At 37.9% G+C, this 114332-nt stretch overlaps 2 protein-coding genes across 2 annotated transcripts; one reads left to right on the forward strand and one right to left on the reverse strand.

Moving 5' to 3' along the window:
- Positions 1-5491: 5491 nt before the first annotated feature.
- ANKIB1 (ankyrin repeat and IBR domain containing 1) lies at positions 5492-61951 on the reverse strand (the record flags this gene model as incomplete). The annotated part of the gene is made up of 19 exons (XM_079538706.1): positions 5492-6244; positions 6578-6711; positions 8588-8699; positions 11831-11882; positions 12363-12541; positions 14271-14416; positions 14805-14871; positions 14966-15052; positions 15597-15731; positions 21396-21526; positions 22490-22578; positions 26173-26339; positions 27765-27909; positions 29422-29510; positions 31608-31816; positions 34808-34925; positions 42638-42820; positions 48693-48993; positions 61764-61951. The coding sequence occupies 19 exons, from the start codon at positions 61949-61951 to the stop codon at positions 5492-5494; spliced, it is 3285 nt and encodes a 1094-aa protein (XP_079394832.1).
- Positions 61952-91980: 30029 nt separating this feature from the next.
- Positions 91981-108240, forward strand: KRIT1 (KRIT1 ankyrin repeat containing; the record flags this gene model as incomplete). Its single annotated transcript, XM_079538067.1, has 17 exons — positions 91981-92014; positions 92717-92876; positions 93297-93456; positions 94781-94873; positions 95730-95859; positions 97722-97965; positions 98263-98378; positions 98803-98946; positions 100140-100296; positions 100536-100643; positions 101699-101855; positions 102778-102929; positions 103556-103722; positions 105084-105171; positions 106845-107051; positions 107353-107469; positions 108172-108240. The coding sequence occupies exons 2-17, from the start codon at positions 92775-92777 to the stop codon at positions 108238-108240; spliced, it is 2211 nt and encodes a 736-aa protein (XP_079394193.1). The 5' UTR covers positions 91981-92014; positions 92717-92774.
- Between the last annotated feature and the right edge of the window lie 6092 nt (positions 108241-114332).

Here is a 114332-nt window from a genome sequence, read left to right on the forward strand (position 1 = left end):
GGACTTATTTTTGGAACAGCGGGCTACCTTTTCACCACTGAGTCTTCTTGGAAATGGGAATCCTGTAGTACAGGTTTCCCGCTTAACTGGTTATCTTTACATGTCGCTGTTTCTGCTTCATCCAAACAGCTGGGATCTTTGAACAGAACTTGAATTGGTTAGGTTGAATTGTGGCTCCAGTAGCAATTCTCTGGTCTTGGTTTTTAGCCTTTACACTGCTGATGGAATAATGTGATCCTTGGGTGCAGCCTCAGTTGGGACTTTTATTATTCTTTGCACTGTGAGAAGTAGGTGCTACTGGTAGGGAAGTTCATTGTCTTTATGCATGTTTGGTGTTAAGGAATACTTCCATGCCTTCATTATAAGCCAGTACAACAGCTGCAAGTCAATACCGATTCCTGAAGGCACATTTCTATTGTGCATGTAAATTATCTTAATTATAAAGACTTCCTCTTTAATTTGTTAGTGGAAAAATATAAAGGAGATGGGGCAGTGGGATAAGATCTCATACTAAATGTAAAGCAGAGCCAGTTACTTGTTTATTACACTTAGATTTCAAAAATAAGATACCTGTCTGTGCTGTTCCATCAGTTGCACTGAACAGGTTACTTGTGGTTATCACTGCATGTGTTTTTTGATGAACTTTTTCTCTGGGGTAGGCACCCACTCCACTGCCCCCATTTCTTTGCATCCTCATCTGCACTTTTTTGTCATTTGCTACACTGCCCAGGGCTGTATTCTTGAAGCCTGCCCAAGTAGTTTCCCCAGGAAAGGCTTTCAGAGCACAAACACTAAGAAAAACCAATTCCAGGGCCAATCAAAGGCTGCAAATGCTGAGTCCTTCAATGCTCTGTGACCCAATCTGCACATGTGAATGTCCAAAACTGCTTCACATAGTTTTGTGCTATCTCCAGCTTAAGCCTCCGTGCATCTGTATGACACAGAATGGAAACTCAGCATTACAATCCAAGATAGCCCTGTGACCAAAGAAATGTTTGGGGGACATGGAAAATCTGGGTTTCAAACCCTTACTCAAAAACTTTCCAATTGAGAACTCGTGGTCCCATGTGAGTTTTTGACTTCTTGATGATTACCAGGCTGTAAGAGTCAAGTGCGTGCAAACACTGCTGTCACACCAAAGCATGCTGCTTGCTGTGTTAGCTCTGTCAGGAAGTGTGCTGGAGGAACGCTGCCTGCTAGGTTTTAGGCAGAGCCACTTGCTGAATTATTGCTGGGTCCCATAAATTCACATGGGTGTTCTGGCCAAACTTACTGAGGATTTGGGATGTAGCAGTGCTTGAGAGGTTAAAGCTGTGCTGAAGTCCTCCCAAGGCTCTAGTTTTATGCACAGCATGGAACTATGCACAGCAACCTGTTTCTGAGGAGCTGTGCAGTTGCAGCCTCTCTGCTGCCCTGGAAGGTGGTGGGCTCACGGTATCATTTTGTGACTGTTTATCTCATCTCCCTGCAGATAAACATTCCATGTATCTGTACATCCATGCAAATGATTTAAAAAGAAAAGAAAACGTGCAAAATTCTTCTGAATTTTGTACGTCACTGCAGAAAGGAGTTTTGTAAAGATGAAGACCTACTTAATTTTAAAATGACACCATCCTGTCAACAATGGCCTTGGTGAGCCGCAACCCTATGTATCTATGAAAACTTGGAAGAAAAAAGGCTTTGCAGTTTACTGGAAATATTTTTTTTACTTCACTGTTCTATTTTCAGTAAATCTTTTATGAATGGCTTGAAGCGTTTCATGTTGTTATATATTTGGAGAACAATACAAATTCTATTATTGCATAGTTTTGAATTGGAATGCACGCAAATCACTGCAGAAAGTTAAGTTTTCATTCCTTTACCCTTGTACAAAGACTGGCAGAAACATCTCATGCAGTGCTAACAGGGGATCTACCTCCTCCTTTTTGTGCACATCTTGTGCTTTACTCTTCAGTTAAAAGGAACAAAGGTTAGAAATGACACTCGACTTTGCATTACCACTGGCTTCCCTATGGTTTTCAAGTGTCCAGATCTGTCTGATATGCAGAAGAGTAGTAAGGACAATAATCACTACATTCTGCAATATCAAGTAGATTGCGTAGATAATTTTCGGTGAAGAAACGAGCTGTCATTGTATCTGTGTTTGGATTCCATCCTTATCAGCCCCTGCAAGTACTACAGTGGGATGACGTGTGCTGGGAGAGAAGAGGAGGAAAATGCAATTGTGAAGTCAGCCTTGATGAAGAGAGCTCTGAAGCTGGGCTGTAGGGGTGCCTGGTTTTGAAGCATGTTGTGATTTTTAACACCTCTGAAACTATGTCTTAAGTTTGAATACTAGTATGTTATAGCTGCTATTAGGAAAAAAAAACACTCACTGTCTTAGTAAAACTCATTTTCTTTTGCTAATTGCAGCATATTGAGCAACACCACAGCAGCAGGTGATGGGAAGTGCCTTGCAATGACTAATCCAACTTCGTGCACTGGATTTTAGAAGCTCTCCTGTATTGTGGCATGATTGTTTCAAGAAGCAAATCATTGTAACAATGAACAGAATGGTTTAGTGTTTGTTTGGACAGTTTGGAATTTCCTGCTAACAACAGAAATGGATATGACACAATTCAGGAGCACTATTCAGACCACCAAGTTTTCCTTGATCAAACAGACCAGTTTTAACATTTTGTGTTCTGTGCAGCATTCAGGCTTCAGCATCATAAGCTGTCAGTTCCACTAATTCATGGTATGTTCCTCAAGGATCAGTACCACCCCTCCACATTGTTCACCACCACTATTTTTACTGACAGGGCATTACAGCTTACAAAAACATAGGTGCACAAAATGGCTGTGGCAAGTAAAGTGAAATTGTCTACTTTAGGTTTTCAAAGCTTAATGAATGTAATTGGTACCTTATACTTTCAAATCAAAACATTCACCTTACTGTTATGGTCCCCTGCTATTCAGGCTTGGGACCAAACGTATCCTAAAAACTTCTATCATCAGTCTTCAGAATCTGCTACAGTAAGTCTAAGATGAGATAAGACAGAACGGAATTAGTTTAAGTAATAAATGTTTAATCAAAGAATTTTACATATTATTAACAGCATTCATTTGGCCAAACATCTACATGGTTGTAGTATCCTACTTGTATATAAAGTGGGAATGTATCAAGTATAGACTATGAAAGTGCAAATAACAATTCAAGGTTAGAGTAATTTTTTACATTATAAAATTAACAGGTTTACAAAATAGTCTTGCCAAACTTTATTTTTGAATTGTAAAGTCAATGACTATGGTGTTAAAATAAGTACCAAGAAAATACAAATTTAATAGGCTAATTTCATGCTCGTAAGAGTAACACAGAAACAATGAATATACTGCACAACCAAACCAAATTACAAAAAACCAGAACCCACAAACTTCACTATCTTCACAGAGAGCACTCTTAACGTATCTTACTGTAGCTTTGCAAGACATCTCAACGCAATACACACGATCTTTGTGAGAATCTTCCTATCCAGAAATTCAAGGAAGCTATGTGAGCTAAACAACTTTCAGGCCAATTCATGTTGACAGTTCACAAAGAACTGCTTTAGTTGAAGGATTTTATACCGTACAACAATTTTAAATAGGTATTTTGCAAAGATGTCCAAAAGTTCATGATTATGTCAGGAAAGGGGCAGCTAGAGGGAAAGCTGGTAAACGAGTTGAGACTACTCTATTCCATTCTCTCTAAAGATGCTTGCAAAATGATCTAGGTTCTTAAGGGGTAAGGGTAAAGGTAAAATATTCTTACTTCAGTTTTTACTAATACGAACCTTGTGACTGCAAGGTTCAAAAGCAGGATTTGCATGAATTCAAAACACTCACTTGAACTCACAGTAATCAATACATAAACTTTGCTATCATGACACTTGCCTATACACACTCAGTAGTAATAAACTTTTATATCATATCAAGAAATTTCTGGTAACAGTTAAGCAAAACTTAAAATGGAGTGTATGTAATTTGCTTGTGTTATGAAAAGGTTTGATTATATGTAATTAAAACAGCCATTTCAACAACTTACTCTAGTTGTAATTACATACTGTACCATTGTATCTCACTAACTGTAGATTGATGCTTTTAAGCAAATCTAAAACCAGTATTTTTTTTATTTTCACGGTACAACGACTAGGAAGGGTTTTTTTTGTGTGTGTGTTTTTTTTTAACACTAAACAGTAATCACACAGCAAATGAATATTGTGCAATTGAACAAATACCTAGCAGTGTTTTGTTTATGCGAAAACACTGATTCAACACTTAGTTATTTACTGTAAAGGCAAGGCCATGGGTGGTTGTATGGAGGTCTTTGCAATTAATAGCATAGTTACTCCAGAACAGACACTGAAATTGAATTACTTGTTTAACTGTGGCAACTATCCAGTTGGGTTTGGCAAAGGCACCGTAACATGTTGAGCAGAATCTGTTATCTGAACTTTAACTGTGGGACTGGCTAATGTATGAAAATCCTGTATTCCTATATTTTTATAAAATGTTATCGTTAAAAGTAATTGCACTATCAGTGCATAGAATGCTTTGTAGAATTATGAAAACAAAGAACTATGATTGCACTTCCATTAAAGTGTCTCTTAAAATACAGCATAGCTGTTGCTAATTGACTGTATTTTAATATTTAAAATAACTGTTTAACAGCAGCATTAGGTTTTATTAACTTAAGATACAGGCTACATTTGATTAAATGCAGTCACCATGGCAACACATGCCAGTTAAATTTAGAGAAGCAATGCTACCAGTGGTTTCTTTCACTGCTAAGAATTGTGGGATTAGTTTGATAGAGTAACACCGCCCTGTTTGATCAGGCTACTGCCAGCTAACTATTCACAGTTTGGCACGTTTGGACTGTAAATAGACATGAAAAAATCTTTGATTTTAATGTGAAGGAATATCCCCTAAAACTTGTTCCTGGAGCAGTACTAAACAGAAGCATTAAATACCTCAGATCACACTGCTAACAAAAATGACAAATGAGTAAGGAAAGGTTATGGAAAACAAAACAAAAACCCCAAATAAACTGCTAAGTGTTGTTTTGGTGAAAGAATGAGTTCCAAAAAAAAAAAAAAAAGGAATAAACTATTTCTTAGAAAAAACAACCAAAATAATCAGTGTAAGCCTTTAATCCAAACTTTAAAGTTAAGGATCATCAACCTAAGGCTAAACAGATGCTGCCTTGTATTAGGAATGTGGAATACAACCTACTTATTCAATTTTCTTGAGAGCAAAGAGGCAAGTACTACCAAATTAAATGGAAAGGATATTCCTTGAAAGTTTCACATTATTACAAAGAACTACAATTCAAGAGAGCCTCTAAATATCCGTTGTTACGTCAGTGGTTACAACTGAGCTGTAGTTATGTGGATCAAAGCCTCCATAATGCTTACTCCACATACTGTACCATCTGTCACTGCCATTTGCTTACTTCGGATTTAGTTTTTGTTCATACCAGATGCACACGTTCAATCCATTCACTTGAGGTTTGAGGAGTCTGATTTGAAGCATCTCCTGAAGCATCCAGGGTGCTTGTTACTTCCCTGGTATTATCACCACCTTGCGAAACTGTTTCACCTGGAATAATGTTTTCTTCAGAAGTGCCTTCCTCTGTTTGCGTTCCTCTGCCTTCGTTTTTGAGTGCATCCTCAAACAGCGCATGCTCTTCCTGAAGCTCCAACCCTGTGTCTCTAACATTTGCCCGCCCTGCTGACCCATCTTCAGTACTGGGTTGCTGCGAATCCTCATCTGTTTCTGTACTTGTTGAAGGGATCAGAGCAATACTCTGTGGATTCATGTCATGAAACCAGGCCATAATATTTCCAAGAAGATTTTCATTGGTATTGGGATCTTGACTACTGGAATCAGCATCACTAGATGTTGAGTATAATCCACCTCTTGTATCGCTGCAGGCGTGTGAATGAAGTCGATCCACCGAAAACGGATCGCTGCCTGCCCCTAGTCTCATCAGGCTGTCACCGAGTTCTAACAGCTCAGAGCTGCTCAAGGCGGCTCTTGGGTTATCTATACTTATGGGAGCAGAGTCCAATCTTGTAGGTAGAGACGTACCTATTGCTCCTAAAGATGCCTCGTTATTCAGAAAGTCTCTAGTTTCTTCGTCTATGGCTAAGCCAGATTCTTGTAATGACAACTGAATAGCTAGCAGGATGTTTGGGTCGTCTTCATCCAAAGAACTCAGGGCCTGTGGAAATATATAAGGTTGCTTTTAGAATAGAACTTTCATCTTACAACACATTTTGGACTGAAAGCAATTTGGTCTCAAATCTATGACTAACTGACACGTGATTTATCAGAATCATTTTTACTGACACAGTTGCCAACAAATTAAAAGCTAATTATTGTTACAATAACAATCATTCAACAATTCTTACCGGTGAGAATGTACAAGTTGTCCTAGATTCTCCCTTTCTCATCGAAGAATTAAGAAAATTTGCAGAGACAAAACAACACAGAAAAGCAGAGCAGAAGGTGGCAAGCAAAACAGAGGGAATGGAGAAGAGATTAGGGGAGATACCTGCAGAGAATCCTGGTTTTCAGAGCGACTGACAGGGGTATAGTCATGAAGTGAAGAGCTGTGCAGAATACCCATAGAAGCTGAACTCACCATGGAAGTGCCATGTCTTCTGCTACTGCCACCTTCCTGAGTGTCTGTACGGGCAATTCAGACAAATACATTTGAAGAACAAGCAAGAATGCCTTCTTATATAAATAAGAATATAAATAAATACTATTTACTGACACAATCTCTTGCCTTCCTTTTGGGTTCTAGCTGTGTAAGTCCAGTCTTTTATTCACTCTTAACTGAATTATCCAAAACCACTCATTTTACACCAACTCTTCTATGGAGACAAAACAATGCTGTCTGTTTCATTTGTGCCTTTCTACTCTCAATAGCATTCTTTCACCCTCTGAAAGAATGTGCTATGTTGTCAGCATCATAAGCTCACTGGCAGGGGGAGCAAAATGCTTCCAAAGCATGTACATGAATTATGGAAAGTCCTGAAAAATACTGCACATTGCCTCTCTGTCCAACCTGTATTCTGTATTCTTTCTCAATCTGCCATCCATCATGATCTGTCTCTACAATTCCTTTTGGAAATTTTTGCCAGCATGCACTCAATCTCAAGTATATGGGTTTGGTTTTATCCTTTTGCCTCTTTGTTTGACACTCTGCATGTCTTCACTAATACCCTATTTTCAGAGCCTTTATGCTATTAGTTAGACACTGGCCTGAAAGACACTATGGAAATTTAGCGTGATTTAGAGCTTACAATTTATTTTAAGCAAAGGACACAGCATGGAGTTCATCTGCAGGGGGCTTAAAACTGGTGTTGTCCCATTTCTGTTCTTGCAAAGACAACAACTCACCTGTAATGCTAACACTACATCAATTTATACTGCAACGCTGCAGCACAGTTAAGAGCAGAGCTGTTAGTGTATATGTCAGCAATCTAACAAACTAACATCTCTGTCCTCTTAAAGCAACCAACAAAAAATGGGAATAAAATACTGTTTGAAAAAAATTATTCTGTAATGAAAATAACTGCTCTCAATTTGAAAAATGGAACTTTCCACTTCAAAACACAAAGGGAAACACAGCAGACAAACTAATTATCTCTGTTAACAGTGCACACTGTCACTAAATATCCAAGTGTTCAGTCAAATTCTAGTTCTCAAACTAGTAAGATGGTTTTGCATTTTACTTGCAATAGCAAAAGACCAAAGTTCACCATACTTTTTCTAGTTTCTAAAATAAAGAATGTATTTGTTATTTTTTCTCTTTGTTAATAAAACACAAGCTATAGGGCTTAAATTCATAAGGACATAGAGATGAGAATTTTGCAGCCTGGCTTAGAAGTGAAGCACACACCTGGAAGCTCTGAAGAATGAGAATCAGAAGACTATTTGGATTGGAGCTATTTTTGTACCTTTGCAAAGGCTCCTGGCAGGACACAGACAGCACAGAGAGCCAAGTGACAGTGACCTTACTTCACTGCTAGCATAGCTCAGCCTGGGAGAGCAGCGTGCTGGCAGTCATAGCTCATGCCAACTTGTCTCCAGTACTCGGCCAATGCAGGAGTTTCTGAGCAGGGTTCTGTAATACAGTCTTATGGCTATCATCCAGCAGTCCCGTAGCAGAGGGAATCTTGTCTAGACTCTAGGCACAACTGCTTTTTTTAATTTGCATTAAAAAAGCTGGTATGTAGATAAGACTAGCATATGAAATATGCATTTTTAAAAATTTCTTCAGGAAAGCAAACCTGCTCTAAACAACTATGGACTTGTTACTGGGAATATCAATGCATAACTCTTTAAAAAGTGTAACAGCCACAATTAAAGTCAGCAGCTCTTCTAAAATCACATACAAAAGTGCAAGAATAAGGTTTAACGCTGCATTCTGTAAAATATAATAATATATTTGAAACTCGTTTGAAGTGCATCCAAAGAAGAACGAACACTGTGGTTGCTACTAGCAACTTCTGAAGCAGCAAGAGAGAATAAACAGCCCCAGGCAGGAGCGTACCTAATGTACTCTCACTGGGGTCATCAGGATCTGGAGTATTACTCAGCAGGCTGTGCATGTCTCCACGTCGACGCTGCCTGTGCCTCCTCCGATACTGAAATTCAGCATATTCCTGCATAAACCAAAGGTTACAAAACACAGGGCAGCATGCAGTAATATTTTCTGACGCAACAAGCAACACATTTTTTTTATTTTTTATAAAAAAAAATGTGTGATTTTATAGTTTTATTATAAAATCACCTGTTTTTAGAAAAGTAAATTGCAGGTTGTATCATGCATCATACTTCAACAAAAAGAAACAAATCCAAAAAGCAATCTCCAGGTAATCCTAAATCTATAAAATAACGGATTAGCAAATAAAAATACTCGAGGCATTACCAACATTTTAATACTTGCAATCTTCCTTTTTAAAGAATTCCAGGTACACTTTTTGTGTTTAAAAACTTTGATGCCAAACTTTACACACGTACACACACATTTTTTGTAGACATATACCTAAAGATTTTAGAACATTAAGGCAATTAATGCGAGTTAGACAAATAGGTCATGTCTGGATCCTGTTGCCAGCAATGGCCAATCCAAAGATTCTAATCTTTGGAAAAATATAGAGAGCCAGCTGATACATACTGGTACTTGTTATTTTTTTCCCAGGCTCTGGGCTCAGGAACAGCCACAGTTGATACTCTCGTATTGAGCAACTGTCATGGTTTTATTGATAGGTTTTTATCCCACGAATTAGAAATTTCCTACTGTTGCCTAATCTGAGCTGATAATAAGCCACACCCCACAGATCTGAACTCCTGCAGACTATAATTTCTCATGCTGTATGTGTTTACCAATGACAGTTTGCGTAATATCTATGGGATAAATTCATTTCTGACTATATTACACTAAGATCCCAAGAGTTACTTATCTTTATCATAATTTCTATGTAAATTCCCCTGCTAATATTGAGAGACCATTTTCTGCTTGAATGCAAATTTTCAGACTTTTTTTGGCTAGTACCTGACTGTGTAGTTACAGTGTTTCATTAATCACAGTCATTTATTTACACAAGGGAATAAAATCAGGCACACTGGTAGTAGTTTTCATCAGAAAGGAATACTCCTTTCTTCCCTAAGATCCACCTTGGCAAATCTGCAATCCAGAGGTTTCCTTTGACCAGATGATTTCTTAAAGACAGCATTACCATTAATGTTGCTTTCTTTCATTTAGTCTGCATCCTAGAACATCTCAATATCTAAGGTATCTAAATCAACAAGTGTCAGTTCTCTTACACAACGACCTTATTAATTTTGATGGTGTTGTAATGTTATGTTGTCTTTCCATTAAGTGATCTAGACCAAGCTCTTATTTATGATGACATACACAAGCTAAAAAGAACTGTCATGAAATGATCAGCATCGGAAGATTTTTATCTATTTAAGAAATTGTTCCATGAAAATTGTAAGAACATACAAATAACTGTAACTGACCACATGAAAGGTCCATTTAGCCCAATAATCTGTTTTGAGCAGTGGTTAATAGTAGGTACTTATTATGGGACAGAATAAAAAACAGGGCAAGCACAAAGTGATCAGTTGTCCTTCCAGTTCCTAAGGAGTCCTGCATTTCCTGTAATGGAAGGCAGACCCCCAGAGAACAGGAAATGAAATTTTGATGTCAAGCAATATAAATGAATTATATATAAACATACATAACTGTATCACTATGAATCAGATAAGGAATAACGTGAAGTGATCACAGAACACTAAAGTTTATTAGTCATATTAGATCTTATCTTTCATCTGCTTTCAAAAGATTTTACCAATAGCCTCTTAACTATAATTTTGCTTGTTTTCTTTTTTCAATGTATGAAATATGCAACTTAATTACTACAGCTAAAATTTTACTTCTGTTTACTTGCAACAATTTTTAACATGTGTACTAAGGAACTTTTATTTTGTTGGATAGGAACATCATTGTTTCACACAAGGACATTCAACAATCAGCATTCTTTGCTAAACCCACTAAGATTTTATTTTCTGTGATAACATTATGCACAGATCTTCTTGTGAAAGTACAGCTCTACATCAAAAACCGTGTATTGAAAAAAATCACTAAAACAAACAATGACCAATATTAATTCTACAAAATTCATTTAGCATAGGTGGTTGCAAGTATCCTTCCTCTCTACAAAGCAAAGAAGCCAACTTGCATTATGCAGTGCCACATTTAGGCAAATCATAAAAACTTACAAGCTATCATCTAAGCATGACTGCAATGGCACCTGCTGCTAAACAGCTCATCAACATACTGCTTATCAGCTTCTTCTCATAACCAGTTCCACTAACAATAAAATACCATCACAATGAGTTTGGTATTTTAGAACATGGAATTATTTCAAAGGAAAGGACTAAAGGAACTAGACAAGAGAAGCAAGTTGATGTTTTGTAGAGAAGCAAGCTATTTTCTCACCAGCATGATGCTCACCAACAACAATAGCAAAGGAAATATATAGAAAAAAGTACATGGAGTTTTCCAGGATGCTTTAAAATGACTAGCTAGAAAGAAAACAGCAGCAAGGAAATGCTGAGATGAAGCTTCCTTCCTAACTTAATGCTTTAATCTAATGTTCTCAAAATACAAAATAAAGTTAAGATAATAAAGGCAAGCTTTATAGGAAGCTTCTTGTTTTACTGTAGTCTTGAAAATTATATACTCTTTTCCCATATGTGGGTAGAGAAATATTCATTTAAAAATTGTTGTTTTCATTCTTGGTTAAATCTCGTTTAAGTAAGCAATTTCCATCCTGCTTTAATATATAAAAATGAAAAGAAACACTTCAAATGTTTAACAATATTTGGGTATATGCCTGTAAGTTTTTGTTGAGCTGTTAAAGAAAGACAGGAATTTCTTAGGCTTTGCCAAATTCTGCTGAAATAATGTTGCATTGAAAAGTAACCTACGTACGTATTATTTATTTAGTCTTTTAAGGCTCCCCAGCACATAAAACCAGTTTATTCTAAACCTGGTTACGTACTTGGAAAACTATGTAATGTTAAGTAACTATAGTCATGTTAGTGTCACTGCACAGTCAGGTATTCATATATATATTTCCTTCTATTGTGAAATAAATAAAATGGTAAGCTTAAACCAGCTTGAGATGCTTTGTATAAGGAAGCTCTTCATGCAGACCACAATCATACCTGTGTTTCTAGAATATGCAGAACTAATTTAAATATGTAAGAAGAAATAGTTTACCTCAGGGGATGCAAATCCCAAATACTCCCAATCCCATGTTCCACCAGCAAAGCTATAAGGTTAAGAGAAATGAAGTTTAGAGTCGGAACAAAGTATGAACAACATAAATAGCTTCAAAACCTATCAACATATAAACAGTGCAACTCTACTGCTCTTAAATCTTCTCCTTTAATGCTCATCTTGCAACTCATTTAGAAAACCATGAAATTGCAATATAAATACTAAAGAAGTGAAAGAAAACCCCACCAATTATCGCAATCACAGTACTCAAGGATATTTACTGCACTTAGCTTTTGAAGCAATTTTAAAAGCCAGCAGAGGTTTCTCATTTGCAGTTTCATCCGCAGAGTCTGATTAACAGCATATGTGCTTTTGAGTTTGTGAAAAGCTGCAATTCCACAGTGATCAAATGACAAAGAAAATGTAACTATCTGGTGATCTACGGCCACCAATTTTATCGGCTCCACTTCACCTCACTTTGATCATTACCAAATGAACTTTTTTGAGTTGCACAGTATTTTGTTCGGCTTACCTGCGCCTGGGAGCTTCTGGTGAGTCTGCAGGGGCAACACCACGGGCCACAGAGGCTAAGAATTCCTGCCGCTTTTGCTGCACAAGACAAGCTGCACGGATGATTTTATGGCGAGGAGTCCGAAGGTAAGGCCTGTTTACTTTCTGTGCAAGGTCTTCAGTGACCATTTCCAGGTCTGTCTGCAATGGTTAATAAACACAGAATAAAATGAAATGGAAATTTCATTTGTGTTCAGTTTTGGGCCCCTCACTACAGGAAAGATGTTGAGGCCCTGGAGCGTGTCCAGAGAAGGGCAACAAAACTGGTGAGGGGTCTGGAGCACAAGCCTTATGAGGAGTGGCTGAGGGAGCTGGGATTGTTCAGTCTAGAGTAGAGGAGGCTCAGGGGAGACCTCACTGCACTGTACAACCTCCTGAAGGGAGGCTGTGGCGAAGAGGGATTTGGCCTCTTCTCCCAAGCAACGAGCAGGACATGGGGTAGTGGCCGCAAGTTGTATCAGAGGAGGTTTAGGTTGGACATAAGGAAGAACTTTTTCTCTCAGAGAGTGGTCAGGCACTGGAATGGCTGCCCAGGGAGGTGGTGGAGTTGCCATCCCTGGCAGTGTTCAAGAGGCGTCTGGACAACGTGCTGCGTGATATGGTTTAGTGCTTGTGGTGGCAGTGGTGATGAGGAGATGGTTGGACTGGATGATCTTATAGGTCGTTTCCAACCTTGTGATTTTGTGATTCTATGAAATCAGGCGGAGCTCTACGCCATAAACACTGAACGGAGTGATTTCCTTTCTTCTGAAAATAACATCCAGACAGGAGTCTCATCAGCTCTCATATAATTATTAAAGCTATAGAAATTACAGCTTATTTAGCAAGATGACCTGTGTTGTTTTTTTCTGGCAGTCTGTTCTTTCTTCTTTTATTTAAACTTACCAGAGACAAGAGTCATTTTTTAATTTGGCGTTCACTATCTTGTTTGAAACAACAGTTTTGATTCATCACTAAAGACTCTGAGGTGGAGAATGACTAAGCAAGACCAAAGTCGTCAGTGCATGCCTGGAAGCCTGCTCTGTAAGAACTGAAATTTTATCACCTGCCTCAGCCTGTCCACAGTCATTTGTGTCCTGGCTCCAACACTAACTCATACGTGCAGCCACTCAAACTCCTGCTCTCTGAATTTCAGTTGCCTAGTTATTCCAAGTGTAACAAGCCATTTGCGGTCTCCAAATATCTTGCCTATGCTTTTATTGACCTAAATGTTCCCTTCCTCCAGCTTGCCGTAGGGCTTCTCTGCACACATATACACACTGACCATCTTTGGGGATCCTGAAGGAAAGGAAAGCAGGAGCAGCCCCTGCAGCTGATGTCACTACTACCCATGTACTCTCCCAGCTGTGCCTGCACCCACTCATCAGACACATCATCACGCAAGACAGGAAATAGGAGCTACATAAGGAGAAAAAACAACTTAATAGAAGTTCCACCCCACCACCACCAATTAATCCCTTCTCCTTGTCCAAGCCTCCTCTGGAAATGGAAAAGTATGGAAAAAGCACGGATGCAGGTGTTTCTATTTGCTGCTTTTTGGAGAGGGCTGCTTCCAGATTTGGGCTACAAAGATTGCTCAAAATTATAACTTAGCTAAAAGGAGGTTGGTTAGCAGCAATAATTTTCTTTTTATTTTTTTTCCCTTTCCACCTGTCCTTACTCTTTGGTTCTGCAGTAAAGTGTTGTTTTTCATTCATTCTAAAATTGAACTAAATGCTATTGTGCCATAGTGTTAAAAATCCATGTCTTACTCAGACTTGGTTACAAATATGGAGTATCAGTTTTGCACTACAAAAGTAGACACACGACACTGATAACTAATACTACAAAAAATGTAATATTAGAAAAGCAAGCTATATGCATGTATTACCTGCATAAGTTCAAATATTTCTTTCTTTGTGCTTTTAGGCTCCAAAAAGAATCCATATGGATAAGAACACTTGAGAATGCGTCGAGTTTTCAGAAGCTCCTGTACTGCATCTTCAATGAATGTGGTATCAGGACAGCCTCCCTCAGCTGTAAGATAATAAAACACTGTGAAAATATTCTCCTGCTGATGTCAGCATTTCTTTTAGTGTAAGAGTTTTCCACCAAAAATGTGCACATCAGCTAAACTGCAGCAGCACAGCAGCAGGTTCTCAATGAGTATACAGCCTTCTTATTATAAGAAGTGAACACAGAATATTAGCTTCTCTCTTATTAGTGCCATTTCCTCTGTGTGAAATATGTAAGATTTTACTGTACATTTAGCTTTCATCCACTGCTTATGAATTCTAGTTCCGGAGGGATCACATCACACAACAGACTGATGTGAGCTCTATTCAAAATAAAAGGTTTAGCCATAACACATTTGATTTCAAATCAAATTCACAGTTCATAGCAAATACTAACAAGTTCTACTTACTTCCACTGAGAGCTTTACTCAGCTGCTCCATCTTTTCTTTGGCTGTTTTTAGAAGGCGCTGTTCTAACTAGAACAAGACAACAAATAAAATACAATATGCTTTTTTTTTTTTTAATGAATGAAATGTAAACAAGAATGAATAAATATGGTTTGTCCCATACCTGGTAGCTAAGTTCATGGTTCTTAAACCTTGTGTAATAGTGCATAAACCTATCCAGTTCTTGAAATCTCCTATGCTTCTTTTCAGCCTGGAAAAGAAGAATACAAACCAGGACAAATTTAATGGTTTAATTTAACAATTATTGTTGGATACAATCTCATAACTGTTTATATTCCCACCAAATGTGAAGCATTATACACAATGCTGACAAGTGCCATGCACAAAAAGACAAATGTAAGTTTTGAATGTCCAAGCCTGAAAATACTCTAACTAGAGTTAATGTACTGTGTGCATACTATTTTTAAGCAGACTTTCCAAACGCCAAAATTAAAACATGTCTTCTGAAATGCACAGAAAGTACTACCACACCCATTTCAGAAAAGGAAACCATGACATAGGAAAGTAAATCAACTAGTCTAAGTCAACCAGTGGCTGTCAGCAAAGACAGATGAAGAACTAAATCTTATGCTTCTATCCACAAATAAGCATGTTTTCTTTCTGTCCTTTGCTTATATTTAAGGTTATATTTTCTCTTTTAAAACCTCGGTCGGTTGGGAAGAATTTTGATTGAACTTACCCTAAACACCAAATTGCAGCCTTAGTACTACTATGCAAGCAGACATTTTTGTTACCTCTACTGTCATCTCTTTGGACTGTTCCTCTACATGCTGAATAACCTCATAGCGAGTACATCTGTAGTATCCTCCTGTAGAAGAGCTGTGCTTCTTCCATTCTTCTAAGCATATCCAGCAAAAATCATACTTGCACTTCAGAGAAAATAGAAACAACAAGACAAAAAAAAAGAAGCTGATACATTGTAGGTATGCAGTTAAGAAAAACTAGCACCATTCTGAGACCATCATACTTGTGGTCTAAACAGAACTGTTGTGGAGCCTTTTTCCTATTTCATGTATTATAGAAGATCTTGGTTATCAAATCATGGGAGTCAGAATTTTTGTTCACCGAATCAAAAGGTCATGTATAAGCTACAAGTTAAGCTGTAAGTGTATGAAATAAATCAAATAATAGAGCTCATTAGCTACTCATTAGTTTGCTTTTTTAAACAGTAACACTGAAACTGCTAATGAGAAAGGGTGAATTTTAACAAAACTTAAAAAGTGGAATTATCAGAAAGCTTAATTAATTTCTCAGTCAATAAAATGAAACCAATAGTTTACACATGAGCGTGACTTATCTGTAAAGCACTCAAAACAAAATATTTCAGTTCTGTAAATGCAATTCTACTGATCTTATCTGCATTTTCTTTTGTTGCTTTTTCCAGTTTGGAAAAGTGTTTTTCAGTATCCTGAATATTCTCTTGATAGAGAAGAACAGTTTCTCACTCAATCCTAGTCTGTTTGCACAGTGACCATTACCAATAATTCAAGAGATGTGCTTCTGAAATCTGTTCCCAGCTGCAACCCTGCTGGTATCATTGTAGTGGAATGAATGTGAAAGAAATACTATGACTTAATATTTGCTGTAATGTAGAAAGAGCATGCAAAACCTTTGAAGAGCATGCAAAATCAACTAATTGCACCTAAGAAATAACAAAAAACATAAGCCTAAAGAAAACAGAAAGCTTAAGTGAAAGCTGTGTCTTCACTGATTGTACAATCATTGAACCGTTTGAGTTGGAAGGGAGCTTTAAAGGTCATCTGGTCCAACTCTCCTGCAATGAACAGGGACACCTACAGCTAGATCAGGTGCTCAGTGCCCTGTCCAACCTGACCTTGAATGTCTCCATGAAGACGTAGGGGCATCCACCACCTCTCCGGGCGTCCTGCTTCAGTGCTTCACCACCCTTATTATAAAAAGCTTCTTCCTTATATCCAATCTAAATCTCCCCTCTTTTAGTTCGAAATTATTTCCTCTTGTCCTATCACAAGGACAGTGCTGAGCGGGCTGAACAGCTCAGCAATACGCGTTTACTCTCTTGTTTCCTAATAGCAATTAAAAAAATGTAATTACCAATATTTTGGTCATGTGGTGTTCCTAATGCAAAACAGTAATAGTAATAGCAACTACTAAAGCAAGCAAGTAAAAACAGAACTTTCAATAATGATTTCAAGTTAGGCCTCTTCTGCGTTTACTGAGCAGAAAGCTTTTAAAACAGGTAACAGATTACAAGGAGACCTGTCATATCCAGACTTCTTTTCAACAGAGAAGATTGAACTATTATTCTCAACTCAGCACTGAATTCTCAGCTGGGTTATTTCAAAATAAGCGGAAGCTGTCTAGAAATGGATGGGCAGAAGACTATGACTTGGTCATCCTATTCATTTAATCTGTTTTACTGATGAACAAAGAAAAATCCTGAAAAACTGAAGCAAAAATTAATGTGAAGTAGTAAGAAGCCATTAATATTATTACTGGAATTCAATAAATTAAACCACATTTTTCTTCTCTTTTGTAAGTTTAACCTTTCCAGAAATATCTAGTCCATACCAGATGTGTTCATAAGTAGTGACTCCATTCAATTACATATATTACAATTTCTGCATTACACTTTTGCTAATTTTGTCTCACACGTGACATTGACTTTCTTCTAAAAAGCAATGCAGACAAAGGTATTTCTGCTATTGCGCTGCACCTTTCTGTTCTTAAATTTTTTTTGAAGGTGCTTGCTTTTACAAAATAGTAAGATGAGTGCTGAGAATTAAGTAGAAGAGTAGCTGTGCACAAAAATCTTAAGAGTCTATCACTGCATTGTCTATTATTCAGAAATGCTCAAAACATAATAAAAAGTTGCATTATATAAAAAAAGATTATGAAATAAGTTGCAAGCAACACAACTACTAAAGCTTGATTTTCTATTAATGTATGTATATATGTTCCCACTGCAATAATACCACCTCTCCCAAATTATCTCCCTTCATTATCACTTCACCATATGCATCCTCTAATCTTGCACATCTTGAAAAGCTTCCTCAATAAACCAAGACTCACCCACTGTTCCAGGACCCTTCTCTAATAACTCACTCTCATTAAATATTCAAAAACATGTCCATCTGTTTGAAGTTTAGTTACATCTCCAAAAACCTGAAGACTCTGCTTTACTTGCCTTTATGGTGAGCTATCCGTGATGCTGCACAGGCTAGGCTTTACAAACGACATGTTTGCTGCCTGAACCAAGCAGGAGAGGCAATAGCTGAGCTGGTAACTGCTGAGTAGGTATTTTAGCCTCTCCTTTGGTGGCACTACAAATAAAGTCTCTGCACAATACAACTACCCAATGTCATGAAATCTGCAGTAAACTAGTATCCATGAACTCCTTCCTGTATCTAGTTCAAAGTACCCGGTAGGTAAGAATTAGGGGAGTGAGAGACAGGGGGACTGCATGAGCCTTGTTGCCTTAGAAACCAAGCTCGTAAAACAGAACAGTGCCGGCTTAAATACAGAAATGTGATTCTATGACTAAAGTGCATCCTCTACACCCAGGTACATGCTAGCTGACAAGAAGCACTTGCAATTCTCTACTCACTACACAGTAGGCTTCAGCAGAACTTACTGCAGCAAAGGCTGAAGCTTTGGAACACATCCTTACTTTAGGAAGGGACAAGCGAGGTGTCCGCTGTACCTTGCATCTGAGCCCTGTGACGATCCTGAGGATACCATTCCTTTCCCTCCCCACAAGGCTGAGGAGAGGCAGCTTCTGTTTGCAGAGGTTTCTCCATCACAAAAGGAAGCTGACTGTTTTAGGGACAGTTTAAGCTGTTTATAAGGAACAACATCAAAGAGGAATAGAACTGTGGTTGTCAGCCAGCACTGCAGAATGGTACTAAATTAAATTATCTATACTCAACAGAAGTTAGTGGCTGAAGTCTCCTCAAGCCCTAAACCATACTTTGATTCTATTGAGATTAGCTCAGTGACACAACAGCTGTCAAATAACTGAAGAGGTTTTGTTACATCCTGAACATTTTGTTACATTGGCTGAACATGAGCTGGCAGCATGCCCAAGTGGCTGACAAAGACAATAGCATCCTGGTTTTTATCAGTGGTGTGGTTAGCAGGACCAGGGAAGGGGTTGGCCCTTCCTGCTCAGCTCTAGTGAGACTCAGCCCGAGTACCGTGTTCAGTTTTGGGCCTGTGGCCCTAAGTACAAGGAGAACATTGATTTGCTGGAACACATTGAGAGAAAAGTGATTAAACTAGTGAAGGGACTAGCTGAGAGCTGTTCAAACTAGAGAAGAGGATGCTGAGGGGCGACTTCACTGCTCTCCACTACTACCAGAAAGGATGTTGCAGTGAGAAGAGTGTTGGCCTGTTTTCTCAGGTGACGAGTGATTGGACACATGACAACAGACTCGAGTTGAGCAAGGGGAGGTATAGATTGGACATTAGGAAGAATTTCTTCATTGAAAGGGGGGTTAGGTATTGGAAGAGACTGTACAGGGAAGTGGTGACATCCATACTCATGGAGATATTTAAGAAAGGTGTAGATGTGGCATGTAGGCAGATAGTGAATGTCAGCTTTATGCAATGGTTGGACTTGATTATAAGGATCTTTTCCAACCTAAATGATCCATGATTCTACATCCCATATATGAATTGTTTCCACACTGTCACCAATACAATTATTCTGCAAATAACTACTTCAAATGCTCTTAACTCTGTTTACAGTCTGGAAATTTTCAAATTGTGCTGAACAGCAAATCTTATTACATTTCTTATCACTATGGAATTTATGAACTCCTTTAAAAATCATTTAAAAAGGAAAAAAAGAACAGCAAAACTGGCATAAACTGAAATGGAAGAGAATCTGCTCTTGGTTGCCAAACTAATTCCAAACAAACAAACAAACAAACAAACACCACCAAAAAAATCAACGACCCAATCTTCACAAACAGAATACGTAATGATAATATAAAGAAAATAAGATCTGGATATCAATGTAGATTGAGACATATCCAGAAGAATGTACTAGTCTCCACTGCTAAACCTCTCAGGTTTTTATTGGAAGCCAATTATGTTATATATGTGCAACTTTCTTATTTTTAATGATCCTCCTCAAAGAGACATAAGTACGCTAAATATGCCATTTTTAACTAGTTTGAAAGTGTTCTCAAATGCTACTGAACTGCTGGCAAGAAATATTCTATTTTAGTAGCATAGTGCAAACTCATGACTAATTTTTTGGCTGCTGTCACTAATTAGTTTGTTTTGGAATTACTGTTTCCTGTCTTTTCATTCCTACTGTTTAATTAATGTTTACAGTTTCCCATTCAAATTTCTCTGTTTTGTTGCTATATAGAGAAATAACGCAGAAGAAAAATGCAATAAGGCAAAGCGTTCGTTAAACCTTACAAATCCTTAAAAAGTACCATCTTCTGGTAACTGAAAATATTATAGAATCATAGTATCACCAAGGTGGAAAATCATCCTGTCCAACTGTCCACCTATCACCAATGTTTCCTACGAAACCATGTCCCTCAGTACAATATCTGAACATTTCTTGAACACCTCCAGAGATGGTGACTCCACCACCTCTCTGGGCAGCCCGTTCCAGCACCTGACCATTCTCGGGGAAGAAGTATTCCCTAACATCCAACCTGAATCTCCCCTGGTGCAATTTGAGGCCATTCCCTCTAGTCCTGTTGCCAGTTACACGGGAGAAGAGGCTGACTCCCACCACACCACAACCCCCCTTTGGGTAGCTGTAGAGAGTGATAAGGTCACTCCTGAACCTCTTCTTCTCCAGAGTGAGCAATCCCAGTTCCCTCAGCAGTTCTCCATAAGACTTGTGCTCCAGACCCATCACCGGCTTCGTTGTCCTTCTTGGCCACCTGGGCTCGGGTCATGTTCAGCCAAGCATCAACCAATATCCCCCAGGTCTGTTTCCTCTACAGTCTTCCAGCCATTCTGCCCCAAGCCTGTAGCATTGCCCGGGGTTGTTGTGGCACCTAGACTTGTTGAACCCAGCTATCCAGCCTGTCCAGGTCCCTCCACAGGGCCTTCCTACCCCTGAGCAGATCAACACTTCCTCCCAACTTAGTGTCATCTACAAACTTACTGAAGGGTGCACTGAATACTCTCATTCAGATCATCAGTAAAGATATTGAACAGGACAGGCCCCAGTATTGACCCTCTGTTCATTCTCTTCTACATTATTAATGATGGTTAAACAACCAAGGATTCTGTTCCCTTAAATTTCATACTGTATTGCCAAGAACTGTCAGCTGTTTAGGAAATCTTGATAATTACACTGTACACTTACCAGCCAAATAAACTTCACTAAATACGAAACATCTTCTATATATATGTAACCCATTATTTGCAGATTACCTAATTTTTGAAACAGATTCCATTAGATCTTAGACCTGACATTTCAAAACGTTTGGACTTTTGTGCTCCTGAAATGTACATATGACACAACCTAAATTACGTTACCTGAATTCACAACAAATTGTATGAAAGGTCTTTCTTACCTTCGCACATTGCATGTGGTTGCAGCCCTCATTCTTCTGAATTGGAGATTTGCAGTTGGCGCATGGTTTGGAGTTAGTTAGTAACCACAGGCAGTTGGCAGCATCTTCATATGCCTCACTAACTCCCACAACTTCATGAATGTGACAGGAGGATGTGGACCATGTGAAAACAGAGAAGTTGAAATTTTACTTGTTTAATCTTTTGTGAAAATCAGATTAGGAAAGATACGTGTTTACCTATTTCTTGACAGAATATTGTAATTCTTCATTATATGTACTTAATATACTATATGTATATGTACACATATACAAATATGTATAAAGTACACAAATTACTTCTGTATATTGCAGTCTATGGCATACATTATACATAGATTATTAAAATATATATTTAAAAATTGATGTTTGACTCAGCATGGTGCATTTTGAGTCTACAACATTTTCTAGAATAATCTATGACATAATGGAAAGGCTCTGAATTGTTGTAACTAAGTTAAGTTAGTGTTTATTTGAGTAAACGTTTTTTTTTGTTTGTTTGTTTCTGCCTGTCCTATGTAAACCCAGATATTGTTAGTTGACCTCTAGGAGTTATTTACCAGGAAGCCATTCTCCATAATTCTCTTGCAATTTACAGTCAACATTACTATTATTATTACCTGTTGCTTTTAAACATTTCTAAAGTACACAAACAACTGTATGAATACAATTAAACAGAAGTGCAGACTAGGACAAGGATTTTAAGATTTAAATATTTAAGATTAAGATTTTTTGCCTAGAAAACATAAGTTATCTTCATGAAAAAAAAATGAAGGAAGGCTGTAAAAGGAAGGGAGAAGAGTTTCATCTCTGTGAACCATATGCAGATTTATGAGGGAACTGGTAGGAATGGTTTCAGGATAACAGTCTACCATTACTACATATGTCTACCATAACTACACATGCAATTAAACATGAAGTTGCTCATCACTCAGTGGTTTGTTTTTCTTCCTCTTCTTTATTTTTCAACCAATGTAAAGTTTTAATTAATGCAACTAAAAATTCCCTTTAAAAATAAAAGATGACAATGAAATAATAAAGCAAAAAGTATGACTTACGTTCTTCTGGCTTCATTTCAGATATTTTCTGTAGCCAATCCTTCCAGGTTTGGCAGTCACAAGGTTCATGTGCTTCACCAAGACATTCCCTGAACATTAAGATATATACACAATAACTACTTATTTAGAGTTAAAATTGTATTGTTGCTTTGAAATTGCTTCACACTACAAGACATGGAAACATATCACATCAAATCAAAAAGATAAAAAGTGATACTACTATTTTAAAATATTCTTAGATCTCTTACTACAGTTTCTGTGATAAAACTAAATTTAAACTTCTTGTAAAACAAAAACTAGGTAGTTTGCTATACCTGAAATGCATTTTATGTATAATTAAATGTACCAATTCAATCTAGAACAAGATCCAATCCATTTCGTTTTTTAAGAGTTTATGAATTTTTACGCTTTTCATTAGTCTCCAAATGAAATGGAAGGTACTTTCTATGACACAGTAGAGAAATGAGCTTCTCTTGAGGTTACTACTAGCTTTAAAGATATCAGTCACTACATAACAATGGCCTCGGCTCTGTACAACACTGCTTAGCAACAATTATAAACATAACTGTGTTATCAAGCTTGTTATTCTCCTAGAATCAAAACACAGCATCATACCACACACTCTGAAGAAAACATTTCCATCCTAGCTGAAACTAAGACAGTCTGCTATAATACAAGCTTAAACTCACTACAGAAGGAGACAATAAGATACTAAGCTCCCTGGTGTAATTCAGTCTTTTTGGCAATATTTCTGAGTTTCTGAGAATATGAAAGGCAGATTTGTGTCTCTGAGAGGCAGTTCCCATTGTGCTGAGCCCTTTTTCTTTCCCACTAGAACCTGCAGAAACAGATCTCAGAAGGCTTCACTCTTGCTGTTTTCAGTATGAACCAGAATGGGATTTTTAAAGATGCATACACACGAATATACATACATTGTACTCACAGAAGGAAGTTAGAACAACTTCTTTCAAAAAGTCTTTCCTCAGCTTATCCCAGACCAAGAGTTCTTATCTGAGGATGCCATTTTACTAGAGTAAGAATGATGAGCCTATTGATCCTACAACTTTTTATGAAACAAAGTTGTATTTCGGATGGACTCCATGATAGCACAGACTGAAAGGAAGTAACACCAAATGGTTGTGACAACTAACAGTTCAGCCTCCCCAGACTGCCTTCCTCAACAGTAAGCAGGATGATTTATTTGAAGGTATGGCACATATTTAATGAACTTGCAGCAAGTTTCAACAAGAGAAAATTCATGGAAGGACTGAAAGCATTGTCCAAGAAGCATTTCTTGATTTTTTTTTTTCTCCTGATAATGTTTATACCATATAATGAAATTCATGTGAATCAAAACAGCAAAATAGTTGCAGCTTAGAATCAGCTTTCCCAGTGTACCTGAAAAGATATCTCTCCTACAAAATATACTTTGCCCCTTGTTTCCATCCAGGATAAAATGAAAGAGGACTGATGATGCAAAACTAAGTCTGCAGTGCTTACTACTTTCCATACGTGTCCCCTTGCTACAATTCCATATGCTTCTTGTACAGCATTAAGAGGTTGCAATATATAGGATCTGCTAATACACAGATGTAGTATTTGTGTACTATCTTCATCTGAACTACATTTAAAAATCTCAGAATGATTTTTTGAAAAGGAATGGAATTTTCTGTTTGTCAGAGCTGATTAGATACCGTCGAAGGTGCTATTAAGTAGTGGATAATGAAAAATCAGTACATTCTAAGGAACTCTGTGTTTTATAGAAACATTCCTACATCTACAATGCCTTACTTTAATGAGCAGAAAAGACAGAGACCCTAAAAATGGAAATTCCATGCTGACAAAACCTCATAACTTGTTCTTAGTACATGACAGCGAATGGTTATCTACAGCTTAGTTGGGATTTTCTAATATAGAGATTCTGAAGAATCTCTTACTGAAGCCATATTAGTTGATATAATAATGTCTAAACTGTAGATTACTTGTGAAAAACTTGCAGAACTGACAGAAGTATGAAACGTGGGATGTGTTTCAGAGTAGACAATAGGAGAAATTTGTCTACCAGGAAGATGATCAAACACTGGAATGGACAGTGAGGTGGTTGATGACTTGTTGTCTGTCAGTGTTCAACAAGCATTTGTACGACTGCCTCAATAACATGCTTTAACTTTTGGTTAGCCCTGAAGTGGTTTGGCAGTGTTACTAGATGATGTTTAAAAGTCCCTTCCAACTGAACTGTTCTAATTCTGTCATATAGGATTTTGTACTGTGAGACTAATATGGCTGCCTTCTGCAAAAGGTTCTCATTCCTAATATTGCAGAATGCTTCAGTTGTTGGTGAAACTTGCTTGCCACTGATGAAAATCTTCCTTCGTGTGGAGGAAAAAAAGGCCTTGTAAATGCCTTCTTGGACATTTTACTAACAGAATGAGGTCTTTTTTCAAGACTTCAGAAAATTTTACCAGGAACTGTTAAAAGGAAAAAAAAAAAAAAGGGTATTTCTCATAAAAATTATGCACTTGGAGAGCATTTTCACATTCAAGGGGCATTCTAGAGAGAGGGTGAATTTTGCCTGTGTAAAGGAAGCAGAATTTGACAATATCTGAAGGACTGCAACAGTATGACACAAAGTGGTTTCAAGCTCTGACCTTCAGGCTAATGTAACATTCTGTCAGGACAACAGTTGTCAGAAACAAGGATGAGAGGGTAATACCTTCTTTTGAATATCCCTGAGGTTTGTTTTACGTTCACTGATAAAAACATTTTCTGCTTTGTTTTCACAAAATTTGTTTCTTTCCCAGTTCTCCACCAATTGTGAACAATTTTCTCCAAAGAGGTTATGTTTTACAACTTTCCTGGTTGGTTCCTCATGTCTACTTTCTTCTTGTCCCTCCACCCTTTCCATTCATATGGGGAAAGGGCGAAAATCTGAAGTCACTAAAATCACTGCAGTAGTCTGACAGGCTCAAGGAACAAGGATAGTGTTTGCCCCAGACTTCAGAGAAGTATCCTATCACTTTTTTTTGCTTTTGTTGATACTGTTTTTGTCATTTCCCTGGAACTGCTGAATATTGACAGCTTAAAGGATGATCTTTTAAATATATCTTTTAAATATATCATGGTTTTCACTTCTTGAGCTTGTATTCATCTTAAGACTTAACAGGAAACAATATAAAGCAAAACTACTGAAAAAGTGAAAAAATTGGAGTGATCCAGCAAACAGAAATAGTTATGTATGTAGCAAAAAATCCTTCAAAGTTCTATTTCAGCTCAAGCTTTTCTGATGTAATTCCACCAAAATTCTGAATGAGCAAAAGCCTGCTGTTTTCTGTCTATAATTCAGAGTATGCCTATGTATCTATCCAGAACAGACACAAAAATCCCTCCGCTGATGCTCCAGCCTCCTCAGATGAGAAAATCACAGCAGTTTATGTTACGGTTCTACATCTAACAGAAATAATAATTAATAAGACAATATAAGAAAGCTTTGCTGTGCCTCAGAATACTGAAATATTTGTGCATATAAAGCTAATAGATAAATCCAAGAATAGTAAAGTCAAATACCACCCCATCTAAAATTTTGCTGCACGTTTGGTGCTAAGTAGAACTTTAAATTTTTTATTAATCCCTGGAATAGCAGTGATTATGCTTTTGTGTCGACATAGATACTTTCTAGCACTAACCAGCAGAAAAGATGTCCCTTTCCACAATCTACAGCAGGAGCTTTTAGCATAGGGAAGCTAAGCGTATCTGATCCTGTTGAATTCGATCCTTGTCTTGTTAGCCTTACTGCTCTTTCACAGCCTGGGATAGGACACCATTTAATAGCAGGATTATTTTCAACAAAGGCCTAAAGAAAAAGAAAGAAAGAAAGAAAGAAAGAAAGAAAGAAAATATTTTAACACAGAAGATCATATTTAATCATTGATATAAAACAATCTGTCATTATAATCTTTCTTTGAGGGAACAAAGCCAAAAAACATAATGACAACTGTAGCGATTTCGATAGGCTTTTAAAAATAGTTATTAAAAGGGAATAATTTAATCTCCATTAAAAAAAACAAAACAAAACAAAACAAAAAACAGCATTAAAAGCATTCAAACAGTACTCCAGACTTAGGCTAAGATCCAAATGATTTATATCCCACACAAAAAATTAATGTGTGCAATTCAACTCCTTTGTGATATGGCTTACTCTGTATTTCCACTATATATGCACTAGCAATGCTCATTAACAGAACTGACTCTTACTGAAAACAATTAAAATCTTACTGATTAACACAAAATCCACAATATAATCATCTGCAATAAACTTGAAATCAGAACTAGACTATCTCAGGACATTACCTATAAACTTTTGTAATTAACGTAGCAGGACTTCTTTCATAAAACTTTTATTAAAAAATTGAGGTGGAAAACTTCAAAGAACTTTCACTACTTCTCTTCAAAACGGTGCCGTTAACCACTCACTTTGAAGATGAAGATGTGAAAGGCTAATCAGACCTAGATACTTCATTTTTACCACATCGTGTAAGACTTCATTAAAGAGACTTGTTATACACAAAAATATTGCATTGTAAAAGGAAAAAAAAACCCTTCTTGCTTTCTCTTACTCTGCCACCACTGATAACATAATGTAACACGTTATCTAGTGCATTACTACACGTAGTACAAAAGAAAAAACGTGAATTATAAGATTGTTAATGGAAATAAAATAAAAAGTCAAACGGGAGAATCAAAACAAGGTTTCCCTTTATACGTACATACACACATAAACATACATACACATATAAATATATATCAATTGTATGAAGCATTGAATGGAAAAAAAATTAAGTAATTCACTTGCATTAATATTTTTAGATGGAAATAGGCACTACTTACAAATGGAATTAGACTCTCAGTAATAAAAAAAACATTTAAAAACTATTAACAATTTTAGACCTCCAACACAAACAAATCTAGCAGATTAAAAGATTCAAATAATCTTTTACAAACATTAGATTGATCAAATAATGTTACCAATACTGCATTAGTTAATACACTTTGAAAACACCATATCTGTGTTTCGGGAATAGTACAACATCCTTTCTTATTTTTGTCAGTGCTAACCAAACACCCATATTGTGGCAAACAAGACAGCCAGTAATTCATTGTGCATAAAGTCCTACAGGGAAGGTTACAGATAGACAGCAGCATTTCACATGGAAGCTGTATAGTACTTCTAATAAAAAGAAATACATCTCAAGAGTACAAGAACAGTTTGACAATTTACCTTAATGTCAAATTGAAGATATCTTTTGTCCATCTCCTTGGAAACCACACTTTCTATGATGTCTACAGGCACAAGCTGGAAACAATCATATGCTGGGCAAAAAATGTTGTGAGCTTCACCTTCTTGAATTTTCAGATTCAAAAATCTGCCAGAATTATGTCAGTCAGTATTTGTGAATAAAAAAAGTAAAAATCAGAATGCTTTATACCATGCTCATATATATTCAAACTAATCAATTTCTAAACAAGGAATAGGAAGTATCCCTGTCACCTCAAAGGACAACAGATGAATAGCATAATTAAGAAAAGAGAGAACACTATTGTGGTTCAGAAGTAAGTGCCATCATCTACGCATAGCCCTGTGTGTTTGTAGTTTCTATCCTTGCCATTTCTCAGAGGCTCCTATGAAATGTTTAATTAAACTCAGCATTACTTCTAAGTTAAATAAGAAATGGAATGTATAGCTTAATTAATCTAGGAATTATATGCAATTAATGTTTCATCTGTGCTAGTCAAAGCAGTTCTGCTCTCAGAAACAAATTTCTAAATGGAGACCTTTGCAGTCCCCAACTCCTAGAAATGCAGGACACAAGAAGCTCAGAAACCTGCTGAAAACTGAACTATAACTCACAGCACTGTTTAGTTTAATTAATACTCGAGAATACTCATCTCAGGTATTATACAATACTCAGGTATTTGTAAGTGAGTCATCTGGAGTCCTTACATAGTTAAGACAGAAAGACTTGTGTGTCTTAAAATTTATCTTAAAATGGGATAACTCAGTTCTGCTTACTCCCCATGTAACAGAAATGTCTGGCTCAGAAAGATGAACCACTCTCCACAATGCCATCACAAACACCTGGCTGACATTGCACTATAATTTTGAGTGTAGGCCAGTATTCAAGTTAGAAGCACTGTATCTCGCCAGGGATCTCTTCATAACTTCTAAATTACTGCATAACTACATACGAAACAACTGGAGCAAGACTATTAATTCTCTGAATATTGAAAAAACTTGCCTTCTAAAACATTGTGAAGAGAAACTGTTCCTCTGTACCACAGGAGAATGGGTTCATATAAATTGGGCTAATCTGCAGTAGGGCATGTGCTGACACATCTGTGTGACAAGACCCTGTAGTGGTACAGCCTAGCACAACCTCTTGAGTGAGGAAATGAATAAAAAGGCACTGCATGCAGCTATCATTATTCCTAAGTTGTTTCTTTTTACTAGCACGACAGTTTGGATTTAAATTGCGTAGTAATGAGAGCATTACACTAACTGAGCAATTAAGATAAAGTTAGTCCAACTATTAACTCTCAATGAAAGAAAGTATTTTAATAACTTTTCTGACTGGAAATGGATTTACGATGCCTCAAATCAGTGTGCTGAACTAAGAAATGGAATTAAGCACATGCTTAACATAGTAGATATGTAGCCCATTGCCACCACCACACACACAGTGAGCAAATCAAGAGCAGTCCGAGTCATTCACGTGAAGGCCTAAAACAGCTAATGGTCATTTTGAATGACAAATAAAATATTCAATAGCATCAAAACAGCAGCTCCTTGAAGCCCAGGCAGTTTAATGTCTCCATCTTTACCTGCTCAAAAGAGGAAAGATGAGTTCCCCAAAATACGTAGAAGTGTATATACTTACGCCTCCCAGCATGCTCTGCAGAAGTCATGCCCACAAGGCATATCCACTGGGTCTTCAAACACAGATATATTACACATACAAATGTCACACTGCAGATGAAAAAATACTTCAGATTAAGAAACACCCTAAAGCTTTTCACATTATTCACAGGACACACTGGGCTGGAAAACCTCACCAAAACTTTAAAGCGCTTAATAGGGAGAAAAATCTAACTGCAGCCAGAAAGAAGAAAAAGTAATTTAAGTTATAGAAATAGCTTAGAAATAGAAATGAGAAAGATTTCATATCTCTTTTTCTGTGCTTCCCCATCCAAACACCGCATTTTGGGGTGCCTTATGTCATGTCTTCCATCTCAGCATGTGCTTCATTGTGCAGATTGCTAAGATCTCAGTTCTTGAGGAAAATGGGCCTTGAAGTTTTCATGAGATTCATAGGCAGCCATTAATGGAGTCTGGAATTCCTAAGTGGCTTCTTGTAGCCTCTGTCTGATCTCAGACAGTTGGTTCCAAATCACAAAGGAACAATTTAGTTGTGCAAGAGCACGAGCAAATACTTTTAAGTATTAAAAACAGATTAATATGGAAAGTATTACACTAAGGCTTACAATCAAAATAAATAGATGCAACGAGAAACATTCCAACGGTACACACCTCTGCTTAATTTTATACCACCAAGTACTTTAGAAAAAATAATATACAGAATATTGAGGCCCTTACTCTGAAAATATTTTAAAAATAGAGGTGACATTACTTATTGCTTATGGTTAGACATGAGATTTCATGTTCTTGAAAGACTATAAGCAGATTTTCTTTCCACTGGAACAAAGATTCATTTAAAATTTACTTCAATTTCAATACATTAGATACTACAATACAGGAAAGCATTTCAAGAAAATTAACTTGTAGTTACTCTTAAAATATAGTTGTCTTAAAGACAAAACCAAACCAAGATATGTTTAAAACATATCTTTAAAATAGGGAAATTAATGAAGATGAGTTCAGAATATCAAGTGTAGAACATGTACTGGAACAGTTTTAATAGGATGTAAATGCAAAAGCTGAAAGGAGCATTATAATATATGTTTTCATTTTACCTACTTTTATTTTTCATTTGCCTGCCAGTATGTGCGACTTTAGAGAAATAAGTATCATTTCATAAACAACATTTTCAAAATACTATTTTGAAAGCTTCTTGCAAGATTTTTAACAATTGGAATTACTGAATGTATAAATCTGGATTTGGATTTAGATATATAAAACCTAGAACTGTAGTCACTATCCAGCATGCACTGCTGGACCATAAACAACAATAAAAACAACACAACGTATGACTGAACACATGCAGTCTTTAGTTGCACATTTTAATTAGGGAAATGTTCCTGCACAACATTTCACTGCTAATATAAGTAAGTGTAGGATAACATTACTCCATACAGTTCCTTTGTCAACATTTTACAATTAAAGAAATAAAATGTCTACATGCAGGAACACAATTTTTTATTTTATTATGAGATCCAGGGATGGTCCCTTTGCAAGGCTTCATACAATATTCTAGAAAAAAATGCTTAGATCATGGAACAAAGGTTTTATAATGTTGCAGCTGTGGATTATTAAAAAGAGAACTCTGTCTTTCAAAAGAACCACACTGATTTTAGTGAAAGGCACTTTCATATTTCAAATTTGCAATAGCCTTCTAAACTGCTTGATGCAGCCCACACATAGTAAAAGTAATTATAAGCTTACAGTACACTTGTGGGGGCTGACATTTCAAAATGCAGACAAAGAGAATTTTGTTTTCCAAAGAAAAAAATTTCAGAAGGCAGGGTTTGCAGCATTGGGTATATTCAGGAAAATGGATACAATGAAAGCGAATATCTTGAGAAGTATGAGATGTGAAGCTTGAAAGAGCTACATGTAGTGACGTGACTGTATCTGGATAAAATCCTACTTTGTCAGGCTAGGTGAAAAAAGTGTCCTTACATTAGCCACGTGCTCAATTGTGCTATTATACAGAATGTTTAAAGTGTAAATTTCTTTGTTCACACTTTTGGAAAGAAAAAGGCTTTGCATCTTTGCAAAGTTATTTTCCAAAAGAGAGAACAATGTGGCTTGCCTGTCCATGTAGGTGTTTATGTTTAGATCCAGGCTCTTCTATCCTGATAGTTTCAGATCTATTTATACACCTACCACAGCTGTCTCGATGTCTCCTGGTGACGGGCTGATTTCATCAGGGGAAGTTACAGAGGAGCGAGTAGTGCGGGGAGTTCGTGGAGAAGGCAGCGTATCCCACGCGTTGTACCCACTTGGAGGGGGAGTGGGCATCTGAACCCCCGAGCGCTGGCAGCAGTTCTCTGGATTAGACATCCATGCCTCGAGCAACTTCTCCCTGTCCCAGTCTTCAATAAATATACAGACACAGGAAATTATGCAGCTGACGATGCTTGAAATCTATTCTGTAACTGCATCCATAAAAGAATATGTATGTGCTACACTAAAAAAATTAGAAACAAGTATATACAATTAAGTAAATGTAAATGCAAATTTTCCCACTTAGTTACAAAAAAGGAACTAGTGAAAGAAACATTACCTTAAAACTAATACAGATCTTTCATAATTATTGTTTGAAATATTTTTAGTTTCTTGTTCCTAAGATTTATACCAAGTTATCTTATAAACAGTATTTTTTTTCCTATGAAAAATAATTAAAAGTTCTCATTTTAATGTAAATATATAAAATGTCTAAATTGATTTGAATTTTAAGCCACATGCAATACTCACAGATCTGATGAAATAGAATTTCAAGAGGAAACAGAGATTTTCCATTTTTTCCTATCACTTAAATAAATCTTTTAAAGTTGGTTTTGTTTGTTCATTTTTTTTTTAATCTTAGGTACTCATATAGGAAACTAATTTTTATTAACCAAAGGATCTACGTTGCTTTTATTGAATTCTGTAATATACACAGGAGAAAATAAATAGTATTTCTATGCTGTTAAAATTGAAATAAAATACATGTACTCTTAGCACTGACCTTAGTAAAAATATCACCACTGTGAAATAATGATTGCTCCCTCCTTCCTAATAAGAAAATACCCTTGATCTGGATAGGATATACTGATCAGATGCTAACTTATGTAAGCTAAACCACACCCTGAGTTAATTTCATTTAATTTGTTTGAAGCCATGGTGCCTCAACATATACAAACTTGAGCCATTACAAATGTTAGCAATTTGCATGTTATTTTGGCTATAAAGACTTTGAGACGGAAGCGTGCTGATGCTAACATATAGATGAAATTTGCCACAAGTTTTCTTGAGCTCCTTTATAGTGTATCGTTAAAATTAGCCAGGGTTAAGACATGCTACTAAATGGTTCCCACTGTGTTCCCTTTACTAAATCATGAGTGTAAGTAAAATATTATGTTTGTATATAAATATATACTTAATAAAATATTAAGTAAAATAGTTACATTTGCTGAATTGCCTCTCTTTTATCCTGAAATCAATTACTTTAGTATGAAATAGAAGAGAAACAGGAACAATGTTGAAAAAACACATATGGAAAAATTGAGAAGTTCTTAAACCTTCCAAAATACACACTTAATTCCTAAATTGATACAGTTGTATGACAAAGGACAGCAAGTTAGATGGATTAAATATTACATCTTTAATCTACTAAAAGTAGTACATAAGAATAATCTTCCCAAAAATTTAAAAAATGCTTTTCACACCTTAGGTGTGAATTAAGACATCATGTTATTCCTCTATGAAGTTCAAGATAAAATGCAAAAACATTGCAGTTTGGTATTTGGTGTTTCCCAGTTGTCTCATGCCTTGTAAATAGCACAATTATTCCTTTTACTAGGCTGAACCACTTCTCCATTTTCAAAAAAAAGAAATTTTGTTTGAATAATTTCCAGCATATGACCACAGCTACAGGCAAAATAGCTGACATTCTCATGACTTGCAGAAGTCTGTGTGTTTTTCACCACACCGGTCAATTGCATTAAATTACAGCTACCTCATGGAGGCAACACCAGTGGAATGACCTTTGCAGTGTAAAGCGATTTCTTCTCAACTTTCAATTTCTGCTCACCAAATGCTGGCAGACATTTCTGAACACTTCACATCAACCTCACTGCTTCTGGACTCACTATGAACTGTGCTGCCAATTTGAACAGTTGTGTCATCATTCTCTTATGAGTGTGCAGGACACAAAACATGCCTGCTCGCTTAGTTCAGCATTTAGTAATATTTAGCATTAATGACATTTTCTGAGAACCCAAAGTAACATCCAAATATTGTATATATAAATACCCAGAAGAATTAACACTAAAAAACGCATTTGCAAAGATTGCCTTAAAAAATGATCACACTGGCAATGAAAATCACTGGCACAAGTTCACGCTGGCTTTAATGCTACGGTAAAAGGAATGTAAACTATCGAAAATAATTTAACAGAGATAAGTGTGAGGTACCATGCCTACTCATAAAAGTCAGCCATATTTTGTGGGCTTGCAAGAGTATTTTCTTATTTCATTTTTTCCACTCTTCTATTTTTACAGAGAACACTCAAAAATAACAGGGCTCAAAAACTTAATCCAGCAATACAGCGATAAGCATGGAAACCATTAACTGCCTGAGTAGTCTCTTTGGCATACAGTCACAATGTGGATGCTTCAGTAAGCGTAAGTTTTGAATGGCTGAATCAAAGCCTGAAGCTTCCACTGAGCTTCAGAGAAATGCTTTTGTCTGGAGTCAGCTCCCTGAATTCTGACAACCCCCGCTTCAGTCACACAAGACCACAGACTGATTCCATTGACATTAAAGCAGTTACAATATACAAGAGGAAACTATGCCCTGCACTTAAAGAGTAGCTATTCAAATCCTAAAAAGGACATACACTCCAATGCATTAAAACTCGAGGCCATTTCCAAATACTGTAACAGTCACACTTCTTTTACTGTGATAAAAAACAAAGAAAAATACTTTGTCATCCAGTTTTATACACAAGTACGTAATGATAGACAACCAATGGTCTAATAAAAATAGGAAAAATGAATTTTTTTTAACTTTTTTTTAATATATAAAGCCTTGGAAGTTCTACTTCTATGTCTCTCACTAAAGTAGAAGAGCTGTATTTCTTCACACTGCTGAAGTTAAAACATTTTCCCCTATATTCCCAGTTTGAATCACTTCCCTATCAATTTTCCTGTCTGCCTCAATGCTGCAGATGTACTTCTTTCTGAAACACTGTGGATGACATCCTGTTATTCGATTAACTACTACTTCGCTTTTTCTTGGGAATAAAAAGTGAACACACTCACAACTGTAATTTTTATTTTGCTGAAACCAGTTTTTTCTCAATCTTAAAGGTTCTGTATTACCATGTGCCCGGAGAAGAGCTTCTGCAGTAAAGAGTGGTGCTTGAAGCATGTCAGCAGTTTCCACTATCAGCATATCCTTAAGCCTCCGCAGATCCTGAAGTCTAAGCCCCTCGTATGGCTTTGAGAAGAAGGAGAAAGATAATTTACATCTAGCAGTGTTTCCTCTAATTCTACATTAAAATGAAAACATTCAAAACACTATTACTGATAATTATCTCAACTGTGCCGCAAGTTATGACAAAATTTATTTATTGTGCAAACCAAAGACCACACAAAACTATACAGAAACGCTTCATTTTGCAGTACTGTAGGATGACTTTTGTATAATCCAAAATCCAAAAGACAGTATTTCCAGAGTACTCCATCATAACTGGAGGTCACATTCAAATGATGAACTAGTCTAATATTAACTCTCTCATTCTCCTTTTCCCTTCCCATTCCCCTTTCAAAAAAGCTGGATTTCCATCGAATACTATTGAATTTGGAAGTAATTAAAATTCAAATATTGAGACATGCACAAGAATGCATGACTAGATTTGAAATAAGGACTTCAAGGAAGACGGGTTATCAGGATGGTATATGTTGCACACAGATTCTCTGACTTTATGCACAAACTGAGTGAGATGCATTAACTTTGCATTCATCAGGATGAGGATATATTGAGACACTGGCGAGGTGAATTTATGAACAAATCAGGTACAGGTCTTTGGAGACAATATCCACTTTCACAGGAGTAGAGAGATCAGTATAAGATTGACCAGAAATGCAGTTGGAGGCTGAGGACCAAGATGTCAAAATTCTCCTTGATAAACAGAGGTCACACTCCAATAGCACTACACTGTCAGAAGTAACTGCTTCCTGGTCTGAATTTGCATCCCCTTATTACAGCATTAACAAAAAGTCATAATCAAAGGACAAAAAGAAGTAACTTTAGTACACTGAACTAGTTCCAGCCAAGCATACACGTATTTTGCAGAAACATTTTTAAAAATAACAAAGCAGAACACGACAGTAAGTAATATACTTATTAGTTCTGGTCTGGGAAAATGCTCAGAAGGCAGAAAAACATTAGTGGGAGGACACATAAAGAGAATGGATACAGAAGGGCTTTGTAAAAAACTTATTCTTAGATGAACTAGTTTAATTTACATAAATAAAAGTAAACAGAAAAAAAGCAGGTAACACTGATTTGTGCTCAGGACTAATTAGGAATTGGGGTACCAAACAGCATCTGTCTTTACCAATTTAGGAACCAAGAACATATTGTTATTATTTACTGTGCATATACTGATTCTATACAGATCACATTCCAGGACCATTCAGTGCCAGGTAATATGCAAATGCATGTGCAAACACACAAAACAGAAGACTGATTCTGCCCTTGGAAGTTGGCAATCCAAGTAAAAGCATACCGTACAGAAGCAGTAAGCACAAGGGATGAGAAGAAATGTAAAGCCTCGACTTCTAAATGTTTTTCTTCTTCAGAGACATCTACTCTAAAAACATAACATGCTTCCTATATATCATGACAAACTTTGTAAAACGCATCTAAAAGCATAACTGACTTCCTCAGTGACTTCTTCTCTTTGCTAGTCAGTAGTATTAACAGGAACTTCTTAATACTGGTGACACAAGAATAACGCTGTCACAAACTTGCAGTGGGTCATTGTTCTTTTAGAGAAAGCAAGAACGTAACAGAAATGGACTGTGAGTGTCATGGTCTTTATCTTGACTGCCCAAGACCAGGAAGTCTCTGTATGTACTACCACTGCCAATTATGCGCAATACATTAAAGGGCAATCTCAACATTAAATGCTTGAACAGAAACAAATCTGGGCCACTTGATTCATAGCATGCTGGAATTTGACTGACCTACTTAATTTCTTACAAAAGAGATCATTTATAAAAACACGTCAGAGACAAGGATACAAACAGCTGGATGCCGCAATGATTATAACTGCATGAATATGTTGCAGAAAAATTGGAGCAACGAGTAAATCATCTTGACAGAATCTGAACTGCATTTTGAATTATAACTGTAAAATAAGTAGCTCTGTCAGCAAAACAATCCTCACTTCTTCAAGAACACATATCACAAAAAGAAATATCTTTTGTGTTAAATCTGAAACATAAATGCATATTTTAGGACCTAGTATTTCATCCTGAACTGCAGCTACATTAGTGGAAGTAGTGGGAGTACATTAGTTCAAAGTTATATTGAACTGATTGGTTCTAGGTCAAACCCTGGCAATTCTCTCTTGAGGTACAGACTATTACATTATTTCAGCTGGAGCACTCCATACAGCCAGCAGGAATTTTTGGATCCTAGAGTTTTTAAGTATCATAATTTTTTCTTTTTAAGTGAGAGAAACATTTCTAAAGAATGTATTTGAAACTTTAGACTTTTTTTTTTTAATAAAACAGTATATGAGCCCACAGAAGTCATCTAAAGAAAGGAAATTTTAGGCTGACACTTCAGTAGCTTAATTTGGAAATTTCAGAGCAAAGACTTCATACAATTAAAACTCATAAAAATGTTCAAGTCTACAACACAAAGTCTTGCAGATATGTGTAAAGACACAATCTTCAGTTATAAAGATGAATATTCTTTATGTAAAACAAAAAACGCTTTTTTAGCTACTTCAGAAATGTATGACTTATTTCTGCATTGCCGTGCACTGTAAATGATTTTGTTTCCAGCTTGTGACACTCAGAGACCTCTTTTAACATTAATTTGTGAAGGAGCTCTTTATTGATATTTGCTATGAAAAATGTATTGTTCAGCACTAGCCTTATTTAAATGTATAATGATTTTGGAACATTCTATTTGAGTTACTACTTAAACCTGCTACTGATCTTCTCACCATGGATCTCAACACTTCTACATTCTCCATAAGCCTTTTTTTAAAAAGAAACAAACTATCTTCCTTTCAACATTTTTATCATTAATATTTAGGCATCATAAATTACATCATTATTTTCTTCTCCTAAAATAATTTTTAATATGTGACCAAAAGATTATTTTAACAGATTTATTTTGAATATTATTTTTACAGCTTCAAAGTATTATTAAAATAGAAAAGGACAAAGCCACATTTTGATACAGTGACGACTGTATAATTAAATGGTGTCAAATATACTTCACGTAAATATCTGCCTTTCCATATGGGATTCTATGATTAATGCAGTTACGTATTTCAAGAATTAGTTATACTTCATTTAACTCATTCAAGTATATGTACTGTATGGGTATGTATGTGTATATGTCTCATTACCTACAGTTGCATTCTCTCACTTAATAAATGATTCTGTGTCTACAGAGATGAAATACATTTTAATTGTTCTAATATAAATTTTAGTATTTATCCTACTTGCACTACATATGTATTCATATGACATTAATTTTGGAAATGAAGAAAATCATTCCATTTACTGTACACTCGATATATCTACTAGCAGAGTATTGCTGCAGCATTCAGTGACATGGAAGTAAAATGAACAAAGAAATTATATACTTTGCTATTACACAATGTATTTTTCTGAGACTGACAGAGAGCCAAGTTCTGAATGATCTGCTCTGAACGTCTGCTCATTACCAGCTGTTTCTTATACAAGTTTTAAACATTGCATTACACAACTGAAGCAAAGTTATCTTCCAGACATATAACACAAAGATGCTTATATATTAGAATAAATACTAGAGTACAGAAAGAGCTTGCAGATGAAATTGCCATGTTCTTAGGAATTTAGAGATATCTCAGACAACTGGAAGCTGGCAAACGTTGTTTTCAAGTTTTCAAGAAGGGCAAGAAAGAAGACCCTGTTAATTACAGGCCTGTCAGTCTCACTTTGGTGCCTGGTAAAATTATGGAGAAGATTGTTCTGAGAGTTATTGAAAAACACCTGAAAGACAACATAGTCATTGGTCAACACACTGGTTCATGGGGGGAAAGTCCTGTTCAATTAACATAATCTCCTTTTATGACAAGTACCCTTCTGGACAAAATGTCCAGTATACAGCTGGAGAAAAATATGTCATGTGTATGTTTGCAGATGATGCTAAACTGGGAGCAGATAAGGTCTCTTGGTTTGTTCAGCCCAGAGAAGAGGAGGCCTCATGGTGGCCTACAGATTCTCACACAGTGGAGGGGCAGCACTGAGCTCTGGTCTCAGGTGTCAGCAAAAGAACCCGAGGGAACAGCATGGAGCTGTTTCAGGGGAGGGGTAGCTGGGGGTTAGGGAAAGGGTCTGCACCTCGACAGGCTCCGCAGGGCAGTGGTCCCGGCCCCAAACTGTCAGAGTTCAAGAAGCATTTGTACAACACACTCAGACGTAGGGTTTGGATTTTAGGTGGTCTTGTGCAGAGTCTGTAGTTGGACTTGGTGATCTTTGTGGGTCTTGTGTTATATAATTATTTAGTGTAACTGCAATGAGAGTTTAAAAATAAACATAAACTTACATTTTCTATTACTAACTTCCACAGGTTTTTGGAAAATGTTTATTAACAATATAGGAGAAAATAATCAAGACAGACATTTGAACTATACTTGTTCTGGTTTGTTCTGTAACAATCTTTCTTAATACATCATCACTGATGGATTTTTTTGCTACCACTACCAACAGTGATGAGAGTTGCACTTCATACTCGGTACTCAAAATACTTGGCATTTTCATTTTCCATAGGGAAATACAGATTATGTGTGTGTTGGTACATTGCTTTTTTTCTGTATTGTATTTTGAAGGAACACACACAGAATAAAATTTGTTTTTCTACATGATAAGAGCCTGCTTGTTACCCATCTTTAAAAGTCCTCTCCAATTTGTTCATTACAAATGTTTCAGGCGTGATAAAAATGAAGTGAAACAGAAATGCTGCTAAAAATCTATGCTTTTGGTATCGTCATAGCAGAAAGTGATTTTAAAAGACTGGGTAACTGTATGACAGAAATGAGTTTTATTCAGAAACACCAGTGTAAGGAATTAACTGAACAGCTGTAAGATGGACAGCTCTTTTCTGTCAGGCTCTGAAGCTTTAAAGGTGGGTCTGCTCTTCAATTTGTATTCCTCACGGGCTTAAGAGTCTATGTAATCATGAAGAAAGGTATGTGGGAGTTACTTTTTCAACTACTGCAAGTGTTTCAGTTGTAAGCATGAACACACAATTCCTTAGTATATTTCAATATGAAGAACACGATCTGGCTCTTAACATCAGAAACAAAGCTTTGTTACTACTCCGAATATACAGTTATTTCAGTGAAACTGCACAGGGCACTACAAAAATCTTTTGGTCTGTATGAAAAAGAATGATTATTTTCTGCTATAAACATGGCAGGTCTGGCAGGGAATGTGTTAAGTATCGACATTCCAGATACTATCATGCACATCACAAACACTGCAGTTAAGCTTGTTCGGCTGTTCGGCCTGGAAAGAAGTCTTCCTTCTGTTTTAAAATGTTTCATTTATTCCTCTAAACTTAATTAATTTAAACTTAATTTAATTTAAACTTAATTAATTTAAACTTAATTAAAAAATAAGAGATGAATCACTTTGAAAATTTTTTGACATTCCAAAGTTTTGTTCTTCAAATAACTTAAATTTTCATTTTTCAGAAGTATGCTAAAGGACATCAACTATTATCTTAACACTATATTAGATAAGTATTTTGCATATTCACTTCTCTCAATGAAATGGAGGGAAAGAAGCACAGAATCATCTTTAAGAGGCAATTCTGGGTGCAAGATAAGTGTTCTGAAGGATTCAGACTATTTCTCGGGCCCTATCAATATAAAAACTTGAGGCACCACTTGAGAGTAGTGGTAAGAACAGCTTTTACTGCCTATTCCAGGCATATGTCCACAGACTTGAAGGACCTGGATGCACTGCCATTTCAATTGCAGTTCAACAGCAGTCTTTCTAAGGCTGATCTTTTTCAATTATTTTCAGTCACTCTGATGGATAGGATTGAAAGATGAACTTCCCCTGACTGCATATTCTTATCATGTCTCTGGTGCTAACACTCGTGCTGTCAGATACACAAGAAGTCCGAGAACCTTTCCCACTGAGAAGTTGCCAGGAAAGGTAAAGAAGAGAGAAACTATGAAGGCTGATTTGCTCTGTGCGAAACTCTAAGACTATCAATCAACGTGCCAAATTCCATGGTGACAGTTTTTGGCTTGTGAATCTTAAGGAATCTTAAGGAAAGCTGCCCTGGTATGTCAGATGGACACAGGTCTGCAGGCCTGCCTTCAGATCTCATGCTTAGCAACTTTTCCAGAAAGAAGTCAAACAAGGAACTGAACTATATTAATTTCCCTCATTGAAACGAACTCAAGTTAACACAGTTATCTTTCTCTTGAGTCCTTTGTAAATAGCAAGTCTTCAAGTTGATTAAGCTGAGAACCCACCGTAAACAATCGTAAGACATTATTTTCTCTTGCTGAAATTGCTCAAGGAGTTTGTGATTTGCCCCATCTGTATCTGTAAGTTTACTTTCTTTTCGCAGTGTTGCCATTATATAAATATAGTAATAAGAATGATTCAGGTTAAATAAAACAGTTACAATTCACCACCCTACATGACATTTTCTTCATTTAAGCAAAATTATTGCTATGATCCATCCAACAGCACAATCATCCAAATAGTTCTACATGTACAACCAAAGGAGTAGTAAACTGCAATCAAGGCAAGAAACAGCAGCAGCCTTTTACAGTGGTTTAACAATAGAGAAAATGTAATTTTGATCTATGTTCTTCAACACTTTGGATGCCTCTATAGGGGAATATTCAGAGAAACTGAGTTAATTACTCCTGTTATTTCAATAAACAAATTATATTAAACCTTAAAATCTGTCATCTAGGAGTGAACAACTTAAACAAGCTTGTTCATATTTGAATTTATTCAAGAAAATTAACCGAATAGTACTAAGATGCTCTAACTTTAAAACAGAAGTGACCACACCTGACATTTTTCAGGGAAACAGCTGATATGATATGAACCCATTCCCATTGAAACCTGAATGAACTTTCGTGTCACCAGGCCAAAGGGGACTGAGCTAGTAAAATGTAAGGAAATCTACTTTTTGAAATCCATTGCCCTGAATCCTATTTTATCCACATATTCTTACTTAGATTTTAGTTAATTATAATCATAGTCAGTAAGACATCATAATTCAAGCAAATATGTGTCAATGAATTTCACATCTTTTCAAAAAACGGGCTTCAAAGCAACAATCCTTGTTACGATCTGTCTTTCATACAGGTTCTGATATGCAGCAGCTTTAAGCATCATGTTATAAAACAAGAAAGCAAAAGACCTGTTTTTAAATCCTGCACTACTCAACAGGCTTTTGATAACATTCAACTCAGTCTCAGTCTGGGCAGATCAACGATAATCACAGAATCATAGAATTGTTGTTAATTGTTGATAATGTTTTTACTATTCTGTCTCACTGATATTCTTCTCTTCAGAATTTCTCCAGTTCTTACTTTTAGACAGGAAATGATCTGATGAAATAAAAATCTGATGAAGTAAAAACTTTGTTTTGGAGACTGCTTCCCAGCTCATTAGCCTCTCTGCACTTCCTCTACACTCACAGCTTGCAACACCTTCAGGGCAGTCCATGACAATTACAGTAAGAGTAAAACCTCTTCAGATGTGACAACAGAATTGTTACTTTCTCTGCTTAACTTGGAAGATACAAAAAGCTGTGTTCAAATGAAATATCTTCCAAATATACGGTACAAAGTACAGTGCATGTTGAATGTTTAACAACGTTCTGTCATAATGCAACTGCTACAAATACAAATGTGTAAATTTAAAGTATTCTCTGACCTCTTTTTTGTCTAAAGCAGCATACTCAGCTTCAATGCTTTCAGCTTCAGGATCACGTGAAAATACCATTCGAGATTCCAGGTTAAGAGCTAGCTCTTTGTGGTGTTGTTTCTCTGCACAGTCACATGGGGTATCTTTATTTTCATTTTCTGCAAACAAGTCTCCACCGTGTTTTACCAGAAGCTGAAAAAAGAGTAAATAGTTATCAATTACCAACTATAACAACATCCTGAAGAAATGATACATCAAGAAGAGAACAGAAAATAAGAACAAGGAAAACTGAAAGAAGGGATAAATATAGCAGCAATCACCTTTGGGAAGCAAATACCATGTCATTAAATATATTATTAGCTTATCACTGAATAAATAATTAATCATCAAATTCACTTACCACTACTTAATAAATTAAATTATTGTAACTGTTATTAAATAAATTACTGCTTGATTTAATATATAACTATACTACTGTAATTTCTTGGAACAAAAAATCACAGAAATATGTTAGAAGCTAATATGTTTTTGCTAGGGTTTGATCACTGCAGTTCAGCTGTACTGATATGGTCAGTGCTCCACAAAAAATGAAGGGCTTGAGATCATCAAGCACCCGGCAAGATGAAGCTATAGCCACCTTTAAATATTCTTTATATATGGGTGTAACTCCACTATTCTTCACATCAGTGATGGTGACAGAAGGTGGGAGAATCCCCAGGAAGGGAGGGAAGACGGGGATTAATTCATAAACAGCATTCAGCACCACTGGTAGCTCTACCTTAATTTTGAGAACAGGACAGAAAGAAATGACATGATGCAACCAAAAGCTAAACCAACCAACTGCAAAACCAGCAATTATTGTTCTACTGACAAGTAAATAGCATACAAGCTGGGTTACACTAACCTTACTGAATGCTTGATATCAAATATGTCTCTGTATAGTGCCACTGTCTTTTGTCAGTAGCCAGCCAGAAATGGAGTCTCTAGCTAATAAACACTAATTGTGCTGCTCTCCTTATCTTGGCAAACTTGTCTCCTGCTATAAACTCATCTGATATAAACAAGCAAAGCAAATGCCATACAAAAGTCAAGAGTACATAGTTCTGCTGATTTGTTGTGATGCCTCTATAGCACAGACTGAACTCTAATGGTGGAGCACTCAGGACAATCACTCACTATAAAAATGATTCACTACATCTCTAAATAAAAACAAAACCCATAATCATTATCTTGTTTTCAGACTGTCATAGCTATAATAATTCTATTCTGTACTTCAAATTTCAAAACTTAATTTTTTTTCTTCTAAAAAAATAAGATTTCCACATAAAGACTTGCTCTTCACAACATCTTTTTGATTGTGATCACTTCTTAATTTTCATCTTCAACATAGTGTTTTTCTTTAAGCTGTCACTATACAATACAGAGCAAATTTTACAGATCTGGAATAATTCATAGAATCACAGAATGGTTTGAGTCAGAAGGGATTAATGCTACTGTCATGGGCAGGAGGAACACCTAGGTTAGGCTGCTTCAAGTCCCATCAAAGCTGGCCTCGATCACTTCCAGGGATGGGGCATCCACAACTTACCTGGGCATCCCATGCAAGCGCCTCACTGCCCTCACTGTGAAGAATTTCTTCCTTACATCTCATCAATCCTACCCTTTATCAATTTATCAATGTCCTTTATCAGTATCAACCCCTTGTCTTGTCACTACACTCTCTGATAAAGAGTCTTTCCCTGGTCTTGTAGATTCCTTGAACACTTTTCCCATTTTCTCCAAAATTAAAAGATACGTAAAAAGCAGAAATTTGTGTCATCAAGGACGACACCATATTTTCTCCTCAAGCACAATATCAGGTAGAAATTAAGATAATACTAGGACAATTATCAAGATATCCAGCCTACACATACCTTGTTTTCTATTTGAACTTCTTGACAAAATCTTGCTAAAATTTTAGTAACTTGAATTTCACATTGACTGTACATTTTAAACTTTAACAAAAATTTAACATAATCATAAAAGACACCTTCTGAAGAAGAAAATTAATAAATAAACTTGAAAGAAGACTCCATAGACTTATGCATCTCAAAATCGAACTTGTAAGATGATGGATGTGTAAAATGATGTTAAGAATGACACCTTATTTCTTTGGTGCCACTGTTAAAAAGGCTCACGTCTGTTAAGAAATTAAAAAGATACTAATAATCTAATCACATAAAGAATTTAAATAATAAAAATGCTATTTAATATACCAAATACGCTGTGATAGAGTAATATATCTGCATTAAATCAAATCTATTCAATATAAAAGTCAAGCCTTTTTTTTCTGTTTAGTGTTTGGAGGAAAGCATGTTAACACGTCTTCAGCAATGTGCTCCACACAGTTGTTCTGCACAGAGAAGAAATTAAACACATGTGAATGGAGAAGAATTAAAACTCTGAACAACCTCAGCTAGTAGGTGGTTCACCCACACAGGAATATGTTCTTTCTCTCATTTCCTTATTTGGGCACAGTGGGGATAGAAGTTACAAGAATTGAGTTTCCCTGAAAAGTTATGGAAAAAAGAGATAGTTAATGAAGAATGCTGCTCTGAAGTGGCAGTAAATACCCCAACATGGCATGCAGCAGTTAATACATGCAAAAGGCACCCTGAGAAGTCCAAACAACCTTCAATTTACTGAACAGAGTGAAAAAACTCGAGGATTAAGTCTTTTTTTTTCTTTCTTTTTTTTCCCCAGATTTTTACATCTCAGGAACAAAGAGATTATTGTTGAATTCTTTTACTAAGCTCTGTTTCCTGCTTTCCATGATGTAGTGTTGCTGTTCACGTTGAAGGACTACAGACAATACTGGAAGACTGAAGACTGACTCATGTCAGATCATTTCACATGAGTTTTATTTTATTTTCACCAACTTTGTCTCAAAGAGGTTGTTAAGTGCTAAGCCACAACTTTCCTCATTTTCTGACATGAAAATTGTTTATATTCTGAACCATAATGTTTAGAAATAAATAGATCTTGGGGAAGGCTACATGGAACAACTGTGAGTGAAACTGTATTTTGAATATCCCTGTAGTTTGAATTTATCAGGCAGCTGGATCACACAAGTGGTATTAAAAAACAGAATGAGAGAGAAGTACATGGTCCTTTGCAATCCATAACCTTCTGTTTGCCTAATCTAAAATAAATACAAGTTGACAATCAACTTAAGAGCAGTATTAACTTAGACTTGATACTCATTTATAAACTAATTGCATCAAAAGAGACACAAAATCAATCATATAACCTTGCAAATAAGGAAAGTTTCACTCTAGTGTACAGGAGTAGCAAGGCAATATCTGTGTGCAATCCAGTTACTATGAACATAATTAGCTGGATCTGAGAATAATTTATCTAGAAAAGACTGTGACCTGGCTCCCTGGTGAAACTCAGGACACGTTTAACTAATTTCTAGCGAAGTGCTGATAACAAACTGCTTGCATGAGGCTTGCAGTAACTACATGGGACAGAGAAGAGAACGCCATAGATTTTGGCTGTGATACTGGAGGTTAAATATCAGAGTCTATTAGCAGCATCCTCTAAACTCTTCCCATAGTAAAGAGTGAACTTTCAGACACCCATAGGCTTAATTTACAGCATAGAAAACATCACAGGGAAGCAGTTTCCATTCATTAGAAGCTCAGAAAACTACAAAGGATGATCTTCATAATCACAGAACAAAAAGAGTGTTGGCTATAGACATAAAAAAGGCACTAGCTGAGGTTTTAAAGAGAGGACTAATGAAAAGCCAGAAAATAAAGAACAGCATACAGTTCAAGCCAGTGCACAGCTAAAGCTGGGCAACTGAAATGACAAATTTTAAATGAGAATGTTCAGATTATATCTGGAAACTTGGCAGAATACAACTAACACAACAAAGCAATACCACTGGATGTACCATGTAAGAATCACAGAGAAGTTCTCAGTGTTGGAGGGGTGGTGTCATATTCTATTTTTCTTTTTTAAAAAAATCATGGACAAATAAACTGGCTGTGCCAACAAATATCAGAGAATCCCAGTGGAATGCAATTCTGGATTTAAATACAAAGAGCATGAATGATCACCTGACCAAACTGCAACAATAGAAGTAGCATGCTAACAAAGAACAGTAATACTGCAAGAGTAGAACAAACAAACACAATCTTCAGTCACTAAATCTCCCAAGCAGATCAAGAAAATGCTGTGCTAAAGAGACTTAAATTAAATTTTCAAACTCTGGAAGTGACTGAATCATAGACAAATTAGTTAGCCAGCATATGAGAGGAGAAGTAACTTCTTACTTTGCTCAAAGAAATGTGCAAGACCTGACTGAAAATGTAGTGGTCAAAGAAGCACTTAATTCACAAAATGTACTTCAGACTCCATGTCCTTGAAACGATCCACTGTCTAATTCAGAAAGAGGTACTAAATAAAAGAGTGAAAAAAAATCTAGAGACATCAGAAGAATGTGTCAGGATAGAAGAGCAGGACGTATTTATACGGGAACAGGAAACTGACTCTGTCCCCTGCTGCAGAAAATATGAAGAACAGTCTGGAAAAAAGTAAATCTAAAAACACAATATATAAAGCTAATCGTGGTCTTGAACAATGTGCCAAATACATAGCAACTCAGAGTAAATCATTTCAAAACATCACAGAGTGCATCTGTCGATGTGTCTGTAAAGTCAGCTACCAAAAAACGAAGTGCAAGAGCAATCCCAGATAACATAAAACAGAAAAGTGATAGGAATTCAGCTTCTCAGTGGGTGTGCTACATAGATCCCCACGCTTTATGAAGGACACCAGCAAAAGTCCGTTTCAAATTGAAGTTTCAGCACAAGAAGTTCTAGAACAAATCAATAAACCAAATACTAATGAATCTTCAGCACCAGATGGTATTTATTCATGAGTCCTGATGGAATTTAAATATAAAATTTCTGAACTATTTATTACAATATGCAACCTATTGCTTACATCTTTGATAGTACAAGATTAGAAGATGGTAAGAGTAACATCAGTACTAAATATAGCTCCACAGAAAATTGAGAAAGTCGAGAACAGTACAACAAACTGTTGTTTGAAAAAACAACAAAAATTACTGAGAGGTACCTGGAGAAATTGGAAATAATGAGGAAAATACAGCATTGATTGAAGGAAATTACATATGACTTATTTATGAGATGTCTCTGAAGCAGTCAAGAAAAGAAGTTTGCTGATAGTTTACGTACAGACTTCCAAAGAATTCAACAAATACACTTAAGAAAAATAGAAAACTATAGAAAGCTTCTTGACCAAAGTAATGACTTGTTAAAAGGCATGAAAACAAGGAGAATTCTTGATGTTAGGATATATACTCTTATGAAAATGCTAGCTGTTTATGAAAATATTAGGTGTATTACATTGTGCTCTTTAAATTAAATTACTAGCATAATTAAATACTAGCTCTCATTATTTGGTATAGTTTAAAAATAAACTTGGTGGGAGACTTTCAAAGTTTTTATGATTTCCCATTACTCGTTGCTACCCAGTACTTTCACAAACATTAAAGAAATTTTTAATATGCAAAAAGGTAATTATATTGATGTATGCTAGCACTGATGTAAGGCATCCAATAAAAGGCTGGGCACTGTGAATTAAAGACCTGTTCCTGAAACATGGACGGCATTAGAACTTTAATTTTCCCTTAGGTAGTTACTTCACTTCTCTTTATACATACAGGTAATTTCTAGGCCTACTTTTAAAGCCTCTTCACCAGTGTTACAAACTTGTAATTATTTCCAACTTTTATAAGCCTATATCAGTTTATTTTGTGCTGAAGAGTTTATGTCATAAAGCCAATATAAAAGTAATCCATTTTTCTTTGTCTTCTACACAGTGTATGTTCCGAGCTGCTTAGCTTTGTCATTTTTTTTCAATTAATGAAAATACAAGTTAATTAAAAAGCTAATTCAACCAGATTGTTTTCCTTGAAACAGCCTTGTGAAACGCTGCATGTAATTTACTGACAGCAGTATAAGACTTGTGATCATATATCAACTTTTACCTCGACACAGGTTTTCATCCCTGAGGCAGCAGCATAGTGCAAAGGTGTATTTTTTTTGTTATCAACAGCATCAATGGCTGCTCGTTCATACTGTCCTTCATCCAGCTTTGCTCCCTTCCATTTCAAGATCATTTGCAGGCAGTCTGCTCTTCTGCAATCATCTTCGGAGGGTCTTGTCAGGCGAGGATGAAGAGCTCCTTCTGAGATCATGATCTGAGGTCCCATACACAGTAAGTGCATAGACGTCTCATTGTGCACATTCCGTTTATTTGGGTTACCATCTCTAACAAAAAGGAAAGTTCTGCAAAGGAAGGGAAACAGAAGAGAGATAATTAGCACACAATTCCTCTCATTTTCTTGAAGTGGGAAAGCTCTATTATGACAGCTTTCTTTTCCTTTTGCCAAGATTTTATAAGTTATGTGACAGATATACATTCTTAATCGATAATTTCTATTAGATATGTTAACATGTAAAAAAAAAAATCATTAATCTACACTCCATACGGTGCTCACAAATTGTTTTAATGACTCTTTTAATGCCTTCCAAAGACAACAAATTGTTTTTATTTTCATTCTGGGAAACCAAGAGTAAATCAGTCTGTTCAAGAACCTTGTTCAGAACACCAGTCCATGCGCCCTTATGAAAAGCTGGAGGAGAATTTACATCCAGTCGAGCTCTTTTTGGAGTCAATAGCCAAGATCTGCATGAGTTACCGAAATATCAACAGTCCATTTGATTTCTTGGAGTGTGGCAAATTTTTGTAGGCCAAGTTTTTTCTAAAATTCTGCACTGTATTGCAAGAAGTGTTATTAAGGCACAAGACTGATTAAATAGATCATTTCTTTTTATCATGCAAATGCCCACCTATACAGGTGACAGGGGTTGGCAAGTCTTTTCTCAGAATGCTTTAGCTGCTGTTCACAGTGGACAATAAACTGTGGCAACAAAAAGGATCAGCTGAGAAATGAGAGGAAAAGAACAGATCGATTCCTGGAATTGCAAATCTGATTCCTGACAGCTCCTGAGGCAATATAGCTTTCTGCTGCTTCTTGCCAGCAACGAATCATAGAAATTACAATCCAGTTCTGAAATGGAAGAAATGAGACATAACATACAAGATCTACGAAGCCAAACTTGCCTTATTCTTTTGAGGTATATAATATTAATATAATAAATGTTAAAATAATAATATATTGAGATAATTTTTTTTCCTCAAGGGAGGGAGAATGCTAGGAAATTGAAAGGAAGAAAGATTGTTTCCTTATAAACAGCCATGGGAACACTGCTAAGGAATGCTTCAGAACCAAGTTTTCACAAAACCATTATGATCTTATGGAAAGTTTTGATAGAGAATGGTTCCCTTGCTGTTTTTCATGACCCCATTCCTACACAGTCTAGCATACTTATAATCCTCCCAGGGTATCTGTCCCTGCATCTACTGCCTGTGCATTTTCTTCTTGCTCTCAAGTTTGACCAGCAGATCCTGGTTCATCCATGTTGGACTCTGGCATTATTTTCCTGACTTCTCACACCTGGGGATGGAGAGTTCTTGAGCACTAAGGAAAGCTTCCTTAAAGATCTGCCAGCTCTGCTCCACTCCCCTGTCCTTGAGGACAGTTTCCCAGGGGATTTAGCAGTCTAACTCCCTAAAGAGCTGGAAGTTAGCTTTCTGATAAATTTAGCATCTGATTTTACTTTTTGTCTGTCCCATGATGTAACAAACAATTTCCAAGCTTCTCTATAAAAAAAAAGTTTGTGAAGGTAGCAGACTCCCCCAGATTCATGTGGAATGAGCTGAGATGAAATTGTGATAAAGACGGGCTCAGATCACTTCTGCAATTACTACAGCAGTCTATGGGAAAGTAACAGGATACCAAAAATGCCAGTTCTTATGCAGAAGCACTTGGTAAGAATTCCTGAGGACAAACACAAGGAAGAGCAGAGACAAAAGGCCTCACCTGGTACAGAGGCCTAGCAGCCTGCTAGGATTCAGCGCTGCAAGCAGGGTGTACTTTGCCTTTTACATCAAGTGAAAATTTATTTCAGAGTTTGAACTTAATCTGCATAATGCGATAGATGGCTGCATTAATCAGACCCACAGTCTTCAAATGTCAGGAGTGTCTTTCAGGTGTTCATTAACCACATCTTTTCCTCCCACCTCAAGTTGCTTTATACCCAACATAATGACTCCTGCTACTTCTTTAACTCAAAGTAAAATGTCACTTTAAAATTCAGTGAAGACCCGGGCTTCAGCTTTTTTAATTGCCAGAAGGCCTTCATCATCACCTCCCAAATCACATGAAGTTTCTCTAGCTATCTAAACATCACTGTCTAGACTTGGTAACACTTCTGTTTTCTGTTTTTATTTAGCACTTTATCATCGCTTAAATTCCATGCTGTGGTATTTTAAAACATGTGATTCACTCCTGAATCAGGTTACAATGCATCTGATTATGGAACAGCACAATGTTTTTGTGGTGACCTGTAAAAGCTGTAAATCACATACACTTTTTCTTACAAAACGTTCTTAAAACTTACTTAAACTTATTTAGAAAACTAACTCTATTTCTCCCGACAACTCTATGATGGTTCTATTTAATAATGCAAATATATGGAGATCTAATCCATATTAGAATACTTGTATGCTGTAACCTAATATTTTTACACTACTTAGATTTGTATAGGTAGCCATTGTAGAAGATTCAAGTACTGCACATACAAATGCAGTGGAATTGGTTGCATTACACTTGTTCTCTTTCACTTGAAAACAGCCCTAGGCTGAAACTCTGCATAAATGCAGAACTTCAGGGCTGTCATGCCAGTATACCTTTTCAAAACCAAAAATTCTCTCTAAAGAGTTAATTTAAAAGTCAGCTTTAGTAGTGAATAAGTATTGCTATAAATTTCTTTCACCATAAAATTAAGCTTCATGGAAAAGTATAATAAAACTCTGGTTTTAAGAAGTTATAGAATAAAATCACAGGGTTACTTAGGGAGGAAAAGATTCTTAAGATCATATATTCAAACCATCAACCTAAAATGTCCACTTGCAGGTTTCTATTTTAAACAAACAGTAAAAAGACAGGATGGATTTAAATTTTCTAAACTGTCATTGTGCAGTTAGAGATAAATCCAAAGCACCTCTCTAGTAGACCATTCTCCTAATATCAATATCTGCCCTTATGTGAAAACTACATGGTAAAAGAGTGTCTAACCATCTCTACGAAATCTTCAGTGAGAAACATCTTCTGCACACATCTCTCAATGTTCACTTAAAATATAAGCAAAATTTCTAATACAATTTTGTGGGTTTTGTAAACATCATTGGTGTGGAAAAAAAAAAAACATTTTACATAGGGACAATTGCTTGTTCATCTTGTTTGTTGCTAACTTTCTGTGTCTTATAAATGGGTGTGACAAACACCAGTGCTAGCAAAGGCAACCATCACCTCACTGGAAACATAAAAAGCATCCCTATCTTTTCTTTATAATTTGCAGAAGTCAAAGGAACAACCAAAGCTGAAAATCCACAACTTTAAGTTCAGAGAAGATGACTAATATCTAAAGAAGGGTAAATCAATAGATTTTGTACCACACGATCGTTATTTGACAGGGCTCCATTTTTACCAAGGTATTTGGTGTGTAACACTTCCAAAGCTCAGTGCCATAGGCCCATCTGATCTGGCTTGTAACTTCAGAGGTATAAAAAGCTACGTTTTGCTTGGAAATGTACTGGTAGAGTGAAAAAAAAAAAAACACTGCATACGGGAAATACCACGTAATCACAAGACAGTCACACTTTTCTTTAGTTTTACAGCTTCCAGATTTTGCATCAAGCTGTAGCTCTCTACAGAATCCAAACTTGAGGTGACAAACCCATGAAAAAAAAGTGTTGAAAAAGTGGCAAAAAAGAAATGTCTGTAACATTTACACCTACTACTATCCATATTTGGACAAAAGCAGCAAGAGACTCAACACAAATAGGCTGTGAATTTGAATAATAAACAACTGACACATCCCCTCACTCTGAGAAGCATCAACACAACTATTTCATCAGGTTTTAATAAAAAGTAGGGATGGAAACATGTATGGCCTGTTATGCAGATGCTACAGAATATACTTATTTATAGCTATACACATTTCTACACGTATAGATACATGTACATTCATAAAACATGAATACATATATACATATATATTACAAAAATAAAACCAAAATAAAAGCCATTGTAAAGTGAAAGTGCAAGGCACATAGTATACCATGTAAATATAATGCAAGTTGCACTACTTTAAGCAAGATGTACAGCAAAAACGTAATCTAATCTGCACAGGCTTCTCCTTCAGAATATTTCTTCTGGTCCTTGAGTTAGCTAGCCCAGTGAAGTCCAGCTCACTATTAAAAGAGTTAACATTGCATAAGTGAAAGCAAACAGCTTTTTGAGCAAGTATGGTTAAGCCATGAGTTACCAAAATACAGAAAAGAGCCAAACATTTTTACCCAGTCATTTAAGATGCTCATGCAATGAATTAAGCCAAGTTACTGCATCATTCAACTTCCAAACACAGCAGGTCAACACTGACATGTTACTTTGATGTCAACCTTGAATAACGATGGACATTTCATTAATATGAAGTACTTCCTCTCCACCCCTCCAAAATGTACAAATAACTATTCTATTTCTATTCTAGAAAGCACTTGAAGAATTCCTTTTTGTCATGACTGATGGCTGTACACAAGTATGGACTGGTTTAAATGATATTGTGAAAAGTTTAAGTATTTGCCTGATGTTAACAGCCACACAGAGTAACAACAATTACTGATACTTTTATCCATTAGATGGTAGTAGGAAATTCTTTATTAGTATTTACAGTCTTTTCCTCTCTTTCCTCAAGATTCTTATGTTTCTCCTACAGTCCAAGGATCCATATGTAGTTAAAAAAGAACTGGGTAGGATTCAGTGACTATCTCTACTCTAAGATAAAGAATCTCCTGATAGATTATTAAACCCAGCCTATTTATTTAAAAAAACAAAACAAACAAAAAACCCCCCAACAAACAAATCCACAAAACTCCAACAACAAAACACCATGGAACTATTATCCTGACTTTTTATAAGCCTTAAATTCAACTTACTCCTTGCCTAAGAACTGTTATTAACACTGCCAGAGTGTAGTGTTAATAACACTAATAATATTCTGTTAAAGTAAGGACTAAGGTTATACCAGCTGCAGTTTGGGCTACTGGCAAAACATGGGAATCAGTGGAGAGGCTGGCATGGATACTGCATTGCTGATGGAAGTCTGCAAAGAGTTAATTATTCATTCCAAAATTTGAAGTCTTCACAGACATTTTAAGATCTCTTATGTCAAGGACTTCACTCTAGCTCCAGATCTTGTATTTTTCCTAATCAGAAACGCCTTCCATTTTTCCCATTCATATGACTCCTATCAAGAGCATCTGGCAAAATGAATTAAATCCATTTCCTGAGTACTCAAACAATTTCTACAGATTTTCATAGATAACCATTCATTTGAGGATCAAGTCCAGAGCTTGGTGCATATGAATCATATCTCAGAGCAACCAAAGATTCAAATGAAATTCTTTGGCTCTGCCAACATTTGCTGTTCCACTTACGGGCTTAACGTAATGTCCAGTACAAAAATACTGCCTAGAACTCAAGCATTGTCTTCAATTTCTTTTAAACCAACTCAATAAAGCCTCATAATCTTTTCCACTGCATTGCTGCAATTTCAATTACTGCCTTCCCAAATACCTTGCTTTCAAAAAGATTACTGAGGTAACTAAAAGTAGGTCACCAGCTGGTCTGACTGCAGCTGGACTGACTCACGTTAACATAGCATCCTACCACTTAAAGACATTTAAGAAAGGTATTACATAGATATGCATCAACCAGAACCTGTTGTTTTCCTAACTAAAAAGAAGCAAATATATTGAAAAGTTGTAGTGGCTTTGTGCCAGCTATTAAGACAGAGTATGACTTTCTGCAGAAGTAACCTTTAGCTTGGTACAGCAAAGAAGACCAAGAGGGACAATGCGGGAGTGTCAAAGGGATACAAAGGAATTGTGGAGCACAGACCCAAACTATGCTAAAAGCAATGAACACAAAACTTGGTCAATCCTTCCAGTGCACCAAAAGCAATCATGCTTTATACAAGGTTCTAAAGCCTGTTAGAAGGGACAGCAGCACCAAAACACAGAATTAAATCATTCCTTGTACAAGAAGGTAACAACATCCTTACGTTACCTTTAACTGCTACGTATGCTTTAACTGCATTAGCTAAACAGCTAATGGCTGGATTTTATTTTTGATTGATCTCAGCGTGGCCTCTTGGACAGCTAGAAATGCTGCTTCCATGATTCCATGCCACTTCTAGCTTCTATTTCAGTATTTTAAGTAAGATTTTAAAAGAAAAAGAGTTGTGTGCCAAATTAGAAGCAGCTTCCAACAGAACTGGCTGCTTACCAGCCACTTTTGTGACTCGAAGTCTTCTGTAATGCAAAATCTGTATGATTTTCATTGCTTTCTCTGGCCCCTCATCCTAGTCATTTCTTTAGAGCTAGAAGCAATTCCCTAACTTCGGTGCGATCTTCTCAGCTTTTAGAGGCTCATAGAATTGCCTGGGTTGAACAGGACCACGGTGGTCATCTAGTTTCAAACCCCCTGCTATGTGCAAGGTTGCCAAGCTTTCTTTCCAAATACATCCTTTGAATCAGTTTTTTTCTAAAATGCTACCCACGTAGAATGCTCTTCTCAAGTAACTGAGATTATTTTAGATTGGTTTTAAAAAAATGTCAGATGAAATAATAACCATGAAACTACGAAGGAATGAGCTCATCTTTACCATTTAAACACAAAGCTTTGTATTTCTGTGCAGGGACTATTATCTTCCTAGCAGCGTGTAAATCACCTTGCAGTGTATGACATCTAGTGTTGATATTATTTATATAGCAGCAATGATGAAATTACACAGCCAGTACTAGCAGGCTTTTTATCCCTTTTATTCTTTCTACAAAATATGAATGTATTACAAAGATTGTCTCATCTTCCTCTCTCTCTCTCCTATTCTCCAGAAAAACCCATTCAATCTGCATGTTGCTTGATGTTTAATGACATCAATAGAAGAGGCTTTTCATTTTCCTTAAGTGTCTCAATGAAGTGATTTTATTTAAATTGGAAAATGTATGAATTTTAAACATTGACTCATTGACAGTCTATATATAATGTCACTGAATACGTTAGCTGGATATAGCATTTAGCAATGAGACACTGACAGATTTCTGCTTATCAGACACTCCAAGTCTCCCAGCCATCATTTCTGTAACTACTGAACCAGCAGACCTGTCTGCTGAGGAAGCCAGGTGTGCCCAACTCCAGGGTTGAGCTACCTGACACAGTGATCCAGCAGGTACCAGCCACCTTCACAATCACAAACACTACATGGTAACAAAACTAACTTAGTCATCCTGGTGCAAAGGACCAGAGCTATACTCTCCTTCTTTACAGCACAAATGTAATTTTACTTTGCCTATGGTCAAACAATCACAGGATTTTATTAAGGAAAACAGATAACATAGAATAAAGAGTCTTCATAAATGTACTGCATTCATACATCTCATCTCACCAATAAGGTTATTTTTACAGTATTTGATTTGCAAGAAAAGGAAAAGGAGAATAATATGGAAACAGATTATAATCTGAATAACAAAACATTAACAGTCTCTAACTGCAGGGAAGAGCACATAACCTAATGTTTTTGGTTTTATAAAAGTTGCAGAAAATCCCAGTAACAAGGAGAAACAGTATCTAAATACACTCAACAGTAGCATCTGTAACTAGAGGAGAAAAATACTTTGTTTCAGCAGGACTAATCCCAATTTCCAGACTCTTCTGTAACTGGAAACCTTTGCTTTTACCACTCTGGAAAAAATTATCTTCACAAGCTATTGCTGTCTCACTGCTTCTATTGACTTCCCCTGGTGTTCTGCTTAGGACCAGTAGTAACTGCTCCAAATGAGCCAGTTTGGGCTTGAGTACTCACAAAGAGCTATGACTTAGCAGTATAAAGACCCTCAACATGAGGAAAAACTTCTTCACCCTGAGGACACAGAGCACAGGTTGCCCAGAGAGGTTGTGGAGTCTCCCTTCTCTGGAGATCTTAAATCCTGCCTGGAGACAGTGTTGTGCAACGTGCTCTGGGTGGCCCTGCTCGAAGAGGGGGTAGGACAAGATTACCTCCAGAGATCCCTTCCGCTCAGTCTCTTTATGTGTCTGAATACGAGAGAAAATGTGACAAGGATTCAAAAAGCTCCCAAGTAAAACTACAACATTGAAAGTCACACCACAACATATGCTGCAGAACTATAGGTTATCTAAGAAGGTTTTCCCCTATGTGCTCTTTGTCTGCACTGTTTTTATATCCATTCACTGAACATAATTTAAACTTACCTTTTGAATAAGAATCAAGACTTTCATTCATAATGGATTATGAGAAATCTTAAGAGTGGAATTAAAATCAATTTGTATGCTGCACAAGGTTCTAAAATCAGAGTGCTACGTATGTTCTTTTTATGTTTCTGATGGTCATGTAACTTTTTATTTTACTTCCAGAAGTCTTGTCTATTATCCACTGACAACTACCTATTTATTAAATTGTGATGAACATAATCTGAATAGCAAATCTGAATAGTTTTGTAACACGGATGACCTTACTGAACTAGATCTATTAGCAACCAAGGCAAACTTTTCTGAAAGTCAATGCTCAATTTAAGTAGCTACAGCAGATATCCACAGGCCATAGCAGAAAACCAGTGAGTAAATGACGCTCAAATTGTTGCTGTGATATTTACAATATAGTCCAAGAAAGAAAACTTAAATTTTTAGTCCTTCCAAAATGGAAAATAATCTTCTAGTTTTCTAGAGAGATGTTAAGGTGTATTTTTTCTTTGCTCCTTTCCATTTTTAATAAAAGGCCCCGGGCTGATTGGGGCTGCCAAATCCAGCAGCTCATGGGAAGGAAGGTTGCTGTGTGGGGAGCCAGAAGTAGGCTTAGACATAGGTGAGGCCATGCACATAACACATTCATGCACATGAATGCAATACATGTGCAGCATATGTAGATCCACACAGACAGAAACACTCAGCACTCATGTGACCACAAACACCATCAGTGATCCTTATTCCATTCCACTCTGTTGATGAGCAGGATGAAGGTCCAACAGTGGGCAAAATATACAACTGAACAGTTTTGATCCCTTCAGTGAGCAGCCTGGGATACGTTGATCCCATAACTGGCATTTTTCATGGCCTGGTTCTTCCAATTACCTAACACACCCATGCACATGTGACACAGGTCCCCTGCTTCAGACACTCAAAAACTCCCAGCACCTCATGCACTTAAGCACATGCACATATGCAGACTGATCTCTTCGCCTCCTGGCTGAGCTGCACGCTTGAGGCTGCCTCTCTGCACAAAGCTTCCAGGGCACCGACCCTACTTGCTGGCTCCTCCAGCTTGATCCCCACTAGCGATGGTACACTGACATTGTGATATAACATGCATGTGTTCTGCTCTTTCCAGCTTGCTGCCACCACAGGCTCAGGGACTTCAGCTGTTGGTGCTTAGGCCTCTATAAAAAACATGCACACAGAGCAACACTTAAAAATAGCATTTAATGAGGCCAGAATGGAAAGCAGTGACCAGGCACAGGGCATGGGCAAACAGAACAACCAGCCACTTACTTTCATGTCCTGATTGGGCAGACAAAATGAGCCACTGGGAATCACTGAATCCTACACAGCCTTTGGAAATTTCATGCAGCACTATGAACGTTCTCGTTTGTGCTAATTAGTCACAACCAGCAGTTTTTGTGTTTTAAACATTAAATGCTCAGTAAAAGAAAGTGATCAGTCAGAGTAAACATTATTTTGGGCTGTAGACCAAATAAAAGTTTCATATTAACTGAATGCCTAACTATTTTCCCTTTTTTATTTCAACTTTTTTAATATATCAAAGCTTTCTATGATACTCATGAAAATTATCACAGATACAAACCTGGTATTTTAACACATTCTTGAAGAATCTAGAAAAACGAAAATAAATTAATTGCTCATTTACAGAGTTCTACACATAAGTGTGAGGCTACTGTCTGGTTATATGCTACACACAGTTTCTAGACTGTAAAAACTAGATGAAAAGCATAGCAACTGGATGACTCAGATTGCTGACCTGGTGTAAAACAACTGTATGGTTAAAAACATCTTAGGAATTTTTATGAGCGTAACTTTCTGTCAGTAAAGTTCATGCTGAATTATATAAAGGTAGGTCAGCAGTTTTGCTTCAAGAGCCTTTAACCTCTTCTCCAGATTCTTCTGTTTCTTCACTTTGAGATGATTATACCAGGATGTCCTCAGCTCTCTTTCATTAAAAACATGGTGTCTGTACTTTCACTGAACCTTTCAACTGCCACCACCAGCTACCAGACAATCAGAGATTCTGTCCATTTGTTTTAGTACTGGGCAACAGCACTGTCCGACAGGCTATTTCTGAGCATCCCACAGCATCTATTTTAACATATTCTACCATTCAACAAGTGTATTGCCAAATGCATCACACTACTCTGCTTTGAGAAAATTTTGCAAAATGAATATAGGCATGTAAGTTAATATTTAGTTAATATCCATCTACTGTAACATGAATATCAGCCTATGGAAAAAAACCAGAATGATGCAGTATACAAGATACTGCGTAGAGTTTGAACTACAAGTAAGTGTAGCCACAGATTCCCGAATATTCAAAATGTTCCCTAAATAAATATACAATACTGTAGTATTATGGATAGTCCATAATAGCAAATCTCTCTCAAAACATATACAGTTTAAAAATCATTTATATTTAGCTACTGTACCCCATCAGTAAATCAAAGTATTCATTTCAATATTCAATTTATTTAATCACTACCTGTATCCACAAGAAGAGACTTGACTGGGAATCACTTGTATCCTTCCTAGCATTAGCTTCATAAACAAGCACACTGCAAGTCTTACTACTTCTTTCACATAAAAAGGCTTTTTGTGTGTGTGTGTGTGTAGTATCTGTCACAGATGATTTCTGAACAAATTGGTTACAAGGACAGCAGAAAAGCAAGTGGGAAAAAGAACCTCAATAAAACCATAATTCCAACAGTACAGGTTTTAATAGCAGGCTCTAGTAAACACAGGTACCTTCACAATATTTATTAGCAAAAAAATGTACTGCAAATCTTGGACACAAACTAGGAAAATGAATGATTCATCATTTGTTTATAATGTGTGCAAAATAAAACTGGGTTTTCTTGTGAGACTTAGAAGCCATGTAGCTAGAAGTAAAATGTCATTTCTAAATTACTGATTATTTCTAATGCAAAGCAGCTATTCTAGATCTCATCATAATGGCAAAATATAAACTAACTAATGGATTGCTCAGCAGTCACTAATTATGACTCCATTTCTTCCTGTGTATGCAAACAACTTCATATATTCTTTTAATGAGGCTGCATTTTCTTAAACTGAGAGAACCAACCTGTACATTTCAGAGAGAAAAATCACATAAAACGTAAATACGATCTGGATGCTATTTTATATAATGTTTATTTAGAATTCTTTTACAACTGAGAACGAGAAATGAGAATGTTCTGAGGATGTTAGGAAATTAGAAAATGATTCAACGGTGAAATTAAAAGATCAATTAAGTGGGAAAGAAAAGTATTCAGCAAAAAATCAAGGCAGAGAAATCATGCAGCATAAAAAACTGAAGAAAAAATATAGCAGCAGGCCTGGCAAGTAAGTAGTTTCAGCATAGAGCAAACCACAGGCACATCAGTTGTAGATGCAAGCACAGAGATAAAATGCATATTAACAGCAGGACAGTTCAACATAGGTCTCTGTCCCATTTCCTAGTGTAAGTAGGAGGCTATTAATGAAATTCTCTCTAACTCATTATTGACCTGGTTTCATCTGAGACAGAGTTGTTTATTCTTTCATAGTGTTTGGTACGATGCTATGCCTTGGCTTTAGGAGGAAAACAATGTTGACAGTACACAGATGTTCTACTTGTTGCTAAGTGGTGCTGTGAGGAACCAATGACATTCAAATTTTTCAGCTTCTCCTATTGTCCTGCCAGTGAGAGGGGGTGAGGGGGAGCACAAGGTGCTGGGAAGCGACAGAACCAGGACAGCTGAGTTAAACGGGTCAGAGGGATATTCCATACCATATGACATCACACAAAAAAACCTTGAAAAACGATGGGGAGTTGGCTGGGTGGACAGCCCCTGCTTGGGGATTAGCTGGGTTAAACCACAATTACCTACTAAAGAAAAGGTTTAGCAATGTTTACTCAGAATTAAATTTATAATATACTAGGCTGGAACAGCTTGTACCTATGATCTCTGGACATGGATAAGATGTGAAACTCCACGTTGTTAATCTTTAATTGGTGTTAAAGCACTGACAAAAATAGGCAAGGATGGGAGTAGCTACAATACAGCTGTATATATTGACCAACAATAATACATTTACTCATATTCAAGTTTGCTGCTATTGTCCAAAATGGAAAATAAAATTGGGTAAAAAAAGAATAAATACATATTGTCCCATCTGAAAGTCTATGTAATCAGTATGGCATCCATTAGTTATGACACAGACTCTTTTCAAACAGGAAAACACAAAGGTTTCTTCCAACACACACCAATCTGTGATCAAGAACAGTAAAATAGTCATTATTTTCAAAGAGCTGTGGCATAGGAGTCGTCAGGAAACAATCTGAAATTGTCTACAATGATGTTATGGAGAGAGAACAAAGACGAAAAATAAAATTAAAATCTGCTATACCAGACTGGGATTATAGACTAATTTGCATGTTTTCCATTACTATTTGAAAATGTCACAAATTCTGCTGCAACATACGTACATAAACATGTTCATATGCACACACACAGTATTTATAACCTAGCTAAAACCTTTGAATTCCTTAGATCAGTTATTCAGACAAACAAAATACTGAATTGCACTCACCCCAGGATACGGTTCATTCCATGCCTAGCAGCATAATGGAGTGGAGTATTGTGCTGGTAAGTTTCTCCATACGAAGTATTTGGGTCAAGAGTTTCTTTTAGTTGAGGGTTACTCTCATATATTTGGCAGGCCAGATTTTCATCTCCATTTATAAGAGCTTTGCGGAATTTGGTGGTTGTATTTCCCATGTTGCTATTCTAGCTATCAATGGCACTTTTTCCTTTCCCCTTCATCCACTTGTCATGAGGTTCTGTAACATGCTTCACAGCCTAAAAAGACAAACAGTATGTTAGTTATTTTGTAAAGCACTCTTTCCCAGATGAATTAACCCAGAGCTGCAGCACTGTAAGCGTGCACGTGAAGAGTACTTAGGGCCTAAAACCTCTGCTCACAAATTCCTGAAGTCCTTATAGGTAGGATACACACAAATTCCCAATTATTCACAGATTATTTCCCTATCGAGTATTTTCATTACAGATACTCTTGAAACATAAAGAGGGCCAAGATACATCTATATTAACAGACATGGATGAAAAGTGAATTTCCACCGCTTGAGAAGCAAGTAAGAAATTAGAACTGATTTCAAAACATAGTACAACCAAAGACAAACCCTTCAATAGAGGTAAAATTCTTCAAAAGTACGCAAGAAACCAGACCTCAGTTTAACTGTTACTTAAAGAACACCAGGTAAAATACTCTTGAAGTACTTATGCACATGTAGGTGGGTTTTTTTGTGCCAGCCAGATCATACACACAAACATAGGAATCACGACAGCCCCCTCCTAGCAGTTCTGCTAAGAAGATTCTTTAAAACACCAAGCTCATTTTTAAAACAACAGCTGCAGAACAACAGTGACTGGGTCCACACGGTGCCAGGCAGCACTGCCAGTTGTTGTGTTCTACAGTCTCTTGTCTTTACCTGATGTGAGGGACCAGCAGACTGAGTTACATGAAGACTGGGCAATCACAGCATCTCAACTCATGAGATAGGACAGGAGAAGCTTATAGGGCCATCTGAATGAGAATGCTGTGTTTTGTGTCAGAGGGACAGAAAGGGGACTCAGCACCAGGCGGCAGCTGGTAGCACAGTGAACCTTCGGGAGGTCTGTTGTGCACGAGTCACCACACGCAGACCACTGCATGCCAGATCCTTCCCCCACAGCATACACTCTGAGATGCAAATATGTCAGGCACAGCATGATACAACACTGGAATTGATTGTGTTGGGTACATACAGTCAGACAGGACAGGAGCTTCTATGCACCCACTGCCTTATATTCTACTCAACAAGTATAATGACTACTCGGCAAATAAAAGGACTACCTCAACCTTCTGCATTTGCTTGTCTGCAGTTACTGGTGCCCAGGGCAGCTCTAAACAGAAAAAATCAGATGAATGTAAGGGGTCTAAAGCTGCAGAAAGCCTCAGGGAGTCATGATGTGTATGCAATCCACGTGAGAAGGATTTGGGAAACTCTAAGGGAAAGCTGCAATGCTATATCACAGAATCACAGAATGATAGGGGTTGGAAGGGACCTCCAGAGATCATCGAGTCCAACCCCCCAATACTTTTACTTTTACTCCAATACTTTTACTCCAACCCCCCTATACTTTTGTTCCCACAGAGTTGTCCTTGTATGAGCTGCTTTTCACTACTACTGTGAACTTGCACATCACATTAACAGCAAAAGTATCAAAGAGCAGGACAAGCACACTTGCACACCTTTATTTGCATCTCTGTATGGCTGCAGTTTGCTCAGATTCTGTTCTACATAAGTGCAACTTTCTGCAGTTCTGCACTGTCCCCTCTCTTCAGTTCTTCAGACGGGTCACTTGGGGAAGGCAAGGGAAAACACCCACACATCACCTGGGTATATGGCAGTCTGGGCCATCCTACGAGGAATACAATGGCTATGGTGGCCTCTATTTTAGTCCCCTTTTCCTTCAAAATTCCAGTGAAGCAATCTCCATTTTGGAGTAGTTGTGTCCTGCTGCTTGATGGCACCACGGGTCTGCTACAGCAGCTGACCCAGCATGCTGGGCATGGTGCCCTGTGTTCTCCCATCAGGTCAGGGGCAAGCCCCTGTGAAGCAGCTGGATGTTCACACTAGAAGGGATGAACAGGCATTCTGAAAGCAGAAGCACGCCTGTTGTACAGGCAAACCAAAGCCCAACATGAATACTGCAGCATTTGGTATCTTTCTGTCCCTATTTTATAATATAAGCATGCAGATACTATATTCATGTTCTACAAGAAAGCCCCTGTATGTTCATATTACCATGTCACAGCTTCTGGTGCTTTAAATTAGCCTGCTTCCAGGTACATAAGCAGCTATGCTACTGTAAATATTAAACAGCTTTAGGCTTTAATAAAATACTGTAAAAATCATGGAAAAACTTTCTATTCTCAATAAACCAGCAGTTCATATTACCCTCTACATAAAAACAAAATAAAGCCCAAAGCTTTCAAGAGCTGGGATCTTAAGAATAACTTGAGAGAATGACTTTCAGACACATTCGTTAATGAGGAAAGCTTATGATGTTATAGTATCTGCTAATCCCTATCGACTACCAACAGCTCCTGAGACTACAAACCAGACAAGAAAAAAATGCCTGAAGTACATCCTTTTCCTCAAATCTTCATGCAAATCAATAACGCAGATCCCACTGGTACCCTCAAAGAGCGAAACTGCACAAAAAACTTCTTGCATGATTCAGAATTAGGAGGTATCAGCATCAATTGCAGTGTACTCATTTCTGGAACTTAGCACATGGGTAGCTTCTGTCAGCTGCAGAGCATGCTGCCTCTTGCCCCACCTGGCACATTAAACAAACCTGCCTATGGGCAAGGGAGGCTGCTAAGAGTCATATGGGAGATTACGGGGCCCTGAGGGAATCTGAGAGGCTGGAGCACAGTGATAGTGCTGAGATCCTGAAGCAGAAATCTGTATGTACTTGGGCAGGGGGCTGGGAATGCATGGGAGAACTGACAGCCTGAGTGGGGTGGCTGCAGTACAGAAATGGCAAAAATTTAAATCTCGTTAGTTTACTGCACGTTGAGCAGACTGTTTATTTTTTTGATGTAGTACGAATATAGTACATGGTAGAACAATCTTCAAAAATGAATAATATAAAAGAAGTAAGCACACTGCTCAAAATATTATGCACATTACCATAACATCTGGCAAATTCAGGAATATGCAGCAAGTACTGCGAAACTGACATCTGCTTCCCTAAAAAAAATCCTAAAGCCTACGTACACACTCAAGGGCTGTATATGATACAGACATGATACAGAAAGATGAACAAAGAAATACAATTTGCATACTACTCTACATATAAGGACCACTCTCCAAATCTCAAGATTTTTAGAGTCAAAGGAAAGCAAGAATTTTAAGGATTAAAAAACAGAGCAATGATGTGGCTTTGAACAGAGAAGAGGAACTTTTCCCAAAATCAAGAATCAGCAAGAGGTATTGAAAATTTAGCAAATGGCTAATGCAACTATAATCATCATATGATATATATATATATATATGATAAATATATATAGTATATATATATGATATATATATATATATATATATAACTATAATCATCATATTATCAGAAGAAAATTAAATATGATGGAATAGGGACAGTGCATGAAAGCACTTCAGGTGAAGGCAAACAGCTTATATTTGATGTGATAGCAAGAAACCAATCTCTGGGAGAACACAAGGAGAGAAGTGACAGGGTCAAAACTAATCCAGAAAACAACTCCCTGTTTAAAATATAGGATACTATAAATTGTGCTAATGTCTTCCAGCCTCAATATCCAAAAGGACATTCATCTTTCTCACTCAGCCTCTTACGCCTCACAAGATTTGGTGGGCCACAGCGTGATTTTCTTTTCTGCATCAGACATTAAATGTGTCAGTACAAATACCCTGTGGGTACAGAGGGGCAAAGCTGCCTTTGTACACTGCCAGTAAGAGATGCCTCCCAGCACCTCGGGAAGTCAGAAGAAACCAACACCCAACAGCTGTTGCCTCTCTCAAGCTGCCGAGTTCTTGCTCTATATTCCAGGTCTGCCTGCCTGTGGTTGCCAGCTCAGCTCCCAGCAAACAGACCAACCACTTCAGAGTTCAAAGGAGGTCCTGCTTTGGCTGAAGGAGAAAAAGGATAAAACATGAGCTGATACAGCAAACTTCTGCATCTGAGAATGGCTGAAAGGGGCCTGGGCTGTCTTTGTTGGTTTTTGTTTTTTTTTTTTTTCTTTTCTGTTAGAGGCTTCCAATCCATTACGTGCTCTCAGAGGACAGTAAGCTAACAAGGCTAGCACTGGAACCAGTCAGAAATTCATCTCAGAAATGAAATATAGTTTGCTCTTTCAACCTCTCCTCTCTTGTGTTTGAAAGTAAAGGGTGTGTAATACATGTGTATCCTCCCAAAAGAGATGGGGCCTGGAAGGCCCAGCCAGTTCATGGCCTCAAGACTGGGAAGCTGCATACAGGAAAGGCTTTAAGGCTGGCTCATCAGCTCCCAGCTGCACTGTGCACTGTTCTCTGGGTTTGCATAAACTCAGCATATAAGATTCTTAGGCTATTTTTTAATTTTTTGTATTACAAAAGCATTGCAGTATAAAAAAATGACAATACGAAAATGGCGGTTTTCAAATATTTTACCTAAATACAATGACACTCTAGCAGAGTTTGATATGACAAAGACTTCTGTTTGGTAGGCAGATCTATTTGCTGTATTTTTAAGTTCTACGAAGAAAAAAGAGCTATATCATAGCCTTTATTGTACCACTTGTTGTTACTATTATTGTAACATTTATAACAACAAAAAGTATCCTTACAACCTTTTATATCAAAGAGTACAGGAAAAACTAAATGCAGTGTTTGCTTACTATATCCCTCCACTATTGTTTCAGAATTTCAAACATTCAATCTTCACATTTAAAATAAGAGTCTGTTTTACTACTCTGTCATTCCCAAATAAAAGTTCCAACTTAAAGCATAAAACCACAATTCTGTTAACATGTATCACTTTCAAGTCTAAAGAAAAATTCTTATAAAGTCAACCAAGAGAAGCGATTCTCTGCTTTGGCACTGAACAAAGAAACTGCTATGGACTAATTAGCAACACTGCTAAAAGCAGCACTTTGATACCACGGCTCCATAAATATTTAACAGAGATGGACACTCCCATAGGAGCCTGAAGAACAAGTATAACATCAAAAAAGAGTGAATACAGAACGAGGTGGGTAGATGAAGGCACAAATGCAATTTTGTTGCAGTTGCACCAGCTGCCCAATTATTATTGATTTTTTCATGGGCATCACCATATTAGTGAGTTTGAATAAGGACAATTTTAATGGCTTCATAGGATTTCAGAAGTAGCTCCTCCCTAGAAATAGGGCCAAGCTGCTTGCTTGAAATTTGTAACAAATACTGTATGAGAGGGATTAGACAGCTATTTTTGAATCCCCTTACTTCTAACACTCATTTTACAGCAGTATATTCAATAAACAAGACTTTCATGAGATGACACATCTCTAGATTTACATTCGACTTCCTTTAATATTAAAGCAAGTTTTCTTGCTGAAATGTAGCACGTGATTGTAGCACTGTAGCAGCACTTTTCTGTCTTGGGAAATCAGAGAAGGGAAAGGGAGACATACTATACTACACAGCACAGCTTAGCAAACTTATCAAAATTAGTAAAAAAAACTTATGTTCGACTGTGAGAAGAAAATGCTAAATATTTCTTGCACAAAAAAATCTTATCTATTATAACAAGCAAAAATCATCAGTAGAACTTGATACCATTTAAACACTTGGTTATTCAACTCTGTAACCCTGTAAAGTTTGAATACAAGTTGTAGGCTAAAAAAATTTTAAAAAGCATATTTTGTACTCAAAAGTATTTTTTTCATGTAAACTACAAGAACATGGTTGTGAAGAAGACACACATTACACAGTCACTAACAATGATGTCTTAATATCATCAAAACACATTATTACTAGAATTGGTCTATGTGCGGTTTTTTATACCCTTGCAAAGACAACTGAATGAACCGCCCAGACAAAAAGGATAACGCTGAAAATACAAAATATTATTCTGCATTCTTACAGCATATTCTGTTCTAAGCATAGTTAGCTCAAAAGGTAACTATTTTATTTGCTTTGGATACTGCAGTTAAACAGCCCATTTTTAAAAGGTGAGTTTATAAAATATTTACTGCAGTCTGTCCTGCATTACAAATCAAATCATTTGCAGAAGGGAATCATGAACAGCTTCATGTTTTAGGAAAAAGACGAGTAACCTGCTATATTTAGAGTGTTGCACCATAATGCTGGTGCAACTCAAAAGTTATGTTCAAGAATTCTCAGAATACCAGGTCCTTTCAAAGCACTGATTTATCCCTTCTTCTCTTGCTCCCTCCTCTCTCCACGAAATGCTAAAAAATTGTCCTAATTGCTACCAGGAGGACAATATTAAAAACAAAACATTCAAAAATGCTTACTTACTTAATGCCTAGCTAGCAGAGATGTCTATAATTAAGATATATTAGAAAATATTAGGTTAAGGCTAATTTTTAAAAGCTTGAAGATTTTAGATTTACCAAACTTAAATCACTGGGCAAAAATTTCCCTTGCTGGACACCTGCCCATGGAGAAATATCCCCACCAAGTTCTACATAACAACTATGCAAGAAAAGCTAGCGAATCATATTACGGAAAAGAGGTACTTGATTTTTTTTTTTTTTCTTAACTAACTTGGTTTTCTTGTTGTTGTTTTACACTGAAATATTCTAAGGTTTGTGCCAAAAGAGCTCCTCAACATGAAACAATGGAAGCATCCTATCCACTTTAGACCTTCTGAATGGAGCTGACACTGTCAAACTCAGTTTTATATTTAATATGCCAAAGTAAAGACCAAAAAATAAAATTAATATTCCAATGTAGAAAACAAATATACAAATATAATGCCTTAAATATATTTGTATATATACAAATATAATGCCTTAAACCTTTGTAGAAAGATAGCCAATACATACGTTCTCTTTGTTTTAAATACTAAGATTGAAAATAACATTGAGAATTTGATTGAATCAAATGTGGTATAGGGTCATGAAGGAATTATTTCCTCATTTATATGTTTGCAGGATAGAGAGCTTAGTAACTTACATTACAAACTTTTCCTGCTGGTATGTGTGTGCATACTTAAAAGGTTTGAAGTTATTACTGAAGTTGGCCATTTTAGACTTCAGCTTGCTAACTCAGGCACAAAGGCTTTGACGCAGGTGGAATACTTCCGTTCAGACACACTTCTTTTGCCCATGTCCAACTTAGGCTTGTGGAGAAAAAATAATTTTAAGCACGCCTCTGGCTTCCTTTGCCTTGATACACTGTCAGCTATGCAATCAGGACAGATGTAGCAGAGATAAGAAGCAGGTATAACTTTATGGAAACAAATCTACATTTTGTAGCTGAAGTAATTGCTACATTAATTTCCATGGTGTTGTCTGTGGTATTTACACTCCTCATCATCAAAATGAAATGTGGTAAATCCACTGGTAGTAGGTAAATAAACATACAGAAGCACAAGATACCATAGAGTCAAATGAGCACAGCATTCCTGCAGATAGTAAAAAAAAATAAAAATAAAAATAAAAACATAACAGCCCCGTTTAAAAGGTGTATCTGTTTCAATACATCCTTCTTTGTTTCCTAAGAGAGCAACAGTTCAGTACAATAGAACAGAATTATCATTCTGTAACTGTACCCTGGAGTACGAAATAGTCTCACTTGTAATTACAGATTATTTCAGATTCATTCCAGGACACCATGTTTTTGGAAAATTATTTAAAAACAAACAAAAAACACAAGAAGAACAACAACACAACAAAATCTGCAAAGTTCTCTGAAATCCACATATGGGGATAGCTTTTCACTCCTCTGCTTAAGTAGACTAATCAAATCCTAAATAATATAAAATACCTGTACCTAGTACAGTACTGACATTACTACCCAAAGATCTCATCTATCTAGATCTGCAGCTGAAGAAACACAGTAAGAAATGCTCAAAATTCTTGTAGATTAACTCAAGCTAAATGCAGGAATGTTTGATAGTTCTGGCATTATAATTTCAAACACAGTGTTTGTTGTTGTATAACAAATGCACGATAGACTGCTCAACCTACTAAAATACCTCAAAACACTTCTGACACACTGCATAAAATACTGGTAGCTCAATAAATGCTTATAGAAGTGTTTTCTCTACAGCAGGTCACACCACTTTTGCATCACGTACCCCAGAAGCAAAAGTGAACAAGTATCATCCAGTCTTCTATATAAAGATGTACAAGCAGTGATGACTCAGAACAGTTTGCATCAGTTAACACACTGACAAATACGAACTAGAGACTGGCAGTGTTCCCTCAGTCCCCCTCACACTGGCAGCACGAGAGCTCCATTCAAACGCTTCTGATGCCTTTCTCCTTACCCTCACACTCCAAGGTCACTGTGCCAGCTGGGTGGGAGCTTCTTTTCAAGAAGGGCTGGAACATGTTTTGTTTAACTGTACAACAAGCAATGATCCAGCTCAGTTCAGTTAAAGACAAATGTCTATCACCTCTAAAATCAGTTCCAACAGACAGAAGATACATGGTAAAACACCAAGGATTACAACAGAAAGGCTTACAGGGTAATGGATGGGGGAATAAACAGACTGGCCCTGTGTAGAGCCAAGAGTTCAAAAAAAAAAAAAAAGTGTGGGTTCCTATGAGATTGAGATGCTTAGAAAAATAGAGGGTAATCTCAAGCAGCGTGTTCATGTTTGGGTACCATAACATTAGAAGAACAGAAAACTATTACAGAGCATCCAAAGGAGAATTAAAAAGATGGTGAGGAGTCTAAAGGGCAAGAGGTATGAGAAGCAGCTGAGGTCCCCGGGTTTGCACAGCCCAGAGCACAGGAGCTGAGGGGAGTCCTCACAGCAGCTGCAGCTCCTCACAAGGAGTGGAGGGGCAGCGCTGAGCTCTGCTCTGTGTGACAGCGACAGGCAACGGCATGGAGATGCGTCAGGCGAGGGGCAGTTGGGCGTCAGGGGAAGGGTCTGCACCAGAGGGCGGTGGGCAGGGAACGGGCTGCACAGGGCTGTGGGCACGGCCCCAAATGCCGGAGTTCAAGGAGTGTTTGGACAGCCTTCAGACACAGGTTTGGATTTTCAGTGGTGCTGTGTGGAGTCAGGAGTTGGACCCAGAGGTCCTTGTGGGTCCCTTCCAACTTGGGATATTCTATTCTTTGAATGCTGTTAGGAATAGAAATGGGCCACAGCAACACAAGAACAGCTATAAAAAACCTACAAGGAACTTAATTAGCCAGCCTAAACAGGGGGCATTGTACCCTGACTCTGTCTTGACTAAGTTCAGGATGTGTTTTTCAAGTACACTTGCTTAGCTTAAAACAGCTTAAAAGCCTTGTTAACATTCAGGTGAACAGGTTTGAAACTGCACTGTAGCCTGAAAAGAACCCTCTGGAGAGCCTCTGTTATCTGGCCAGCTAAAAGCTCTCACGTTAGCACAATACCAGCGCCATTAAACTGATACAAAAGAAATCCAAACTTTTTGGCCTTCCAGGCACATCTACAGAAAGCAAAAATAAAGATGCTGCTAACACGGGGCTGCTCAAGATCAGAATCCTCCACAGGAAAATCTGAACAAATTCTTATACATTGACAAACCTTAATACAGTCCTGAAGCACACACTGCCCAGCTTAGCAACACTTTCTAATAGGGGAAGTGAACCATTTGGTAGGGTCACACTGTGGCTCTACTTTGTAAATATGAAAAAGGTCTAGATGGTGGATCTCACCAAATAAAACCACGAATACACAAAGAAAGTCAACTGCAATCAGGCTGTATATAGCTGGCAGTGCTCCACCTACTTTCTAAAAACATACAGTCACGTTCTGTAGAAATAATGAAAATTTGAAGTCAGTGCCATTCTAACATAAAAAATTACTGGTTTATGAATAAGTTATTTTAATTAAGCAAAAAGAGAAGTAAAAAAGTTGAGCAAGCAAATAAAATTGGGTTTTCAAGATAGATTCTCCCAAAACATTTGTTGCACTTTTAATTGTCAGAGTAAAGCAACAATCAGAGTCCTATCACTGACTTCTGACCAAGGGAACAAATGTTCAGCCTCTGGACTGCTGGCCGTCTGCAGGATGTAACAGTTCAGAATAAACTAATCAACCTTAGGCTTTGAAGACTGACAGAGGACATCTCTACTTGGTGTATTACAATTATTACATACATATCTATGGGGTGAAACTTTCTAAAATACATTCTACATTAAAACAGTATCTGTTTCTATGCTATTCAAGTGGGCAGTGAGGAAAGCATATTAACTGCCGGAGAAAGATGACAAACAACATTCACAGAAGTGCTGGACTAGAAACAAACATGCACATACTTTTATTGTTTCCTGGAAGCATTCTTACTTGCTAGTTTGTTCTCCGTGAAGCTAAAAGACAATGTGACCTCACTGATCTTTCAAAGATATCGCGATTTTTTTTAGATGAACGAACAAATCAATTTCCTTCCAACAAAGAGGCGATTTAACTGGTCAGCACTCCTTCAAAGCAACACATTCATTTGAGGTCTAAACACAGAATCCAGGAGATCACTGAGTGTTTGAAATGAAACAGGTTCCCACAGCAAAACACAGTATTTCTACACAGTATTTCCAAAGAGTTTTACAACATTTCAGAGAGACAACTTGAGGAACTGCTTAACTCCTTCAAGTCAAAGATTTGCACATCCTGTTTGCTGAGGTGCTCAGTTCCCAGGATCTTGAGAACACTGCTGCAATGAACTTGTCCCTCAGCTAACCAGACTGTCATTACTTGCACCTTGCCCGTGCCCAAAAATTAGTTGCAGTTTTGATAAAATATTTAATATACCTACTGGCAAAATGCTGACTTTGACAGGGAAATGGCAAAATACATACCAGATCTAACCTAATGTTAATTTACACAATTCTGTGATTAAAAAATGTAACTTGAAATGTTATGCCAAAAGTTAAAAACACATATACTGAAATATTGGGTTGTTTATTCCACTGGGTACAAACTCTTTAATCACACACATAAAGGGTATGCATAACAAAATTTAATTATAGCATGTCACTTACAGTTTGCTTTTGTGAAGATTATACTTAACTCTAGTGTAATTGCAGTGAAACACAGTATTGTTGGTATGATAGTGATTTTGGATTCAAGATAACATCAAGCCAAAGAAAGTAAAGAAAAAGAGTGGGAATAAAGTTTATCTAACATAACAAAAAATAGCAACTCACATCCCTCTCAAGAAAAAAAAAAAAAAAAAAAAAAATCTCAAAAAACACACACAAAAAACATCCCTTATTTTGAATCAGTTGTCCTCTTAATAAAATCAATGTACCTCGTGACTGGCATAGACAGTAACGCAACCCTAATGAGTGCTGTTCTTAGTAGAATTCTACATTGACTTTTACTGTGTAAGGCAAGCAGTGGAGGAAAGAAAAAGTACCAGAGCATCCTATTGTGCAAAACCTGACCCATTTTATATCAAATTGCATGAAATGGAGTACAGAGGCTTAATGTTACAAAGATTTTCAAGAACCACCCTAAAAAAAGTATTTGTTTTATCCAAGTAATTAAATTTGTGTAACTTCATTTGAAAAGATCTTCAGCTATTTACTTGGAGTAACTGTATGGACACTGGGATGATACAACAGCTACCTGTGTTTGGTGGAACGTTCTCCATGATTGCTCCCAAGAGCAATGGTAAAGCCAGGCATAGAAGACAGGAACAGCAGCTCTGTCATCTCTCCTATGCTCCCACAGCTCTTGCTGGCACCCAGAGCAGGCAGTGGGAAAAAGAAGCAGCCAACAAGCCTGGCTGGATTGCCAGGAGCAAGAAGAATGCAGGATTTCAGGGAAAACAGCCTAAAGAGTTGGTGGGCAAAAAGTCAAAACAGGAATAGGAAAGGATAGTAAAGAGTTGCATCATCCACACACCATTGCAATGAATGCTATATAAGGAAAACGAAGTAGGTGTTTATTTAAACTGATAGACATAAGGGCATACACAAGTAGGTGAATTGTAGTTGTCCTACAAACATTCCTTATTCTGGCTTTTATTTCTTGGAAATGATTGGGATCACATAAGTCTCTTAAAATGATATCTACTTTCTTGAAACTTTCTCAAGTAATCTATGTCTGTGTTACTAGTCCACACAATATGCCAGCCAGGATAAGGTTTCCTTCAAGAGCAAAGAGAGAGCAAGGAATGAACTCAAGTTGACAGAAAACCCTGCAGTACTCCTTACTCATGTCACAAAGGTTTTTGTTCACCTACATTATATAATTTAGTCAGAGCGTGATTCTCAGTCACTATTTTGAATGCAAGAGGTCAAAACAGAATATTTAATTGCGAATATGTAGTCTTGTATTGGTGACTATCTGCTGTATACACAGTAACTACATACACTTTACATCCTTCTGTAAGTCATCCAAACTCAGAGTACCAGGTAGCTCTATTCAGTTTTTCCTGAAGCATACCATTGTTTTTATGATTTTGAAATGACTTGGAGCCATCAACACTGCAGGACACAATCAAAGCAACCAAATCTAATTGCCTCTTTCCACAGGTTATGACATTTCTGATGCCCAGATTACTGAAGAACTGTCACTTATTCACAGAACCAAGTTCCTCACAGTGCATTATTTTTCATAATTTTGTTGCCAGAAAATACATCCCCAAACTAGTGACACTGAGCAAGCTTTCCTCCTCAAGTTAGCAACTAGTTGTTCAAATGAGTCAACGAGTCTCCCTGAAGCATAAACAAACCATTAATATTACTACTTCTCCTGACATCTAAACTTAAAAAAAGAGTATTACAATGTCTTTCAAAATTCAAAACATTAAAGGTCTAAGCCATAAGCAAAGGAAGCAGGCCTATGACAGAAATAAAGTTATTTTTCATTTCATGTTTCACTTCTATGCTCGTTACATAGCTGAGATTGCTGAGAAGTGTGGAGTGCTGAGCATTGAGATCTCTGCTCAATCCTGCTTGGCCCACACTTCTTGTGTGTGCAAAGAACTGTAGTTAACACAGACCCCACTCTTCTCTTATCATTCTTTCAAAAATCCTGTCAGACTTCCCTGTTTCAGTCTTTTTTAAACAGCAAAACCTTGACATAAAACCTGTTCTTTATTTTCTAAACCACAGCATTCCAGTTACCAGATTCTTACAACTTATTTCTACTGCCTGAAAACAACTCTGTTTGGGCAGAAATGTGTCATAACAATAAAACAGCATCTGTGCAACAATAAATCCAACTGCATTTGTACTGATTAAAGCTAACTGGTTTGCAGTAGGTTTTCATTTTAAATTATTGCAGTAGTTGTAGAAAGGCAGGAACAGCTTTGTTTTACTGGTTTAGCATACAGGCTACATCATACCACACTTCACTAAGCAGCCTATGTAATCAAATTATTCTTCCTTCAGATAAAATCATTTAACATTCCTTTTCCTCCTCAGTGCACTAATTCAATGGCAACTTCCATGAGTTTGGACTAAAGAACACTGAGGCACCTCTTTGGACATCCTCCTACTTTTTTGGTAAAAGCTAAGAGAAGGCAAGCCTGAACGCTGCTCAAACGTACCTGGGGCAGTGTGAAGATGCAATCCCAACCAAATGTGACAATGTGAAAAAGTGCTAAGTCAAGCAAGTGGTTGATCAAGGTGAAAGGCCACCCAACACAGCAAAAGATAAAGAAGTAGAGCAACAATTTCTAGATGAAAACCATTGCCCCAACTCATGAAGAAATCCAGCATTTTTCACAGAAGGGAGAGAACAAGCTCTCAGACACTGAGAAAGGAAGGATCTCTGATGACTGAAAGGGCCCCGATCGCTGTGCTTCCCAAGAACAAGACTTATCTATCAAAAAAGGAATAGGATAGAGCTGATCTTCCAGCAGAATCTCAGCTAATTTCTCCAGGGTGTTTCTCTAACACCATTATGAGTTTAAATGTGAAAGAAATGCAGGAATAGTTTTTCTCAGTTTCAGCTACCTTCTGCATTGAAACTGTTCCTGGACCTCAGAAGCTGATATAATTCATTATCTTCCTGACTGCAGTCAGCCCTACATGTTGCAGAAAGAGCTGTAAAAAGCCTGATTAGACCATGAACAATCTGCTAAGAGAAAAAATGTATTTAGTCCAACAATTAATGGATTGACCATGTCCTGAAATGCGGATTCTTCATCATACAGATTTACTTGTGAACGATCTTACTGTCTGCATCATTATGTCCACAACTGCAAAAATTCTAATAGATTCTTGGAGCCAATGCATTATTGATATAATTGATGTTCACTTTGGAAATCTGACTACCCTCTTTCTACAGCCAACTAAGAAACTCAAAATGTTGAAGAGCTTCTGGTAACTACATTATTAATCGGAAAAAAAACCTGAATAAATCACTCTTTACAAAAATACTGGACAAGCTTTAAAAAAAAAATAATTGAAAATATTATGCTAGCAGTTAAAAAAGACTGTAGGTCTGACAAAGAGTCCTCTGCAGTTTTGGAATTTATTTCACACAGTCTGGGAAAAAAAAAAGAAACAAACAAACAAACAATAAACCACGCTGTTCGTCAAAAATAAAAGCAATTTTCCTAATTGGAATAAATGTGCAAAATTCTGAATGGAACTAAAACAAGATAATTCCTATCTTAAAAGAATCCTATGTCCTATCTCAATTTTCTTTGAAGACATCAAGTAAAAGCAAGCTGAATTTTATTTATGTGTACTATTAACGACAACCAGATTACTCTTTCAATTCCAGCAATCTCATTTATCACTTCTAATGTTTATGTCAACATTTTATTGATAAACACATTTTGTCATGTGGCTTTCATGAAACAGCACTGTATCTGGATTGCAGCAAAATTTCTATTGAGTCACAGTATGAATGTACCTCACAGAATGAAACAAAACAGAAGCTAACTTCCACTCAAGAGCCAACAACTTCCAACAAGAGCCTTTTGTTACCAACACGTGTGCCTTTCTTTCCCATTTTGTTTCCAAGATGATATAATTGAAATAATGATCCTACTGAATCAAATACTTCTCACCAAGATTTTGTCCAAGAAAGCTACAGCAGAGTATACCACAGGAGAGTATAAAAACCGGGAAGTATGAACCAATCCTTTTCCACAATCCCCTCCTTGTCTTCAGCAATTTAGCGCTTGATGAATGCTTGAGCCAGACGTGCAGCTTGTGTATTAATAAGCTGCAGTACATTTTTCTTCCATTAATCTGTTCAAAAACTCCCTGATACTGCAGAATTTTTTTTAACAGCCACAGCAATTTCACAGCTTAACCAGCCAGTGTGAAGAAACACCTTTCTGTTTGTAATCTAACACTCGAGAAATATCATTTTCACTGTCTACAAGAACTGAGAAGCAGTCAGCAGAAAAAAACTCTCTCTACTTATCCCTGTGATTTGAGAGATTTCTATCATATTGCCTGCTACAGGTATTTATTCTGCTGTCAGATCAATCTTTTTAGAGGTTACCCTTACACATTGATTCCTAATTCTTATGAATTGGATTTGGTACAAGTTTTCTGTTCCTTTTTACTGTTTCTGATCTTTTTGCAATGCCACTAAAACACTTTTGAGCTGGGAGAGCAGAAGCTGTATACAAAATGCATGGATTTACGCAGGGGAGGCATGACCTCTATTCATTCAACATGCAATTATTTTTTGGGGCCGGTGGTAGACATTGAGCTGATTTTCCTCAGAGGTATTTATTATAACCTTGAGATCTTGTTTTTGAGTGGTCATAGTTCAGATAACCATTTTATATATAAATTTAGATTTTTTTTTCCCAACCCTGTGACTCTTCCACATTTATCTAAACTGATTTCCACATGCTACTTTCTCAGCACTTACCATCTTTCCCAGATCACTTATCTGTACATCGAAAAGCACACACAGGTCTTAGCAAGTGCTCTATCTGGGACTTTGTCAGTACCCTTAAGCCACTGTGAAAACTGCCTATTTTTTCCTGTTTTAACTTCCCCATCTGAAGGACACACCTACTCTCGCACACCTGTCTGAATTCATTAAGACTTTTAATCGAGCACTGTGTCAAATGCCTTACAGAAATCCAACTAGATTATAACAACCATAATTTTCCCTTTAACTTCTTCAAAGAATTTCAATAGGTTTACGGCACCTGACTTTTCCCTTATGACAACCACTGACCATTCCTCAGCTTGCTTTATTTCTCCAAGTGTTGTCTGATGCAGCTCACTCTTACAGAGTATCTCCTAACAATCAGACATCAGGCTTACACTAACAGACAGTAAGCCAGCACTGAAGTAGTGTTAAAGTAAATGTGACAAAATGTATTTTTTGCACAGTTTTAATTATCAAGAAGTGTACTAAAGAAAGCCATTTTCTCACTGAGAAAAATAACCTGAAAGAGTCTCCACAGCTTTACCACAAGATCCAAGGCAGGCTGACAGTTCTGAGATCAGACCTACAAAATTAGACCCTGGCTCTTATCACAACATACGTACATCTCACTTTGGCAAATGATATGTTATAAAGGTGTCTATGCTAATCTCATTTACTTTGCTTGATTCAGCCAGAATTCTGTACAGAATATCCTTGAGGCCTATTTCTTACATTAAGATGAAAGGGTGACAGTCTGTCTTTCAGTGATGTTAGACTTCCCACTGCCTCATGAAAGACTCCTCTCCCGTTGGAAGAAACTGAATTATGAAGGAAAGACTGTAGCCAGACATAGGACAAAGAATGCAAGCTGGTAAGAGAGAGAATTTAGCACACTGCTTTTTGTTGTAGAACAAGAATATCAGGAATGATATCAAACAGTAGAAAGAAGTCCTATGAGTCCTCAGAGAGGAAACTACCTGTTGGGTAAAAAACAACGGAATACAGTAATTTCTTTCCCCAGAGGGAAAGAGGAAGCTGAAAGATGCAGGGTAGTACAGTATTATTAAGGGAAACCTTATTCTGTGAGCATGGTATAAGCCACCTCAGCAGCCTTCTACATATACCATACCTTCTAGATGCAGTAATCATACAGCACTCAGCAATGCTTTTCAGATACTCTGTGACACCAAAAGGCAGAGGAGAGCATAAGCACCCTAGTGCGCTTTTTCTCCTACTCCCATCATGTTCATGGTATCACATACTCACACCTTGCTTTCCTTACTTCTCTACATCATAACAACAATAAATAAAGGAAACTTGCCAAAAAACTCCTCTTCTCCAAATTTCCTGGTTCCTCCACTCTCCTGCAGTCTGTAAACCTTATCATTTTTCTTACTACTCTTCTCCACAACTTGTTTGCTGGGGAAGAAGAAGGAAACGCCTCCTCACCTAAAACACTTGAACAGCCAACGCAGATCTGAAAAATCTTACTGAAGGTTTCCCAATACAAAAGAGAAAATTCCCCCATGCAGAAACAGATTTAACATTCAGTGCTAATTATAGTCTAATAAACCAGCCAGGAAATGTTTTCCTTTTTATCCTTTAAACCAAAACGCTGGAGAAAAAAAAAAAAAAAAAAAAAAAGCTGCACTATAGAAAGACTTAGACTGTAACTTGACAGTTATACACAATCTCTGTGTTATCCCAGGTAACAGATTTAAGCCTGCTCAATATCAGATTGTGAATGGCCCCCACAGCACATGTCTTTGGCTTGTGATTCAGTAGCTACAATCATCACACGCATCCCACTAATTTGTCTTCATGGACTGTCCAAGTTTTTGCAGGATGCTTTCAGGTTTTTTTGGATGGAAAGCTGCTGCCTTTTCACTTTTTATAGCTGGTAACTGTGCCAGGAATCATGGTTTCTGAAAAACAACATTCACTGGATTCCTATACCCTTTGCTTTATATTGCTTCTCGTTGAGCCCATCTATTATCAAAAGACACAATGTGGAGTTAACACAGCTTAGGCTCTGTTCATCACTGACTTTGCTGGTTGCAGATCTCCTCCATATGGTTCCCAGGGCTGTAAGAACAGAATGCCTGACCACACCGCCAGCACCGCCATCTCACTAGTGGGCTTGGTGTTTCTGGTGAGTTTCTGGGACCCTAGAGTCACGTATTTGCTACTACACCATATGCAGAGATCCCACAGAACAGAAAGATCCAGGTCATGCTCTTGATCTGGGAGGTGCCAGTGATACTGTGCAGAAGATTCCCAGACAACACTATTTCTGAATGCTTCTCAGACAAAAGTCACAGAGAACATCTGCACAGGGGCTTTCCCTGATGCATTGGCACTGCGACTAGGATGCTTTCCTTCCTGCCACCTCCATAGGCAGGCATGCCTCTTCATGTGGGGGAAGACTCTGATGTCCCCAGACACAGCTGCGGAGCAGACACATCAGGCACAGAAGGCGTGCGGCCTCCATTCCAAGCTGAGATGGTGCACTGCAGCCTGCTGATGCAAAACAGCAGAGTAAGCCTTGTCACCCTGCCACCCTCTTAGGTCTGACAAGCCTACTCACCTCCTCTGCCATCATGCCTGGTGAGGCTGTCCTTAAGCAGCCTCACCTGTTGCTAGGAAAATTCAATTAGCAATCCGTGACCAGCTGGAAAGTTCTGGTAGAACTTTCTTTGAGTAAAGCGAGACAGAAACACACTTCAGGTCACACTCAAAAATAGAAAGCTTGTTACACAAAGAATCCTACTGCTGGTTTTATTTCACACACCTGTAGGAACAAAAGCAACCAGTGGTAGTTGAGACAGTAGCTTAGAGGAACAAGCTGCATTAGTTTCAGAAGCCCTCAGACTTGTGATGCTCATAAATGCACTGCAGATGCTTTATGGAAAACATGCCACAGCAGCAAACATATAGACAGGCACCTATTTAAAAATGGTTCTCACTGTTCATAAATAGACCATAAGAGATAAAAAAACAACAACAAAACTTTAATTATCCCCTGCACTTCTCATTCCTGTCTTGGGTTGTCTTCCCCCAGGCCCAATGCTCTGTCATAGCTGCCCAGATCAATGTATGACCTCTGCCAGACCTCCCTGAGAGCTTCAGAAATTAGAAAATCATTTTTATTGTTATTATGAAGCATATACTTGGCATGCTGGAAATCTGCCTCTTTTTTTTTTTTTAATAATGCTAATGCTGCTTGAGAAACTTAAACTAGTATCTAAAATGGTTTAAATTGCCACCAGAGCGGATCTTGCCCTTCCTGTTTCCGATCCACCTTTCCCATATACTCATATTCCCACACTTCTCCTAGTTTTGTACTGGTATGCACCTTTGTCTCTGCACAGTGAATCAGAATAGCACCTCAGATCAGTCCCATTTTGAGTTTTTTTCTTAGATGTTGATGATCCAAATAGCCAGGCCATGGAGACAGTATCAAGCAGGCAGTTATTTATACCAGTCCATACTGCAAATAATGGAAATATGTTCTCAAACTGAAATGCAGACTGAAGCAGAAACACCAGTGATATGCAAACTGTGCAAAACCAACAGTAGTTTGGGTTCTGAAGGCAAGGCAGGAATACTCCAGCCCTATTGTAGCAGTCACAGCAAGTTTTGCTGTGCAGCCCAGCATTAATGTTTTATTAGCCCCAAGGCCCTGACAGTGGCACTGCTTTCAAAAGGAACAGCGCATGGAGCAGAGACAGCAGGATGCAACTGGGCAGAGTGGGAGGTTGTAGATACAGAGCACGTGTTGCAGCACTAGAGCTGTGCTCCTGCTGCACCCCAGCTTGTAAACACCTGTGCTAAGCCACCTACAATGAGTAGCAAACTCCCAAAGGAGAACTGGCACAGTACTCACTCCAGCCCCTCCAGATACCTTAGCAGAACCAACACCTGCCTCTGAGTCCAGTTTTAATCTTTATGCAAAAAAAGGGATGATGGTTAATAGCAGCAGCAGATGTTCCAATGCTCGATACTAAGCAAGCAAGAAATGGTGGAAATACCAACTAAAATAACTGTCCAAGAGGCAGCAAAAGCACACAGCTGAGCCTGCATTTACTGAAGGGCAAACACATCCAAGCCCTGCTACCTTGGCAGTCAAAAAGCAAGGCAGCAGTGGGGAGAGATGTTTGCTTTAGCTGCAGGAGGCCCCGCAGGACTCTACTGAGAACAAGTTCTACTAACTTGAACTAACACAATGCTAAAGAAAAAAAAAGTCTAGTACAGACCCTATTCACCTGCAGTTTGGAAACGGACAATTTTTAAACATCAGGCAGCAATTCTCTGTGTCCTTCCTATACTGCACATCCTGTTGGATGATATTTTATAATAGAATTCACTTAGGAACATATCCAGGGAAATCCAGCAGGGATTTCCATGCTGGTGGAGATGCAGAAACTGAAATATCTAATCAACAGGCTGCAGGTATTAGAGGATTTAAGTCTTATGGTCTTCTGTGGAACATCTATGTAATTGTAAAAATAAGAAGTAAAAACCTAACAAAGAACAGCCATAACTAACAACATACAACAACAAAAACACACATCTATGAAGAGCTGAGATAGTTGGGGAAAAAAAAAAAAGCTTCCTTTCCACGTGGCTGTTTGTATGAAAACAGTATGTACTCTACTACCCATTGGAGAATGCAGTGCATTGGAGCAGAATGGAAAGTTCTGGATCTGTTCTGTTTTCCAAAATGGAGAGCATTCCAGGGATTAGGAACACTGGAACTCTGGTCTAAAACCTACCGAAGCAGAGCTATTACACTACATTTGCAGGGTGTAATCAAGTATCTGTATAAACCAGACATCTTATTCACTTTATCAAATGGAATGGCAAACTCCATAACAAAATCCTTCAATCTTCAAGTTTTACAGCTTCATGTCCTACTGAAACCACTTTGGAAACAGAATACTCAGGCCTGCATTTCTAAAAAACTCTAAAAACTCTAAAACTCTAAACAGTCACATCAATTTTAAGAATACAAATATATAAAGAGAAAGGATTCTTCTTCAGAGGAATCCTTATTTGCAGAGAATCACACCACTCTGCATGGCATAACTTACAGCTGCTGGGTGAGCAGGTTGGAAAGGACAACAGGAATCATCAGATGACTACAGAAAGCAGACAGGCAGCTGTGGGGAAAAGAAAGTATGCAATGGTGAAAGAGAGGCATGATATGGAGCAGGCTGTCTGGCTTCAGGAATTTTCACAGTAAGTCATGAGTAGACTGGAACATTTTTTTTTTGTTCAAAGTTCATACTGAGGTTTTAAGTTTCAAAAATAAACTTTTTGAACTTCATTTAGCATTGACCCAGTCTGCCTTTATGAGCATGTCATTATTACTTTGAAGCAGGGAGCTAAAAGATGTTGAAAACATCCAGAAAATACTGTCTGGTTTCATACAGAAGTTACATCCAGGAAATAAACGATCTGAATTTTTTCCTTAGCAAAGATTGGTTATTTTGGAACTCACGAACAGCTGTTAAAATTGAGAACCTTTATACCTGCAAAAAATGAAAGACACAGTTACTAGCAACTCCTTAAGGCTATCCTAACACCATAATCTGTAAAACCACAGCAAATTCAGTATACTTTTAAGGCTGACTAACTTAGGAGAAACTTTATTCATCTTTTTCTTAAGAGAATAATACCATTAGGTAAACTCTGGCTTTCCCTGCTGATTCCTCCCTCCCTGTAGATATAATAGACATGCAGAAAAATTCAACAAGATTTCTGAATTGAACTTGGTGAGGCTGAACTTATTCTATGAAATACAGACAGCATCAACAGGCACATTATATTGACTTTACAGTAAGATTACATGTCTGTTTTATTCATTTTTGTTTATATTACATTTCAGGGTAACAAAGAGATCAAAACCTCTGTTACCTCTTTTCATTTAAACATCACAACACATTATTTTCGATTAGAACACACCGCCATCTAACTCCAATTCTAGCCAAATGAACTTAATTTTCTACTCCTTTATTAAGCACACAGGTACAAACCTCAGACTGCTTTGCATGTGGGTGAGTCTATTCCATCTATGACATGTCATATTTAAAGCACTAAACTGTTACTTCAAATCTTTGTCAATACAGAATCCAGGTTTTCCTTAAAAAACAAGTTTTGAACTGTACGATAGTATTTACTTAATAAAATCATATTGTTCCTTTGGAATGTTCCACAGCCATGCTTCAGCTGTATTAAGACTAGGTGCATGTGGAGGAGGGAGATAGGAGTTGGTTGTGCAGCCACATCATCTGATATGAGCATGCGCTTATTCGCTGCTGACAGTAGACAGACACCAGAAACCAATAAACCCATGCTACTTTGCACAACAGCACCAATGCCCAGTAGCTGTATCCTTTTATAAAGCAATATAGAGAAATCCTATATGGCAGTCTACAATCATACATATATACACACTGCTTATAGTAGATGCCTCTAAACTAAAAGCAACTCCTTCAGAAAACTGCTTACAATGCCCCTTAGCCTTCTCTTGACACTGAAGACACCCAGCTCATCCAGCTTTTCCTTTTATGTTGCGTGCTCCCATTACCTAATCATGATGGTAGCCTTCCCCTAGCCTGCCCTAGTACATCAGCATCTCTCCCCTACTGGGAAGCCCAAAGGCAGACAATGCTTCAGATGCAGTCACGTAAGTGCTAAGTAGACAGAAATGATCACTCGTCTCAGCCACTGGCTTCTCTCTTCCTAAGCAAAGGCATTCTGCTGACTCATGTTAACTTGGTGTCCTCCAGGAAAGCGGTGTCATGAGCAGCGAAGTTGCTTTCCAGGTTATTCTGTTTCAATTTGCAGACTCCACTCAACTTCCCGAGGCTTCAATCTGCCCCTTTTCAGCCAGCTAAGGTCTGTGAGAACAGCAGTGCTGCCTGTCAGCACACACAGCTCCGTGTCAGCCACTGAATGCAGTGGTGCGGCACCCACATCATTCAGCTTTGCATTTGTAGTCTCCCTGTTCTATTTCATCTACTGAATGCTATTATGCCCTGAAAAGGTAAAGAACTCTCAGGTAGTTAAACATTAACTAACGAACAGGTTGGGAAACAAGACATTACAAAGAACTTCCAGCATACAAGACACTAAATAAAGCTGCTTCTTTAGCCACAACTTGGGTTGCTGTTGCTTTATTTATTTTGTATTTCAGGTGCACAGTTTGTGCTTGGCAGTTCAATGAAATAGCTCCAATCAAAAATATCCTCTCTGACACATTCTTCTGAATATGGAGACCTATGTTCATACTGCAACTGTGTCAGTGATTTCAACAAGCCAGGGAGCAAGGCCTTGCACAAGCTTTCAGAGAACAAAGTAGCTGAGTTCATTCAGAAAGAGCACTTTATCTTAGAGCAGGATACAACATACAGTGCTGCACAGCCCTACGTTATTTGATAATTTCATAACATAACTACCTCTGGAGAATAAATGTGTCAAATCACTGCTGAAGAGCCATAAGTCCTCCTTCCATTAAATCTGCTATATAACTGCCATGAAAGTCCAAATTCTCATCATATAGTTAAAGATAGTGCTCCATCAATGTAAGATCCTGAAACTGCTAAGGCATAAAACCTGCATTATTAGCACAGCTGGAACTCTGGACTTCAGTTTAATAGCTGTATGTTTTTGCAGTTTCTCAAAAGTACCAATAAAACTCACCATTTTGAAAGAACAACAACACATTTTCTGGGCTCTATTCTGCCAACACATTTCTACATATCAATCTGCAGATGGAGAGTTGACTACGTATTTCCTTGTCTCCCAGCTGCTTTGAGAAATAACACACAGCAGAGCCACCTGGATTTAAAGATCCTAAAATCCACACACACAAGGAATGGAGAAAAAACATTCCAGAAGAAAGTTCTATTACAACACCATTCAGGTTGCTACTGCTTAAAATAAGTCCCAGCATACATACAGCCCAGCATTTCAGTAATTTAAGATCAGGATCAAAATCAGCCACACACAAACAGCATATGATGTTCTTCCAGCCACTTGATGCATCTCTTATATGGATGAGCAGGGCCTGTTTGGAAAGCAGAATTATGAACTAGAAAAAACTGATTATCTCCTATGCTAAATGCCAAGAAGAGCAATTGTCAGATAAAGCACCTGGGACAGAGAATCAGCTGCCAAGTTTGGTTTACATTTAACTGCCTTTGAAAACAAAACAGTCAAGAAACATGCCATTAGTATGCGCATAGTTAAGGTTCTATATGTTAACTTAATTTTCCCCAGAACAGCTTTGAAGCCTCCAAACTGTATTCTTCTCAAAGCATCTTTCATCTCAAAAAGATCACCAACTCCTACAGGACCATTTCATTTGTCAAGATTTTAAGATAATTATCAGAGAATTACACTTAATTTTCACACTTAACCCAACTGAGAAGTGGTAAAAGAATGATTATGGCTATCTCACACATTACCTCTAGGTGACATCAATTATCAAAGTCTACATCAAGTCAAAACCAAGTGACGTTCTGCTTTACACACCCTTCAATTCTCTATGAAAAAGAGAAGATGATATAAAGAAGCAGAGGAGAAACATCACAGCAACACAGAGAGGTGCTCTGAGAATGGCAGAAATGTTGTACGGAAGAGCAATAACAAAAAAAAAAAATTAACCGTTTTAAAGGCATTACATTAAGAAGAAAAAATACTGCCTACATAAGTATTACAGTACTTCTCGGTAATCCAGAATTTGAAAACAAACAATAGACTTGTTCTTTAATATGTATTTATTATCTTCCTATCTCTTACACTGGCTTCTGAAAAAAGACATGTAAGAACTTACTTCACATTTCAGAAAATCAGTTCAGAATTACAAACATTTCTTAATGTAGGAGGCATCCAAGCAGTGATTTACTGTGTTGCTTAAACAAGAAAGGAAGCCACAGCCAACTGCTCTGATAGCAAAACAACTCATTTCAGTTTTCAAAGCTTATTATCCAGTTACCAAAAGTTGAGACTGTTTAACCAACTTTCATCACACACTTTTGCAGATGGTCCAGAAATCAGTTGTGTTAGGTCTTCTCCTCTACAAAAAACTATACTTTGTTTCAGAATACTAAAATGAGAAAGAGTTATTATGCCATTGCACTTAACCACCAGCAGTGAATACAAATGTACTATTTCAGATCGTTCCAGCAAACTCAGGACTTACACAAAACACCACAGTGAGTCAGAACTGCCCAGACTGTACTTCTGATGCAGCCCTTATTATAAAGCAAAGACTAAGTGGTTTTCAGCAGCTCAAATATACTCCTCTGAAATGAATATACACCATTTGGCTACCATTTGAGTCTTTATTCCACAGAATTTTTGGTGACTGTACATCTTCCAGGAGTCCATTTGGTTCATTTACTTGTATGTTTTTAGAGTGTTATTTTCACAAAGTACATACCAAAATTGAAAATCTATTTTTTGCTCTTACTGAAGAGGGGAAAATCCCCAAGAAATTTAATATAGGGATTTTTTTCCCCCCCCCAGTAGAGAAGGTTGTATATAAGTACTGAATACTTAAACTTACTCTTGGAGAATTCCCACCAGTTTGGAACAAAATCCCTTGTCTTCTTCACCAGGAAAGGGCAGATCAGAAAAGCTCCTGAGGAAAGTGGCACAGCACTACTGTGCAGCTGCTCCGGAAAGCCATCCCAAGTCAGCACTTAGCCCTCACGTTGCACTGCAGCCACCCATTTACAACATGGTCCTGCATTTTTACTGCAACTGTCCTTCAACATTCACTAATGTGCTTTAAAATATAAATTACAAGTAAAAATGAAAGTCTCCCCTGAGCAACTTCAGCAAGATATGTTAAAGAAAATTCAAGGACAATATGAGTACTAAAAAATGTGCTTTAAGCCCAAAGAAGTGTTTGTCATAATAAAAATTTATGGCAATTCTCTTGTTTGCAAAAGTATATAAATAGTTTAAAATTTCAAATTCACATGCATGACACGTTTGCAAGTTCAGAAAATTACTTTCAATTACTAAAAACAAGAATACTGGCAGAGAGTGCGGAATAACAAAGGGCTCCCTCAGATCACCTCCAGACAGCAGCAGAAAACCTGGTGCCCGCTACATTGCACTTCTTTCTTCTCATAGTACAACTGAAGGTACATGAGAGTAAAAGCAAAGCAGCAGTATTGTTAACAGGGCGTGAATGGTAATCTGTAGGAACAACAGACTATTACCTATTTTTCTCCACCATGATTTCTGGACTAATTAACTGAAGATAATGAACTATCGCTATACTGATAGTTACAGCATTCCACTCAGACTACTTTTTGAGGCAAGACATAAATATACTCACAAATGCATATAAAAAGCAAATTAACACAGGCTGTGATGCAAAGCACACTATTTCATTGACACCAGCCAGTCAAACTAATATTCCTCTGAGGAAAATGGTAGATTGTTTTCACTAGTTCCATCTCAAATCTGGAAGATGCTTAGAGGTTCTGAAGAAGTAGTTTTTAAAATACTACATAGACTCCTTTGGCTTCAACTCTTAACGTGGTATGACCAAAGATCCCTTTTTACTATGTATGAACATCAATTCTGCAAAATGCAGCAGTGTGAGCAGACACAACTTGCCCGGCACGCGTATTTGGAAGCTCTGGCTTTCCAACTTTCTGCTTACTGTCATGAGTCACCTTATCAGAGGTAACAAAGTTCCAACAAGGACAACACCAGAGAGCAACTTCAAGAATTCAGATTTGAGGGGGAAGTTCATTAATCATTCAGGTAATGAAGATGGTACGATATCTAAGCAGCAAAGTAAAAACATGAAAAAATCCATCACAGAACAAAGAAAATAAATGGGGGAAAAAAATAAAAATCATTGCAAATGGCCACACCAAAAACTAACAAAGCTCTATTACTGAAACAAAAAGCCAATTCTGTGCTAATCAATCACAGCAGAGGTGTCCATCCTGACACAAAGCTCTAACAAGCAGATACATGTAAACTGGCACACAGCATACATGCCTAAGAAGCTCCAAGTTCCTCCAAAAAGCCTCAGCAGATACTGATGTGTGTACTTACCTCACCCTATCTAGATGTGTGTGGCACACCAAGGGAAAAACAGAAAAAGGGCTCTGTAAAACTTACATCTTGCTTTCCCCCATCCCCCTTTTGGCTACTGATGCTACATATGTATAGTGCCACTGCTGTTTTTTGTTGTTGTTGTTGTTTTTAAATTAATTTCCATTCATAATAGCACTTCAGTGCATATATAAAGAAAGGGCATTAGCAACATCAGTCGGCTTATTTATGCCAGTATGTTTCCAGTAGTACTTCTATTCAGGCATAATACATTACTAAAATATTTTATTCTTTTAAGACTAAACTAAGGTTTGTTACACGTGGAACTTGCTTGAGTTCAGAATTACTGAAAGTTTTGGAACTCTTCATGCCAATTATGCATTCCACAACCACAAAAAAAAATTAAAAAGACATCTGGCTGTAAATGCCACCACTTCTGCATACACGTCAAGGAAATAAGACAAATATTAGGAACTGAAAAACGATCTCACTTTCTGTAAAAACAGAGCCTCTTTCTTTCGGGTGAAGAAGAGTATTTCCTACTTTCCCCTGCATCCAAAAGTGAATGGACCATGCTTCACACTCAAAGATATGGAGAAGCACAGATAAAACCCCCAGATGTGCAAGACTCTTCCCTTTTAGTCTCTCCTCATCGCTAAGCTCTGCAGCCAAATAAGTTTCTACAAAGCAGCCTCTCTTTTTAGAAAGCGTATCTGAATTTCAGTACATCAGTATCAGTACACCTGATGCTTGCCTACAACCAAAGCGCCACGTTTCGGTAAGGAAGGAGAGGCCATGAGCAAAATACAGGTCGCAGGAGACCACCTCACTCTGCAGAGCACTTTCTGGGGAGTCGGTGCTGTGTCGGGACTTCACACGGTGTTTGCTCTCCGAAAAAAGGACAGCTGGTGCTGCGCTGAGTTTTCAGAAGCTACTGGATTTCTAGTGCGCACTCCGACACGCCTGAGAGCGCGATCCCGCTACCGACATACACGAGCTACGCTGACCCTATCAGGGCTCAATGCTTTTCTCCGGAAAAAGAAAAACGAGACCGTGAGACGGTGCGCATTCGCCTTCGTTCCGGAAAGGCCGCGTAACGACCGCAGCGCCGAGCGCGGCACGGAGCCATCCAGCCGGGACTCACCGCCCGCTGCTGCTCCCGACGCTCTTCCTTCCGTACGGAAAGCCCGGCGGGAGGCCCGACCGAAGCGGCCCAACTTTCCGGGGGAGCCCCGCAGCGCGGCCCCTCGCCCGCAGCTCTGCCGGGCGCCCGCGCCCCGGGGGGCTCCCGCCGCCCCTCCGCCAAGGCGCTTCCTCTCAGCCCCAGCCCAGAGCTGCCGGCGCCGCCTCTCGTTCTCACCGCGCCGAGGACGCCGCGGAGCGCCGGAGACCCCGGCCCCGCCCCGCCCGGGATGCGGAGCGCCGCCGCCCCGACGCGCGCGGTCTCGCAGCTGTGCCCGCGGCCGTCCCGTCCCCGCCCGCCCCGCGCTGCCCCCGGGCGGCGCCGGGACGGCGGCAGCACGGCGGGGTACTCACCACTGTTCACAGGGGCTCTCCCCGGCCCTTCCCAGCGCCTCGGCGCTCGGCACGCCGCGCCTCCATCCGCTCGGCGGACGCTCCTCTCTCTCTCTCTCTGTGTCTCTTTCCCCGCTCTGCCCCACGCTCGGCAGTCTCTGGAGCGCTCTCTCGGCTGGGCCGGGTGGCGGGGCTGACAGCCGGCGGCGCACCTCGCTACGCGCTGGCGGACCGCTGCGGCTGCGGCCGCCCCTTTGTTCGCGGCGGCGCTGACAGCCGCGGGCGGCGATGCCCGGCCCCGCGCGGCGCTTCCCCTCAGCACCCGCCCGCAAGGCGGCGGCGGCGCCTCACGGCCCCGGCCCGCTCCTCTCCTCCCTCTCTCCGACCGCGGTCAGCGATCGGCAGCGGCGGCAGAAGTTCAGGCCGCCGACCCGGAAACTCATCGGCGGCCGCGGCCCGCGGGCCTCCGACGGGAAGCGAATCGCCGAGCCGGGGGAGGGCGCGGGGCGGAGCCGGGGCGGAGCGGGCTATCCGGCGCGGGGCCTGTGGGCGCCGGCCGCGGCGGGACGATGAGGCGGCGGTCAGCGGCGTCGAGGAAGGCAAGGGAACGAAAAGGGGTCGGGACGGAGGGGGCGGGGCAGGTTCTGGCCGTAAGGCGGCCGGCGCGGGGCCTCTTCTGCGTCCCGCCCCGCTGAGGCCGGCGAGGTCCTCGCGGCGTCCGGACCTGGGGGTGGCTGAGGGAGGCTCCGGCACGTTTCGGCGCTGGTCTGGAGCCTGGAACAGATGGGCGTTAGAATCTGGGAGGTGGAGGCGGCGGTAGATACGAGCTGAAGCTACAGTGAGCGCATCACGCTGCTCCGTGTTGGAAAGGAAGTAGCGCTGGCTCAGCTGCTCGCGGTTCAGCCGCAGCCACCTGCGGGCGCGCGTCAGCCTCTTCCTTTGAGAGACGAAAGCGAAGCCCGGAGCCCGGGCCGGGTGCGAAGAAGGGCCTTCAGTTCCCGGGGAGCGGGTTGAAACGCGTTCCTCTGAGCTGCGCCTGCCTGCCTGCCTGCCTGCCTGCCGGCAGCGGTACCCCTTACCGCCTCACGGTCCGGTTGGGATCACTGGCGGCGCATTCTGAAAGTGGTCAATTTTATTGTCGCATCCTCGCAACCCCACCCTTTTCGTCCTCCCTTTTTGATTTCTGAAGTCACGTGGCAGCTCTCAGAGCCATTTGTTTCCTGGAGTCGCCGTCCTCCCTCTGAGCAGAGCGCAGAGCCTTTCAGAATTCACCCCGCGCTGCTTTGCCTGCCCCTGGTCCTGCCCTAAACCCTGAGAATCCTGGGGCACGTATCGTGCTTCTAAAGGATGGGTCTTTTTTCTTCTTTTACATTTCACAAGTTACTGCATTGCTTATTTGACGTTACTAGAGGATGCTATAATTCTAATTCATATTTAGATATTTTCATTCTGATATACTTTGTAAGTGCTGTCATTACGTCACCTAAGTAATGCAGTTGTGTTAGCTGGAGGTGCAAGCGTGCGTGTGCTTTTATTTAATTTTTTTTAAATATATTTTCAGGTAGTCTGGTCCCGACAAAAATACTGGAGTAAAAGCATGGAAATCTGAAGACCTCTGTTCCTCCTAAAAAGGTGAAGAATGTAAAACGGTACAATTACAAATCTTCGTGAATGGATTAATCTGCAAACAGCATGTGAATGAAAGGGAGTTACCAAATATTCTGTGAAATCAAGCTGGCAACTTATTCCTTCTAGAAGCTGTTTGAATTAATTGTGCCGAGTTTACAATTCTGCCGAAGTAAAGAAAAAATAAGTCCGTATTATAGCTTATTTTTATCTGTTCTGTTACTTGGGTTGTAGGCAAGACTACTTATTGGGAGGGGAAAAAAGGAAAATCAGGGTTTTTCTTGAACTGATAAAAATGCAGTACTTTCTAATAGCACCATTTCCGAGTGATATGCTTGTAACTTTAGAGTGGTTTTATTTTTCAGTTTCACATAGCTGAATTTCTTCAGCTTTTCGTCTGCCTTGTAAAATGGGAAGATATTTACAAACTGAAAAAAACAGCTTTACTGTAAAAGAAATTTAGACAAGAAGATTTTTCATATTAAATCTATATGATGTTCCCCATTCTTTTACTTATGTCTATGTTATTGCTTAATGAACAGGAGGCAGAACTACAAAAACCATTGGTGTTTTTCCAGTTAAAGTACAATTAATGAGAAACACAAAGAATCAGTACGCATAATTACTGTGTTCAGGATTTAGCATGTTGTTGGATTTATTTTTGTTTTTATTTTTAACTGAATCATCCTATTTATTCATTATTTCTAGGGATAAAATAACAACTTAAAAAAAAAAAAAAAAAAAAAAAAAAAAAAAAAAAGAAGAGATGGGAAATCCAGAAAACATCGGGAATGCATACGTTGCAGTGATTCGTCCAAAAAATACTGCAAGCCTGAATTCTCGGGAATATCGAGCTAAATCCTATGAAGTAACATTATTTAATATTTTTCTTCAATGACGTTTTAAAAATAATATGTAATAATAAGTGTATAATAATACAGCTTAAAAGAAAATCTGACAGTAGGATATGACATACCTGTCATATATCTGCTATGTGTTGCCCTATCATTAGAATATTTGAACACTTTACAGTTTGTAATTTTGATGTTTTATTTCATTTCAGGGCCTTTTGCTCTGTGGGCTGCTCAGTGCAAGGCTGCAGCCTTGTCTTTTTGTCTTTAGCCTTAGTGTTAAGGAGGTTGTTCTGACTTTGCCTTCCTGCTGCTCCAGATTCAGTACTTCCTGAGTTATATTACTGCTTTTATAGTGGTATGATAAATACACGCATAGGCACGGAGTTGTTCTGTGCTTGTCTAAGTTGTCCTTTTGTTTTATTATTGTTTGAAAGATTTTGTTGCTCGAGGTTCCCATTGAAGGTCAAAAAAAAAAGAGAAAGAAAGTTTTATTGGAAACTAAGCTGCAGGGCAGCACTGAGATAACCCAGAGCATCTTGGATTATGTCCTGGAAGCCACCAAACCAATTTCACCAGCCAATCAGGGTATTAAAGGTAAAAATATTTTAATCTGATTTGCTGTCGATAGCTCTGTAAAATAGTTTAAAACTTAAACGGGGTGTGGGGAGATTGTCAGAGAGCATGATGTTAGTTTAAAAGAGAAGGTCTGCTTTGAGTTCATAAAAAAACACCCAAGCCACACAGCTTTTAATTAGCCATAGTTTCTCTTTACCTTCCGTCTCTGTAAAATGCTTACTAAAAGATTCTCAAATGAATATTTTCCTGTCCATACTGCTTTTTCATCTCAAATTGAGAATTAAATTTCTGGCAAACCAGATTGAAGTAGCTTTTCTAACCTTAATTTCAGCTAAAATTCCAAATAGCGAATTGATTACTTACAAAGTTGTTCAATGCCAGCATTGTTAAAAGTATCTATGTGAATGTACATATGGCATAACTGCATTGGCTACATACATAACTTGATGAGTATGCTGGTTGTTTTTTTTTTCATTACTGTGATGTAGCTGGTCCAGCAAGTGACCTTGTATTTGTGCTGACAAAAATTGGTTTACTCAGCTTATTTCATTTCCAAACTGGTATAAACTGTACTGACTAAAGCACTTTTTTTCTTGTGTATCTCCTCTTTGTTTTGTAAGCAAGGTTACACTGGGAAGGTTGTCAGGCCAAACAAGACAGTACAGTGCTTGGAAAAGGAATAGGTGGTTGCATGGTAAAATGCTGCAGATGGTCGTAACTGGACCTAACAAAATTAGTGAGGCAGGAAACATAACTTAATAGCATTAATACATGCTTCCTAACAAAAGCAAAACTGTTTCATACCACAGTTTTGAACTGACTCACACAGGACGGAGGCATTAATATGCACCGTTTAGTGTAGCCCCTGCTAAAATATGCAGCTGTGGTCAGAAAAGCAAACAAAATGCTAGATTCTGTAAGGGTAGACGGGAGGACAGCATGGAAAATACTGTCCTACCACTACATGGATCATCCTAATATGAAATACAGCATGCAGCTGTGCTTTCCCATTTCAGAAGGAATCTTCTTTAACTTAAAGATTGGTGGTTTTGAGAGGTGAGAGCAACCTGAATAATCAGGAGCAGGGAAAAGTTGTGAAAAAAGGTGTACAGTGCTGTCATTTTTCAGGCTAATGACTATGTACGTATTGGTGTTCTTTATTTTGTGTATTTATTTAGATGTTCTTGGCTTGATTTAGATTTTAGCTAGTAATATGCCCTTTGTCTTCCTAGAAATTAGGAAGGATTGGTCTGATAGGCATCCAGTTAATTGTCTCTAGACTGTTTTTACGTATTTATTTATTTATGTTGGTTAATGTTTTTATTTTAATGTAATGTGCTAGGGAAGCGTGTAGTGCTAATGAAGACATTCCCTCTGGATGGAGAGAAAGCAGGCCAGGAGGCATCACTTTACATCGTTCCTACTGTTGTGAAAGGTAACACTAAGCATAATTTCTGATGCTGCATTCATTTTAACAAAAGTTCAGTTGAAGATTTCAGGATTTTTGTGAATGTGCTGTATGTCTTTTTTATTTAAACATCAAAAAGTTAGAGTTAGGTAGAAATCTGTATACTTTAAAACCTGAAAATGTTACTTAAAATCCTCAGAAAATGTATTGCATTTGTTTCCATAACCATAGCACACTTTTGATTTAAGCTGTTTGGTCACTGAATGCATACATTTTGAAATATAATCAACTCCTATAAAATTCACTGAACATAATTCTATTTCAGACATCCAGACTATTCAGTTCAGAGTTGTTTACTCAGAGAAGAATGCTTAGCAAATTCTGTAAACAGTTTTGTTTGAACAAGGAATGATGAATGATGGTTTTTAGAAGCAAAGTGTACTGCTTGTCAGGAAAGTATTTGAAAACAAGCCTGAAACAAATGCCTGTGTGCTTTTGCTGAAACTTCTTTTTGCTTTTGTGGTAAGACCCTAAGGATAAAAACTATCAAATAAATAAATACCATTGTAGAGTTACCAATAGCAATGACCTCTTCAGTTCTGAAGTGCTATTCTTTTTTTTTCTGGTAACAGCATGCATTTCATATTAATTCCTCAGATGAAGCTGATCACAGTGATGAAATAGTAACTGGACACTTAAAGGTTTTTAAGGTTACCCCATTGGGATATGAATAGCTATGTGAGGACTCTGTAATTTCTGTCAGTTGTGTGGGGAAAAAATTGAACTGCTGCCAGTAGGTTGGGAATATGTAACTACAAAAGACACAGGAGGGAAAATAACATTATTTTCTTCAATAAATCTTCAAAGTGTGTTTCCTTTTTAGATAATACAAAATACACATACAGTCCAGGATGCCCTGTGTTCTACTGTTTACAAGACATCATGAGAGTCTGCAGTGAATCCAGCACACATTTTGCAACGCTTACTGCAAGAATGTTAATTGCCTTGGATAAGTAAGAAATACCATGAATGCAAATACAGAGACATAGAAGATAAACAAGGAAATTTAAGGATATAGCAAATAATTTTTACATCATTTTTCTGATTAAGAAGAAAATGATACTATGTTACTTCATGATTATGAGAAGCATGACAACAAATTTCTAAATCTTCTAAAAAATGTTTTTGTGAACTGAGAAATAGTCTTCTTAATCAAGTGATTTACTGGAAATCCTTGATAATGTTAATGTTTTAATTAATGTTTTACGAAATCATATAATAATATCAAATCTTCTATAATTTCCACATATGTTATCAATAAGAGTATTTGCAAGAATGTAGAACTATCCTGTTAATTGTATACCACTTAGATTTCCCTTTACAAACCCTGAAGTGCAGCTCTCCGAGCTGTACAAGTTTATTTGCAACAGGGAATTGACTTTAAGAATGGCAATTAGTTGTGTAGCCAGATTTAGAGCAATTAGAAAATTTAACATATCAAAAGGGTTTGGGCCTTTTTACATAGCCTTTACATAGGAATACCAGGCATAATTATGTACTAATTTCTTTGCAGGAGTATCTGTTGAAGTGAATGAGACCTTTCCTTTCAGAAATAGGAAAGCACCATGTTCATGAGCACGTTTTTCTGCCACACATAAATCAAGTTAGGCAAAAATCTTGGCTAATGCAAAAATATTAAGTTACAGGCAACTGCCTAAAAAGGTTCTGCGTGTAGGCAATTTCTGTATTTTCATGTATACCATCATGCAAGATTTTCTATTTGTTTGCTACATAATGAATGCCTTCATATTCTGAGCTCTGCTTAGCATATGTCACCAGCCTTACAGATGTGAGTGAAACCTTGGAAGTATAATAGGAAAGAGTTTATATTGATTGTTCTCTAAGTAGGTAGCCAGAAACAATGCTTGTAAAAGATTTCATAGAGAAATTCCTTGAAAATACCCTCAGACAGACAAGAGGATGTTCAGAGCACGATGGCCACAGTTTTAATGTCCTTCACAGCAGGGCGATGAGTAAGTGAAGGGAGCACAGCTTGTGAAACATATGATAGATTCAGTCTGGGACTTAATCCAGGCCTAAGCATATGCTCTACACTGGGAACCACATTGTTAGATGTGATTCTGGAACAGGCAAGCTCCAAACAGTATATCAGTGGATTTTTCTTTCCAAAGTATGTGCTTCTTTATTCTACCTTTCCAAGATGAAGCACTAAGCAGAATTAATTGTATTCTAGCAAAGGATGTGTTTATTTCAAGTTTTGAGAGAGGCCTAAAACCCTCCTCTGTTGTCAGTAGTAGGCCACTTCAAACAGAGTAATCTTCAGTGCAGCTATGTAAAAGGACAGGTGGTAGCCTTTCTGAAAGAGAATTGGCTGTTTGCAAGCTCTTGAGGGACCTTCTGCTTTCTCTCAAAGTCAGAAGTCTTATTAAGTCTGTACAGATACTGAAACTTAAGGTCACATGTAAAAGGCTTCAAGTTGCAGAATTTGTGTCTTGAGAGTAGTAATACTGATAAACTGAAAGTAAATGAAGTGAAACAGCAACGTTTTGGTGTGGTCAAGTGTTTTGGTTATAACCATTGTTATTTCTGTCATATATTTTAATTTCCTTTTCTTTGAGACTTTGCATCTGCAGGAAATGCGTTTGAGCAAACACATTTGCTAAAAAAAAAAATCATTTATGAGGCTTAATTTAGTGTTGTAAAATTATTTATGCACATTATAATTATATTTTAATTTAAAAAGATAATTTGCTGTTACTAAACGCACAACTGTTAATCAAAGAAATGGACAGGCATGATCAGAATAGCCCTTTTCTATCAGGAAATGAGTTAACTTGCCAAATTTCTTCTGCAGGTGGTTGGATGAACGGCATACCCAGTCTCATTCCATCCCAGCTTTATTCAGACCATCTCCTCTTGAGAGAATTAAAACAAACGTAATAAACCCTGCTTATGCTATAGAACCTGGTCAAACAGAGAGCTCGTTACACATGGGTTATACTGCTCTGGAAATAAAGAGTAAAATGCTGGCATTAGAGAAAGCAGATATGTGTATTTATAATCCTCTGTTTGGATCTGACCTTCAATATACCAACAGGGTAAGAATTATGTTTTCATTTTGTATTTGTGGAACATACATGCTTTTCTGCTTCGTATTTTATTTGCTCATTTTTTTCTGAGCATGCTTTGTTTTAATATAATCAGATTTCTTTATTGCACGCTTACTGCCAAACAGATTTCCAAATCCTCACACTTCAACATTAATCTCTTTACTTATAAAATATTACAGTCATAACTTGGGCACCAAGATAATACTTGGGCTGGATGGGGATTGTTTGGCCAAATCTCAGTAAGATTTTTTTTTTTTCAGTTTTATTTAAATTATGTCTTCACAGGTTGACAAAGTGGTAATAAATCCCTACTTTGGCCTTGGAGCCCCAGACTATTCAAAAATTCAGATTCCTAAAAGAGAAAAGTGGCAACGCAGCATGAGCAGTGTCACAGAGGACAAGTATTACATTTCTTTTTCGTTAATATATACTTTAGTTTTGTTATATTACAGTAGTACTTAGCAGATTTGGTCAGCATGAGACTCTTTACTCTAGGGCTTTACTGTACAACTGCATATTTAAATAAAAGAAAATCTATTTGAAGTCTCTAAGTACACAAATTAAAGGACAGATCAAGAAAGATTTAAATTACAAATGTTAGAGTAGCATTTCTTAGCATAATGAATAAAGTTGTGGCTTGGGTACTGCATGACTGAAATGCTAGTTGTACAAATACTGACGCAATTTAGCTGTATGAGCTTCATCTTTATTATTCATATGGCTCTACAGTTAGTCCTGAGTTAGTCATTTAAAAAAACGGATGTTCTCAACTATCTAAATGTTTCTCAACTGTGTTTCCCTCCTGCTTTCCCTTTTAATTCATAGAGAACACCAGTGGGTAGATGATTTCCCTCTTCACCGCAGTGCTTGTGAAGGCGACTCTGATTTACTAAGCCACCTTCTGGATAAAAAGTTTTCTGTTAATCAGTTAGACAGTGATCACTGGGCACCAATCCATTATGCATGCTGGTGAGTCAACCCACTATAGTTTTTCCAATCAAATGCTTTCTTGCTGCTTTCTTGCTGTCATGACTTTTGTAGTATTTTATGTGATTCATCATACAGGGTCAAAAATGAGAAATAAAATTTAGATTTTCTTTGCTTTGTCTCTTAATATATATTATTGTATATATTACCTTCTGAAGAGAAATACTGCTTGAGGTTTTGAGATAATTGCTATCTGAGTGGTTTCAGAGAAGACCAAGTATGGTTACCGTATCATCACACACTTATTTATTGCCTCTTATATCTGTCCCTACATCTGTCCTGAAGTACCTGTTTTACTCGCTGTTGGAGACACTGGGTCTAGTTTACTGTAACAACTCTTGCAGCCTTTATTGGTTAAAGGCTGTGAGCAGTTCTGTAACGCAGGAATAGCTGAGCTGAGTGAGTGTTGATGAGAGTCATGCTTGAACACAATGCTGAACTCCGTGATCTCCAGAAACCAACTTGACTGATTCTATGATGCTGTGATGATTTAAATCTGTGATTCTTTCACAGCTTTTGTCAGACCTTGCAAAAATACTTCTGTTTCATCTTTAAGCAGAAGGCAGTCTTCTGTATTTATAGCAGTGTCTGATAACCTGAACATAAAAATCAAGCTTGGCTGTTTAAACAAAAAAAAAAAAAAACAAAAAAACAAAAAAAAAACAAAAAAAAAACCCAAAAACGAACAAACAAAAAAAACACAACAAAACAAACAAACAAAAAACACCAAAACAAACAAAAATGACTTATTTGATTTTTAGTGTTTCTCAGAAAGTTTACATACACGTTTAATGCTAGGTTTCCCAGTTAGCAGCATGAGTCTTAGGAACCATCTGCATAACATTCAGAAGCTTTATGCAGATTCTTACACAGACTTTGCAGGCAAGGCTGAGCCTGTTTTGCCATGACTGAATTGCTACAGCTACCCAAATAGTGTAAAGCAGAGTGGGGTCTATCTCTAATAAATCTAGTAAATGGTTGCTAGACAGTACCAAATACATGTAGAAGTTAAACAAACTTAGTAACATTCACTGTGTTTGGCATCTAAGTGTTCGCTGTCTTTGGAAAGCTAAAAGCTCTTGAGCAAGGCAGTGTCCTTTTTCTTATTTAGAAGTATCTGGAAGAGATTTTAGTTTACATTTGCTGTGTCTGCTACATTTTTAATCTGCCTGTAGGTATGGAAAAGTTGAAGCTACTCGGATGCTATTGGAGAAAGGAAAGTGCAATCCAAATCTTTTGAATGGCCAGCTTAGTTCTCCTCTACATTTTGCTGCTGGAGGTGGGCATGCTGAAATAGTACAAATTCTCCTGAATCATCCAGAAATTGACAGAGTAAGTTCTGTTTGTATACAGGAATGGCAATTTAACATGTTTCTAGCTTGTGCGTGTGGCACTTTGTGTCCATACTACAATGTGTAAACACAATGGTCTATTGAGTGACTGACAAAAAATGGTTAAATATTTTTCATTGCCTCTACTTTTTTCCATTATTTATCAGTTATCTCAAACGTGAAATGTTTGCCTAATTCCAGTCAAAACAATGCATTATCAGTGTTTCTGTTTGTTTGTAGCACATTACTGATCAACAGGGAAGATCTCCACTGAATGTCTGTGAAGAGAACAAACAAAATGAGTGGGAAGAAACTGCAAAACTGTTGAAGGATGCCATAAATAAACCTGTATGTGTTTATTTTTCTAAATATCTTGAAATAAATAGACTTTGGAAAAGCTAGGCTAGGCTCACTTAAGAGCTTTTAAAGGAAGTGTGCACTATACTTAAAAGGTCAGCGTGAAAGAGACAAACAGGCATTTTGTCTCTTTAAATGTTTCTGTCTATATTTATGGCCTTGTGTCAGTATTTGATTTATTTGTGGGAGTATCGCATCAGCTGCTGATCTTCTATCATCAGCTACTTTTGATTATATAATCATTATTTTTCTTTGTGCCTTATCAACTTATGGGTTAATAAGCAGGAACATTCAGCTCTTTAAATGTAGACTTCTACAAAATTGGCTTTTTATCATGTAGTCAGTGTAGGCTTTCTTAGCAGCCAATGGAATCCTTACTAGGTTGGAAACAAAATGACAGTGTGAGAGTAGAGAGATGTACACGAGGTATTTCGTTAATTTATATGATGTGTGCGCGTGTATGCCTTGAGCACCCAATTTAAGTAAATCTTTCAGAAGGCATTCTTTGGGCACATATGTAAGTCATTGTACACTGGGAATTCTGAAAGGAAAAATAATTTGTCAGTAATATTATGGAAGTGCTAAAAGATCTTATTGAGATTGCGTTTGTATTGTAGTGGGATCTGTATTAAGAGTGATGTTTTCCTCCTGAAAAATTAGCCTTGTTACGTTAGACTAATAGTTGGAATAATTTATAACATGCCAGTAATAGTGAGGTAGTTGTTTCACGATATGCTTAGGCAGTTGAGCCCAAAACCTCAGATAACTTAGTCCTGTTTGCCTTGGAGTTAAAACAGAAGTGAAGTTTGCAGTATACAAGTAGAACCTCTATTGTAGTTACTGTGGTAAAAAGCCCAGTAAAAGAACTTGTATAAATCACAAAATGTAGTTTTCATAAGCAGAAATACAAAGTTGTGCAGTGTTATTTTTCTCAATAGTGTAGATTTTATTGAATTATGGTTAAATGGCTTAAACTCTTCATAAATGCCAACAGAAAGAACTTTAACCAATCAATATTAATAACAATAAATTGAATTTTTATGTAGTATGAAAAGGCACGAATTTATCGTATGGATGGGTCGTACCGCTCTGTTGAGTTGAAACACGGGAACAATACTACTGTACAGCAAATAATGGAAGGGATGCGTTTGTCTCAAGAAACCCAGCAATACTTTACTATCTGGATCTGTTCTGAGAACCTCAGTAAGTTGCAAGGAATGGAATACAGTTATATTTGACAGTCTATTGCACTTTTTTAAAATTTGTATTTACATTTTGTTTTCCTTATGAAAATTGGAAATGCACTCTCTGATAGTAGTGAAAAGATGTTCCGCTTTAATAGCTCCTTGGAAGTTTTACATATAATGTAAAAGCCAGAGCAGTGAAAATAAGATAAATATGGAGTTCTGGTTCCTCACTGCTAGAAAATGGGCAAGCAGTAATCACAGAGACAGGCTGGATAAGCGAATGAGCACTACTGAAGAACAGACTGCAGTATATAGTAGTTGGAAGTTCTGTATTGATTTCGCATCTCTCATATAGACAGGTGAACTTGTAAATTTGAATTACTGTAGCCTGTTAAGAATCAAGACATTTTACAAATGAAAATGAATGTCTGCTCTGAATAGTTTATGGTTTATGTCTCAAAAAATAGAAGGTACGTTTCTAAGATAGGCCATATCTGTATTTTTCCATTAAAAATCTGACTTTTGGGCATGGCATTTCTCTCTCTCGTAAGAGTTGAGACAAGAATCTGTCACATTTTTGCTATTGTAATTTTATTTAATATGGCTGCTAGCTTTCTGGAGGTCCTTTACTTGTGGTTTTGTGGTCCATCTTGGTATTCCATTACATGTTTAAATACAAATTCACTCTTGAGAAGCTGAAAAGAACTAAAGTTCATCGTTAGTGCATTTATTAAATATATGCCAATAGTTTTGTCGGTAAATCCATATTTTGAAAAGGCAGTTTAGAAAGGATAGAAAAATGTATTTATTTATTTATTTATTTTTAAATGAATCCTCAGTTTCAGATATTCTTGTTCTGATGCAGCATCAAATCATCCATATATGTATATGCTGGGTTATTACTGTTTATTTATAAACGCAACACTGCTATTTCCTAGGCCTCCAATTGAAGCCCTTTCACAAGCCTTTGCAGCATATTCGAGACTGGCCTGAAATATTCACTGAACTGACAAACTTGGATCCTCAGAGGGAAACTTCACAGCTTTTCCTGAGAAGAGATGTGAGACTTCCACTAGAAATAGAAAAAAAGGTTGGCTCTTAGAAGTGATAGCATGAAATCGTGGTCAGAATCAGAACACCTTGAATACCACTGCTCAGTGCATTGAATGGCTGAATTTACATACTTATCTAAACCATGTCTCTCATCTCCTTGCCTTTTCTGTGAGAGTTTGTGGTCAGTTTCTCTCTATTCCTACTCTACACTTACTCAGATTCTAATTTCTCGCTTTATCAATTGTGACCCAGTCTCTGTGTTTGTCATACATGTACTAACAACCTACCTTATTTTCTTTCTTTTCCCTGTTCTGTGATACTTCCAATATTTAATTGGTTGATTTCAATGGGAATATTTAAATGTACTCAAAATGGATTTGTGGGTAAAAAAACACAGCAAAATTTCTGTAAACTTTTTTGATTGTGCATTGTACGTTAGTAACCTTTACCTTTTAAATGCATTAGATCACTGAAGTCTTGAATTAAGTCAATCACAATAATTGTTTCATTTTTTTTCTGTTACAGAGCATTACTAAAATGTACCCAAAGCAGGATTACACATTTTGTCTTGTACCTCTGAATCAGTGAGGAACTGTATTCATTTTTTTTCTAAGCTCATTTTCTTTTTGAAGAGAATTCATGCTATTTAAATCTTTTAAACAGATTGAGGATCCATTGGCTATTCTTATTCTTTTTGATGAAGCCAGATATAATTTATTGAAAGGTTTCTATACGTCGCCCGATGCTAAGCTGATCACCCTGGCAAGTCTCCTTCTACAGATAGTTTATGGAAATTATGAGAGCAAGAAACATAAACAGGGCTTTCTAAAGTAAGTATGTTTTTGTTTTTAAATGAAATATTTTTAGATAGTTCCACTTACCTGTGGGAATATCAAATTTTAGGTATGGCATTTTTTATTATTCTTCTCCTTTAATGAGTCTAGTTCAGAACAACCACATAGTACTGGTAGCATTAACAGAAGTTAGGCACAGTGTCTGAAAAACATGCTGATTTTAATTATTGCTGTCCGAGGCCAGGAACAGGTTCTGTATTCTGCAAATCTGTGCTGAGACACAGTAGTAGAAAAATGAGTAACAGTGCTCAAGCAAATGAAGAGTTTTGACAGGAGTGAAGTGGACTATGCTGAAGGAGCACCTTACAACGTCCAGTCAGACCAACTTTGAAGAATGATGTTCCTCTTTCAAAGAGGAACGTGTGTAATCCTACACTAAATTTGTCAGAAATACAGGACCGATAGTGCTCTGCCAGATGGTACTTTTCTCTCCCCTTTTTCTTCTCTTGACTGCAGAACTGGGATATGTTTTTATGCTTCCACATACTTTTCTGCAGCAGTATCAAAACACATCAGGATTTCGCTTTCTGCTATGTGAATCTTCACTCCAACCCCCATCATCTCCACCTCAGTTCATTCATGTAACAGCAGATGTGCTGTTCTGGGATGCTACTATAGTTCTTATGTGCTCTCATTCACAGCTTCAGCTGAGCTGTGCTGGCTTGCTTTTCTTGATTGCATACTCCACCATCTGTACGTCAGCTGCATTTTCTGCTGCAGTTACACTGCTTTTAAGTGTGAGCTGCATCTGAAAGGTCTGTCTGCACTGTTGTCCTTGTTAGTTTAAAGGAAGAAGTCTATATTAATTGTGCAAGCTAGTAGAGGCTCCCTTTAGTGTTCGTTGCCTCCATTTAAAAAGGCTCTTCATGCAAATAGCTTCACTTTCATGTTATGTGGTATCTTATTTTCATGTGGAGATGAATGGGCCTAGTCACTGGTGGTACTGAATAGAGCAGTGAACCTATGAGCCATCATCTTTTGATATTCTGGTTTAGGTGACTGTCCCTTTATAATTTTGGCTTCCATACTAGTCTTTAATCAACTAAGGGTCACATGTTCTGCTGCTAGCATTTCCTCTCCCTGCCACATCCATAATGCATGACACAAAAGTGGTTAACACAAAATCAACTGGATTACCATTAATTGGGAATTCCACTACATTTTAAGCCTTAGCTTCAATTTCAGGAAGGCTTCTCAGTTGCTGAGGGAACATTTGATGGGAGCTGGCTGTCTAGCTCTGTGTATGTGGTTTGAAGATAAAAACTGGCAGACACTACTCTTAGTTCTTTCTTTGTTTAATGAAGGAATTTTTTTTTCTGCTTTGTTTTTTTCTATAGTGAAGAAAATCTTAAATCTATAGTACCAATCACTAAACTAAAAAGTAAAGCTCCTCATTGGACAAACAGAATACTTCATGAATACAAGGTAGGACAAATAGAAAAATTATAGAAAATCCTGTCTTGAGCATATTTTTGACTGTTCGATTGTCAGCTAATGAACAAAAATGTTGGTGTGTATATAATCTGGAAGTGCGTATGTTATGAATTTTTTGATGGGTTCTTGTTGGAATGCTCTTATTTCTTGTACAGTTACAGCTGATATGCTTCTTAGAAATAAATATAATTTGTCATCTGTTCATTTATCTTCCATGTTAACTTTACGTTGATGGGTACCGCCTGTACAGGTATACATGTAGAAAATCTGCTCTGACTTATATTTTCACATCTGCTCATAATGACAGGTTGATAAAGCCTGTTTTGCTGATGTAGCTTGTATGGTAGGGATCTGTTACTGGTGCACAAAATGCCTTGACTACAGTAGTTAATTTAGGAAAATTTCTATGCATGGACTTAGGATGCTTCTGTAAGAGACTTAAAAGCTTTGATTTCCAAACTGAGTCAAACACACGTGACAAATTTGTGAACTTCATGAAAAATTGTAGAATAAATAAGGTGTGACAGATAGAGAATTGTTCCAGCTGATATGAATCACTTTAGATGTCTGACAGGAAACTGCAGAGGAGCACAGGGAACATTTTCAGCCTTGCCCCTCTTTCTTTGAGTCAAAGTTACTCAGTAATTAACTTTTTCCTGGTGTCAACACCTCTTCTGTCAGAAACCAGCACATCACTCTTGTTCTTCATAATACAGATGAAGAAAGGAAGATAATATTCTTCCTAAGACTGCGGTACAGCAGAGGACACAGCAGAGTATTCTTTACTCTTTCTTGTGTCAGAGAAAATATAAGAGCACAGCATTGTAGACTTCTGCTGTAGGCTGTTATTTTTAGGTACAGGGGAAAGGAAAAGGTGTTTCAGTCCTTGCTCCAAATATTTTAATACATTTTATATTTTAAGAATAGCTGTAGCATTCAGGTAAGTTGTAATGCAGGGTGTGCAACAAAGAGGTTGGTGCCATCTACCCCACCCACAATTGCACCCCCCCCCTAATTGCTAAAGGCTTGTGTTCTCTTTTATGCCTTCTAATCTCATGTGTGGCTTTGCTGAATTTTTGTCCCTTAGTTTCAGATTTGGAAAGTTATTTTTTCCTTCATTTGTTTTGGGTACTTTGCATCAGTCAGTTTTGAACTAAGAGCAGTCTAACAACCCTTTGTTGTAACAGTTCCATGCTACTGAGAAGGAGGAAATATCAGGATTGTTTCTCATTCTAAATGAGGGCTCTGTTCAGGAAAACAAATTTTGCACCTTATTTTGTTTAAAAAAAAAAAAAAAAAAAAAATCCATGTTTGCAGGAGCATACTGTGTTTCATGCTCATCTAAGCATGCTTTGGACCCCTCAAAGGAGGAGTGCTTAGGGTTTTTTATCATTATTGTTATTTTATTTTGATGTATGTAGTATCAGCTGGTTAACCCTGGCTAGTCTGAAATACTTCTAATAGAGGGGAAACTGGGAACCTGAAGTGGTTAGGTGTCTGTGTTTAAGATTTCTGAGGCTCGTACAGGGACCTACATTCTCAGTCTGTTTCAGCATCTGAAACTTTTATTTTCAGTGGGAATTCCACTGAACTATGTTATGTTCTTCAAATAAACGCAGGTATTTTGAAAGACTTATTGATTGCCTTTGTTCTTTTCTTTCTAGAATCTGAGCACCAGTGAAGGTGTAAGTAAAGAGATGCATCACCTTCAGCGCATGTTTTTGCAGAATTGCTGGGAAATTCCAACTTATGGAGCAGCTTTTTTCACAGGACAAATATTCACCAAAGCAAGTTCGAGTAGCCATAAAGTCATCAAGGTCTACGTAGGAGTAAATGTGAAAGGGCTGCATCTCCTGAACATGGAAACAAAGGTCAGCTTAAGTGAACTGCTGATGAAAACTTCTAAGTTTAATGCTGTTCTCTTAAATTCTCTGTGCTAGTAGGCGTTTCACATCTAAGTTGACCATGAAGATTTCCAAGATTCTGAAGTCTTCAAAAAGCACTTTAATGGAAAGCCTTGTATTTTTCAACTTGACTACTTTATAAGTTACAGCTTGAATATGGAACATACTTTTCCACTTAGGTAGAATTCTGTCTTAAGTGAAATAAGGGAAGTTCCATCTGTAAGTATGGACAGTGTTTTCTGAATGATGGTTTTCTATTTTATTGTAGGCTTTACTCCTCAGCTTAAAGTATGGCTGTTTTATGTGGCAGTTGGGAGATGGAGATACATGTTTTCAGATACACAGTCTGGAAAACAAAATGAGTTTTATTGTGCATACCAAACAGGTAAGCATTGACATTTTTCATTCAACATAGAATTTCATCCGTCATAGAATTTCTTGGACCAGATACATGTTCCTTCTCTTGTGGTTGACCCTTGTACTGTATAAAAGAAGTTCCACCCAAACTCTACCCCCAAAGTGATTTTCAGATGAGAACTTTTCTCAATATTTCAGAGTGTTTGCTTGTTCTTACAAGATGTGAAGCCTTTAGCATTCTAAATACGTAAGAATAAACTTGCATTAGGGAGAACATTTTTTTTGGTAGTGAAAACTGTTTGTTGCGTGTGCCCAATCCCATAGACCCTAAGGATAATTCCAAATACGACAAGAATCACAGAGTTAGAGCTGATAACATTTCTGTCAAAACTAGTGGAGTTTGGCATTGTCAAATATCGTCACAGACCGTGCGTCATGTTGAAAGGTGTTGTGACAAAACTGCAGCTTTGAGTATGTTGTATAGTTTGACAGTAGTTGCCTTTTGATTTTTACATCATAAGAATTTGGATAGAGAGGAAGAGGTGATTAAGTTTTGAAAAATATTTCCTGTTTTATAAGGAAAAAAAACCTAGTTTTTGGTTTCATTGTTATCTCTAAAATGACACAACTTCTAACTTCTGTTTATATACTTGCATTTACCATATACTTAAATTGATTGTGCAATTGTTGTGAAATGCTGATTAGAATTTAATTGTGTACCTTTCTGTAGGCAGGTCTCATCGTAAAACTTCTGATGAAATTAAATGGCCAATTAATGCCTAGTGAAAGAAATGAATGATGGACAAATGATGAAACAGCATCTTATGGCTAAGCAAAAAATTCTCACCCTAACAGAAGACTTCCATGTACATGAATTTTACACAAGAGAAAAGTCCATTTGTACAGTTTTTTAACTTTGTACAGAACCTGCATGATTTATTTTTTTAAAAAGCTTTACAACATATCTGTTATTTTTATAAATATTTTTGTTTCATATATAAGCTATTGTAGAGCTTGAGTTACCAGTAAAAGCTAGCAAAATTTAAATGCTTTACCAAATTGGACAAGAGTGAATTGAGCCATTCTTGACTGTTGGACGAAGATGAATCTGGAAACTTTTTTCCCAGGGGATGTTGAGACTGATGGTGCTGTTAAGCACATCTCAGTTAACATCTTCACTTTACATGTCTTTCTGTAGAACATCAAGGAGGTTGTATGTGTTACAGTATTTTTAGACAAACTTTACTTTTAAAATATTCTTGGTAAATATGCTTAGGAGACCAGCCAGTCTTTTGAACATCTGCTTTTGATAAACTCTTACTTGGTTTCTGACAAATGTGATAGCTGGCTTTATTTTTACTCTTATTTCTCATACTTGGTGTCCATATTTATTCTAAAATACTGCATGAAGATGTCGAAAGGGAACTATTTTAAATCTTCAAAAGCCATATTCAATGTTTAGTGTGCTTGTAAGAAAACTGGACTTCTACTTTTGCCGTGCAATATAAAACATTTGCATATGGAGAAGGAGGAGGTTTACAAACAAATCTCATTCAGAGGTCTTCAGATACTTTAATAATTCTTATTCTGGACTGCAACACATCTTCAGTAACAAGAACTCATATAGGGGGTACTAAGTCACTTCTTTTCGACTATTTTTCCTTCTCATTGCTTATTTCATTTCCTTGAAACTGCAAGCAGTAGAGAATGCAGGACTTAATGCTACAATTACTGTTTAACATGCAAGTTTATAAGCGTTCTTCTTGCTCTTTACTAAGTCACAGCTGGGTCTTAGCAAATTGGGTCCCAAGTGTAAGATGGGGACCCTATGGATTCTGAAATGTCTTTGTACTTTAAGACAGTATTCATTATACACCTCTAAAAATTCTGGTTGTATTTCAGGGTTCTAAGTGCACTTGATTACTCCTTCCATGTAAGCTGCATGCTAAAACAGTTTGCAATACTTTGTAAAAAGAAGTTTAAAAAAAACAAAAAACAAAACAAAACCCCAAGTTTGTTGTTTTGTAATACCTTTAATGGTACCTCACTACTAGTAAGTACAGTTTAAGGAATTAAAGTAATGAACAAGTTAAAAAATAAACAGAAGATACTTTGAAGTCTTCTTAGCAAGCTTTATTATTTAATGGGCATAAATAGCAGTAAATTTATCTTTTATTTATGGTAAATAATGCAACAGTCAGGTCCTTTGTAGCATTCTTGCTTTCGTGGCACTGGTATCAGAAGTACTCTTTGCTACACAGCACTTCGTTACAGAACTAGAAGGAAAACGATGCGTGTCACAGTTACATATTTAACGAAAGTATTAATATGCCTTATTGCTGTATAGTTCTTTCTGCTAAGATTCTTATTTATTACTACCTAATAAATTGTTTACAAATCACCTTTGTTATTTGTGTTAACTGCAGCCAGCATCAAAGTGCCCTGAAATGTCTTATTGAGCAGGTGTTATCACCAAAGGGCTGTTGAACAGGCTGGTCTTTGCAGGTTTTGTAGGATAATAGTGAGATAGGATCATGGGAACAGTTCCACAGTGATTAGAAGTTAACACTGCTGTGCACCTGGGAAAGGGGTTGAGTAATCCTTGCGAGTGGTGTAGGATGGTCATGAGATAGGATCACAGGGAGGAGGGTTCCAGGTGATTGCAGATTAGGACGCACAGAGCACCTTGCTGCACACCTTGGAAACAACTCAGGAACGCGTCGGAAAAAGGGAACTCTTGAGTCCGGGCAAGCAGGCTGGGAGCAGGTGATGCCTATCGGAAGGCTTTGAGCTGGAGCTCCGGGCAGGCTGTTGGCAGCCGGGAACAGGAGGTGCTGCTGCGGTGTTGCGACAAGGAGGGGTGAGTGCCAGCCTGCTGTCTGGGAGTGGGGAAATGGGACTGGAGCAGAGAGTGAGGCAGCATGTGGACCACTAGCAGCTGTGCTCTGTGCCAAACAGTAGAGCTGAAAAAGCTGCAGAAATGAAAATCATGCCTTAGTAAGCAGGATCAACCATACAGGTTGATCACCATAAGCATTTTTTAAGTGAGTAGTTGAACTTTACAGTTGACAAAGCAAGGACCGAGTGTGTGTTCCAGCGAGGCAGCTGAAAATATACACTGTGGAAAAACAAGCATGGTTTTATCGCGTGGAGCAGTTCGTCAGCCTGTGCTGCAGGCAGGGCGGGCTGCTCGACCCCACCAGTGCTGCCCGCGCCAGCCACGGCGCGTTGGGCGGCGGCAAGGTACAGCGTGTATGGTGGGAGGCCGGCCGGCCGGCAGAATCGCTGCGAAGCTTAATACAAAGCAGCCGCAAAACGGTGTTCGGCCTTCAACGGAGGGCCAGCGGTACGCGTCCAGCTCTGTGCCCTGAGAGCAGCCGGGAAAGCGCCGCGTCCGCCGCCAGCCCCGCTCCCAGCCCGAGCAGCGCTCCTGCAGCGCGCGTGCGCAACCGCTCCTCGGCGCCGCGCGGAAGGCACCGCGGGTTGCCGCGGCAACGGCGGGCCGCCCTGAGGGAGCGGGCTCTGCGCTGCGCCTGCTGCTCTGCCGGCTGAGGCGGGACGGGCCGCTCCGGGGGCAGGCGGGAGCGGCTCCGGCTTAGCAGTGTTCGTGCCCGCGGCGCGGGGTAGGCGGTGTTGCTCCTGAGGAGGAGGACCCTCGGGTGCGTATGGGCTGCTGCGGCTGCCGCTGCTGCTGCTTGCAGTGAGCGGGAAGAGTTACTCTGAAAACACGGGGGTTCCCCCCGTCGTTGGTAGCTCAGGTTGGGTGTGCTTTAAAACTAGGGAGCAAAAAGGTAAGTCTGTCTGAGGGATGCACGTTTGAAGACTTAGCAAGAAGCGATGTCTCTGGAGAAGGAAGAAGATGACGTTCCGGGGGGTCTGAATACAGAACTGAAAAGCTTTCGCGGCACTGCTGACTACGGTGCCAGGGAAGACTCCTTACGTTTATCAGAGACTGCTGGAGTAGCTGACCCAACTGTGGAAAGTTTGAGTGAAATTTCACAGGAAGGGCCTCAAGCAGATCTGGAAGGCCATAAAAAGACTGAAAACGTCCCAAGAAGTGATTTACCGGGTAAAAGGAATGAGTTTGAATCCTCCACTGAGATAAACAGTCGCACAGCGCCTCAGGCTGTCTCTGAAACAGGTGTGAGGAAGCACGTGTTGAAGTCAGCTGACAAAGACACTGGAGAGCTAAAGCCAGTGCTTGCAGGGGCTGTCACAGGAGATGGCAGACCAGGCTTGTCACCATCAGCAGTGAATGCTGAAAGTGCTGGAAGCGGATCAACATTTTTGTTGCCTGCTGAAGAAAGGAGTTTCACACTTAGACTGAGTGATAAAGGGCTCCAGGACGTGCCTCAGTCTGCTTCCGAAAGCCAAAATGTAAAAACCTTGCTCTTACAGAACAACGAAATAAAAACGCTACGCTTAAATACAGTTAACCTGTCTAATCTGGAGATCCTGATACTTGAAAGAAACAGACTGACACTGCTGCCACCAGAAATATCATTGCTTCATAAACTGAAAGTGTTAAATGTCAGTCACAACCGGTTATCGTGCCTCCCTGAAGAATTGCCCAAGCTTGTAAATATTAAGGAGCTCTTTCTCAATCACAACAGCATTGATGAATTTCCTTTTGCATTGAAAAGCCTTGAAACATTAGAGCTTGCTGGGAACAAGCTAAAAACTTTGCCAGATGCCATGATTGACATGAAAAACTTGAAGGTACTCAACATTGATTCCAATCAGATCTCAATATTTCCAAGAGTTCTCTGCTATCTTCCTAATCTAGTAAATCTCAGTTTATGTGAGAACTTCATTCAGAGTTTGCCGAAGGATATTAAGGAGCTCAAGAAATTACAAGAATTTTCAATTAGTCGCAATAAGCTTATATTTCTGGCTGTGCAGCTTTTCCAGCTGACAAAACTGAAAGGACTCAGAGCTGATGATAACAAATTGGAGTTTCTGTCAGATAAAGTGGAGAACTTGAGAGAACTTACGTTCCTGAACCTTTCAAAAAATTTATTCAAAAGCATTACAGATAATCTTTGCAACTGTACTATGCTGAAACATCTTGTTCTATGTGATAATCAGTTAACCCAGCTCCCTGCCAATATTCACAGACTTAAAAATTTAAAGGAGCTTTCTTTAAATGGGAATCAACTAAACTCACTGGTTGAACAAATATCACATTTAAAAGAGCTCTCCAAAATAGAGCTTTCTGGAAACGTATTAACATACATCCCTGTCGAATTAAAAACTTGTATTAGGATAACCGAAGCTGATCTCAGCAATAATAAGCTCTCTCAGTTTCCAAATGCGGTGTGTGCACTATCTGATCTTAAATACTTAAATCTCAGTGGCAACTCTATTTCAGAATTAATACCTGGGATTTCTGATATTAAAGATTTGGAGCATCTAGAATTAAACAAGAATAAACTGTCTTCATTTTCTGCATGCTTGTGCAGCCTCACAAAACTCGTTTACTTGGATGTAAGTGAGAATGAAATCAATAGTATGCCAGCAGTGGTATCTGAAATGAAGGCTCTCCAGGTTCTTCTTCTGCACCACAATAAGTTTGACTCATTTCCTGAAGAATTGTGTTCTTTAAAGGGTTTAAAAACACTCGACATTTCAAATAATCAGATAAAGAATATTCCTTTAAAGATCAGCAATTTGGAAATGATTAAAGACTTAAATGTATCAAACAACCAGTTTGCATCTTTTCCTTCTGAAATATGTCTTCTTTCGTCACTGGAGAAATTGACTGTGTGTCAGGCGAATGGGTTGAAGGTAAGAGAATGTTTCCTTAGGTTAGAAACCTTGTGTTGTGCAGATAGTCATGCTGGAAAATTAGTATAGACATTTTCCAAATGTATTAATGCTCCTGTGTTTGAGTAGAGCAGAAAAAAAGCTTGTGAAGAGGAAAGTATATGTTTGTATTTACCAATTTTTAATACCAGAGCTGGACAAAATTCTGTTAGGATACACATACTTTTTATCCTAGTGTATGGGATCTGCTGAGTCACGGCCTGAACCTCTGATTGACCACCTGAGGCGAGCACTGAGTCAGCCACAGGAGCACAGGTGCAGGCAATTCACTGTGCTGCTGGAAGGGGAGGAGCCTGGCTGCACCTCTCCTAGACCTGTTTAAGAGCTGGCTACCAGTGGGGAAGGATCTCTTCTGGAGATCTGCTCTGCTGGAGTTTTGTAAGTGAGCCCAGGGTGCGGGTAAGCTTTCTATCTATTCTCTTTTTGTTATGATTATCTGCTTTGTCAAACTCTCTTGCTTATTTTGTAATTATAGCATCTTAATATTCATTGATTATGTACCTAGCTGGAAATTGATAGATAAGCCTGCCTCCAAGATTCCTCTGTTAAATGAACCAATCTTTCCAACTCTGTCATACTTCTTACAAGTTCATTAAACTTTCCCTAGCTCAAACAAGAAAAGCTGTATTACTTCAGTGATTGCTTATAGCAGAGAAAATTGCTTCATGTTTCTGAAATCCAAAGTTTAATAACTTCGTTTAACAAATACTAAGGAACAGGTCAGAACAATCTCCTGAGGAAACGTAAACCTTCTTTTCCAATTAACAATGCAGGTTAGTGGTTGTTATGGATAGAGTGGAATTGCTCTTACTATCAGTTGAAAACAAAGAAAATCTCTTTCTGAAGCAAATGCACAGCGCTTGCCTCATTCATGTTAAAAGTTAAGCATTTTAATCTCTTCTTTCACCTGAGTTTGCAAAATCGGCTTTACAGAAAAGTCTCAGGTTTGTTCGTATGATTCCAAGTATGGTTATATCTTCCAAGGGATTACTTCTCTCAGACACAAAAAGTCTGCTATCATAGTCTTGTTTCCACAATAACTGGAGAACAGTTGAAGTTCCTAAG

Source organism: Tetrao urogallus (genome assembly GCF_951394365.1).
Source record: "Tetrao urogallus genome assembly, chromosome: 7".
In the NCBI taxonomy this organism is placed as follows: domain Eukaryota; kingdom Metazoa; phylum Chordata; class Aves; order Galliformes; family Phasianidae; genus Tetrao; species Tetrao urogallus.